Source organism: Bombina bombina, chromosome 6, assembly GCF_027579735.1.
Source record: "Bombina bombina isolate aBomBom1 chromosome 6, aBomBom1.pri, whole genome shotgun sequence".
Classification (NCBI taxonomy): Eukaryota; Metazoa; Chordata; class Amphibia; order Anura; family Bombinatoridae; genus Bombina; species Bombina bombina.
Genome location: NC_069504.1, coordinates 653,860,298 through 654,004,476, shown reverse-complemented (window position 1 = coordinate 654,004,476; position 144,179 = coordinate 653,860,298). Strand labels below are relative to the sequence as shown.

General features: G+C 39.0%; 1 protein-coding gene across 1 annotated transcript; it reads left to right on the top strand.

Moving 5' to 3' along the window:
• Positions 1 to 69,331: 69,331 nt before the first annotated feature.
• On the top strand, positions 69,332 to 128,790 carry UNC45A (unc-45 myosin chaperone A). The gene is made up of 20 exons (XM_053717712.1): positions 69,332 to 69,495; positions 72,137 to 72,295; positions 74,292 to 74,328; positions 74,455 to 74,630; positions 74,926 to 75,018; positions 75,104 to 75,271; positions 77,185 to 77,353; positions 77,444 to 77,614; positions 77,793 to 77,964; positions 78,488 to 78,788; positions 81,376 to 81,470; positions 81,785 to 81,926; positions 83,133 to 83,273; positions 85,974 to 86,101; positions 86,664 to 86,730; positions 94,665 to 94,778; positions 104,746 to 104,861; positions 114,018 to 114,135; positions 117,043 to 117,198; positions 126,359 to 128,790. The coding sequence occupies exons 1-20, from the start codon at positions 69,472 to 69,474 to the stop codon at positions 126,629 to 126,631; spliced, it is 2,820 nt and encodes a 939-aa protein (XP_053573687.1). The 5' UTR covers positions 69,332 to 69,471; the 3' UTR covers positions 126,632 to 128,790.
• The last annotated feature ends 15,389 nt before the right edge of the window (positions 128,791 to 144,179 follow it).

The following is a 144,179-nucleotide window of genomic DNA, read 5'->3' as shown; positions in this document are numbered from 1 at the left end:
GCAGAAAATTAGTAAAGCCTTTAAAAACAGTATAAGCTTAAAGGGCCATGAAACCCACATTTTTTCTTTCATGATTTAGAAAGAGAATGTAATTTTAAACATCTTTCTAATTTACTTATATTATCTAATTTGTTTTATTCTCTTGATATTCTTTGCTGAAAAGCATATCTAGATATGCTCAGTAGCTGCTGATTGGTTGCTGCACATAGAAGCCTCATGTGATTGGCTCACCATGTGCATTGCTTTTTCTTCAACTAAGGATATCTAAAAAAAATGAAGCAAAATAAATAATAGAAGTAAATTGTAATGTTGTTTAAATTTCTATTCTCTATCTGACTCATGAAAGAAAGATTTTGAGTTTAGTGGCCCTTTAATAGTATGGTAACAGGACTCTATGTGAGAATACTATAGAGCAAAATATTCACATGTCGTGTTATAATTTTATAGGCTAATAGGGCACAATTTGTCACTGAACATAGGTGCGGCCTCTCCAATACTCTCCGTCTACCTTCCAGCATCCCCAAAACTACCGGTCTATCTGCACAAAGACCCAACCAGCCCCCCATCTACCCCCAAACAACGCTGCATCTTTTATTTCTCCACCTGCATTGCTAGCACCCCCCCAATATGTCCAACAGTTCTTTCTCCACAGTAAAGCATGACATGGTAACAGCACAACTGTCTCTAGGTGGCCTCTGATCACGTTAAGAAAAGTCTTTGTCCTCTTAGAGCGCTCCACCTTCCTCAGACACTTTGCTGTACTACAGTTCATTTGCAGTAGGGGTGCTTATCCAGTGTTCTTTCGCAGGGAGATGCTGGAAATCTGATGGTTTGTTCATGGGGTAGGCAAGGCAGACAGTGGATCCCCATAGCAAGCAGACACTCGAGTCAGAAGGAGTCTACGAAGGAAACAGAAACAGCACAAGATGAGTACACACCCCAATACAATCACAATTATGTCCAAATAAAAATGTCATCTTTTTTTGTAAGCATCACAATTCCTTTAGCTTAACTCATCCTATGTCATTTAAAACCAAGAAAAAACATTGTTGATATATAATACAAACTAAATACATTGATACTTTCCAGAGAATAATTCACAGCTTCTCTATATAATTTAAATGATACTTCATGAATACTAAGCAAGTGAAAACTGCTAGACTTCATCAAGAGGCTGCATGGCTATACTAAAACTTATGCTAAGGCGTGCCCTGTAGCAAAAATGAAAAAAAATAAAACAGTGAATAAAAATATTGTCTCTCAAATTAATTTCTTTACACGGTTACTTGGAACTACTACAAAATAAAAGAACCTAGTGTTGCTTTATTCTGCACAGCTACTATTTATAATGTTTATAATTCTCCAACTAAATTTAGGTTCAGATTCACAGAGGGAAAGTAGAGTAAAAAAAACACTTACTCACCCTGTGTCAATCCCACGAGCTGACATCAGAAACTGTTAGGTGTTGTTTTCAGGAGGGGGTGTCAGTTCAAAACTGGGCATCGGGCACACCGTACCAGCTGGAAATTAGTACTTATCTGTTCAGGATATCCACGAGAATAGATTTCAGACCACGCAGCTATGATCCCAAAAACTATTCTGTTTATTGCAAGTTGTAAGGCACTTTTTATAGCCAAGAGTTACAGCATATCGGGTTAACAAGTGACGTATTCATAATTACATCATCTTACATAATATTTCTACAAGAACAAAGAAACTAATTTAAAATATGATTGGAAGAAAAGGAGTGTTAGCGAGTCATTTATACAGAAATACCTAACTTCAGATAACAGTAACGCTGGGCCTCCTAGCCCAGCACAAATCAAAGCCGTTTGACATCTTGTAGAGATAACAATGCATCCAAGCACATCGTCAGGGTCATTCTCAGGGCTATTCTAGATATGCAAGTCTCCCTAACATCAGCATATTTCTCACTACATAATAAACCACTATAATAAAAGATTCATTAGACAAGATGAATGCCTAAGACAAAATGGCGGCGAAGAACAAGATGGCGCTAGTCATGCTAACAATTCCTAACATAAAGTAATTGGGCTTATCCTACTACAATATGTTTCACAAACACCTTTAATTATTACAAGGACTATTTTCCTTTGTGTGTGTACACATGTATTTCCCTTGCAAACCTCATCCCAGCTATATCTGGAAGAACTAAAGTAAATTTCCAATCAAAGAGAAAGTAGGAACCTGGAAGTACATGACTCTTCCCTACTTGATGAACACATTTTTTCTTTTCTGAACAACTTTAAAATAACTAAACTATTATTTATTTTATTACACTTATGAATGCCTGTCTTTTAATGTCAAGATCCATGGTGTCCATACAGTTTTTAACTCACATGGTGCATAGCCGGTTTAGCTTCAGTTCCTCACACCCGCTTTCCTTCACTCTCCTTCATTTCCAGGGTGGGTTGAGACCTCTGTGTCTACATATATGTATGTATGTGTGCACATACTGTCATATTTACACATAAATACACATGTATACACATATATGTGTATATATATATATATACATATATACATACATTCATATACACATATACACACACACTGCAGCACATTCCAGTCACTTTGCCATATTTCAAATCCCTTTTTAACCCTTTTAAAATCATTTTAACAATATTAAAATTATATATTATTATATTATATATTATACATTTTCAATGTTCTACTGAATTTCAAATTTGACTTGATTTGGTCTGTAAAAGGTACATAACAGACTAAAATAATAAATCATTCTATATTAATAGAGCATCTGAATTTAAATAAATACTCCCTTATTTCTGCATTTATGGAATACGAATGACTATAAAAAGTAAAAACAAAAGCAGCTGATATTTGGCTAATTTTTTGGGTGCAGAACATGACATGAAGCAATACTTAAATGCAGGAAGCATAGATGGTTCCGGGCTGATGCTAGGATTTTTAGCTACACAGGCGAAGACACAATTTGCTCCCCCCCCCCCCCCCCCCCCGTAGAAATAATATACCCTGCGCCATTATTTCTTCTTAATAAAATGTTCTAGTGACATAAACCTGGAGACAGGTTGACCTCTTTTCTTTTCAAGCATTACACCTAGACCGATAATAGCAGGTCTAACAGGAACATTTACTAAGCTGCAGGCAGACAAGTTCTCAAGCAGAGAACCTGTCCATCTGAATTCGTCATTTGGCAAAATTTAAGATTGCAGAAGAGCTCTGTTGTTCAGTCTGGCTTCCTGTTTTTGAACAATGAATCTCAAAAGAGCAGGACCTGTTAATCACCCTGAAAAAGTGAGTCTGAGGTGTTTTATCTCTGCCACCTAGAATAAGAAGCAGACATTGTTTCTAACATTTAGGGTTAACGATTCACTCTCGCAAGCCTGAACTGCAAACTCAGGAGCTGGAAATGCCCCTTGATACATTTTTCAAGCCCTATAATAGATCACATTAAAAGCAATTGAGTACTGGCAGGTTTTGGCCAAGAGACCAGTATAACTCACACTTATTTTTGTCACTGTATATTGATTAAAATGAACATTAATGCATGTATTAACACATCACACTTATAATAATGCAAGGCTTCTATACACTAATAAACATGCTGTGTGTATAAATAATGCACAGTATGTATACACTGATACCATATGTGCTGTACTGTATAATGAAGTTGAGGATTCATATAGTAAAAATAAATTTAGCAACTGGCACTGTGTAAGTAATCAGCAGAATACGATTAGATGGAAACTAAGTGGATACAAAAGCTCCCCTCCCAATGTGCTATTTTCTCGCTAAATGTAACACATTCATATAGAGCAAAAGAAGGAAAATAAGAATGACAGAAATGAGAGAAAGAAATAAGAAAAGAGAGATTGTAAGTGCACTAGCTTCTTGATGAAATAATAAAATGTAATATTTTATTTTGTAACCAACTTAAATAGTATCAATATAAATAATTCCGGTTATAGAATCACCAGTTCACTAATGGCCATAGATTTTCATGGGGCTGCAAATTGAGATTAAACTAATACCTAAAACTTAGGTTAGCTAGGGAATAAAAAAAAAATCCCTTAAGGTAGATACCTAACCACAGCTCAAAATACATTTACTCATACAAAACCTGCTGATGCGCCACAGAGACGCATCCCCCAAGTATTCCCGGCCGATATACAGAAACCTCGGCCTGGGTCTGGGGGATGTGTATGAGACAGCACCAAGCAGACAGGCACACAACAGACCTGAATGCTCTCGTTACACCCAGGTATTTAAACTTATTGGGAAACTACCCCTTAAATAACATCACGGAAGTGGCCAACGAGAATCCACTATGCTCCGTGTTTATTGGTTCACAATAATCGCTGTCCAACAATTAAATATTAGGGGGTGTATCAAAATAAGTGACCTAATTTTAGTGAACACCAAACACATGGCTAGTGTTTTCATTCTAAAACATGCGTATCATGATCGTTTCCATTGATATTGTTATAAAGTACAGTATGTACAATGTTTAAATAGATTCATGGGACCAAAGCAGTTTTTATTGCAGATCTTATTACCTTTCTCCATTTCTACATATTACTACCACACAATGCGATCGGGCAAATTTATAATGGATTATAAAATTAACGATCAAAGCATGATTGACTGAATACTTTTTATATATATACTGTATATATATATATATATATATATATATATATATATATATACACTGTATACTATATATATATATATATATTCCCAATAATTGTTGTACTCATTCATTCCATGAGGGAATATAGTCTGGTTACTCACTGTGCGGCTCGTGAGCCACATGAGGCTCACTGAACCTTCCCTGTCAGCTCCCGTGAAGCCAGTGAGGAAAATAAAATGAGATGCCCGCTGTAACAGGAGCCACTCCATCACATTTTTTTTCCTTTGGGTGGGTAGCTCTAGTAAGTGGCAGTCCCTACCCTCATCAAATGATCAGCAGACAGCTGTGCGAGTGGGTGGGCCTGGCGCACTACGATAAGACAAGCAAGCTAGCTGATCATCACCTTAGTGGTGCCAAAACCAAATGTGCAGCCAACAGCCTAAGCCTTAAAGTTTAATTTGCCTAATCTGATGATGAGCAAATGCGCATTAGGTTTTGGTACCTCTAAGCAGCTTTGTGCACATGATAAGGTCTCTCACTGACCTCCCCCAGGGCTGGATCCATAACCATAGGCAGCAGGCTAACAGGACTCAAATCCAACTGCAGGGAGCACACGTGACCTCTAAACACTGTGCAGCAGTTGATCAGCTCAGCTTGAGACTATTTGTCTTGCTGACTAAGGGCCAGACCTTCTACAGGAGAGGTGGCAAATGGCTATTTGCGACAAATAGCCATATGCCACCTCTCCTGTACCAAGTCTGGCACTTGATCAGCTTAGCTTGAGACTATTTGTCTTGCGGGGAGGATTCTGCCCAGCCCGAATGTACTTGCAAATAGCTCTGCTCTGCAGGAAAATTGGATTACACGCACCACCAATACAGAAATCTCCCAGTATACGCGGCTAGACCAGTCCGGCACCTGATCGATACTGTGCCCTACTTATTTAGAGAAGAGTTTAGCAAGGGAAGGACAGCAGGCAAGGAAGCAGTCCAGACATTGAGGAAAGTAAACAGGTAGGTAAATAAAACATGCTTTGCTTATACATATATAAACAGGGCTCAAAATGTATGCTCGCCCAGTAAAGATTGAACAGGGGCAAATAAAAAGATACTGAGTGAACAGTGATAGTTATCTTCAGGGGCATTCCTCACACAGCAGACAAACATCCAGACATATTGGGCAGAGGTGCAGGACTGGGAAGAGACACAATGGGAATGTTTAATTGTGGCATCTTTTGAGATTGCATCGATTTTTATCTAGGGGGAAGAAACCATTTTCTGATGCAGGGATAGCGAAAAACTCTTTCTTGTCTACAGCAGAAATATTGTATGCAGAGTTCACCTTGAAAGATGCAATTATAAAGGAAAATAAAGGACTGTAGCTCGCTGATTCAACAATAATGAGACTGATAGACATTGGTAAAGATATTAGTAACCAGTAAATAGCAGATTTGTCTTCAGCGTTGTGTTTTAGCTTGCAGTGGACGAAAGCGCAGATATAAGTGATGTTGCTCAACTGTGTTTTTGAGTTATGTTCCCAAAAGAAGATTCATATAGAGAAAAAATGCTGTGTTTACTGCCACTCCTTGGTCAAAATAGAGGAGAGAAGATTCTGAATGCATTTCTTATATTTTTTGGAGAAAAAAAAATTAGTTGGTCAGGTCTGGTAAGTATATGTACTGACAGAGCTCCCAGCATGCAAGGGAAAGAGAAGGGGCTTATTGGTTTTATGAGGAAAAGAGAAGAGATACCAAACTGTGAAACGTTTTATTGCATCAAACACCAAGAGGCACTCATTTAAAAACTCATAAACAACAATTTGCAAAATGAAATGAAGCTGGTTGGGCGCGTGGCCAATTTTATTGTCTCAAAAGCACTGAGCCATCAGTTTCGGCAGTTGCTTGGGGACTATGAGACAGAGTATGGTGATTTGGTGATGCATAATGAGGTAAGATGTTTATATTGCTGTAAAATTTGTGAACGCTTTTTGAGTCTACTTCTGAAAATACGTGAATTCCTTGACAGCAAGGGTAAAATGAGGCAGAATTAGAAGACCCAGAATGGATTATATAGTTGGACCTTCTGACTGATATCTCTTCCTTGGAGCACCAAGTTTAGTGTGTTCAGATGATGTTATAAGCTTCAAGGTAAGATATTGAATGCAATAAAAGCATTCAAGAACAAAATTACTACACTATATTTACTTGACAAAGATTTTGTTCACTTTCCAAGATTGTGAGCTGTTACAACAAATGACCCATCACTACAGCAAGACCTTAGCCTCAGTGAATTTGTCAAAGTGTTGGAAGAGCTGAGGGGCGAATTTGAATTCTAGATGTTATGGAGTACGCTGAGAATTTCAGCTTTATTGTCAACCCCTTTAATGTGCCTGTGTCCTAACTGACTCCAGTTTTAATACAACTCTGCCCTTCTAACCATTCTGTTCTTGAAAGTCAAAATTGTTGAGTTGCAGGCAAAGGACATACACAGAGCAGAACTTGGAGCAGAAGTGAGCCACTTCTGGAATGTAGTTTCTGAATTGGACTTTCCCACATTAAAGCCATTTGTAAAAATAATAATGGATGTAATTTTTAGTGTAAACAAAGAAAGTCGGCTCCAACTGTTCGTTAAAAGTTAATCCTTTATTAGAGTTAAAACAAGAGGTAACACAGCAAACAACTTGCAGACTTTTTGGACGTAGTTTTGTCTCCTCTCCCCAGTACAAGGGGTTTCCTTCAATGATGCCATTACATATTGTTCCTATATTGCAATTCACTACACAGGGTCTTTCTATTATATATATATTCTTTTAGCAGGTGCACCACTGCTTATTTAAATTTAGGGTTTCCCCAATGTAGGTTATAAAATTCCTATTTATTGTGACCCATTTTTACTTTTTTAATGATCTGACAACGGGTTAGACACTATAGTAACAAATAGCTGGCCATGATGTTATTGGGTATCTCATCTATTATACCACTTTTATATTATACTATATGGGGTTTTGTGAGCCTGCACGATATAGGTGCACCCTGTGAAACATGCTATGATTCTGTGTAACAATCTATGAGTGTCGTGATGGATTGTTTACTTGCTGCCTTTTTCATATATTGTTGTTTCTGTTCCTTTGCATAGACCTTATTTGTAAACATTCATTTATATGACAAACAATCATTAACCCATTTCTTGTGTAATGCTATACTATATTTTTTGCATGCAATATGACAGCATATGAGGGTGTGTTATACTGACTAGGTGTGTTTGGTTCTAATTGAGGGCGGGTTTTTTGTGCAGCCAATCACATTTCTTTTATTCTTTTTTAAACAGGTGTGGGGCTCAGCACTGTAGGCTATGACTACGGGGCACTTCCGAAACGCGTAAGCCATACAGTGCTGCGCCCTCAGCACCTCTCACATCGTTTGCTGTGTTACCTCTTGTTTTAACTCTAATAAAGGATTGACTTTTAACGAACAGTTGGAGCCGACTTTCTTTGCTTGAACTTACCTTTCCAGTAATCCGGCTGTTCTTCTGTTGCATTGGATGTCCAGGAGCATGTGTGCTGGGCGTGTTTACTGAGAGACTTACACCTACCGCAAGAGTGTTACAAAGTCTCACCGGGTTCACGGAGTGGAGGGGAGGAGTGTTCCAGAGCTTGGAGGATTGAAGCAGGGATAAGTTGAGGCGGGTGAGGAGTTCCACCGCTTCATCCCTGGCTGTTTTACCCGAGCGGCAGTGATCCTGAATAGTGTCTGTAACACGGGCACACACACTGACACTGTCTAAACAACCCCCGCATATCCACTTAACCGGTGAGTGAAAATCTTCTCAATAATTCATGCATACTTTGCCAATTGGCTGCTTTTGACACTCTTGCTGCTTGCTTCTTGCTGCTTGTAACCGCTTTGTACAGCGCACATATGCTTATATGAACTGATCACGGGACTAAACAAACTTCTTGATTACGAATACAGCTTTTGGGTTTTATGACTTTTTAACTTTGTAATTTTTAGTGACCATGTATACTTGTGAATCAATATTCTCTACCATGAACTTTTTAAAGAGGAAACAGAGAGACTTACCGGTTTCCCATCTTGATTCACTCACAATGAAGACAGTTAAAGAGATGAATGAATTATTCCACTCTTCTCAGTATTAAAGGGACATTAAAGCAATGTTTTTTACTTTCATTTAAAAAATGGTGCTTTAATTTGGATTATATATATATTTATTTCTGTTTTGTTTTTTTCTGAAAATGTTTGTACTTTGTTCTATATATTTTTTGTTCTTGTGGTTGTGGGGAGTGTCACTGTCTAATGAGCAAAGGGTGTGTTCAGCCAGTATGCCCCTCTCCCGCCGACCAGCTGTGCACTTTTTCGAAATCAAAATAAACAGTTCTAAGTTAACCTTCCCCATGTTATCTGCATTATGTGCTTACATTGTATGTTTTCTCTATCAAGAAATTAGCTAAACAGGTAGACCACAGGGATTTGCTGTAAATGCGGCTCTCCTTTTGGCTGTCTCTCTTGGCAGTGTGTCTTCCTTAGAAAAAACAGAGAGGAATGCTGGAATACAATATCAAGTAGGAATACACATTTTTTTTTCTTTTTGCAATAATACTTTCTCCCCCCCCAATGCTGCATTTAACCTGTTCTAAGCCCCAGCATTTAACTGCTTTAACATTACCATTGTGTTTCTCTAGGAAATTTTTGACAACTGAGGAAATCTTTTTGTCCTTTTCAAGATCTTTTCTGGCATTATGTATATTCGACAGATGTTCAGTAATTCTAGTACCCAGACTCCTAGTCGTCATACCAATATAGAATATGTTGCAATTACAGATTATGCAATAAATAACATTTTTGCTTTTACAATTTATCAACTTTTTGATTTTCCACTTTTTAACAAACCTGTTGGTTATTTCAGTTGTTTTCTGCATATGTACGCATATATTGCACCATCCACATGGGATTGAACCCTTATATATTGGTTGCTTTTTGGCATTTCTATCAAAGTGACTGCAGACTAACACATCTTTTAGATTTGATGCGCCTCTATACGCAAAGCTAGAGAATCTTGGTAGGATTGATTTTAATTCCTCATTAGACATTAAGACATGCCAATGTTTTTGGAAGATCTTATAAATCTCTGGACTTGCGGAATTGTGTGTTGAAATGAATCGTATGTCTTTTTCTGATCCATTAATCTTGTTTTTGGGATATAACAAATCATCTTAATTATATCTCAGGGCTCTATGATAAACTCTAGCTAGACACTTAATGGAATAACCTCTGACTCTTAATCTACCTCTTAATTCATCAGCACCTTAATTAAAATATTCTATGGTTATACAGTTTCTTCTTAGTCTCAGGTATTCTCCTACCGGAAAGGTTATTAACCGACTTTGGATCATGAGCACTTGATGCATGTAATATGTTGTAAGTTGCTGTACCTTATAACAATATCAATGGAAACGATCATGATACGCATGTTTTAGAATGAAAACACTAGCCATGCATTTGGTGTTTACTAAAATTAGGTCACTTATTTTGATACACCCCCTAACATTGAATAGGTGGACAGCGATTATTGTGAACCAATAAACACGGAGCATAGTGGATTCTCATTGACCACTTCTGTGACATTATTTGAGGGGTGGTTTCCCAATAAGTTTAAATACCTGGGTGTAATGAGAGCATTCAGGTATTGTTTGTACTAGTCACATTGAAAAAAGCCTGTTGTGTGCCTGTCTGCTTGGTGCTGTCTCATACACATCACCCAGACCCATGCCAAGGTTCCTGTATATCGGCCGGGAATACTTGGGGATGCGTCTCTGTGGCGCATCAGCAGGTTTTGTATGAGTAAATGTATTTTGTGCTGTGGTTAGGTATCTACCCCAGTGATTTTTAACCTTTTTTTTTGCCGTGGCACACTTTTTTACAATAAAAAAATCCTGTGGCACACCACCATCCCAAAATTTTAAAAAATGTACACATTGTAGCCTAATAGAATATATATATATATATATATATATATATATATATATATATATATATATATATATATACACACACACACACACACATACTGTATGTATTGTGCTGTGATGCTATGCCTCCTACAAACTATACGTGACATATTGACATTCATTCACAAACAATCATAATGATTGTCTGTGAATTAATGTCGATATGTCATGGTTGTAAATGATGTCTGCCTGATGAGCCTGTCACATACCTCCCAATATTTCAAAATTTGAAAGAGGGACACCCCTGCACTGGGAGTAAAAAACAAGCAAAGTTTAAAAAATATGTCACACTGTTGTCAGTCTGCCGCGGCACACCTGATGATCTCTCACGGCACACTAGTGTGCCGCGGCACACTGGTTGAAAAACACTGATCTACCCTAAGGGATTTTTTTTTATTCCCTAGCTAACCTCAGTTTTAGGTATTAGCTTAATCTCAATTTGCATCACTGTGCAAATCTATGGCCGTTAGTGAACCCGTGATTCTATAACCGGAATTATTTATATTGATACTTTTTAAGTTGGTTACAAAATAAAGTATTAAATGTTATTATTTCAAGGAGATAAGGCACTTACAATCTCTCTGTTCTTATTTCTTTCCTCCTCAACAGTCCAGGTTTTCAGTATCACCTTAGATGAGATCAGGTAAAATAACATAATTTATGTAAGAACTTACCTGATAAATTCATTTCTTTCATATTAGCAAGAGTCCATGAGCTAGTGACGTATGGGATATACATTCCTACCAGGAGGGGCAAAGTTTCCCAAACCTCAAAATGCCTATAAATACACCCCTCACCACACCCACAAATCAGTTTAACGTATAGCCAAGAAGTGGGGTGATAAGAAAAAAGTGCGAAAGCATAAAAAATAAGGAATTGGAATAATTGTGCTTTATACAAAAAAATCATAACCACCACAAAAAAGGGTGGGCCTCATGGACTCTTGCTAATATGAAAGAAATGAATTTGTCAGGTAAGTTCTTACATAGAGTCCATGAGCTAGTGACGTATGGGATAATGACTACCCAAGATGTGGATCTTCCACGCAAGAGTCACTAGAGAGGGAGGGATAAAATAAAGACAGCCAATTCCGCTGAAAAAAATCCACACCCAAAATAAAGTTTAAATCTTATAATGAAAAAAACTGAAATTATAAGCAGAAGAATCAAACTGAAACAGCTGCCTGAAGTACTTTTCTACCAAAAACTGCTTCAGAAGAAGAAAACACATCAAAATGGTAGAATTTAGTAAAAGTATGCAAAGAAGACCAAGTGGCTGCTTTGCAAATCTGATCAACTGAAGCTTCATTCCTATACGCCCAGGAAGTAGAAACTGACCTAGTAGAATGAGCTGTAATCCTTTGAGGCGGAGTTTTACCCGACTCGACATAGGCATGATGAAACAAAGATTTTAACCAAGATGCCAAAGAAATGGCAGAAGCCTTCTGACCTTTCCTAGAACCGGAAAAGATAACAAATAGACTAGAAGTCTTTCGGAAATCCTTAGAAGCTTCAACATAATATTTCAAAGCTCTAACTACATCCAAAGAATGCAACGACTTTTCCTTAGAATTCTTAGGATTAGGACACAATGAAGGAACCACAATTTCTCTACTAATGTTGTTAGAATTCACAACCTTAGGTAAAAATTTAAAAGAAGTTCGCAACACCGCCTTATCCTGATGAAGAATCAGAAAAGGAGACTCACAAGAAAGAGCAGATAATTCAGAAACTCTTCTAGCAGAAGAGATGGCCAAAAGAAACAAAACTTTCCAAGAAAGTAATTTAATGTCCAGCGAATGCATAGGTTCAAACGGAGGAGCTTGAAGAGCCCCCAGAACCAAATTCAAACTCCAAGGAGGAGAAATTGACTTAATGACAGGTTTTATACGAGCCAAAGCTTGTACAAAACAATAAATATCAGGAAGACTAGCAATCTTTCTGTGAAAAAGAACAGAAAGAGCAGAGATTTGACCTTTCAAGGAACTTGCAGACAAACCTTATCCAAACCATCCTGAAGAAACTGTAAAATTCTAGGAATTCTAAAAGAATGCCAAGAAAAATGATGAGAAAAACACCAAGAAATGTAAATCTTCCAGACTCGATAATATATCTCCCTAGATACAGTTTTATGAGCCTGTAACATAGTATTAATCACAGAGTCAGAGAAACCTCTATGACTGAGATTCAAGCGTTCAATCTCCATACCTTCAAATTTAAGGATTTGAGAACCTGATGGAAAAAAGGACCTTGCGAAAGAAGGTCTGGTCTTAACGGAAGAGTCCACGGTTGGCAAGTGGCCATCCGGACAAGATCCGCATACCAAAACCTGTGAGGTCATGCTGGAGCCACCAGCAGAATAAACGAACGTTCCTTTAGAATCTTGGAAAAAGAACTATAGGCGGAAAGATATAAGCAGGATGTTACTTCCAAGGAAGTGACAATGCATCCACTGCTTCCGCCTGAGGATCCCTGGATCTGGACAGATACCTGGGAAGCTTCTTGTCTAGATGAGAAGCCATCAGATCTATATCTGGAAGTCCCTATATTTGAACAATCTGAAGAAATACCTCTGGGTGAAGAAACCATTCGCCCGGATGTAGCGTTTGGTGACTGAGATAATCCGCTTCCCAATTGTCTATACCTGGGATATGAACCGCAAAAATTAGACAGGAGCTGGATTCCGCCCATACAAGTATTCGAGAGACTTCTTTCATAGCCAGAGGACTGTGAGTTCCTCCTTGATGATTGACATATGCCACGGTTGTGACATCGTCCGTCTAGAAACAAATGAACGACTCTCTCTTTAGAAGAGGCCACGACTGAAGAGTTCTGAAAATTGCACGAAGTTCCAAAAATGTTGATTGGTAATCTCGCCTCCTGAGATTCCCAAACCCCTTGTGCTGTCAGAAACCCCCATACAGCTCCCCAACCTGTCAGACTTGCATCTGTTGAGATCACAGTCTAGGTTGGAAGAACAAAAGAAGCCCCCTGAACTAAACGATGGTGGTCTGTCCACCACGTCAGAGAGTGTCGAACAATCGGTTTTAAAGATATTAATTGAGATATCTTTGTATAATCCCTGCACCACTGGTTCAGCATACAGAGCTGAAGAGGTCGCATGTGAAAACGAGCAAAGGGGATCGCGTCCAATGCAGCAGTCATAAGACCTAGAATTTCCATGCATAAGGCTACCGAAGGGAAAGATTGAGACTGAAGGTTTTGATAAGCTGAAACCAATTTCAGACGCCTCTTGTCTGTCAGAGACAGAATCAAGAACACTGAATCTATCAGGAAACCTAAAAAGGTTACCCTTGTCTGAGGAATCAAACAAACTTTTTGGTAAATTGATCCTCCAACCATGTTCTTGAAGAAACAACACTTATAAAAGACTGGAAAGGTTCTTTCTAGTGAAAATGAGCAAAGGGAATTGAATCCAATGCTGTGGCCATAAGACCTAAAACTTCTATGCATATATAGCAACTGAAGGAAATAATAGAGACTAAAGGTACCGATAGACGGAACTCAATAACATTATCCCTTGTCTGATAGAGACAAGGACAGTGACACAAACTATCTGGAAACCTAAAAAAGGTGACCCTTGTGTGAGGAATCAAGAGCTTTTGAAAAGAAGATCCTCTAACTATGTCCTGAAGAGTAAGTGAATCATATGGGATTCCGCATCCTCAGAAAATAATCTGAATGAAAACAGAAAAATGAAAATATGCATTTATTGTATCTAATGAAAACAAATAATGCTATCAATGACCATAAAAAGGCAAAATAGTTTGAATAAAACTCCAAAACCCGGTTCCTCAAAAGGAACTGGAAGAAATACCCCAGAAGATTCCAGGTCTGAGCAGCGCTTGAACCCCATGGGTGCCCAGCCATGCTTCAACAGTACCCAAAATATATAGGACAGAAACACAGTTAAAGAAAGTGTTAGCCATACTGGAATAAAATCAAAGAAATTTGGACAAAATAAATTTCAAAGAAGCCTTAACCTGCCCCTTACCAGCCAAGCTGGAATACGGCACATACATCGCAAAATTAGGGAGCTGATTTCGAACTCCAATTATAGACATGTTACTTGGGAAAGAACTCAGGAATTTGTTCCTTAATAAGAACAACCAAACCAGTATAAGCTTAAAGATTTAGTCTTAGAACTCAACCTTGAAGCCCAGAGTAACAGTTAAGAATTGAATCCAATTATAAAACAAATAATTGATTATCTTCAAACAAAAGAAATATGGATTTTTTTTTTTTTAATCACAAAAATCTTCTAGCTAAAAAAGCTAAAGACATAGATTAACCCTCATTTGCGAAAATATTCAATAAAATGAAGACACAAATGAAATTATTAGCATGATAGTCCAGTTTAAAGGACCAGCCAATACAGTGGACTTGCATAATCAATAAATGCAAAACAACAAGACAAATGCAACAGCACCTAGTCTAGTAAATGTTGTCCCTTAACAATGCTAAAATAAATCATAATCTGATACTTGATCGTAAAGTAAACAGAGAAAATGAAGCAATTGCAATATCCAAATAAATCACAGGACCAAGAAAAGTACCTGAAACTAAATAATTTTCCATAAATAAGATACAACTATCTAAAGGAAAATAAATACTATTTTGCTATAGAAACAATAGCATAATTAGTAGAATTAGAGATAGCCCCAATAAATTGGAGAACCCTCCAAATTGAGTTTAACTGCTGGCAAAGAATATAGTTTAAAACCTTTGAAGAAGGAATAAAAGAAAATTCTCAGCCTATTCCATTCCCTAGTATAGGGAATTTGGAAAGAAAACCTCTGAAAACACAGAAGAAATAAATAGGCAGAAATAATGTCAGCTAGTCTTAAAGAACTAGTTACCTTAATATCCAAAATAATCAACACCTTTTCAACAAAGAACAAATGTACTTTAATAATAGAAAAATAATAAAAAAGTAGATTTGTTAGTGTCAATATCTGATGAAGAAAATTTCTGAAAGAGAAAAAAAAACATCATCAGAGAAGGATAAATCAGTATGTTGTTGGTCATTTGAAACTTCAATAATTAAAAAAGAAGTGAAAAAGACCTAAAAATTTTATTAGAAGGCACGAAGTCAGACAAAGCCTTTAACATAGAATCAGAAAAATATTTCTTATAAGTCTTCTAAATATTTCTTGTAAGAAAAGAAAATATATAAAGCATAAATACTAATGGATTCCGCATGTAAAGGTATAACATAATATCTTATTACAAACCATAGCTAAAGATAAACATTTATAACATTAAAATAAATGAACTTAGCTTTGGTAGAACTGAAACTCAGTTAAGCGTTTTTCCAGAAGTGGCTTCTGATTCAGAGTCCATCTGAGACATCTTGCAATATGTAATAGAAAAAACAACATATAAAGCAAAACTGATCAAATTCCTTAAATGACAGTTTCAGGAATGGGAAAAAAATGCCAATGAACAAGCTTCTAGCAACCAGAAGCAATAAATAATGAGACTTAAATATTGTGGAGACAACAATGACGCTCAAATTTTTTAGTGCCAAAAAAGCCGCCCACATTATTTGGCACCTAAATGCTTTTGGCGCCAAAACTGGCGCCACATCCGGTAACGCCGACATTTTTTTGCGCAAAAACTTCAAAAAAATGACGCAACTTCCGGCGACACGTATGACGCCGGAAATTACAAGAAAATTTTTGCGCCAAGAAAGTCCGCGCCAAGAATGACGCAATAAAATGAAGCATTTTCAGCCCCCGCGAGCCTAACAGCCCACAGGAAAAAAAGTCAAATTTTAAGGTAAGAAAAAATTGAATTATTCATATGCATTATCCCAAATATGAAACTGACTGTCTGAAAATAAGGAACGTTGAACATCCTGAATCAAGGCAAATAAATGTTTAAACACATATATTTAGAACTTTATATAAAAGTGCCCAACCATAGCTTAGAGTGTCACAGAAAATAAGACTTACTTACCCCAGGACACTCATCTACATGTAGTAGAAAGCCAAACCAGTACTGAAACGAGAATCAGTAGAGGTAATGGTATATATAAGAGTATATCGTCGATCTGAAAAGGGAGGTAAGAGATGAATCTCTACGACCGATAACAGAGAACCTATGAAATAGACCCCGTAGAAGGAGATCATTGAATTCAAATAGGCAATACTCTCTTCACATCCCTCTGACATTCACTGCACGCTGAGAGGAAAACCGGGCTCCAACCTGCTGCGGAGCGCATATCAACGTAGAATCTAGCTCAAACTTACTTCACCACCTCCACAGGAGGCAAAGTTTGTAAAACTGATTTGTGGGTGTGGTGAGGGGTGTATTTATAGGCATTTTGAGGTTTGGGAAACTTTGCCCCTCCTGGTAGGAATGTATATCCCATACGTCACTAGCTCATGGACTCTTGCTAATTACATGAAAGAACACTATGGCCTAGATTTAGAGTTTTGTCGGTAAAGACCCGCGTAGCTAACGCCGGCTTTTTTCTGGCCGCACCATAAAAATAACTCTGGTATTGAGAGTCCACAAAAAGGCTGCGTTAGGCTCCAAAAAAGGAGCGTAGAGCATTTTTAACGCAGTTTCAACTCTCGATACCAGAGTTGCTTACGCAAGCGGCCAGCCTCAAAAACGTGCTCGTGCACGATTCCCCCGTAGGAAACAATGGGGCTGTTTGAGCTGAAAAAAAACCTAACACCTGCAAAAAAGCCGCGTTCAGCTCCTAACGCAGCCCCATTGTTTGCTATGGGGAAACACTTCCTACGTCTGCACCTAACACCCTAACATGTACCCCGAGTTTAAACACCCCTAGCCTTACACTTATTAACCCCTAATCTGCCGCCCCCGCTATCGCTGACCCCTGCATATTATTTTTAACCCCTAATCTGCCACTCCGTAAACCGCTGCTACTTACATTATGCTTATGTACCCCTAATCTGCTGCCCCTAACACCGCCGACCCCTATATTATATTTATTAACCCCTAATCTGCCCCCCTCAACGTCGCCTCCACCTGCCTACACTTATTAACCCCTAATCTGCCGAGCGTACCTGAGCGCTACTATAATAAAGTTATTAACCCCTAATCCGCATCACTAACCCTATAATAAATAGTATTAACCCCTAATCTGCCCTCCCTAACATCGCCGACACCTAACTTCAAACATTAACCCCTAATCTGCCGACCGGAGCTCACCGCTACTATAATAAATGTATTAACCCCTAAAGCTAAGTCTAACCCTAACACTAACACCCCCCTAATTTAAATATAATTTTAATCTAACGAAATTAATTAACTCTTATTAAATAAATTATTCCTATTTAAAGCTAAATACTTACCTGTAAAATAAACCCTAATATAGCTACAATATAACGAATAATTACATTGTAGCTATTTTAGGATTAATATTTATTTTACAGGCAACTTTGTAATCATTTTAACCAGGTACAATAGCTATTTAATAGTTAAGAACTATTTAATAGCTAAAATAGTTAAAATAATTACAAATTTACCTGTAAAATAAATCCTAACCTAAGTTACAATTAAACCTACCACTACACTATCAATAAATTAATTAAATACAATACCTACAAATAACTACAATGAAATAAACTATCTAAAGTACAAAAAATAAAAAAATATTTACAAACATAAGAAAAATATTACAACAATTTTAAACTAATTACACCTACTCTAAGCCCCCTAATAAAATAACAAAGACCCCCAAAATAACAAAATGCCCTACCCTATTCTAAATTACTACATTTCAAAGCTCTTTTACCTTACCAGCCCTGAACAGGGCCCTTTGCGGGGCATGCCCCAAGAAATTCAGCTCTTTTGCCTGTAAAAAAAAACATACAATACCCCCCCCCAACATTACAACCCACCACCCACATACCCCTAATCTAACCCAAACCCCCCTTAAATAAACCTAACACTAAGCCCCTGAAGATCTTCCTAACTTGTCTTCACCCTACCAGGTTCACCGATCCGTCCTGAAGAGCTCCTCCGATGTCCTGATCCAAGCCCAAGCGGGGGGCTGAAGAGGTCCATGATCCGGCTGAAGTCTTCATCCAAGCGGGAGCTGAAGAGGTCCATGATCCGGATGAAGTCTTCATCCAAGCGGGATCTGAAGAGGTCCATGATCCGGATGAAGTCTTCTATCAACGGCATCTTCAATCTTCTTTCTTCCGGATCCATCTTGCAGACCTCCGACGCGGAACATCCTCTTCTCCCGACGCCTACTAGCCGAATGACGGTTCCTTTAAGGGACGTCATCCAAGATGGCGTCCCTCGAATTCCAATTGGCTGATAGGATTCTATCAGCCAATCAGAATTAAGGTAGGAATTTTCTGATTGGCTGATGGAATCAGCCAATCAGAATCAAGATCAATCCGATTGGCTGATCCAATCAGCCAATCAGACTGAGCTCGCATTCTATTGGCTGATCGGAACAGCCAATAGAATGCAAGCTCAATCTGATTGGCTGATCGAATCAGCCAATCGGATTGAACTTGATTCTGATTGGCTGATTCCATCAGCCAATCAGAATATTCCTACCTTAATTCCGATTGGCTGATAGAATCCTATCAGCCAATCGGAATTCGAGGGACGCCATCTTGGATGACGTCCCTTAAAGGAACTGTCATTCGGCTAGTAGGCGTCGGGAGAAGAGGATGTTCCGCGTCGGAGGTCTGCAAGATGGATCCGGAAGAAAGAAGATTGAAGATGCCGTTGATAGAAGACTTCATCCGGATCATGGACCTCTTCAGCTCCCGCTTGGATGAAGACTTCATCCGGATCATGGACCTCTTCAGCTCCCGCTTGGATGAAGACTTCAGCCGGATCATGGACCTCTTCAGCCCCCCGCTTGGGCTTGGATCAGGACATCGGAGGAGCTCTTCAGGACGGATCGGTGAACCTGGTAGGGTGAAGACAAGGTAGGAAGATCTTCAGGGGCTTAGTGTTAGGTTTATTTAAGGGGGGTTTGGGTTAGATTAGGGGTATGTGGGTGGTGGGTTGTAATGTTGGGGGGGGTATTGTATGGGTTTTTTTTACAGGCAAAAGAGCTGAATTTCTTGGGGCATGCCCCGCAAAGGGCCCTGTTCAGGGCTGGTAAGGTAAAAGACCTTTGAACTTTTTTAATTTAGAATAGGGTAGGGCATTTTGTTATTTTGGGGGTCTTTGTTATTTTATTAGGGGGCTTAGAGTAGGTGTAATTAGTTTAAAATTGTTGTAATATTTTTCTTATGTTTGTAAATATTTTTTTATTTTTTGTAACTTAGTTCTTTTTTATTTTTTGTACTTTAGATAGTTTATTTCATTGTAGTTATTTGTAGGTATTGTATTTAATTTATTTATTGATAGTGTAGTGTTAGGTTTAATTGTAGATAATTGTAGGTATTTTATTTAATTAATTTATTGATAGTGTAGTGGTAGGTTTAATTGTAGATAATTATAGGTATTTTATTTAATTAATTTATTGATAGTGTAGTGGTAGGTTTAATTGTAACTTAGGTTAGGATTTATTTTACAGGTAAATTTGTAATTATTTTAACTATTTTAGCTATTAAATAGTTCTTAACTATTAAATAGCTATTGTACCTGGTTAAAATAATTACAAAGTTGCCTGTAAAATAAATATTAATCCTAAAATAGCTACAATGTAATTATTCGTTATATTGTAGCTATATTAGGGTTTATTTTACAGGTAAGTATTTAGCTTTAAATAGGAATCATTTATTTATTAGGAGCCTCTAACGCTGGTTTTCACGGCTAACGCCAAACTCCAAATCTAGGCCTATGTTTACTAATCAGCTGATTGTTTCACCTGTGCTCTAGTTCAGATATCCTCAAAATGTGGCCTGTTAGGGAGGTCTGAGGGCAGTGCTCTATATAAATGGGTTCATACAGTAAAACACAGAGGGCTAGATTACAAGTGGCACGTTAACTTGCGCACAAACAACATTGTCTTTTTGTGCGCAACGGACAGTGCACTCCTATTACAAGTTGAAAGTAAATGCAATTGCAAGGGCATAATTGCATTTTACACTCGTTGGGTTTGCGCAACTGAAAACCTTACGTGGAGGGTAACACAACATAACCTAACCTAAGGTGCGTTATTAAAATATTACATATAAAATATTTTTACAAAATTAATAAGAATTATTAAACATACTGTAAAAATATAGATATATTTTATGGATTATTTAGAATATTTTACAATATTTTTTCCTAATTTTAAAAAAATATTTTATATGTAATTTTTTTTAAATAATGCTCCTTAAAATTACTAAGTTTTCACGCACTAACCCGACCGAGTTAACTCTAAATCGCAAAAACGATGCGCACAACACATATTTTACATTTCTATGTTCTTCACATAAAAAATAATGTACTTTTTTAATTAAATATATCTTTATTTCTATATATATATCTGAAACTGTTCATGTAAAATACATATCTATACCTATAGATCTATAAGAATAGATACCTGTATATAGTATAGGTATATACAGATATATATAGGAATATGTACTTACCATAAAAAAGACTTTATCATGAAAGTGAAGAACATTGGAATGTTTAATGTGTACAGAAAATATGCAGTAAAACACATAAATACATATGTACACACCTATATACACACACATATATATATATATATATATATATATATATATATATATATATATATATATATATGTATATATACACACTCACTGGCCCCTTTATTAGGTACATCTGTTCAATTGCTTAGTAATATAAATTGCTAATCAGCCAATCACATGGCAGCAATTCAATGCATTTAGGCATCTAGATGTGGTGAAGACGACTTGCTGAAATTCAAACCAAGCATCAAAATGGGGAAGAAAGGGGATTTATATGACTTTGAATGTAGCATGGTTGTATATATATATATATATATATATATATATATATAAATATACAAACGGCCAAATTATGATTTTTGCGTTATGAGGGGTGCGGTGTTAACTTGCACGTTATTGTCACCGCTCACTTACCTACAGCGCTGGTATTACAGGTTTTTCTAAACCCGGCGTTAAAAGACAAGAAGTGAGCGTAGAGCAAAATTGAGCTCCATACCGCACTCCAATACCAGCGCTGCTTAAGTCAGCGGTGAGCTGGTTGTACGTGCTCGTGCACGATTTCCTCATAGACATCAATAGGGAGAGCCGGCTGAGAAAAAGTCTAACACCTGCAAAAAAGCAGCTTAAATCTCAGTAACGCAGCCCCATTGATTCCTATGGGTAAAGAAAATTTATGTTTACACCTAACACCCTATCATGAACCTCGAGTCTAAACACCCCTAATCATACACTTATTAACCCCTAATCTGCCGCCCCTGACATCGCCGCCACCTACATTATACTTATGAACCCCTAATCTGCTGCCCCCAACATCGCCGACACCTACATTATTTTTATTAACGCCTAATCTGCTGCCCACAACATTGCCGACACCTACATAATGTTATTAACCCCTAATCTGCCACCCCCAACGTCGCCGCCACTATAATAAACATATTAACCCCTAAACCGCCGTACTCCCGCATCGCAAACACTAGTTAAATATTATTAACCCCTAATCTACTGCCCCTAACATCGCCGCCACCTACCTACATTTATTAACCCCTAATCTGCTGCCCCCAACGTCGTCGCCACTATATTATATTTATTAACCCCTAGATCTAAGTCTAACCCTAACCCCCCTAACAAATATAATTTAAATAAATCTAAATACAAATTACTATCATCATTACCTAAATAATTCCTATTTAAAACTAAATACTTACCTATAAAATAAAACCCTAAGCTAGCTACAATATAACTAATAGTTACATTGTAGCTAGCTTAGGGTTTATTTTTATTTTACACACAAGTTTGTATTTATTTTAACTAGGTAGAATAGTTATTAAATACTTATTAACTATTTAATAACTACACTAGCTAAAATAAATACAAATTTACCTATAAAATAAAACCTAACCTAAGTTACACTAACACCTAACACTACACTACAATTAAATAAATTACCTAAATTAAATACAATTAACTAAATTAAATAAAATTAGCTAAATTACAAAAAAACAAACACTAAATTACAGAAAATAAAAAACAAATTACAAGATCTTTAAACTAATTACACCTAATCTAATAGCCCTATCAAAATAAAAAAAGTCCACCCAAAATAAAAAACCCTAGCCTAAACTAAACTACCAATAGCCCATAAAAGGGCTTTTTGCGGGGCATTGCCCCAAAGAAATCAGCTCTTTAACCTGTAAAAAAAAAATACAAACAACCCCCCAACAGTAAAACCCACCACCCACACAACCAACCCCCCAAATAAAACCCTAACTAATAAAACCTAAGCTCCCCATTGCCCTGAAAAGGGCATTTGGATGGGCATTGCCCTTAAAATGGCATTTATTGTGGCCCAAAGCCCTAACTTAAAAAAAAACACATCAGCCAATAGGATTTTTTCAACCTTAATTCCGATTGACTGATAGAATTCTATCAGCCAATCGGAATCTAAGGGACGCCATCTTGGATGACGTCACTTAAAGGTTACTTCATTCCAGAAGAAGACGTCGATTGAAGAGGATGCTCCGCGCCGGATGTCTTGAAGATGGAGCCGATCAACGTCGGAAGGATGAAGATAGAAGATGCCGTCTGGGTGAAGACTTCTGCCCGTCTGGAGGACCACTTCTGCCCATCTGGAGGACCACTTCTGCCAGCTTCGTTGAGGACATCTTGCCGCTTGGATGAAGACTTCTCCCGGTAAGTGGATCTTCTGGGGTTAGTGTTAGGATTTTTTAAGGGTGTATTGGGTGGGAGGTTTTTTAGGTTAGGGCTTTGGGCAGCTATAGAGCTAAATGCCCTTTTAAGGGCAATGCCCATCCAAATGCCCTTTTCAGGGCAATGGGGAGCTTAGGTTTTTTTAGTTAGGGTTTTATTTGGGGGGTTGGTTGTGTGGGTGGTGGGTTTTACTGTTGGGGGGGTTGTTTGTATTTTTTTTTACAGGTAAAAGAGCTGATTTCTTTGGGGTAATGCCCCGCAAAAGGCCCTTTTAAGGGCTATTGGTAGTTTAGTTTAGGCTAGGTTTTTTTTTATTTTGGGTGGGCTTTTTTATTTTGATAGGGCTATTAGATTAGGTGTAATTAGTTTAAAGATCTTGTAATTTGTTTTTATTTTCTGTAATTTAGTGGGGGGGGGTTTGTAATTTATCTAATTTTATTTAATTTAGTTAATTGTATTTAATTTAGGTAATTTATTTAATTGTAGTGTAGTGTTAGGTGTTTTTAGTGTAACTTAGGTTAGGTTTTATTTTACAGGTAAATTTGTATTTATTTTAGCTAGCTAGTTATTAAATAGTTAATAACTATTTAGTAACTATTCTACCTAGTTAGTTTAGGGATTATTTTATAGGTATTTAGTTTTAAATAGGAATTATTTAGGTAATGATAGTAATTTTTATTTAGATTTATTTTAATTAAATTTAAGCTAAGGTGTGTTAGGGTTGACTTAGATTTAGGGGTAAATAAATTTAATATAGTGGCGGTGACGTTGGGGGTGTCAGATTAGGGGTTAATAAATGTAGATAGGTGGCGGCGATGTTAGGGACAGCAGATTAGGGGTTAATAATATTTAACTAGTGTTTGCGATGCGGGAGTGCGGCGGTTTAGGGGTTAATATGTTTATTATAGTGGCGGCGATGTTCGGAGCGGCAGATTAGGGGTTGATAATTTTATTTTAGTGATTGCGATGAAGGAGGGCCTCGGTTTAGGGTTTAATAGGTAGTTTATGGGTGTGCTTTTTAGCACTTTAGTTATGAGTTTTATGCTACAGCGTTGTAGTGTAAAACTCATAACTATTGACTTTAAAATGCAATACGAATCTTGATGGGATAGGGTGTACCGCTCACTTTTTGGCCTCCCAGGACAAGCTTGTAATACCGGCGCTATGGAAGTCCCATAGAAAAAAAGACTATACGCAATTTGCGTAAGTTGATTTGCGGTAAGGCCAAAAAAGTGTGCGGTGCCCCTAAATATGCAAGACTCGTAATACCAGCGGGAGTAAAAAAACAGCGTTATGAGGCTTAACGCTGCTTTTTTACTCAACACAAGACTCGTAATCTAGCCGAAAGTATGGCACTCTCTTGCAAGGACACAGCTAGATTAAAAGAAACATGGAAGAGTTAATTACAGAGTTTAGCCAAATGGTGATAGGTCCACGTCAAGGTCACATTCTCCCTGGGTCTCTAGCCTACAACCACATAATACATGCTTCTAATCAGACACACTAAGATACATATAGTATTTATATATATATATATATATATATAGAGAGAGAGAGAGAGAGAGAGAGAGAGAGAGAGAGAGAGAGAGAGAGAGAGAGAGAGAGAGAGAGAGAGAGAGAGAGAGTCAGTTAAATAATTTGTTTACCAAAATAGTAGCAATGATTTGCCAGCTACTGTATATGAGAAAGTAATAGTTTATATCACATAAATGCTATTCCATCCATTTCCATGCCCCTGTAGCCCCATTTGTGCAAAATATACATCCAAATGAGATATCAGCTCAGGTGTATGCTCTACTGAGAGATCAGGTCAAATACATGGCTGCACAGCTGAATGATATGTGAACAGATGTATGGTCTTAGCAGCCCCCTTTATTGCTGCTATATGCCCAGCTAAGACAAAATATTGTTTGACTCTTGCAGCCTGCCACTTTATGCCAGCTCTGTGACCAATGAGATTTGAGATCAGATACATAGTCTCTGTGGAACCATCATGCCACCTATAGCCCAAAATTTGAGTTCAGATCAGAGGTATAACCCCTGAATATTCTTCATACACAATATATGTCCAAATGACATTTTAGATCATGTACGCCGCCCGTGTAGGCCCCAGCATCCTCTTACTCTACTCAGTCAGTCAGGCCCAGGAGTCTTAGGCACACAGGTAGATGTACTGGCTCCTTTAACAAATTACCAATCTAAACACTGCAACCCAGTTCTGCAATGTATGCTTCTTACAACACTCTGAAAAAGAAAAAAAGACAGAGGCGCACAAGGCCGACTCAAGTGAAATATTTTATTATCAGTGAAATACACACATAAAAACTAACACTTACAAGATTCGTAAGTGCTAAAAAACACATCAGTTGAGCACTGTGTAGGTACAGCTGCTGCTCCTCCACACCAGGTTTAAGATGGAAATTTTCAGGCACGGTGTCCGGAACCCCTGCTCTGATGACCGTGGATAGGATTCTAGAACAGCTGGCCAGACGCTTGCTCTTTAGTAGCCTAACGCGTTTCCCCCGATCAGCGGCCGGGCTTCTTCATGAGGCAGTAGTGACGTATGTATTTTGGAATTGCGCCTTTATCATTTAAAGGAGAGACAGCCAATTATCATAAAGGGGTGTGTTGCTTGACCAATCATGTTCATGGGTGTGTCTCATATCGCTCCACATACAAACTTTAAATCCGCTGCATTGTAAAACATACCTTATCAAGCGTTCTTACATCAGATTGATAAAAACCACATTGATAAAAACCACATAATTAATAATGTATACAAGAGAAATACTAATAGAACTAGTTAAAATTAGCGTACTAAATTGTCACAAACAGATTTTATAACAGAATATACATAATTATACTTTCAGATCTCTATACAACAACGCCCTAAGCCCAAAACATAATCGTATAGAGCGCGGTCAGAGTAAAAAACACATCTACATGCAGTAGTTGTCCCCATATTAATTATATTTCCCTGAAACGATGTATCATGGATGTTTATCATGTTGCTATGTTTGGGTTACTACAAAAGTTTAATACTGTATTCTGAATATTTCGTGCTGTGTGCTAGCTGCATCGTTAAATAGAGTAAAGCAAAATATTGCAAAATATTGCAATAATGGTGATAATAAATAATAACAATAATTTACTGTATCATATAAGGGTTTAATATTTAATATTTTGTCAGGACTGTAAATTGCTATATTAACCTAAATGTTTTTATTTTTATTTCTAAAAACAGAAAATACATACTAAAAGATTAATAAATTATCTAGAAAATGTATATTTTAAATTTTCTTACAACACTCACAATGCACACGTTTGCTCACACATACACACACTCCTTCTTATATACACAAACACACTCTATCACACACAAACTCACACTTTTTCTGACAAACACACATACACAATCTTTTCTGACACACAAATGAACAAACTCACTCTCTGATACACAGTCCACACAACAAAATCACATTCTTTCTGACACAAACAAACACACAATCTTGCTCACGCACATATACACACTCAGGAACAAACACACACTCTTGCTCACACACACACTCTTGCTCACATATACACACTCAGGAACAAACACACACTCTTGCTCACATACATATACACACTCAGGAACAAACACACACACTTGCTAACACACACTCTTGCTCACACAGATACACACTCAGGAACAAACACACACTCTTGCTCACACACATATACACACTCAGGAACAAACACATACACTTGCTCACACACACACTCTTGCTCACACACATATACACACTCAGGAACAAACACACACTCTTGCTCACACACACACTCTTGCTCACACACATATACACACTCAGGAACAAACACACACTCTTGCTCACACACATATACACACTCAGGAACAAACACACACTCTTGCTCACACACACACTCTTGCTCACACACATATACACACTCAGGAACAAACACACACTCTTGCTCACACACACACACACAGGAACAAACACACACTCTTGCTCACACACACAGGAACAAACACACACTCTTGCTCACTCACACACACATACACAAACAGGTACAAACACACACACGTGATCACACACAGGAACAAACACGCAACCTTGCTCACTCACACACACACATACACAAACAGGTACAAACACACACACACACAGGAACAAACACACACTCTTGCTCACTCACACACACAGGAACAAACTTGCACACTTGCTTACAGTGACACACACATACATATAAAACCCACTTTAACACAAATAGAGAAACATTCACACTTTCATAATAGTTGCTGACACTCTACCACTTACAGCACAACTCCAGGAGCTGGACTTCATTCTGAGCATTAGCTAGCTCCCACACCTATTCTGCATCTCCATTCCACCTCAGCAGCATTTAGAAGCACAAGCCACTACCGTTTTTGTGAGTCACTGCACAGGAACCTCAGAATAAGGGAACAAGCAGACTGTGCTAAAACAGGACTGAAAATTACAATAAAGCAGCTGTGTCACAAACGGTGCAGCAGCAATGTGAGGTAAAATAAATATATAAACAGTTTGGCAGTCCCTGGGACCCCATTTGGGGCCCTTTCTCTCCCTCAGTGCTGCAAGCACATGATGAGCTTGCACCCTATGATTTCTCTCCTCTTTCCCCAGATACATTTAGTGTGTATGCAACTGTTCCTGTATCTTCATTCCACACATTTGTACCTGATGATCCCTATCTCGCCAGTACTGCAGCTACTCTGTGTGGCTACATCTAATGAATCTCTCTCCTTGTCTCCTAGGCCCCGATGTTCAAAACATCAACAGACCGACAAGAAAATGCCTGTTTGGTTTCGCCAGGCTCACAGTCCGTCAGTCTGTCGATATATTAAAAAAAAGTAGGCTAAATCTCACTGTGCCAACAAGTGGCGATGTGTCTCCCATAGGAAATGAAAGGGATCACAGCTTCACCAAAAGTCCGCCGACATCACGACTCGTCAGCACTAACAGCGGGGGGGGTGTTCATATCTGAATATACAGCACAGACAGTGCATGTGTGTTCGCTGAAACAAAAAGAGGTTTCTGCGTAGGAACACTTAAAATAATGCATACCTAACCTTACTTTTACTAAACCTACATATCCTGCTTCACACTGGAAAATGTTGCCACTGAAAAGGTAGCGAGACAAATATGGCTGCAAACCTGTACCTAATCTGCAGGGCAACTCTAAACTAGATTTAGAGTTTTGTCGGTAAAGACCCGCGTAGCTAATGCTGCTTTTTTCCCCAACGAACCTTTCCAACAACGCTGGTATTTAGAGTTGTCTGAGGGGCTGCGTTAGGCTCAAAAAAGGGTGCGTTGAGCCTAACTTAGCTCCACTTCAACTCTCAATACCAGCGTTGCTTACGGTAGCGGTAAGCTGGGAAAACGTGCTCGTGCATGATATCCCCATAGGAAACAATGGGGCTGAGCTGGCTGGAAAAAAAAAACTAACACCGGCAAAAAAGCAGAGTCCAGCTCCTAACGCAGCCCCATTGTTTCCTATGGGGAAACAAAAGTTATGTCTACACCTAACAACCTAACATGAACCCTGAGTCTAAACACCCCTAACCTTACACTTATTAACCCCTAATCTGCCGCCCCCGACATCGCTGATCCCTGCATATTATTATTAACCCCTAATCTTCCGCTACGGACACCGCTGCAACCTACATTATCCATATGAACCCCTAATCTGCTGCCCCTAACACCGCCGACCCCTATATTATATTTATTGCCACCTAATCTGCCCCCCCCCCAACGTCGCCGCTACCTAACTACACTTATTAACCCTTAATCTGCCGACCGGACCTCACCGCCACTATAATAAATGTATTAACCCCTAAACCGCCACACTCCCGCCTCACAAACACTATAATAAATAGTATTAACCCCTAATCTGCCCTCCCTAATATCGCCGCCACCTACCTACAATTATTAACAAATAATTATACTGTAGCTATTTTACTGATTACTTTGGGGCATGCAACGCAAAAAGCCCTTTTAAAGGCTGGTAAAAGAGCTGATTACTTTTGTATTTTAGAATAGGGTAGGGAATTTTTTATTTTGGGGGGCTTTTTATTTTATTAGGGGGCTTAGATTATGTGTAATTAGTTTAAACTGCTTGTAATTCTTTTTTATTTTTTTTAATTTAGTGGGGGGGGTTTGTATTATAGAATAGTTTATTTAATTGTATTTAATTGTAGGTAATTTATTTAATGATAGTGTAGTGTTAGGTTTAATTGTAACTTAGGTTAGGATTTATTTTACAGGTAATTTTGTAATTATTTTAACTAGGTAGCTATTAAATAGTTAATAACTATTTAATAGCTATTGTACCTACTTAAAATAAAGTTGCCTGTAAAATAAATATAAATCCTAAAATAGCTACAGTATAATTATTTGTTATATTGTAGCTATATTAGGGTTTATTTTATAGGTAAGTATTTAGATTTAAATAGGAATAATTTAGTTAATTTTAGGAATATTATTTCGTTTAATATAAATTATATTTATGTTAGGGGGGTGTTAGGGTTAGAGTTATGTTTAGGGGTTAATAACTTTATTATAGTAGCGGCGATGGTGCGGACGGGAGATTAGGGGTTAATAATTGTAGGTAGGTGGCGGCGATGTTAGGGAGGGCAGATAAGGGGTTAATACTATTTATTCTAGTGTTTGCGAGGCGGGAGTGCGGCGGTTTAGGGGTTAATACATTTATTATAGTGGCGGCGAGGTCCGGTCGGCAGATTAGGGGTTAATAAGTGTAGTTAGGTAGCGGCAAAGTTGTGGGGGGCAGATTAGGGGTTAATAAATACAATATAGGGGTCAGCGATGTTAGGGGCAGCAGGTTAGGGGTTCATAAGTATAATGTAGGTGGCGGCGATGTCCGGTCGGCAGATTAGGGGTTAAAGATTTTTATTAGAGTGGCGGCGATGTGGGGGGGCCTCGGTTTAGGGGTACATAGGTAGTTTATGGGTGTTAGTGTACTTTAGAGCACAGTAGTTAGGAGCTTTATATTCCGGCGTTAGCCCATAAAGCTCTTAACTACTGACTTTTTTCTGCGGCTGGAGTCTTGTCGGTAGAGGGTCTACCGCTCACTTCTCCCAAGACTCTAAATACAAGCGTTAGGCAGAACCCATTGAAAAGATAGGGTACGCAATTGGCGTAAGGGGATCTGCGGTAGCCTGGAATCGCGGTAGGGAAGTGAGCGGTAGACCCTTTCCTGCCTGACTCTAAATACCAGCGGGCGGCCAAAAGCAGCGTTAGGACCCCTTAACGCTGCTTTTGACGGCTAAAGCAGAACTCTAAATCTAGGCATAGGAAAATATTGCACTACTAGCGGTTTCCCAATTAAAATGCAGGTTACTCCCCTGGAACGCCCAGCTATCTCCCACCGAATGACTATATCTACATTATGTCTGCGATCTACCTTACTAATAAAGACAAAAAAATCAAAACACCTTCCTATTAAAACTATAGGACCTATGTCAAAACATGTATATACGTTTCATTTATATGCATTTTCTTGTATAATGCATATTATTTCAAACTATTGTTTTGAATTTAAACAGCTGTCTTTTTTTTGCCTGTTTTGTTTTTTTAAACAATAATATTTGTTTTTCGTCATATAAATATGTTATAAAAGACAGACTTAATGGCAAATTTATAGTTTTATATAACTGCATGATATTTCAAAGTTTAACAAATGCTGTTACGTAAAAATTTAAAGTTGCAGCTACCGACTTTTATAACAATTATATAATGAAAAATAATTGTTTATTGTTTAAAAAAACAACCGAGCATGCAAATTGTTTAAATTCAATAAAATTATTAAAATAATATGCATTATACAAAAAATGTATATACATATAAAGCTCCTCCAAACTATTAACCCCTTATGTGCCCTCACCCCCAGCTCGCCCTAACCCCTCTACAAAATTAACCCCTAACCTGCCAGAACCCCTCATCATTATTAACCCTTTTAATTTGAACCCCTAGACCGCCACAACCCCACCACTATAAACTACCTACTGTAGTTAACCCCTAAACCACCACATCCCCTATTGCAAACTATTCCCTGACCTACTAACCCCCTAATATCCCCATTGCAAATCACCCATACACTACTTAAGACCCCTAACCCATCTGTACTTAAAAATAAAAATCCTATCTTTAAAAATTCCTAATCTAAAATCCTTATCCTCAAAAAAAACGTTTTAAAAAAAATGCCCTGAAAAGGGCATACGTTATTTAGCTCTTTTACCATGAAAATAAAAATTGCCCTGAGAAGAGTATTTTTCAGGCATTGTCCTAAAGTAATTTCAGTTCTTTTGCACTAAAAAATAAACATCTTAAAAATGCATAACCTAAAACCCCTATCGTAATAGAAATAGCGTTTATTATATTGGCTGATTTAAATTTGGATTTTAAAATCAGCCAATAGAAATGCAATGGCACACTTATCTAAGGGGGAACCTCGCATTCAATCTTCAATGTGCTGCGGTAACAGCATGAAGATGACATTCATTAGAAAAAAAAGAACACGGATAGTGTGGAAGACGGAAGAAGACACATTGGATGGAAGAGGACAGCTCCAGAGGAGCTCTGCCATGGAACAAGACAGAAGAGGAGCATAGCCAGAGCTTCCCACCTAAGGAGTCGGACTCAAGTTGGAGTACAACTTGGGTAAATAATTAGAAGACTGAAAGTACAGCACATTACACAATGAGAAAGAATCAATGGGATCAATTTTGTCAGCAAACCCTTATTCTGATTACAATTAACACTGAAGATTTTTTTTTATAGCAGACATTATTTATTTATTAAAATAATAGGTGATAGGCAGTGTCATGAGATGCAGGACATATGCAGGACACAGCAATGATGGTACAACTCTATTTTATTACAGAGCATAGCAATACACATCCAGACAGGTTGATTGTACTAAACTAACTGCGACACAGGCACCGGACCTAAGCCCCGCCCACCAGCTAGTGACATCACATCCTGCTATCATCACATCTTCCCCTTTTTCAAAGGCAAAGCATACATTCACATATATTAAACAACAAGGTACACCAACAGGGTATACACAACATTTTGTTTTAGAACATTATAAAAAACAGATAGATTAGAAAACATGAACAAACAAATTACATCCTGACTTGGACATCGGGGTAGACTACCCTAGTCCACAGTGACCATGGGATTATTCTGCCCATACTTCCGGTCACTGTTCTAGCTAAAGTCAGTCCCTGTATCGGGCCGGAAGCCTCACCACTCTTCCGCTTGATGTAACTTTGCATGAATTGTCCTCTGATACAGAAGATGGTGAACAAGAGTCTGCTGGAGGCAAAGATATATCCCCGCTATGATCTTGCTGAGGGGAAGGCACCTCTCTTAGAACAGGAGATCCCACCGGCGGTGGTACTGAGGTATCCGGTTCCAGACTCTCAGGTACAGGCTGAAGATGTCTTCGGTTACGGCGTGTAACCGTCCCTCCCTCTGTAAGGACTGTGTAAGACCTTGGTTCTGGAGAGCGGCCCACTACCGTAGCAGGCGTCTTCCATTTCTTCTCATCATCCAGTTTAATTCTGACACTTTGGCCCGCTTTCAGTTCCTGTAAAGGCCTGACAGAATGTCTCCTGTCGTAGAAGAAACGATAACCCTTTTTGGCCTCTTCATCCCTCCTAAGGACTTCGTCCCGAGGAACAGGGCCAGGCGGCTTGAAGACACCCACTGAGGGTAAAGTGGTGCGAATCTGGCGTCCTAGCATCAGCTGTGCCGGGCTAAACCCGGTGGCTTGAATGGGCGTCGCCCTGTATGACAAGAGGGCTAGGTACGGTTCAGATTGCTTTAGGATGAATTTTGTTGTTTGAACTGCCCTTTCAGCCATTCCGTTGGCCTGCGGATAATGTGGACTTGACGTGGAATGTACAAAATCATATTCCCTGCTGAAGGCACTGAACTCTGTAGAAGCGAACTGCATGCCATTATCACTCACCAGCTCCATTGGAATGCCCCAGCGGGCGAACAAGCTCTTCAGGCGAATGATAACGGCCTGACTTGTGATATCATTCAGGGGTGCTATTTCCAAATACCTGGAATAGTAGTCGATAACAACAAGAAACTTTTTCCCGTGCAGTTCGCACAAATCAGCAGCTATTTTCTGCCACGGCCCCGCAGGCAGCGGAGTAGACATTAAGGGCTCCCTTCTCTGAGTAGGCCGGCGTTCCCGGCAAAAGGCACATTTAGACACGTAATTTGCAATGTCGGAGCTGATCCCAGGCCACCACACAGCTGTAGCTGCTCTTTCTCTGCACTTTGTAATGCCTAAGTGGCCATCATGAATCCTGTTTAACATCTCCTTCCTCATGCTGACAGGAATTACAATACGGTCTTGGAACAGCACCAACCCCTCCAGCTCCGTGAGCTGCGACCTCTCTGGCTGGTAAGCATTTAAAGACATCCAGGCTGCCCGGCTCTCGGGCCAGCCATCTCTTATGTACCTTATAACTTCTTGCAGATCTGTGTCCAAATATGTCTCTTTCTTTATCTCTTCCAGTTTCCTTGAAGAAATGGACTTAGAGGCCAGAACTGAATCAACATACACTTTTACATCCGATTCTGTAGAGGATTCTTCAGCAGCAGCCAGCGGGAGCCTGGACAGTGTATCTGCCACAACCAGCTGCTTCCCCGGCACATGCACTGCCTGAACATTGAACCTGAGCAGTCTCATTAAAAGTCTCTGGCATCTCAAGGGTGTTTTGTCGATGTCATAAGAATTGATAAGAGGGACTAGCGGTTTGTGGTCAGTTTCCAGACTAAATTTCTCCAAACCCACTAGATAACGCTGAAAGCGCTCACAGGCCCAAACTGCAGCCAGGCACTCTTTCTCAATTTGAGCGTATTTTGACTCCGCAGCCGTCAGTGTGCGGGAACAGTAGGCGATGGGCTGTAGTTTGTTGTCATTCAGCTGCAGGAGTGCAGCCCCCAACCCATAACTGCTTGCATCAGCACTAACCACAGTCTTTTTTGAAGGGTCGTAGAACCCCAGCACTGGGGCAGACCCCAGCAGGGACTTAGCATGCAGGAACGCTTTTTCTTGTGAGGGTCCCCAGACCCAGGCAACATCTTTCTTAAGCAACTCTGTGATAGGGTGCAAAACTGTAGATAAATCTGGAAGAAACTTGCCCATGTAATTTACTAGGCCCAATATCTGTCTCAGCTCATGTACATCAGAAGGGCTTTTCATCTGTTCGATAGCCCGAATTTTCTCGGGGTCCGGCTTGATGCCATCCCCGTTGATGATATGCCCAAAGTAGCATAATTCAGTTTTCCTAAAATGACATTTTTCTTTATTCAGCTTCAGCCCAGACTCTTTGATAGCCTGCAGCACACAACTCAAACGCTGATCATGCTCCTCCACTGTAGACCCATACACTAGAATGTCGTCCATGACGACTGCTGTGCCCACGTGGCCACTCAGGAGAGAACTCATTTCCCTCTGAAAGATCTCAGGAGCGGAGGATATCCCAAAGGGAAGTCTGCAGAAACAGAACCGACCTACCGGAGTGATAAAGGTAGTCAGTTTGCGGCACTTTGGATCCAGGGGGATCTGCCAAAAGCCGCTAGAAGCGTCTAATGTGGAAAAGAACTTCGCCCCAGCCAACTTCGGGGCTATATCTTCCAGTGTCGGCAGCACAAATCTCTCCCTCTTCACTGCCTCATTCAACCTTTTCAGGTCCACACAGATGCGCACCTTTCCGTTTTTCTTTGCAACTGGAACAATGGGGGCACACCAATCAGTCGCTTCAACAACCTCTTCAATAACCCCCATAGACTTCATGCGCATGAGCTCTTTCTCCACTTGAGGCATGAGCGGGAACGGAATTCTACGAGGAGTAGAAATACTGTACGGGACTGCGTCACTTTTAAGTGCTATACGGACAGGTTTGCAGCTCAGTAGGCCCAACTCGCCAAACATATCTTCAGAGATCTCATTCACTCTGGCCACGAGGCCCAAGTCACAGGCTGCTTTTCTGCTCAATAAACTGTTAACACACTGACCTCGGTTCACATGCACCCACATGGTGAACTTCCTTTGTTTGTACTCACAGCTGGCAAGAAATTTCCCCACACAATCAATGCGGCCACCAGGACTATGAACATTTGTAGTAACCTTCGCCAGCTGGGGCTGTCGAGGCAGTCTCATAAATTCAGCAAAAGACATTACAGTGATATCTGCTCCTGTGTCAATCTTAAAATCAACATTGGCTCCCATTACAGTAAAGGTAACTTTCCAATCTTCCTCTGAGCTTGTCCGTTCCACAACAGACCCCACAAAAGACACTTCCTGACCCTCCTGGTCACTGTCCACCTGCATCTCCTTAATGTATTCAGTTTTACACACCACTTCAAAATGGCCTATTCTGTTACATTTTCTGCATCTTTTATCTCTGGCCGGGCATATAGCACTCTGATCATGAGCCCGGTAGCATCGGCCATGTTGCGCCCATCCACTTCTAGGCCTTTCCAGTACTTTAGATCTACCGCTCACACTGTGCCTTTCACTAGCAATTTTCCTAGAATGTTGTACTTCATCCACAATACTCTCAGACCTCAGATCAGCACTTTGCTTTTTCACCAGTTCACTCTGGCGGGCCATCCTAATAGCCCCGTCTAATGTTAAATCAGGCTCTAACTGCAGCTTCAGGGAGACTTCAGCATCTGCAATTCCAATAACTATTCTGTCTCTGATTTGCTCTTCTTTAGCAACACCAAACTCACAGAATTCAGCTAATTCATACAGGCTGCGCAAAAATGACTCCACAGATTCTCCCACACGCTGATTACGTTTGTGAAAACAAGCTCTCTCATGAATCACATTTCTTTTGGGCACAAAGTGGGCACTGAGTTTATCCATAACTATATCAAAGTTAACTTCTTCCCCTTCTTGGAAAGTAAAAGCATTGAACACTGGCTCTACATCTTTCCCCATAGAGTATAAAAGAGAATTAACTTGTACTTCACCACTCTCCTTGTTCAGTTTGGATGCAATCCTGAAGCGCTGAAACCGCTGACGCCATGTGGGCCAAGCTGCAGGCTGAGAAAAGTCAAAAGGCTCAGGTGGGGTAAACTTTGACATCGTCATCATCAGAAACAGAAGCGTAGTCCAGAACTTCTGACACCATGTCATGAGATGCAGGACATATGCAGGACACAGCAATGATGGTACAACTCTATTTTATTACAGAGCATAGCAATACACATCCAGACAGGTTGATTGTACTAAACTAACTGCGACACAGGCACCGGACCTAAGCCCCGCCCACCAGCTAGTGACATCACATCCTGCTATCATTACAGGCAGGTCTTGCAGTTGGGATCTGGATGGCCAGTGGCGGCTGGTGACTTTTGAAGATGGGGGAGCACTAGCCCCGCCCCTCAGACGGCTCCGCCCATTTTATTGTGTGTGTATGTATGTATATATATATATATATATATATATATATATATATACACATATACATACATACACACACACTATGCCAGTTACATTAACACATTCTTGTACAAGGTGAGGGCAGTGTGTTATGTGTATTACTGTGTGTGGTATGTACATAACTAACCTGAAAGACAAGAGCACCACATACACCCTGCAGTTACTATATATATATATATATATATATATATATATATATATATATATATATATATATACTGGGTACAAGAGTCCTGTTACTGGGGCAGTATAAGGACATATATATATTTATAAAGTCCTTATACTGCCCCAGTGACAGGACTCTTGTACCCAGTATATATATACACCCAGAGACAAGCAGAATACACTTTTTAATAATGTTTAATACACACACTGTCTGACACTAACGTAGCCAGCCATCATAGCAAGCCACTATCCTGACACCCAGAGACAAGCAGACAATATATGTATTAAACATTATTAAAAAATGTATTCTGTTTGTCTCTGGGTGTCAGGATAGTGGCTTGCTATGGCTGGCTACTTTAGGGTCAGACAGTGTATGTATTAAACATTATTAAAAAGTGTATTCTGAAACTAAAGTAGCCACTAGCCAGCCATCATAGCAAGCCACTATCCTGATTCCTGACACCCAGAGACAAACACAATACACTATTTAATACACACACTGTCTGACACTAAAGCAAAAGAGTTAAAAGGGGCTGTATCCAGCTGTACACTGCAGGAGCACACAAAAAAGAATTTGTTAATAAACAGAGCTTATTTATTGCTGACCCCTGCCCTTAGTCAGTGCCCTGAGCCCTCTTACCTCCATTTGATTTGTATTTTCTACTGTAGCTGCACGTAGTGAGCTGCCCCCTGAATTGAACGGACAGCACAGAACCACAGGCCGGGAGAAGGGGGGGAGAGAAGTCAGTGAGGGGGGCAGCAGCAGCACAGGGAGGGTAACTTAAGTGCTAGCAAGGCTCAGATTTCAGGGAAAGACTAGTGCTACCGTACAGTACAGCATGCTGCTTACTTTCCATCTGTCTGTTCTGAATACTTTCTCTCTCCCCTTGCCATAGAAACACAGATCTGCAATTAAAGGTAAAGAAAAAAAAAAGAAACTGCTTGTTGAACTGTTTACTGCGGCAATATCATGAGGGCTGGAGCACTGTAATCAGTTCAACAAGCAGTTTCTTTTTTTTTCTTTACCTTTAATTCCAGATCTGTGTTTCTAGGACAAGGGGAGAAAGAAAGTATTCAGGACAGACAGATGAAAAGTAAGCAGCATGCTGTACTGTACAGTAGCACTAGTTTTTCCCTGAAATCTGAGCCTTGCTAGCACTTACCCTCCCTGTGCTGCTGCTGCCCCCCTCACTGACTGTTCTCTCCCCCTTCTCCCTGGGCCGGGCTGGACAAATGCCTCTCACTGCAGTCAGTGCACAGTAAAGGCTGAGGTCTTCCTTTGGGCTGCTCGTGGAAGCCACAAGCAGATTGCTGCACCGCTCTCTCACAATGGTGATTCTGTGATCTCAACTGGTGTTTGAGTAACATTATGCGCACTGTTTTTTTCTGATAGATATCACTTGTTGCGTGAGACAGACATTCTATTGAATCTATTGTGCAGTGTCACTATATGTCCGCTCACGCAACAAGTGATATCTATCAGCAAAAAACAGTGCACATAAGGCTACTCAACCACCACCTGAGAGATCACAGAATCACCATTGTGACAGATTCTAACACATTGTGACCGGCAAAAACAGGACACAGTCCACTCACTGACCTGACATGACTGAGGACTTGAGACTTGGCAGCAGCTCCATCCGCTTCACTTTCCCGCGTCCAAGCCCGGCACGCCTCCCCAGCAGCTCTGATAGCTGATTGACTGTCCGGATTAGCTCCATCATGGAGGCGGTTATAAGGAACCGCCTCTAGTGATGCCACTGCCTCCACACACACAGCTCTTAGTGTGCGAGTGTCACGTGAAAGCTGGCTCTCGCACACTAAGAGCTGTGCGGTAAGGAGACCTATGGGCTGGCCTGTAGGTGGCGCTGCTGTCAACTTAAAACTGCAGTGGAGCATGGAGTATTTTTTAATTTAATCAGCAAAAAGGTTTAAAAATGTATTTATTTTTTTTATTTCTCACTCTTTTTTTTTTTTTTTTGTTCATCAGGGGTCAGGGGGCATCAGGGGTCAGGGGGTTCACGTGCTCAAGTGCTCCTATAGAGGAGCCTCCACTGTGGATGGCTAGTATATATAATAGAGTCAGAGAAAGTTAATATATATCATTCGTATGATAGTTTTCTTCTTTTGCTCTTTTATTTAATACAATAGAACCGGACTCTTTATCTGCACCTCCACTACTAGGGATGTGCATTTGTTTTCAGAGGAAAGTATATTTGTACCAAAAAATGAGTGTACCAACAAAAGTTAAGGAAAACGAACAATTACTGACAAAATTCATCAGTATTTATTTATTTCCTTTAAACTGATTTTTAAGGCTTTATTACTTACCTTAACCCGCTTTGGAAAATGAGGCTTAGTTCGCTCAGCACCCAGGGCCTTCACTAACTTTCCTGGGAGCCGAACTGTTAAGCCTCCTACTTTGTTCATAGTCAGGTATCATCCTCCATAAAGCAGTGAAAAAGTAGAGGGACAGACAGTTAGTGTATTTAAAATGAAGGATAGCATTAATGGGTTAAAAACTATCTTGATGTTGACTTTTTAATTCAGCTGTTAGGACAATCCTTGGAAAACTGATTACCTAAAGAAAAGGTCAAATGGTTTGTGCCTCTGCGCTCTCATTCTATGAAACCTTTTATGTTACTTGAATAAATGGACTGAAAAAAGCTTTCCGGACCTGGAACCCTACAGCTGGGTAACATTGAACAAAACCATTGTGGATAAAAATCAATGATTTTTTTATTTACATAGGATTTTTTTTAAATAAAATGCTTTTTGAGGAAAAATGTATCTAAAGATAGTTTATATTTAATATACATTATAATCTAAAGGTTATTCATTCTGAAATATATATTCGTTTTTTATTATATAGAAAGATGCTGTATGTTCATGGATTTAATAATGTTTAATTTTTTTTTGGTTCATAAATTCCATTAATCCATTCCAGGTGTCATGCTCTCCAAGAGGTTTCTATAAGATTATTTTGGGCATTTTTTTCTATCTTGAAGATATTATTTATCATTGGTTTTGTAGTTCTCAAAACTGTGAATTTGTGTCTGAAGACATAACAAGCCCCTTCTTCACAGCAAAAATGTTGTAATTAGGAAAGAGGGTTTCAGATTGAGCATACAATTTCCAGATTTACTTCTATTATCAAATTTTCTTAAAGGGACAGTCTACACTAAAATTGTTATTGTTTAAAAAGATAGATAATGCCTTTACTACCCATTCCCCAGCTTTGCACAACAAACATTGATATATTAATATACTTTATAACATTTAAACCTCTAAATTCCTGCCTGTTTCTAAGCCACTATAGACAGCCTCTTAATCACATGCTTTTTATTTGCTTTTCCCAACAGTAGACTGCTAGTTCATGTGGGTCATATAGATAACATTGTGTTAACGCCCGAGGAGTTATTTAAGATTTAGCACAACACAGTACTAAATACAAGTCAATAGATAATAAATACAAAGTCATGTGATCAGGGGGCTGTCAGAAGATGGTTGGATACAAGGTAATCACAGAGGTAAAAAGTATATTAATATAACTGTGTTGGTTATGCAAAAATAGGGAATGGGTAATAAAGGGATTATCTGTCTTTTAAAACAATAACAATTATAGTATAGACCAGTGTTTTCCAAACTGTGTGTCGGGACACACTAGTGTGTCGGCAGCAGTGTGTAGGTGTGTCCCTGCTTCAGCATAATTTTTTTTTAAATGTAAAAATTTTTAAAAAATTGTTTTTGGGTTTCTGACTTTCCGCTTGCCTGCTACGCATATCACATGGTTGACACGTGATTGATACCTAGGGGGTCACAGATCATCTTAACCTATTGGCGCAGCTCAGTGGGAACTGAAACTATTCCCATTGGTGGCTTTGGCGGCACATTGGCTCCTGACTGCACTCACCGAGCTCTGAGGGCGGCAGCTTAAATGCTGAGCTGAAATCAGTGGGGTTTTGTTTGCAAATAGCTCCCAGTAGTGCATTGCTGTTCCTGTCCTTGATATATGGATAGGAAGGGGAAGCTTAAAAATGCGAGTGTCTAATATTCCACCAAATATTCATAAACTGTGTTCATCCCATCAACCTCATACATCCCATTAAAATAGTAAGTAGCTATTGGTGTTATTAAACTGTTTTTTTAATTCTTGCACATACATACTGTTACTTAAATACATTTCATTATTATATCATTGTATGTGTCCGTATCTCTTAAAACAAGTTAGTTTAACCTCCTGTTTGCTAGTACAACTGAATTACTGTGTCGCGAAATGATGTAGGTCTAAAAAGTGTGTCACAGACATGAAAAGTTTAGAAAGCTCTGGTATAGACTGTCTATAATTCTTTTGGTATCCTCAGTTTAAGTAGAGCAATGCTCTACTGAGGCCTAACTGAACACATTCAGGCCCATTTATCAAAGGGCTTGCGGACCTGATCCGACACTGCGGATCAGGTCCGCAAGACCTCGCTAAATGCGGAGAGCAATACGCTCTCCGCATTTAACATTGCACCAGCAGCTCACAAGAGCTGCTGGTGCAACGCCGCCCCCTGCTGACTCGCGGCCAATCGGCCGCCAGCAGGGAGCTGTCAATCAACCCGATCGTATTCGATCGGGTTGATGTCTGGCGATTCCTGTCCGCCTGTTCAGAGCAGGCGGACAGGGTTATGGAGCAGCGGTCTTTAGACCGCTGCTTCATAAGTTGTGTTTCTGGCGAGTCTGAAGACTCGCCAGAAACACGGCCCTTCAAGCTCCATACGGAGCTTGATAAATGGGCCTGCAGGAGTAAGACAGTGACAAGCAGCTACCTCACAGTAGTGCATTGCTTCTGAGCCTATCTATGTATGCTTTTCAACAATGGATTCCAAGAAAACAAAACAAATTAGATAAGTGGAGTAAATTGGAAAATTGTTTTAAAATTGCATGTTCTTTCTGAATCATGAACGTTTATTTTTCCCTTTAATGCCATTGCTCCCCTGCAAATCTATGTACACAGAATCAACCCATACTATGTTTTAAAAAGCTCACTGGATAGAAGATTGTTTGGAGTGGAATATATCGGCACAAGGACCTAAGTGCATTTCAAATGAAATATAATGTTATAGTTTAAGTTAAATTAAACTATTTAAATGAATATTATTAAGGTAATCATTATTTTTCTATTTCCAATAAAGTACAGCTGAAACGATCAAATATGAATGATTAACCTCTTAAACTGGGAATAGTTCACCTCCCAATAATTTCACTGATTTCAATGATCTATCTATGCATATCTAATAATATATAACCAAATCAGTAATGTCTGATATAACTGGAAAAATAATCTGAAAACGTATTATTATAAAAATAAAAACCTTGATTTAAATTTTGATTTAATTCAGTCTTACTGACTAGTGGTTTCAAATGGGATTTAAATCAATTTGCTTTAAATAATATCCACCCTGAACAAAACACCTTCATGGGAAGATGTTGAGAGAATGTCATGTTTCATCAAAACTGTACAATCTGTTCAGTTGGTTGAAAATGAAATATATGATAAATATGTCTGAATAACAGACTGCTGATAAAACTTTGCCAGCTCAACGATAGATCGAAATGGTCCCTCCTGGGCCAGTGCTAGGATTTTGAATAGAAAGGTAAAGACCTATTTTGCTGCCCCTCCTCCCATCCCAAACAAATCATTATTCCCTGACATTACTTCCTAATAAAATGTTCTAGTGATATGTTAAAGGGACAGTCTACTTGAAATTGTTTAAGATAGATAATCCCTTTATTACCCATTCCCCAGCTTTGCATTTAAAAAATGCTAGGATTTACCATCACTAAAAATAAACTGTAGTTTTGGTTATCAATTATTTAACCCTTTCCTGCCTGGGTTAAAGTGTCTACATCGGAACAAGTGTTCTGATGTAGACAAATTGAAATCACGCGATCATGCACACGATCGCGAGATTTCATTTATTGGATCGGGTCTGACCTTAGCGAGGCTCTGACCTTAGCGAGTTGCCGCGGCACAGACTGGGTGAGTTTAGCACCCTTTGTTTAATAAGTGATAACTGAAACTACAGTGTATTTTTAGTGATGGTAAATCCTAGCATTGCCAATAACCCAAACAAGTGAGTTTGAGGTGATTTATTTCTGCCACCTAGGATAAAAAGCAGAGACTGGACTTAAATTTGTGGTTGCATACTCATTCTTGCAAGCCTGAACTACAAGTTCTCAGAAATGAATCTTGATAAATGTTTCAAGCTCTACAATAGATCACATTAACATGCAGTGGAGTACTGGTGAATTTAGTCCAGGGAACTAGTAAACTTGCAGTTCTTTTAGACAAGTGTCACTGTATAGTAAAGATCACAAACATTTATACACTATCACCAAGATTACAAGTTGTGCGCTAAACCCGGTGTGTAAATAACGCAAAAAAATTAGCGATATCGCACTCTCCATAGCGCTGCCATTACAAGTTTCACAAAAACCTTCTTGTTCTGTACGTTATGGTGCATTAAGCTCCATACCGCACAAAAGCCAAACCCTGACTTGACATACTCGTGCACGTTTTCCCCCATAGACATCAATGGAGAGAAAGTGTTAGAAGAAAAACTAACACCTGCGATCGCGGAATGGCGATTGCTATAACGCAACCCCATTGATGTCTATGGGGAAAAGAAAGTTATGTAAAAAACTAACACCCAAACATAAACCCCTAGTCTAAATACCCCTAATTCGCTGCCCCCCGACATCGCCGACACTAAATAAACCTATTAACCCTGAATCTGCTGCCCCGACATTGCCGACACTAAATAAAACTATTCATCCCTAAACCGCCGCTCTGTATTGCTAAACCTAAATAAACCGATTAACCCCGAAATTAACCTAACATTAATATTTAAAAAAATTAAAATAAAATAAAAATAAAAAACTAAATAACAATACTAAAATATCCTAACATTACAAAAAAAACCACTAAAATTACGAAAAATAAAAAAACACTAAGATTACAAAAATAATAAATGAAATTATGCAAAATAATAAAAATTAAACCTAATCAAAAACAAAAAAGCCACCCCAAAATAAAAACACCCCCTAAGCTAACAATAAACTACCAATAGCCCTTAAAAGGGCATTTTGTAGGGCATTGCCCTGAAGCAATCAGCTCTTTTTAATATTTTTATAAATGACTTGGAGCAAGGATTAAATAGCGACATCTCTATTTTTGCAGATGATACTAAGTTAAGTAAGGTCATTAGGTCAGAGCAGGATGAACTCTCTTTGCAAAGGGATTTGCTAAAATTAGAACTATGGGCAAGTGAATGGAAAATGAGATTTAATACGGAAAAATGTAAGGTTCTACATTTTGGAAGTAAAAATAAGCAGGCTATGTATTTTTTAAATGGGACAAGACTTAGCCAAACACAGGAGGAAAGGGATTTGGGAGTAGTAATAGATAACAAGCTAAAGATGAGTGCACAATGCAGGGCAGCGGCTTCAAAGGCTAATAAGATACTAGCATGTATTAAAAGAGGCATTGATTCAAGGGAGGAAAGCATAATTCTGTCATTATATAAAGCCCTGGTAAGACCTCACCTTGAGTTTGGAGTGCAGTTCTGGGGACCGATTGCTAAAAAAGATATTGCAGAACTAGAAAAAGTTCAGAGAAGGGCCACAAAGCTAATAAGGGGATTGGAGAAATTAACCTATGAGGAGAGGCTAGCCAAACTGGGTCTGTTCTCTTTAGAAAAAAGGCGCTTGAGAGGTGACATGATTACTTTATATAAATATATTCAAGGCCCATATACAGAGATGGCAGAAGCTCTTTTTATTCCAAGAAAATTGGTTCTGACAAGAGGTCATAATTTAAGGTTGGAGGAAGGGAGATTTAATCTCCTGCAACGGAAACGTTTTTTCACTGTAAGAGCAATAAAATTGTGGAACTCATTACCAAAGGAGGTAGTGAATGCCAATACCATAGATACATTTAAAAATAGTCTGGATAAATTTCTGTATATAAACAAAATTCATGGATATGATTGCTAGTATTAAATGGGTCACATTTTAATGGGGTTATTTAAGCTTAACTGGAGCTTTTTGTAAGTATTTTAGATTTGTATAGGTTGAACTCGATGGACTTCAGTCTTTTTTCAACCTTATCTACTATGTTACTATGTATGTTTTATCTAAAAATGTACAAAGTCCCCCATAACAGTAACCCCCGCCCCACCCAACCAACTGCCCAAAATAAAAAACCTAAGTCTAAAAAACCTAAGCTATCCATTGCCCCTAAAGGGGTATTTGTATGGGCATTGCCCTTAAAAGCAAAATCATCTCTTTTGAGTCCATAAAAAAGCCCTAATCTAAAAAAAAAAACCCACACAAATCCCCCCCCCCCAAAAAAAAAACTAACACTAACCCCAGAAAATGTACTCACCATTCCTGAAGTCCGGAAGTCCAGGCGGAGCAAAGTCTTCATCCAGGCAGCGAAGATCTTCTTTCAGGGCGGCACCATCTTCCATATTCTTCCCGGAGGTGCGGAGCGGTCTTTGACAATGCACAGATCCAGAGCGCTGGTCCTCTTCTGGAGCGCTGGTCCTCTTCAGCAGCGGCAGTCTTCAGCGACGTGGATCCTCTTCATGTGATTGTCCGCCGCACACTCAAGCTTGAATGCAAGGTACCCCTTTTATATTGGAGTACTGTTGCATTCCTATTGGCTGAAATATTCAAATCAGCCAATAGGATGAGAGCTGCTTAAATCATATTGGCTGTTTTTGGTAATTTTTCGTAGGGTTAGGATTTTTTAATATTGTAATTTAGTTTTTTTTTTAAAGTTTATTTAATTTTTTTAAAATAGTAATGTTAAGTTAATTTATAGTTTAATCTTAGTTTTTTTTTATTTCACAGGTAAGTTTTTATTTATTTGAAGGTAGTTATATTGTAAGTTTAATTTAAAATTAGGGGGGTGTTAAGTTTAGGGGTTAATAGTTTCATTTAGTGTTTTGCGATGTGGGGGGCCGGCGGTTTAGGGGTTAATAGTTTTAGTTTAGTATTAGCGATGTGGGGGGCTGGCTGTTTAGGGGTTAATAGGTGTATTATACAGGGAGTGCAGAATTATTAGGCAAATGAGTATTTTGACCACATCATCCTCTTTATGCATGTTGTCTTACTCCAAGCTGTATAGGCTCGAAAGCCTACTACCAATTAAGCATATTAGGTGATGTGCATCTCTGTAATGAGAAGGGGTGTGGTCTAATGACATCAACACCCTATATCAGGTGTGCATAATTATTAGGCAACTTCCTTTCCTTTGGCAAAATGGGTCAAAAGAAGGACTTGACAGGCTCAGAAAAGTCAAAAATAGTGAGATATCTTGCAGAGGGATGCAGCACTCTTAAAATTGCAAAGCTTCTGAAGCGTGATCATCGAACAATCAAGCGTTTCATTCAAAATAGTCAACAGGGTCGCAAGAAGCGTGTGGAAAAACCAAGGCGCAAAATAACTGCCCATGAACTGAGAAAGTCAAGCGTGCAGCTGCCAAGATGCCACTTGCCACCAGTTTGGCCATATTTCAGAGCTGCAACATCACTGGAGTGCCCAAAAGCACAAGGTGTGCAATACTCAGAGACATGGCCAAGGTAAGAAAGGCTGAAAGACGACCACCACTGAACAAGACGCACAAGCTGAAACGTCAAGACTGGGCCAAGAAATATCTCAAGACTGATTTTTCTAAGGTTTTATGGACTGATGAAATGAGAGTGAGTCTTGATGGGCCAGATGGATGGGCCCGTGGCTGGATTGGTAAAGGGCAGAGAGCTCCAGTCCGACTCAGATGCCAGCAAGGTGGAGGTGGAGTACTGGTTTGGGCTGGTATCATCAAAGATGAGCTTGTGGGGCCTTTTCGGGTTGAGGATGGAGTCAAGCTCAACTCCCAGTCCTACTACCAGTTTCTGGAAGACACCTTCTTCAAGCAGTGGTACAGGAATAAGTCTGCATCCTTCAAGAAAAACATGATTTTCATGCAGGACAATGCTCCATCACACGCGTCCAAGTACTCCACAGCGTGGCTGGCAAGAATGGGTATAAAAGAAGAAAATCTAATGACATGGCCTCCTTGTTCACCTGATCTGAACCCCATTGAGAACCTGTGGTCCATCATCAAATGTGAGATTTACAAGGAGGGAAAACAGTACACCTCTCTGAACAGTGTCTGGGAGGCTGTGGTTGCTGCTGCACGCAATGTTGATGGTGAACAGATCAAAACACTGACAGAATCCATGGATGGCAGGCTTTTGAGTGTCCTTGCAAAGAAAGGTGGCTATATTGGTCACTGATTTGTTTTTGTTTTGTTTTTGAATGTCAGAAATGTATATTTGTGAATGTTGAGATGTTATATTGGGTTCACTGGTAAAAATAAATAATTGAAATGGGTATATATTTGTTTTTTGTTAAGTTGCCTAATAATTATGCACAGTAATAGTCACCTGCACACACAAATATCCCCCTAAAACAGCTATAACTAAAAACAAACTAAAAACTACTTCCAAAACTATTCAGCGTTGATATTAATGAGTTTTTTGGGTTCATTGAGAACATGGTTGTTGTTCAATAATAAAATTAATCCTCAAAAATACAACTTGCCTAATAATTCTGCACTCCCTGTAGTAGTAGCAATGTGGGTGGCCAGCAGTTTAGGGGTTAATACTTTAGTGTTGGCGATATTTGTGGGTGGCGGATTAGGGGTTAATAGGTTTTATATAGTATTTGTGATGCTGGGGATGGCGGTTTAGGGGTTAATAGTATAGTTTATGGTTGTTAGTGTACTTTGTAACATTTTTGTTTTGAGTTTTGTGAAACATTTTTGTTTTGCAAAATCCATAACTACTGGTCTCAGATCACGGAATCGTTTGTGGCGGTATAAGTTATAACGCTAGCGTTATAGCCGGACCGCACAACCTGTAATACGGGAGACCTCAAAATTCCACACTCAAAAGTCATTTTTTGAGTGTGGAATGGAAAGTTGCGTAAAGGCTAAAATGCTAGCGGTATAGCTGTATTGGCGCAACTTGTAATACGGAAGACCTGCATATTTCGCGTGCAATGGCCAATTTTTCAGCGGTATAGCCGTACTTCTTTCAGCACTTCCCAGAGCTCTCTCTAACTCTTCTTCTCACATATTGTCGACGATTGGACCTAAAAATTTCAAACTTGGATTTGTCCCCCCATAATACACTTTCCCACTGATCTTCATTCCAATCTTTGTGAGCTTTAACATATCTTAGCCTTTTCACCCTGTTACCATTGTGAAAAAAATGGTTTCTTGGCTGCTACCCTTCCACAAAGATCATTCCTGATCAAGCTTCTTCGGACTGTAGAAGGGTCAACTTGGCATCTCGATGAAGCTGCCAGATGCTGAGCCAGGTCCTTGCTGTACCTTCTTCCGGTCTCTTAAAGAAGAAACTCTGAGAAGCTTCTCATCAGATTTTGAAAGTTTTCTTGGCCTTCCAGTCCTTTTTTGTCCTTAACCTCTCCTGATTCTTCAAATCTCTTTATAACAGCTTGAATACCACATCTTGAGTATCCAGTTTGTTTGCTGATTTCCCTTTGAGAGTGGCCTTGCTGATGCAAAAGTATGATTTTATGTCTGTCAAATTCTGTGATCTTTGGCATTTTGAATGGAATGATGTGATTGAAAGTTGGGTCTTATTAGCAAACTTCCAATGCATTAAAATCATACCACGTCACACGTGTGTATGTAATGCTCAAGCCTGTCTTGCACAAACCTGGTGTAATAGACATTTTTCACAGCAGTCATTTAAACATGAAATAGTAGGACACATACAGGTGTTAGCAATAACATTAATTAGGGTTCCATTTCATTTAGGTTTATGAGAGCCAGGTTCCTGCTATTGCTCAAGTGTAAGGGGAGGTCACACTAAATACTTGCCACTTTAGCCTATAGAAGCTATTTTTTCTGATTTTCAATACTGCATACAAATATCCTGTATTTTCTGGTTGTATTCTAATAAGGAGACTGAGAAATAATTATATATGGTCATTATACCATTGCTAAAACAGCAAATCTAATGGTGGCCTATGATTTTTGCCTTGTCTGCCATGTTCCTTTGTCAAATGCAGGATACCAAACCCAATTTTTTTCTTTCATGATTCAGGTAGAGCATGAAATTTTAAGCAACTTTCTAATTTACTCCTACTATCAATTTTTCTTTGTTCTCTTGCTATCGTTATTTGAAAAATAAGGCATTTAAGCTAAGGAGCCAGCCAATTTTTGGTTCAGTACTCTGGACAGCACTTGTTTAATGGTGGCTGACATTTAGCAACCAATCAGCAAGAACCACCCAGGTTGTGAACCAAAAATGGTCCGGCTTCTAAACTTACATTCTTGCTTTTGATAGGAAGAGAATAAAGAAAAATTGATAATAGGAGTAAATTAGAAAGTTGCTTACAATTGAATGCTCTATCTGAATCATGAAAGAAAAAAATTGGGTTCAGTGTCCCTTTAAATTAACAGAGTTCCTTCTCTGCCTTCCTGGAACCAATGCAGACACTGAAAGGGTATTTACCATTATGAATAGCATATGGACCAGGGACAAATCTCAGCTTGGTGTGGACACTTTGTGTCAGATTTATTATTGTCTGGGTGAACAAGGTACATACGTAGTGAACCTGTCTGTCCAAGATCGCAAATTGCGGATGCACCCCCACATTTATCATTGCACAAGTGGCTGCTCATGCAATGCAGGCCTCTGCACTTGTGAAACAAATTGAGTGAGATCAGGGCTTGTCAATCACCCCAGTTAGATCAGTCCAGGGTTGGTTTTAATCTTCCAACTCCAAATTGGAGGAGAGGGTTTAGGAAGTAGCGGTTTAAACCACTGCTTCATAACTATCAGTTGCAGGCTGAAATGAGCGAGCCTGCAACTGATTGGGCTCTTGATAAATCTGCTCCTCTTAAAGCAATTTTACAGCTAGATTTAGAGTTTGGCGGTAGCCGTGAAACCAGCGTTAGAGGCTCCTAACGCTGGTTTTGGGCTACCGCTGGTATTTAGAGTCAGTCAGGAAAGGGTCTAACGCTCACTTTCCAGCCGCGACTTTTCCATACCGCAGATCCCCTTACGTCAATTGCGTATCCAATCTTTTCAATGGGATCTTTCTAACGCCGGTATTTAGAGTCGTGGCTGAAGTGAGCGTTAGAAATCTAACGACAAGACTCCAGCCACAGAAAAAAGTCAGTAGTTAAGATCTTTCTGGGCTAACGCCGGTTTATAAAGCTCTTAACTACTGTGCTCTAAAGTACACTAACACCCATTAACTACCTATGCACCCCTAAACCGAGGCCCCCCCACATCGCCACCACTCTATTAAAAAATTTTTAACCCCTAATCTGCCTCTCCGTACACCGCCGCCACCTACATTATCCCTATGTACCCCTAATCTGCTGCCCCTAATACCGCCGACACCTACATAATATTTATTAACCCCTAATCTGCCGTCCCCAACGTCGCCGCCACCTACCTACACTTATTAACCCCTAATCCGCCTCACTCCCGCCTCAATAACCCTATAATAAATAGTATTAACCCCTAATCTGCCCTCCCTAACATCGCCGACACCTAACTTCAAGCATTAACCCCTAATCTGCCGACCGGAGCTCACCGCTACTCTAATAAATTTTTTAACCCCTAAAGCTAATTCTAACCCTAACCCTAACACCCCCCTAAGTTAAATATAATTTTTATCTAACAAAATAAATTAACTCTTATTAAATAAATTATTCCTATTTAAAGCTAAATACTTACCTGTAAAATAAACCCTAATATAGATACAATCTAAATAATAATTATATTGTAGCTATTTTAGGATTAATATTTATTTTACAGGCAACTTTGTATTTATTTTAACCAGGTACAATAGCTATTAAATAGTTAATAACTATTTAATAGCTACCTAGTTAAAATAATTACAAAATTACCTGTAAAATAAATCCTAACCTAAGTTACAATTAAACCTAACACTACACTATCAATAAATTAATTAAATACAATACCTACAAAAAAATACAATTAAATAAACTAATTAAAGTACAAAAATAAAAAAGAACTAAGTTACAAAAAATAAAAAATATTTACAAACATTAGAAAAATATTACAACAATTTTAAACTAATTACACCTACTCTAAGCCCCCTAATAAAATAACAAAGACCCCCAAAATATAAAAATGCCCTACCCTATCCTAAAATTAAAATAGAAAAGCTCTTTAACCTTACCAGCCCTGAAAAGGGCCCTTTGCGGGGCATGCCCCCAAAAAATCAGCTCTTTTGCCTGTAAAAAAAAAACATACAATACCCCCCACCCAACATTACAACCCACCACCCACATACCCCTAATCTAACCCAAACCCCCTTAAATAAACCTAACACTAAGCCCATGAAGATCTCCCTACCTTATCTTCACCACGCCGGGTTCACCGATCGATCCAGAAGAGCTCCTCCGATGTCTTGATCCAAGCCCAAGCGGGGGGCTGAAGATGTCCATGATCTGACTGAAGTCTTCATCCAAGCGGGAGCTGAAGAGGTCCATGATCGGGCTGAAGTCTTCATCCAAGCGGGAGCTGAAGAGGTCCATGATCGGGCTGAAGTCTTCATCCAAGCGGGAGCTGAAGAGGTCCATGATCGGGCTGAAGTCTTCTATCAAGCGGCATCTTCAATCTTCTTTCTTCCGGATCCATGTTCATCCCGCCGACGCGGAACATCCATCTTCACCGACGACTTCCCGACGAATGACGGTTCCTTTAAGGGACGTCATCCAAGATGGCGTCCCTCGAATTCCGATTGGCTGATAGGATTCTATCAGCCAATCGGAATTAAGGTAAGAAAATTCTGATTGGCTGATGGAATCAGCCAATCAGAATCAAGTTCAATCCGATTGGCTGATCCGATCAGCCAATCAGATTGAGTTCGCATTCTATTGGCTGATCGGAACAGCCAATCGGAATTCGAGGGACGCCATCTTGGATGACGTCCCTTAAAGGAACCGTCATTCGTCGGGAAGTCGTCGGTGAAGATGTATGTTCCGCGTCGGCGGAATGAACATGGATCCGGAAGAAAGAAGATTGAAGATGCCGCTTGATAGAAGACTTCAGCCGGATCATGGACCTCTTCAGCTCCCACTTGGATGAAGACTTCAGCCGGATCATGGACATCTTCAGCCCCCGCTTGGGCTTGGATCAAGACATCGGAGGCTCTTCTGGATCGATCGGTAAACCCGGCGTGGTGAAGATAAGGTAGGAAGATCTTCAGGGGCTTAGTGTTAGGTTTATTTAAGGGGGGTTTGGGTTAGATTAGGGGGTATGTGGGTGGTGGGTTGTAATGTTGGGGGGGGGAATTGTATGTTTATTTTTACAGGGAAAAGAGCTGAATTCTTTGGGGCATGCCCCGCAAAGGGCCCTTTTCAGGGCTGGTAAGGTAAAAGAGCTTTTCTATTTTAATTTTAGAATAGGGTAGGGCATTTTTTTATTTTGGGGGTCTTTCTTATTTTATTAGGGGGCTTAGAGTAGGTGTAATTAGTTTAACATTGTTGGAATATCTTTCTAATGTTTGTAAATATTTTTTTATTTTTTGTAACTTCGTTCTTTTTTATTTTTTGTACTTTAGTTAGTTTATTTCATTGTATTTACAGGGAGTGCAGAATTATTAGGCAAGTTGTATTTTTGAGGATTAATTTTATTATTGAACAACAACCATGTTCTCAATGAACCCAAAACACTCATTAATATCAAAGCTGAATAGTTTTGGAAGTAGTTTTTAGTTTGTTTTTAGTTATAGCTATTTTAGGGGGATATCTGTGTGTGCAGGTGACTATTACTGTGCATAATTATTAGGCAACTTAACAAAAAACAAATATATACCCATTTCAATTATTTATTTTTACCAGTGAACCCAATATAACATCTCAACATTCACAAATATACATTTCTGACATTCAAAAACAAAACAAAAACAAATCAGTGACCAATATAGCCACCTTTCTTTGCAAGGACACTCAAAAGCCTGCCATCCATGGATTCTGTCAGTGTTTTGATCTGTTCACCATCAACATTGCGTGCAGCAGCAACCACAGCCTCCCAGACACTGTTCAGAGAGGTGTACTGTTTTCCCTCCTTGTAAATCTCACATTTGATGATGGACCACAGGTTCTCAATGGGGTTCAGATCAGGTGAACAAGGAGGCCATGTCATTAGATTTTCTTCTTTTATACCCTTTCTTGCCAGCCACGCTGTGGAGTACTTGGGACGCGTGTGATGGAGCATTGTCCTGCATGAAAATCATGTTTTTCTTGAAGGATGCAGACTTCTTCCTGTACCACTGCTTGAAGAAGGTGTCTTCCAGAAACTGGCAGTAGGACTGGGAGTTGAGCTTGACTCCATCCTCAACCCGAAAAGGCCCCACAAGCTCATCTTTGATGATACCAGCCCAAACCAGTACTCCACCTCCACCTTGCTGGGGTCTGAGTCGGACTGGAGCTCTCTGCCCTTTACCAATCCAGCCATGGGCCCATCAATCTGGCCCATCAAGACTCACTCTCATTTCATCAGTCCATAAAACCTTAGAAAAATCAGTCTTGAGATATTTCTTGGCCCAGTCTTGACGTTTCAGCTTGTGTGTCTTGTTCAGTGGTGGTCGTCTTTCAGCCTTTCTTACCTTGGCCATGTCTCTGAGTATTGCACACCTTGTGCTTTTGGGCACTCCAGTGATGTTGCAGCTCTGAAATATGGCCAAACTGGTGGCAAGTGGCATCTTGGCAGCTGCACGCTTGACTTTTCTCAGTTCATGGGCAGTTATTTTGCGCCTTGGTTTTTCCACACGCTTCTTGCGACCCTGTTGACTATTTTGAATGAAACGCTTGATTGTTCGATGATCACGCTTCAGAAGCTTTGCAATTTTAAGAGTGCTGCATCCCTCTGCAAGATATCTCACTATTTTTGACTTTTCTGAGCCTGTCAAGTCCTTCTTTTGACCCATTTTGCCAAAGGAAAGGAAGTTGCCTAATAATTATGCACACCTGATATAGGGTGTTGATGTCATTAGACCACACCCCTTCTCATTACAGAGATGCACATCACCTAATATGCTTAATTGGTAGTAGGCTTTCGAGCCTATACAGCTTGGAGTAAGACAACATGCATAAAGAGGATGATGTGGTCAAAATACTCATTTGCCTAATAATTCTGCACTCCCTGTATTTGTAGGTATTGTATTTAATTAATTTATTGATAGTGTAGTGTTAGGTTTAATTGTAGATAATTGTAGGTATTTTATTTAATTTATTTATTGATAGTGTAGTGTTAGGTTTAATTGTAACTTAGGTTAGGATTTATTTTACAGGTAATTTTGTAATTATTTTAACTAGGTAACTATTAAATAGTTATTAACTATTTAATAGCTATTGTACCTGGTTAAAATAAATACAAAGTTGCCTGTAAAATAAATATTAATCCTAAAATAGCTACAATATAATTATAATTTATATTGTAGCTATATTAGGGTTTATTTTACAGGTAAGTATTTAGCTTTAAATAGGAATAATTTATTTAATAAGAGTTAATTTATTTTGTTAGATTTAAATTATATTTAATTTATGGGGGTGTTAGTGTTAAGGTTAGACTTAGCTTTAGGGGTTAATACATTTATTAGAGTAGCGGTGAGATCCGGTCGGCAGATTAGGGGTTAATTATTGTAGGTAGGTGGAGGCGACGTTGGGGGCGGCAGATTAGGGGTTAATAAATATAATATAGGGGTCGGCGGTGTTAGGGGCAGCAGATTAGGGGTACATAGGGATAACGTAGGTTGCGGCGGTGTACGGAGCGGCAGATTAGGGGTTAATAAATATAATATAGGGGTCGGCGGTGTTAGGGGCAGCAGATTAGGGGTACATAGGGATAACGTAGGTTGCGGCGGTGTACGGAGCGGCAGATTAGGGGTTAATAATAATATGCAGGGGTCAGCGATAGCGGGGGCGGCAGATTAGGGGTTAATAAATATAACATAGGGGTCGGCAGTGTTAGGGGCAGCAGATTAGGGGTACATAGGGATAACGTAGGTTGCGGCAGTGTACGGAGCGGCAGATTAGGGGTTAATAATAATATGCAGGGGTCAGCGATAGCGGGGGCGGCAGATTAGGGGTTAATAAATATAACATAGGGGTCGGCGGTGTTAGGGGCAGCAGATTAGGGGTACATAGGGATAACGTAGGTTGCGGCGGTGTACGGAGCGGCAGATTAGGGGTTAATAATAATATTCAGGGGTCAGCGATAGCGGGGGCGGCAGATTAGGGGTTAATAAATATAACATAGGGGTCGGCTGTGTTAGGGCAGCAGATTAGGGGTACATAGGGATAACGTAGGTTGCGGCGGTGTACGGAGCGGCAGATTAGGGGTTAATAATAATATGCAGGGGTCAGCGATAGCGGGGGTGGCAGATTAGGGGCTCATAAATATAACATAGGGGTCGGCGGTGTTAGGGGCAGCAGATTAGGGGTACATAGGGATAACGTAGGTTGCGGCGGTGTACGGAGCGGCAGATTAGGGGTTAATAATAATATGCAGGGGTCAGCGATAGCGGGGGCGGCATATTAGGGATTAATTAATATAATATAGGGGTCGGCGATGTTATGGACAGCAGATTAGGGGTACATAGGTATAATGTAGGTTGCGGCGGTGTACGGAGCGGCAGATTAGGGCGTAATAATAATATGCAGGGGTCAGCGATAGCGGGGGCGGCAGATTAGGGGTTAATAAGTGTAAGGTTAGGGGTGTTTAGACTCGGGGTACATGTTAGGGTGTTAGGTGCAGACTTAGGAAGTGTTTCCCCATAGGAAACAATGGGGCTGCGTTAGGAGCTTAACGCTGCTTTTTTGCAGCTGTTAGATTTTTTTTCAGCTCAAACAGCCCCATTGTTTTCTATGGGGGAATCGTGCACGAGAACGTTTTTTAAGCTGCCCGCGTCCGTAAGCAACGCTGGTATTTAGAGTTGCAGTGGAGGTAAATATGCTCTACGCTCCCTTTTTTGGAGCCTAACGCAGCCCTTCTGTGAACTCTAAATACCAGCGGTATTTAAAAGGTGCGGGGGAAAAAAAGCCCGCGTAGCTAACGCACCCCTTTGGCCGCAGAACTCTAAATCTAGCCGTTAGTGACAAAGGTAGACTATGATGAAATGTGTGGAGTTTTTTAAAACACTTCAGATGAACAAAGACGTCCTTAGTAAACAGTGATGTGCAGTCACTAGAGGCAGGTGAGGCAGTGCTTCACCTTTCATATGGGCAAAAATATATTTTTTTTTATTGGCTTTAAAAAAAAAATTGTAATTTTTTTTCCCCCAGCATTTTTTTTCACAGCTAGATGTTGTGCAATGGAGAGGCACAAGCAGGTCTGCCCACCATTACACAACATGCTGCGCCATCTACTGGATGACAGTGGTTAAGATCATTGCATGGTCCATAAGTGCTTTATTTGAGGCAGTCCTATTTGGGCTGAACCAATCCAGCGAGAGGCATTAGTAAGTGGAACATAGGGTTGGGGCTGGATGTTAAATCATATAAAACAAAACAAAAACGGAAAAAAAACAACTTTCATATATTTTGTTGCTGTCCTGTGAACCTGCTAGCTTTGCTAAAGTGAAAAAGAGAGTTCTGTTCTTCCCCTCTAAGTGCAGTGGAATGTGCCACTGTCACTTCCTGAATCCTTATACAGAGCAGGAAGAGAGAGGCACAGAGAGCAATGTTTCTGTTCAGCCACATCTTATTGAAGTAAGATTTTACTGTAAGGGATTCTGTTAGTGAAAATGATAATTTAATGAATGTGGTTTAGTGTTTTTTACTCTTTTACAGCAAAGGATCGTTTTTGTATTTTGTTTACTCAAACTTTACACCCACTAACTTAGCAGATTGCCTCTGTACTTTACACTAAATTATAGTCTCATTTAGTTATAGTCTCACTTAGTCTCTGTAGCTCTGCTGTTTTATTACTTTAAAATGCAGTGGTCCCCCCCCTTGTGTGTGTGTGTGTCTCTCTCTATCCATCTCTCTCCTTATGTGTTGTTCTCCCCATGGTCTCTTTCTCTCTCTTCCTCCCCCTCTGACTCTCATCCCTTATGTAATGAAAGAATCTATAAGCATAATTTGCAGCATTAAAGTAAAAAGTATGTTTTAAACATATTTTAATGGGCATGGATTTCTAGATCTCATAATCAGAGCAAGCATTGTGTTATCTGGCAAGAGTTTCTGTTACAATCCTTTTAGACTAAAATCAGATGTTTACTAAGTTGACCAGTTTTCCAAGACACCATTTAAAGGGACATGAAACCCATATGAAACCCATATGCAAATTTAAATAACTTTCCAATTTACATCTAATATCTAATTTTCTTCATTCTTTTGATGTCCTTTGTTGAAAATCATATCTAAATATGCTCAGTAGATGCTGATTGGTGGCTGCACATAGATACCTCATGTGATTGGCTCACCCATGTGCATTGCTATTTCTTCAACAAAGGATATCTAAAGAATGAAGGCGTATCCTAGCCACTGCCTCACCAACCTCTGACGTCACTGCACGTCACTGTTAGTAAAACAGCAGTTCTTCCTAAAGTAAGGATAACAACAGGTGTATCTTAGCAATTGTCTTTACTATTGGCTTTTATTGTAGGTAAACTATTTTCACATTACAAATTTTGAATATATTTTTTTTTACCACCTCTTCAACATTTATAAGGTGTTCCGAATTGTAGTCTGGGAAATATCGGTCACCTTAGTTACACTCCTACTCTTTAGCACACTCTGGTGGACACAACTTTTTTTTTACTTTTTAGGTGGGTGCGTTTTAAGAAATGTATACAGTTATAAAGAAATGTATACAGACATCCCAACCTGCAAAAACTCATTTTTTTTCAAGGTGCCCAGTTATATATTGGACACCTTGAAACCCTAAAGTCACATTAAAAAAAGTAACTTTATTGCACAGCCACATACAACAAACCTATTTTCCAGTGATTGTACGCTTGTTGAATGCTTAAATATTTTAGAATACAAAGTTTAATTACGTGCAGTAAATAAGGTAGTATTTGTGTTTTATTTTATTAAAATCAGGGTGGGGGGCTTTTTGGTTACTGATGCGTGCTTCAAGGGTTCTATAATGTCCCAGCAACTTAAGGCATCCCTTAAAGAAGCAATTTTCCGTATTTGTGCCACATTGGATCATGGTACTTGGAGTTTCAGGGAGATTGCATTCCATTTGCTGGCATCAGGGAGCACGACAAGGAAGTTGGTTTCTTATTCAAACTGTTTCTTATTCGTGAAATTCTGTTTCTTATTCATGGAAGTTGGTTTCTTATTCATTTTTTTTGTCAGACTGCTTTAAATTGACTTTAAAATAAAAATATAGGTTTTATTTATATAATAATATGATTCATACAATGTAGTTAAACAGAGGTGGAATCCCTTTATACAACAATTGAATATACAAACTTGAAAAAAGGGCATACGCTGGCACCAATACAAATATTACTATTTTGAATAAGTAACAGATATTTTCAAAGGGTTAATAACCATTGTGCCACTGATTTCACTATAAATATATACAGGTTAGATCTCCCTCCATGACATGCAATTGTTTTTAGCCTGGCCCAATGGTGTTTTGGGCACAGAAATTGATGCCAACACTGGCATAGGTGCTCTAATTCTCATTTTTGAATAAGTAACAGCTATTTTCAAAGGGTTAATAACCATTGGGGCACTGATTTCACTATGAATATATACAGGGTAGATCCCCCTCCATGCCATGCAATTGTTTTTAGCCTGGCCCAATGGTGTTTTTTGGCACAGAAATTGATGCCAATCCTGGCATAGGTGACATAATTCTCATTTTTTAATAAGTAACAGATATTTTCAAAGGGTAAATAACCATTGGGCCACTGATTTCACTATTAATATATACAGGGTAGATCCCCCTCCATGCCATGCAATTGTTTTTAGCCTGGCCCAATGGTGTTTTTTCAGGAACATAAATTGATTCCAACCCTGGCATAGGTGACATAATTCTCATTTTTTAATAAGTAACAGATATTTTCAAAGGGTTAATAACCATTGGGCCACTGATTTCACTATGAATATATACAGGGTAGATCCCCCTCCATGCCATGCAATTGTTTTTAGCCTGGCCCAATGGTGTTTTTGGCACAGAAATTGATGCCAACCCTGGCATAGGTGACATAATTCTCATTTTTTAATAAGTAACAGGGTATGTCATGGAAATCTATCTGTATATATTCATAGTAAAATCAGTGGCCCAATGGTTATTAACCCTTTGAAAATATCTGTTACTTATTCAAAAATGGTAGTTACAGCACAAATGCCAGTGTTGCCATCAATTTATGTGCCCAAAACAGCATTGGGGCAGGTTAAAAACAATTGCATGGCATGGAGGGGGATCTACCCTGTATATATTCATAGTAAAATAAGTGGCCCAATGGTCATTAACCCTTTGAAAATATGATTTACTTATTAAAAAATGAAAATGCCATGCAATTGTTTTTAGCCTGGCCCAATGGTGTTTTGGGCATAGAAATTGATGCCAACCCTGGCATAGCTGACATAATTCTCATTTTTGAATAAGTAACCGATATTTTCAAAGGGTTAATAACCATTGGGCCACTGATTTCACTATGAATATATACAGGGTAGATCCCCTCCATGCCATGCAATTGTTTTTAGCCTGGCCCAATGGTGTTTTTGGCACAGAAATTGATGCCAACCCTGGCATAGGTGACATAATTCTCATTTTTGAATAAGTAACAGGGTATGTCATGGAAATCTACCCTGTATATATTCATAGTAAAATCAGTGGCCCAATGGTTATTAACCCTTTGAAAATATCTGTTACTTATTCAAAAATGGTAGTTACAGCACAAATGCCAGTGTTGCCATCAATTTCTGTGCCCAAAACACCATTGGCCCAGGCTAAAAACAATTGCATGTCATGTAGGGAGATCTAACCTGTATATATTTATAGTGAAATCAGTGTCCCAATAGTTATTAACCCTTTGAAAATATCTGTTACTAATTTAACCCCTTAACGACACGAGTCGTACAGGGTACGTCGCACACACTTTAAAGACCAGCAACGTACCGACTTTGGGGATTAAAGCGGCTAGAAGCGATCCTGATCGCTTCCAGCCGCTTTACGGTTATTGCAGTGATGCCTTCATATCGTGGCATCCTGCAATAACATTTTTCCCCCATCCAATGCAGAGAGAGCCACTGGGCGGCCATCGATGAAAGACTGAAGAGAGAGGGGGGCAGGATCGGGGGCAGGGTTGTCGGGAGCGCGCACGGGAGCGCGTGCGTGCACGGGGGGCGGCGGGTGGGCTCGTGCACGGGGAGGGAGCGGGTGGGAACCGCTACACTACAGCAAAAACATTTCATATGAGTGTCAGTAGGGGCGATAAAATCCCTAACAAAAGTAAATCTAAGGGATCTGGGAGCGGGTGGGGGATTGATCTGAGGGGGGGAAGCTACACTACAGAAAAAATGAAAAAAAATTACAAAAAAAAACATTTGTATTTGCAAACAGGGTACTGGCAGACAGCTGCCAGTACCCAAGATGGCACCCAGTAAGGTAGAGGTGGAGGGTTAGAGAGCTGTTTGGGGGGGGGATCAGGGAGGTTGGGGGCTAAGGGGGGATCCTACACAGCTGCATATGTAAATATGCTATACAATTTTTTAAATATACCTTTTATTTTAGTACTAGCAGACTTTCTGCCAGTACTTAAGATGGCGGGGACAATTGTGGGAAAGGGGAGGGAAGAGAGCTGTTTGGGAGGGATCCTGGGGTGCAGTGACGTGCTGTCATAGGAGGAAGGTGAGGCAGTGCCTCACCTGTCCTATGTGTGCAATTACACCATTGAAAACATTTTAATAATACAAAAAAAAAAATTTTATTTTTTTTTCTAAAAAATTTATTTTGTATTTATTGGTGACCCCCCTACCCCCCATCCCCTGCCACCCACTCTGCTATTTTTATTACTTTTGAGTTTTGCTTGCAATAATAATTGTTCAAATACATACACATTGCGCAACTTGGTAGAGGCTGTGAGCCCTTCCGTTGCCCAATATGATGTATTTGTTTGTATGGGCCGCTAGAGACTGCCGCAGTGCCACCCAGTGGTGAATTGTCTCCTCTTCGCGGCCCATACTGCTCCCAATAGAGGCTGATCTATAGCAGCCTCGGGAGCCCTGCCTGCCTGTCAGTTGAAGTGTCAGCCAATCAGCGCCAGTCTCTGACACTCAGTGAGCGACGTCACTTCAGTTCAGTCAGTGGGTGGGATTGGTGCGGGCGTCAGGCGGGCGGCGGGGCGGGAGATCATCCCAGACAGTGAGTGAACTTGGAGAAGACTGCAGGAGCCAGGACAGCCACGTATTCTCAGTGTCCACTGTCTGTGTGTGTGACGGTGTCCTCGCTCTCAAGTCTGTGACAGGTTAGTGAGAGGCTGAGAGCTGCAGCTGCCATGCTGTCCTGGCGTGACCCGGGTTGTGTTAACCGTGGGACTGGTGCAGGCGGCGGGCGGGCGGCGGGGCGGGAGATAATCCCAGACAGTGACAGTGAGAGAACTTTCAACTTGGAGAAGACTGCAGGAGCCAGGCCAGCCACGTACTCTCAGTGTCCACTGTCTGTGTGTGTGAGACGGTGTCCTCGCTCTCAACTCAGTGACAGGTCAGTGAGAGGCTGAGAGCTGCAGCTGCCATGCTGTCCCGGTTGTGTTGTGAATGTAAGTGAGTGTCTACATCGCTTGATTTTTTGGAAGTTTAAATTTTAATTAAAGAGGCTAGGAACCTTACAGTGAGTGTTTGGTAAGATAACAACAATAAGGGTGCTATTGCTGAACCAGCTTATTGTGGTGCTTGTCAGCAGGCCAAATTAATCAAGGGGTTTCATTTTGTAAGACAAATTCTCACTGTATATTAGTGTGAGAAAGCACAGACAGGCTCTGTATTGAAACTATCTACATACCCAGTGTCTGTCTCAGTGTCGAGTGAGTGAGCTGCTGCTGAGCTGTAGTAGTAATGTCTCCTGATAAGCCTTAGATTCACTGTGGGTGACAGCACCTGACAAACTACAAACTGTGTGATAGACTGTGATCATGATTGGCATATGTATGATTGTATTAACCCTATTAAATGTGATGCTAATATTAAGGGGTTGTTGTGCAAAAATTACATGCGCTAGCACTAATTTGTATCCTGCAAGTGTATGTGTTTAACTACATGGACAGGTTAAACACATAAAATATCTCTCTGGAGTTGCAGAGTACTACTGGTCCTGAGCAGGATACAACTAGTCAGTCGGGGACATATAACTTCTGCTGCTGAGGGCTCACCTCCTGTTTCCTGCTCTGGACCAGCAGTTCTCTGCAGCTTCCATGTGGTACCTGCATGGTAAGAAATGTAGAAAACTACTTGTAGAAAAAGGTAGAAAATTACTTGCATGGTAAGAAATGCTAAAATTAAATACTGTAAAGGATCAGTGTAATTTTTGTACTACGTCTTTTTAGGAAGAAAGATAAGATGATTTAATATGGAAAAAAAACTACATGCAATATTTTATAGATCTGTACTGAAATATTTCCTGAACTTCTGAAAAAAATTCAAAGGTTTTAAAATTGAATGATTTTCCTCTTTCTCTACAAAGTGACAAATGCATCAATTATAGTCTTTGATTTTTTTTCTTCAAAACATCTGGACCCAAATGCCTCAATGTGCAAGTTTGTAGGGACTGAATATTACTAGAATATAAAATGTATTTGCTTCATTTATGTTCCTAAAACATTTAGACACCTGTTTTTTTAAAGTAACACATTTTCAAGTTCCACAATTTTTTTTCTTTAACTGTGCTGCAGAGGATGAGAACATATTACTTTTAATTTGAAGGTTTATAAATAAACGTTCTGCCTATAGCGCCATTCTGGCTTTAAAAGGGGCTACTTCTGTTCTGATGCAATACAGCTTTTTCCAGGCATTACTGAACTACTTTTGTGGCTTTGTAAACTCTCCTATTTATATGCTGTATGAAACAGTCTGTAGTGGGAATCAATACACAATGCACTGCTGTATTTTTAAAAAATTATATACATGACATGACTACGTCTTACTATAGTCTTCTTTACTGTTTACTAGATAACAAGCAGGTGAGTTGCTTGTGATCAGACTCATAAAGTCAGAATAGACCTCAATGCAATGCCAGCAACCCCTGACAGAGAGTAATATGCTCAGTTGCTGATGAGACTTAATGTCCAGACTCAAGTCCAGTTTGTGATCAGACCTCACTTCACTGGACTGGAGGACAGGACATTAATTCTCATCAGCAACTGAGCATATTACTCTCTGTCAGGGGTTGCTGGCAAATTGGCAATGAGGTCTATTCTGAGTCTGAGGTCTGATCACAAACTGGAGTGGACATTAAGTCTCATCAGCAACTGAGCACAGCATATTACTCTCTGTCAGGGCCCAGGGTTGCTGGCAATGAGGTCTATTCTGAGTCTGAGAGGTCTGATCACAAACTGGACTGGACATTAAGTCTCATCAGCAACTGAGCATATAACTTTCTGTCAGGGGTTGCTGGCAATGAGGTCTATCTATTCTGAGTCTGAGGTCCCCTTAATGTCCTGTCCTCCAGTCCAGTTTGTGATCAGACCTCAGACTCAGAATAGACCTCATTGCCAGCAACCCCAGACAGAGTAATATGCTCAGTTGCTAATGAGACAGTGAGACTTAATGTCCAGTCCACAACGTCATAAATTGAATTCTCAGATCACAGTCCCACGTCATGGTTGTGAAGTTACTTCCAGGCCCAGCCATATGCTCAGATCAAAACTTAGGATAGACAATGACATGACATCACATTTAAAAAAAAAAAAAAAAAAACCCTGTTTCTTAATTGTCCACTTTTTCAATACATTTTTTTTTTTACTATATTGGCCACTTGGCTCAGTGGCTGTGTGGGGGACTGCCTGGCAACTCTATGCTCAGCAATAATATTTTCAGAGAGGAATGGACAGCAAAATGATTGCACCTTAAGATTATTATTTTGTTGAATGTTCTTTGTTATAGGATAGGAAGGAAACATTGATATTTTTAATATAATATCTGACCTCATACTGAGGCTGATACAGATAGAATGAGAGCCAGGATTGCAGAGAAGAACAATAAGGGAAAAGCCAGTGAAACACTTAGGGGACCTTTTTTAATCTCTCCCTCTTCTTGTCTCACAGTTATCATCTCACTATCTTCAATCCTAGATGTGTCAGTTTATGTGTGTATCTTCAGTCCTAGAGGTGTCAGTTTATGTGTGTATCTTCAGTTCTAGAGGTGTCAGTTTATATGTGTATCTTCAGTCCTAGAGGTGTCAGTTTATGTGTGTATCCTCAGTCCTAGAGATGTCAGTGTATGTGTGTATCCTGATCCTCAGTTTATGTATGTGTGTTTGTCAAGTAATTATCAGACTAATCATCCTAACCTAAAGATATTATAATTAGCTATATATGGGAGAAGCTGGAGATTGGTGGCTGCACATATATGCCTCTTGTCATTGGCTCATTTAAGTTAGCACCCAGTAGTACATTGCTTCATATTCTTCAACAAAGGATACTAAGAGAATGAAGCAAATTTAATAATAGCAGTAAATTTGACCTGCAACCTACCAATTTATTCGTAAATTTAAGCTGCCTCTGTCGGGTTCAAATATGTATTTCTCGGGCGTATCATAGCCAGCCTCACCAGCACCTGACCCCACCGCACATCACTGCTGGGGTGTGATGTCTCAGGTGGGAGGCTGATCTCTACGCTAAAGCTAAAATTAACCCTGCAAGCTCCCTACAAATGACCTAATTAACCCCTGCACTGCTGGGCATAATACACGTGTGGTGCGTAGCGGCATTTAGCGGCCTTATAATTACCAAAAAACAACGCCAAAGCCATATATGTCTGCTATTTCTGAACAAAGGTGATCCCAGAGAAGCATTTACAATCATTTATGCCATACTTGCAAAAGTTGTTTGTAAATAATTTCAGTGAGAAACTTAAAATTGTGAAAAATGTTACGTTTTTTTTTTATTTGATCGCATTTAGCGGTGAAATGGTAGCATGAAATATACCAAGATGGGCCTAGATCAATACTTGGGGTTGTCTACTACTACTAAAGCTAAAATTAACCCTAAACGCTCCCTACATGCTCCCTAATTAACCCCTTCACTGCTGGGCATAATACACGTGTGATGCGCAGTGGCATTTAGCGGCCTTTTAATTACCAAAAAGCAATGCCAAAGTCATATATGTCTGCTATTTCTGAACAAAGGGGATCCCAGAGAAGCATTTACAACCATTTATGCCATAATTGCACAAGTTGTTTGTAAATAATTTCAGTGAGAAACCTAAAGTTTGTGAAAATATTTGGGAAAAAGTTAACAATTTTTTTTATTTGATTGCATTTGGTGATACATCACACGAGGCGCTCCTCTGTTCTTTTCCTTTCTGTTATTCAAAAATGAGAATTATGTCACCTATGCCAGGGTTGGCATCAATTTCTGTGCCAAAAACATCATTGGGCCAGGCTAAAAATAATTGCATGGCATGGAGGGGGGTCTACCCTGTATATATTCATAGTGAAATAAGTGGCCCAATGGTTATTAACCCTTTGAAAACATATATTACTTATTGAAAAATGAAAATTATGTCACCTATGCCAGTGTTGTCATCAATTTCTGTGCCCAAAACACCACTGGGCAAGGCTAAAAACAATTTCATGTCATGGGGGGGGATCTGCCCTGTATATATTTGTAGTGAAATCAGTGGCCCAATGGTTATTAACCCTTTGAAAATATCTGTTACTTATTCAAAAATGAGAATTATGTCACCTATGCCAGGGTTGGCATCAATTTTTGTGCCAAAGACACAATTGGGCCAGGCTAAAAACAATTGCATGGCATGGAGAGGGATCTACCCTGTATATATTCATAGTGAAATCAGTGGCCCAATGGTTATTAACCCTTTGAAATGATCTGTTACTTATTCAAAAATGAGAATTAGAGCACCTATGCCAGTGTTGGCATCAATTTCTGTGCCCAAAACACCATTGGGCCAGGCTAAAAACAATTGCATGGCATGGAGGGGAGTCTTCCCTGTATATATTCATAGTGAAATCAGTGGCCCAATGGTTATTAACCCTTTGAAAATATATGTTACTTATTCAAATATGAGAATTATGTCACCTATGCCAGGGTTGGCATAAATTTCTGTGCCAAAAACACCATTGGGCCAGGCTAAAAACAATTGCATGTCATGGAGGGAGATCTATCCTGTATATATTTATAGTGAAATCAGTGGCCCAATGGTTATTAACCCTTTGAAAATATCTGTTACTTATTCAAATATGAGAATTATGTCACCTATGCCAGGGTTGGCAGAAATTTCTGTGCCAAAAACACCATTGCGTCAGGCTAAAAACAATTTCATGTCATGGGGGGGATCTGCCCTGTATATATTCGTAGTGAAATCAGTGGCCCAATGGTTATTAACCCTTTGAAAATATCTGTTACTTATTCAAAAATGAGAATTATGTCACCTATGCCAGGGTTGGCATCAATTTCTGTGCCAAAAACACAATTGGGCCAGGCTAAAAACAATTGCATGGCATGGAGAGGGATCTACCCTGTATATATTCATAGTGAAATCAGTGGCCCAATGGTTATTAACCCTTTGAAATGATCTGTTACTTATTCAAAAATGAGAATTAGAGCACCTATGCCAGTGTTGGCATCAATTTCTGTGCCCAAAACACCATTGGGCCAGGCTAAAAACAATTGCATGGCATGGAGGGGAGTCTACCCTGTATATATTCATAGTGAAATCAGTGGCCCAATGGTTATTAACCCTTTGAAAATATCTGTTACTTATTCAAATATGAGAATTATGTCACCTATGCCAGGGTTGGCATAAATTTCTGTGCCAAAAACACCATTGGGCCAGGCTAAAAACAATTGCATGTCATGGAGGGAGATCTATCCTGTATATATTTATAGTGAAATCAGTGGCCCAATGGTTATTAACCCTTTGAAAATATCTGTTACTTATTCAAATATGAGAATTATGTCACCTATGCCAGGGTTGGCAGAAATTTCTGTGCCAAAAACACCATTGGGCCAGGCTAAAAACAATTGCATGGCATGGAGGGGGGTCTACCCTGTATATATTCATAGTGAAATCAGTGGCCCAATGGTTATTAACCCTTTGAAAATATCAGTTACTTATTCATAATTGAGAATTATGTCTTCTATGCCAGTGTTGGCATCAATATCTGTGCCCAAAACACCATTGGGCCAGGCTAAAAACAATAGCATGGCATGGAGGGGGATCTACCCTGTATATATTCATAGTGAAATCAGTGGCCCAATGGTTATTAACCCTTTGAAAATATATGTTACTTATTAAAAAATGAGAATTATGTCACCTATGCCAGGGTTGGAATCATTTTCTGTGCCAAAAACACCATTGGGCCAGGCTAAAAACAATTGCATGGCATGGATGGGGATCTACCCTGTATATATTCATAGTGAAATCAGTGGCCCAATGGTTATTAGCCCTTTTAAAATATATGTTACTTATTCAAAAATGAGAATTAGAACACCTATGCCAGTGTTGGCATCAATTTCTGTGCCCAAAACACCATTGCGTCAGGCTAAAAACAATTGCATGTCATGGAGGGAGATCAAACCTGTATATATTTATAGTGAAATCAGTGGCCCAATGGTTATTAACTCTTTGAAAATATCTGTTACTTATTCAAAAATGAGAATTATGTCACCTATGCCAGGGTTGGCATCAATTTCTGTGCCAAAAACACCATTGGGCCAGGCCAAAAACAATTGCATGGCATGGAGGGGGATCTACCCTGTATATATTCATAGTGAAATCAGTGGTCCAATGGTTATTAACCTTTTGAAAATATGTCACATTCAAAAATGAGAATTATGTCACCTATGCCAGTGTTGGCATCAATTTCTGTGTTTAAAACACCATTGGGCCAGGCTACAAAAAATTTCATGTCATGGAGGCAGATCTAACCTGTATATATTTATAGTGAAATCAGTGGCCCAATGGTTATTAACCCTTTGAAAATATATGTTACTTATTCAAAAATGAGAATTAGAGCACCTATGCCAGTGTTGGCATCAATTTATATGCCCAAAACACCATTGGGCCAGGCTAAAAACAATTGCATGGCATGGAGGGGGATCTACCCTGTATATATTCATAGTGGAATCAGTGGCCCAATGGTTATTAACCCTTTAAAAATATATGTTACTTATTCAAAATAGTAATATTTGTATTGGTGCCAACGTATGCCCTTTTTTCAAGTTTGTATATTCAATTGTTGTATAAAGGGATTCCACCTCTGTGTAACTACATTATTTGAATCATATTATTATATAAATAAAACCTATATTTTTATTTTAAAGTCAATTTAAAGCAGTCTGAAAAAAAAAATGAATAAGAAACCAACTTCCATGAATAAGACACAGAATTTCACGAATAAGAAACAGCTTGAATAAGAAACCAACTTCATTGTCGTTCAGGGGCCGTTATTACAATCAGGGAGACTCTGAACTTGTTTTGGGATGTCTGTTTATAGTTATAGGCTCAAATCCAGTATGAGATGCCTCCGTGCTGAAGGTGGTTAAAACAATTATGAATAATTATAAATTGCATTAATGTAATGTATGTGTGTATAATATATATATATATATATATATATATATATATATATATATATATATATATATATATATATATATATATATATATATATATATATATATATATATATATATATACATATATACACACACACACATACATATTGATCATTTTATTTACAGTAATGTATGTGAGTGATTTAGGTTTCGCTATAAACGCTCGGCTTTAGATGTAAAGCAGATACCAGCAAGCTTTAGTGTGCAGCAAAGGGGGGTTACTTGCAGGTTTCACTCTGACAGCCGCTTCCATATTCGGTAACAACTGGGCAAGGAAAGACGCATAGTCCCAATGTGTGGGCGGGGCCTGATGGGTTCTGTAGACATCTGAATAAGAAGAGCAAGTTGCCGGAAGAATCAGCAAGGAAAGCTCGCGGTGTTGGTTGAGGCCTACCTAAGTGCAAGTAGCGAGATGGGGGAGAGCAGCCTGGATAAGGTTAGAGCAGAGAACGTTCTTATGGGCGATGCTCGGGCGAGAGCCTTATTACCGACGTAATTAATTAATTAGATTAAGCTTTTTAGCAAAGTCACTATCTGCTGTGTAGGCAAATGAATTAACTTGGTTGTATAACAGCTTAAATTGAATTATTGAAGCATGGCCAGCTGTATCTTGTTTAGGTGCTATGATGCATATATGATACACTAGACAGGTAATACAGTTAAACTATGAGGTGTTCTAAATGAGGCTTTATTCTCTTACATATATAAGGTTCTGTTTTTGTGTTTAAATAGGTGTCGCCTAAATGAGGGCATGTCTGTTGTGCTCTGCTATCTTTTTATTATTAATGTATTTATATCTGTGTTATGTCATATCAATTCATTTTTATTTTTATGCTCCCCTGCAATAAATAATGACATGAATGAATGAAAGGAGTGGAGAAAGTAGAACTGAAAATGTGTGCCTTGGGGATTTCTGGTTGGTAGGAAAACTAAAATGAGCCCTCTGAAAATGATATCAGCAGATAAAGGGTACCTTGCGATGTTACCTAAATTGGGCACTGTGGCACTGGACATTATTAGAAATTATGAGACTTGTGTGTTTAATATGCAACCCTTAAAGTGATGGTAAACCCTTCTCTTTATAAAAACAGATCCAGAATGTTAGCAATATTTTAAATGGAGTTTAATTAATCAGTTGTAAAGAAGATGCGCTATATAACTTATATAGATATGAAATTCAAATACCCAACACTCCGCCTCCCACTTCAAAGGTCAATTTTTCTGTGAGCTAAAGGTTTGAACTGTTCTCCAAACAGCACTCTCCCCGTACAGCACTTTTGTTGTAGCTAGAGTGCTGTTAGGAGAACAATTCAAACCGTTAGCGCGGGGTATTCAAATTTAAAATACAGTATATATATTAAAACGTAAGTTATATGGCATCTTCATTACAACTGATGAATTAAACTCCATCTAAAACATCCTTAACATTCCAGATCTGTTTTTATAAAGGGGAGAGTTTACCATCACTTTAAGGATTCTTACAATATTGATCTGCGGCTCCCATGGGTTATGAAGTTGAACCTCACTGATGTCAAACAACAAAACATATCCTATGTTGATGCTAATGCAATACATATATATTGTAACACATTGGAGTTTGATAGATATATAGATATATATATGTCTCCCTAAGAGTAATGAGGGAAACCAGACGTGGACTCCTTGCACACATGCCCTTAGAGTAGGGTTGCAACCTCGGCCATGTTTTCCTGGACACTTATGAGTTACACATGCTGCAGGGTGTGCAGGGAGGAACATGAATAGAGCTGTCCAGGGTCACTATGCATGTGCTGTTTAGGTGTGCAATGCATGTTCCCCTCTGCTTACCCTGCAGCATGTGTAATTCATAAGTGTCCAGGAAACCATGGCCGAGGTGGCAACCCTACCTTAGAGAGATGCGACTGCACCTCACTGACGAGGCCCACAGAAGGCCGAAACGATTGTCTGGGGTTCTTGTTTCTCTTGTTCAGAGAAGAATTGCCTGGTATTTCGGCGCTTGACTGTCATTGGGCAGGGTCAGACTGATATGCTATAGTATATTTTTCTCTGTGAAAAGGCATAATGTGCTAAAAGAGCGTGCACCCTGAGTTGCAATCAAAATGAATAGGCATGGAAGTTATTCTAGCTTTTGTTCTATCTCAGGAGTGTGTCTCTCTCTTCTGAGATGTGTGTGTGTGTATATATATAATCTGATAATATGCTTTTCTGTGTAAAGAATAGGTCCATTCAGGGTACATTTGTCTCAAAACAGCTCCTGTCGAGCGAAAATACAAGGATAAAGGTCTGGTTAAGTTAGACTGAATTTTTTTTTTTTTTTTGCTGCTGCTGCAACTAACAAAATATTTTGAAATGTTTTTATATTTTTAAAATATTTTACATTTTATGTGCTCTGAATAAACCAGCATCTTTTTTTTATTTTTTTTTTATTTTATCCTTTTTGTTTTAAAGTTCTCCCATATGATATATACACAAAATAATTAATAGTTTGAATGTAAAGGGTTGCCTGAAAATAACTAATATATAATGTGTGGGTTCCTCAATGAAAATTGCCTACAGTAAGGCTTAAATGTGTGCAGCATCTAGAAACCCTAAAGCAGCTCAACACGTGAATGGACATGGCTCAGTAGTTAAGTGGTTAAACATAGTCAGGTTAGAAGGGTATTAAAATGACCAGATGTCAGTTCTGAAGTGGTGCTTTACATCAAATAAAATGATGGAAAACTGCATGGGTAAAGTGGCTCTGATCATTTTTTCCTTTTTTTCCAATATTTGTTTTTTTTTTGTTTTGTTTTTTTTTCCTCTCGTTACACTTTTGTTTTTGTTTTTCCCTCTCCGCCTCAAATATTTTCTGTTTGTGTAATGTGTGGACTAGAGATCTCTGCTTAGAACCCAGGATTAGAAATTATTTTGCATATGATAATATAGAAAAAGAGCGTGTATATTTCACCTATAGTTATGACTACTAGAGTGCTGAATCTGTGTTGTTGTTGTTGTTGTTGTATTTTTTTTATAGAAAATGTTATCTTGTTTCAATGTTGTAAATTGATTTTACCATGACACTTTTTTACCTGCTACAGGTAACGTCTGAAAACCTACGAGAAGAGGGTAACAAACACTTTAAGGCTGGGGATTATGATGCAGCCTTATCCTGTTACACAAAAGCAATCAGCCTCTCCAATGACAAAAAAGATGCAGCGATTCTTCACCGCAATCGTGCTGCCTGCTACCTTAAATTGGTGAGTTCTATGGAATTTTGCGTCACTATACAAATTCAGGTGGCCCTCGTTTTACAAAGGTTCAATTTACACCGTTTCAGAATAACAACCTTTTTTTCCCAGTCATGTGACTGCTATTGAAAAGCATTGAGAAGCAGTGCATTTATTAAAATAGCCAGTAGGTGGAGCTGTCCGCTTGTGTTGCAGCAAAGTCAAGCAAGCTGAAATTAATCAGTTTAACCAGACCTGAGCTATCGAGCAGATTTCACAAGAAACAAGAACTTCCTGTCTGTAAATCAGTCCAGATTAGAATGCATAGAAAGAACTGTTTGCCGAAAAATGCAGGTGAAGTCTGTGTTGTGTGATTATTTTATTAGGTTTGTAATGCTGTTTAGCAAATGTTTTTGTTCATTTAACTTAGTTTAATTATATATTCTGTGTTGTGTGATTATTTTATTAGGTTTATAATGCTGTTTAAAGCATTTAAAGTCTTCATTTCAAAAGCTTTAAAAATAATGTATTAGGTGTTACTTATGACAATTTTGAGAGGGGCCTGGAACCTATCTCCCTCACTTCCCATTGACTTACATTTTAAACTGGGTTTCAATTTACAATGGTTTCGATTTACAACCATTCCTTCTTGAACCTAACCCCGACGTAAACTGAGGGCTACCTGTAAATTATAACAATAATTGTGTGTACATAGGTATGAATGTAATACAAGTCAGAGCATCTGTCATAACACAGGATCAAATAATTGCCTTTTATTGCGTAAAATAATTAGCCAAAATATTATTGTACGTAAACAGAAAAAAACAAAACGTGCGCAAAAAGTGGAATTTGGACTATCTCAAACACATTACAGTATTACCACATAGACTTCAATGGAGCACAGCAGCTGGGGAAAAAAAAACTAACACCCATACTCTCGTGCTAACCCAATCTCGTTTTAACCTAGTGTGCTCAAACTGTTATGAAAATTGAATATTTCACATTCCAATGTTCTTCACATAGAAGAATATGATCTATTTATTCTTAAATAAATATTTCTATAAAAAGCTGATCTTATATTTTAAAAATACTTAGAGCATATTCCCCTATGTGAAGAACATTGGAATGTGAAATATGTACAGTAAGTGTACAATGAAATATATGCGTACATAGACATATTTAGACATGTATGTGTCTCTGTTAAAGCCATTTTCAACAGTTTTGTTTTCTAATACCTCACAACTTTTTAAAGCTATTTTTTAAATATTTTTTATCACAGTATAACTCTACTTTTGACGTGGATTTTTTTCTGTTTTTGTGCAGCTTTTTTGTCTCGCGTAATAGTTAACCAGAGCTCTGAAGTTGTGCTCACCTAACATGCGTTAAATTTAATTGCGCTCAAGCAAACGTGTTTACTTTCAACTTTCTAGATGTTCTAGTTATGTAGTTAGCTGTGATTACACACTCTTCTCTCTGAGTGATTACTTTTGTTAATCATCCGTTTAGCTTACAGCTCAAGCTAGGAAATCTGTCAGATTTTACTTGCAGTTTGTAGACCCGTGTGTGTGTGTTTTTTTTTATATGAATATGTTTGCTGGATGTGTGCAAGTATAAACAGTATCATATATCATTCTTAAGAATTGCTCTTCAATGCTTCTTTATAAGTATATGTTTTTGTTTTAAAATAATTGTTACAGTGTGCCCACATGTGAATTAAGGTAAACATTACAATACGATCAGCTGAAAAATGTAGACACCCCTGTTATGGATGAATCCATTTTTTTTTTTTTTTTTTTTTTTAGACATATGTGTATTTAAAAGATGCTTATAGTCTGTTTTTCTCATATATACTCATATATACTGTATATAAGAATCTATTTATTACTCTGGCTACTTTGTTCATACTTTAGTATTTATTTAGAGAAAAACTATAATGCTGTTTTATATTAGGAAGATATCTTTGTTAGGGGAAACCGGTTCTTAAAAGGCAATCAAATCTCTTTTTTTTGTTTTGTTTTTAATTTAGGATAATTATGCAAAAGCCGAAGAAGATTCATCGAAAGGTAAGTTGTATGTATGTTTACAGTGTAAATGTCAGCCAAGTTTAAATTATTAGTGCAGTATAGATAACATGTAGGGCACATATATCCCCTTCCATTAATAATTGATTTTTTTTGCTTATTATTTAGCAATTGAAGTGGATGGAGGTGACGTGAAGGCACTGTTCAGACGCAGCCAGGCCTTGGAGAAGCTTGGTCAACTGGACCAGGCAATACTTGATCTCAAAAGGTGTCTTAGTTTGGAACCTAAAAATAAAGTATTTCAGGAGGCTGTGAGAAACCTTGGAGTTCGGGCCCAGGAAAAGGTGGTCATGATTACTTTTGTGGGGACTGCAATACTGCTTATAATTATTATTGTGGATAATCAATCACGAGTGGATGACATGTTGTACAGAATTTATGCTCCATGTGGCTAAAAGAACTAAGTGGTACAAGTTACTATGGTTAGGTTATGCTCCTTTTCCATAATCACATCCTCTATCTTCTGATTATATTTATCCATTAGCAGCAGAAGTTTGAAATTGATATAGTATACATATGATGCAAAATTGGGTCATTTTCCATTTGGAAAATTAAAACAACTTGTTTTGGGTTTGGCAGGTTCGACTCATGTCATCCACAGACTCTCGAGTTGAACAGATGTTTCAGATTTTACTTGACCCAGAAGAAAAAGACACAGAGAAACAACAAAAGGTAATGACTCAAGGCATAGATTATTGGTGTAGTCCTAGAGTGAGGAATAATTTGGGCAGGATGATAATGTCGTCTTTTGTTACAGGCTGCACAGAATTTAATTGTCCTAGCTAGAGAAGATGCAGGAGCACAGAAGATTTTCCAGAGTGATGGAGTACGCCTCCTGCAGCGTATGATGGAAACTAAAAAGGCAGATATGATGGTAGCTGCCATGAGGACTTTTGTTGGTCTCTGCACTGGTCATCAGTCTCGGGTAAAGTGCTGCGTTAGGCCATACTACCACTTTTCTATAACCTTCCTCAGTGCATATAAATTACATGGAAACCACACACATTCAGCTTCAGATTTTTAAAGTTAAATGTGACTACAGCAAAAAATATGGTGTATTTAATGTATTGCTTACATTTAATCAAATATATTAATTTGCAGTTATCAATTTTGCATGTTTCGTTATCATACTTGCAAAACTTGGGCCTTCAGCCATTTCTCTGATTACTCACAATTTTTATTTTATTTTTACTTTCTGGTCATGATGTGAAAGTGCCAATCAGAGGCCGTATAGCTAAATCTGTATTCAGGAAGCTGGGCATGCTTAAAATCCTTTACTTTTGCTGGCTGTTTAGAGAAAGACATGATTGGTATCAGCTATACTCACTAACGCTACTAGACCAACATGAATACAAGAAAAGAAACAGGAAGCATGTTCAGATTCCTGAATACAGGTTAGGAGAAAAGATATCTGATTCACATTATTGCCCTAAATTTAGAGAGAGACTGCATTGGCCCCAAATTTATTCTTCAGCATAACGACTTCAAACATACAACCAAAGTCACTAAGAACTATTTTAATTGTAAAGAATAACAAGAAGTCCTGGAAGTGATTAAATAATTAGATAGTTCTGTTTTAAACTACCCTTAAAGGGACATTTAAACACTGTGAGATGGACATATAAAATGATAAATCACACATATAAATAAAACTCTGCAATATACGTTCATTATTTATTTTCCCCCTTTTCCTGTAATTACTTTCTGAATTTGTGAGCTTTTAGAAATGGAAGTGCAGAACACCTGTTATATTCCGCAAAGCCATTGGCTACACACTCTAGTGACCTATTTATTATTGTCTCTAATTGACCACAGCAGAAAAGGTAACATAATTGCTGCTCCCATTGTTTTATAGACACTAAAACTTTGCACTTTATTTTTTTCAATATTTAAACAGCTAATAAAACTTTAAAAAATACATCTACATGTTATTCTCAGACTAATCTTTTCTTTGAATGCATCATTCTATCTAACATTTATTTAGTGTTTAATGTCCCTTAAACGCTTTATTGTGGTGAATATCCAATGCATTTTATACTCTACAGTTGGTATAAGACATTGGATATATATTAAAGTGAAGGTAAACTTTGGTGAATGAAAGCCCGTTTTTTAAAAATACTATTAAAAACAGGGGAGCTTTCATTCATCAAAGTTTACAAAGCAGCCGTTTTGATTAAAAACCTTTTTTTTTTCTTTTCACAGCTACAGCAGCTTACCCCTCCTGGAAATCCCCTCTTCACACCTCGGCAATAACTAATCCGGCTTCCTCCAATCGCAGTGGCCTCAGGCAATAACCACCCTGGGGGGAAAGCTGTGAATGGAGGAAGCAGGATTAGTCATTGCTGACGTGTGAAGAGAGGATTTCCAGGAGGGGTAAGCTGCTGTAGCTGTGAAAAAAATAAAGGTAAGTTTTTAATCAAAAAGGCTGATTTGTTTACTTTGATGAATGAAAGTGCCCCTGTTTTTAATAGTATTTTTTTAAAAACGGGCTTTCATTCATCAAAGTTTACCTTCACTTTAAGGGGAAAACAATTTTACAGTACACTTTCCCTTTAAATTGTGGGAAATAAAGATTTCTAACTAAGAGGAGATTCTCCACTGACCTTTGCCAGTTTACTTACACCTATAAACTTTGTCTGGCAAGCCAACCTACTTGCTTTCTTTTACTGTATTTTTTTTTTTTTTTATCCTAGTCTTTACAAAAAAACGAATGGGAGCCACTTGTAACTATACTTGATTGTGAAATGTTATTTTGTTTGCTAATATATTAATATAGAAAAAATATGTTCTCTGCCAATTAATCATGTATATTTTTGTGTTCTCCATTGGCATAACCAGACTGTGGCAATTCTAAGAGCAGTGGGCATGGAGAAGTTCTGTTCTATTATGGCAGTGGATGATGAGCCTGTATCTCTCGCAGCATGTAATCTTCTACATGTCATGTTTGATGCTCTTAAGGAAGGAATGACTAAGGACATCCGGGGGAAGGAAGGTGCAATTGTCCTTGGTAAGAAGAATTGTGTGCTTTAGGTTCTCTAATGTAGAGTTATCAAGAGTAAAATGACATATATCAAGCTTCTTTTCTGTGCTTTCAAAGATCCATCCCAGGAGCTGAAGTCTATGATCCACCATCTTCTGGAGATGCTTACACAGAAAAGTGTTTCATCACATGGCCGGGAAAATTCTCTTAATCTTCTGATAAAAGTGGTTCCTCGAAAGACATTACGTGATCTCAACAATGGCATGACCCTGTGGGTCATTGACCAAGGTAAATAGATCATTTAAAAAAAAAAAAGCTCTTTTAATTTTTGTTTTACAGTTTAACAAACTTAAATCCACTATAAACTGTATGGATCAAGTGACATAAAAAACAAACAATAGGATCAATAAGAAGACTTTTCTTTAAAAAAAAAAAAAAAATACTATTTTCTGGGTTGTTCTTTCAGGGTTAAAGAAAATACTTGAAGTGGGAGGATCTGTTGTGGAGATCCCTGGATGCCTTGATGTCACAGAAACCACTAGAATGAGTGCTTCTGTTCTCCTTAACAAGCTTTTTGATGACCTTAAATGTGATCCTGAAAGACAGAACTTCCACAAGCTTTGCGAGGATTATGTCCGGTAAAAGATTTTTAGCGGGTTCACCGTGTGATTTTACTAACCACCTGGCTAAAATTTTAGCCAGTATGAAGCTAAAATTAGCTAATGTTAAAAATGTTGTTCAATTTTTATTGCACAAATTATCATAAAATCTATTTTTGTTAAATTATGTAATTAATTTTTGCTTTGGATAGCAGAAAATTATATAATGTAGAAAATATTACACTGCTGCCACCCTGCTACTTCATAATTTTCTCTGAAGAACGATGTATATGTTATCTCCCTTTGCAAATCTGCAAACCATTATCATTTATACATAGCAAGTTTCACAGGCAAAGCATCATCTAAACTATCATAAGCTGGAACCTCAACTGTTTCTGTATTTAATTCTTAGTGTACTATGTCTTCGTTATTTTCAGATATCTTTTGTTATATAATGTGATTTATGAATAAAGGCTAAAAATCTAGCATTTAGATATTAAACGTTTCCTATCAATTTTGCTAGAAAAATAATGTTCCTTTTTCCTGTACTTTATGACCACAGGGGATGGTTTGAAGGCCATGGTATGGATGGGAAATTGCGAGCAATACAGACAGTCTCCTGCTTATTGCAGGGTCCGTCTGAGGCTGGAAATAGAACACTTGAGCTTACAGGTATCATGGAGAGTATCATATCTCTTTGTGCGTCTGAACGAGAAATTGATCAGCAGATTGCAGTAGAAGCACTAATCCATGCTGCAGGCAAAGCCAAAAGGGCCTCCTTCATTACAGCCAATGGGGTTACGCTACTGAAGGATATTTACAAGAAGAATGAAAATGATGCTATCCGTATACGTGCCCTGGTGGTGAGTAGCCCTTTTTTCTGACTTCTAAGAAGTAAATTCACATATTTACTGCCCTTTTATGAAACGTATACCTACAAGTCTATAGTAACTTCTGAGATGACCACTTCTCTTCTCAGATTTTGTCTTTTATTTTTATTTTTTTCTCTTGAATTTGTTAATCCCTGTACAAAAATATTCCAGTTGTAAAATATAGGTTTCTTTTTTTTTTAGCTTCTAGAACCCTTCTTTATTTTCCATCAACATTGTAGAAGTTCATTATTTCTTCACAGTAAATAAATTATTTTGAATTTATTTAAATTTGAATTCAAAGAAAAAACAACCTTAATAAATAAAAACTAATAGGGATTTTCCTTAAAGGACCCGTCAATACTGTAGATTTGCATAATTAACAAGACAATGCAATATCACTTAGTCTGAACCTCAAATGAGTAGCAGATTTTTTCCCCCGACAATTTTAAAAGTTATGTCTATTTCCACTCCCTCTGTAACATGTAACGGCTAATCACAAATGCATACACATACCATGTGACAGCCATCAGCCAATCACAAATGCATACACGTTTTATTCTGTGAATTCTTGCACATGCTCAGTAGGAGCTGGTGACTCAAAATGTTTAATTATAAAAAGACTGTACATTTTGTTAATGGACATAAATTGGAAAGTTGTTTAAAATTGCATGCTGTATCTGAATAATGAAAGTTTAAATTTGACTTGAGTGTCCCTTTTTAAAGGGACAGTCTACAATATAATTTTTATTGTTTCAAAAGTTACATAATCCCTTTATTACCCATTCCCCAGTTTTGCATAACCAATACATTTATATTAATATACTTTTTTACCTCTGTGATTACCTTGCCTCTAAGAACCTTCTGACAGCCCCCTGATCACATGACTGTGACTATTTATTTTCTATTGACTTGCATTTAGCATTTTTGTGCTAAATCTTAAAGGGACACTGAACCCAAATGTTTTCTTTCGTGATTCAGATAGAGCATGCAATTTTAAACAACTTTCTAATTTACTCCTATTATAATTTTTTCTTCATTCTGTTGGTATCTTTATTTGAAATGCAAAAATGTAAGTTTAGATGCCAGCCCATTTTTGGTGAACAACCTGGGTTGTTCTTGCTGATTGGTGCATAAATTCATCCACCAATGAACAAGTGCTTTCCAGGGTTCGGAACCAAACAAATAACTTAGATGTCGTCTTTTTCAAATAAAGATAGCAAGAAAAATTGATAATAGGAGTAAATTAGAAAGTTGCTTAAAATTGCATGCCCTATCTGAATCATGAAAGAAAAAAATTTGGGTTCAGTGTGCCTTTAAATAACTTTCTGTGCCTGAACACAGTGTTATCTATATGACCCACGTGAACTATCAAGTCTTTTGTTGTGAAAAACAATTTAAAAAGCATGTGATTAGAGGCAGCCCTCAAGGGCTTAGAAGTTAGCCTATGAGCCTACCTAGGTTTAGTTTCAACTAAGAATACCAAGAGAAAAAAAGCAAATTTGATGATAAAAGTAAATGGAAAGATGATTAAAATTACATGTCCTATCTGAATAATGAAAGCTTAATTTTGACTAGACTGTCCCTTTTAAGTGTATTTTTTAAACAATTTTCCATAGCTATAATTTACTCAAATAATCCCTCATTCCAGCATTTTTACAGAACTCCAGATGTTCACTTAGTCTTTTTATAATTTATATTAACTAAAACCATCTATTAGCTATTTGTAAACTAATACTTTGTATAGTGGACTTTAAATTAGAATCATAATCAAATGTTTCATTTTATTACGACCATGAAACTCAAAAGTCAATTTATGTCTAATATCAAATTGACTTTGTCCTTTTTGTATTCTTTGTTGAAAAGTATACCTAGGTGTAGGCTCAGAAACAGCAGTGCACTACCAGAGGTAGCTGGTGATTGGTGGCCATGTACATATATGCCTCTTTTCATTGGCTCACCAGATGTATTCAGCTAGCTACTAATAGTGCCTTGCTGATTTTTAACTGCCTTTGCAGAGGTTATATGCAAGCACGAGTGCAATAATAAAATGCTGTAATTTTATATCCCTTAAATATGTCTTTTATGCAGATATATATATATATTTTGGAGTAAAGTAGGGTTTGGCCTCTAAAGGCAGTGGTAGATTTTAAATAAAGGGAGCAACATAATTAAAATATATTGCAACATTGAAGCAGTTCTATGGACTAATTCTTAAAAACTCGCCGGCATTGACAAAAATGATCACCTAATTTTACTGAACATTATATTGTAAAATAAGTGTATTTTCTTATCATGATGCATATTAGTGAACTATCTTAATGGGATACACTGTTCCTAAGGTAAAAGTTGCCTTTAAAACAATCCCTGAGGGGCCTCATAATACTGACAAGGTGTCTTTATAGAATTTCGCTAGACCAGAGAGCTTTAGAGATTAGGCCCTGCAAGCTCGGGGGAATTCCAATATTCGGGTCTATAGACATTTTGAAATACATTTTGCAGATTTTGTTTCTTTTGTGTTCTCCCTCTATGCTTCTTTGATAGTACCACTTATTATTGGCAACTAATCCTTTCCTTTTAGGGTCTCTGCAAGTTGGGCTCTGCAGGAGGGACGGATTTCAGCATGAAACAGTTTGCAGAGGGATCTACTCTGAAATTAGCTAAGCAGTGTCGCAAGTGAGTGTTTTATCGACTTTTGTAACACACACACACACACACACACACACACACACACACACACACACACACACACACACACACACACACATACACACACACACATATACATACACACACACACACACACACACACATACACACACACACATATACATACACACACACACACACACACATACACACACACACATATACACACACACACACACACACACACACACACACACATACATACATACATACATACATACAGACATATATATATATAGAAGAAGGGAAACAATTTTAGATCCTTGCATGTTTCTTTATAGATGGCTGTGCAATGAGACCATACAACCGAGCACAAGGCGTTGGGCTGTGGAAGGGTTGGCTTACCTGACATTTGATGCAGATGTTAAAGAAGAGTTTGTAGAAGATAAATCTGCTTTGCAGGCTATGTTCACGCTCGCAAAGGTAAGGTATTATTAAAATATTCCTGTGACATTAAACTTAAAAAAATATATATCATGCATTCAAAAGAGTTGCAATTAAAAATGTTAAAATATATTTTTGCCATGAAAAAGGATTTAGAAAAAGTATTTACATGTTTTCACATCAAGGATCCCTAGGGGCCAAGCCATGTTCATAAGCTTATAAGTTCCCACAGCTCTGTTTGTGCAGTTGAGCGTCAACAAACATGGAATACAAAATGTGTTTATTCTGGCCAGGAATGTGTAGAAATGTGTAACTCATTTTAAAAACACTATTTTATAAGGGCAACAAAGAAAAAGAAATGTACCTTGAAATCACTCTTTTTAAATTGTGAAACTTAAACTCAAAATGAATCTGATTGAAATTCATTTTTCTTGGCCATTTTAAGCATGTTAAAGGGATATGAAACTGAAATATTTTCTTTTGTGATTCAGACAGAACATACAATTTAAAAAAAAGTTTCCAGTTAACTTCTATTATCAAATTTGCTTTGTTCCCATGGTATTTGTTGTTGAAGAGGTGTCGGGAGCACTACATGGCAGGAAATATTGCTGCCATCTAGTGCTCTTGCAAATGGATGACATTCTTGTAAAACTGCTGCCATTTAGTGCTCCAGACACGTGCACGTTTCTGAGCTTATACCCCTGCTTTTCAACAAACGATACCAAGAGAACAAAGAAAGTTTGATAATAGAAGTAATTAGAAAGCTGAATCATGAAAGAGAAACATTTTGAGTTCCATGTCCCTTTAATTTTAAAATGAGATGAAATTATGTAAAATTATTAATTAGCACATCATTAATTGATATTAAAGTTTGAGTGATAAAACTGGCATTTAAATATATTTGACAGCCAGTAATATTGAATTAGTTAGCTGACATATCATACATGCATCCTCTTTCTTACCATTTCCGTGTATTTAACTAGATTTTCCCATTTATCTCTTACATACAGTTTAAAAAAAAATTGCTGTAGCACAGCAATAAAAATTTCAATTATTATCTTAATTGGTCATCATAAGGCAACATTTCAGGCACATTGGCTCAAGCCCACTATTTTAGCATGTGATGATAAAACATATACACTCCACTTGACCCAGGCACAGTAACATTAGATAAAATAGATACATATAAAAATATTTATAACATAATATACTAATCTCATTTTAATTTCTTTGTACCCTATAAAGTCACAGGACAAGACTGTGTTATTTGCTGTCGCTTCCACTTTGGTGAATTGTACAAATAGCTATGATCGAGAAGAAGTGGATCCACAGATGTTGGAACTGGCAAAGTATGCCAAGCAACATGTTCCAGAGGAGCACCCAAAGGTATTCATAGTATTCAAGCCATTGTTGAACCTATTTTTCTTTTTTTTTTTTTTTTTTTTTCTGAACTGTTGTGGTATTGTATTTAAACCATAATTGCTGAAGCTATTTTAGACTTTTTTTTTTTGTGGAGCAACAATTTTATACACTTTTGGAAGACTTCTATAGGGAGCACAGTAAAAGTCATGTCTGGCCCTATTTGAGCGCTAAGCCGACAGAATGCAAAAGATCCGCTTCGCTTAAGTAGTGCAGTTCTTCATTTAGTCCTGTGAGATATATATATATATATATATATATATATATATATATATATATATATATAATTTTACATAGATTCAGTTTGCACCACTTCATTCATCCAAAACCCACTCATTTGCATGCCCTGATTTGTCAAAGTGTCAGGACCTACTGTGCTCAGGGGGGGGGGATACATTTATTTAAATAGTTACATGAAGGAAGAAAATATATGGGCCTGAACAGAACCCACATAGAGTTCCTTTTGTACGGCACCAGAGTTTAAGGTTACTGTCTCACTAACTAGTAACATCGGGTAAAAATAGAGCTCCCCATGAAGTTCCCAAATGTAACTGACAAAGAAAGTCAATAATTATATCGCAATCTGCAAAAAGATTCTACTTATACATTAAATTATACTTTAATTGCCACCAGAAATTACTCAGAGGACAAAATATATAAACGAACGTGGGCCCACTTATAAGATTGGAGGTTAACCTGAAAGTTCATCAAATAATAAAACATTCGTTTCAATAATCCCGTCACAATTGTATTCAAAATGTAAGTTCAACATAAAGATGATAATCTCTGTTAACTCAAATCTCTGATAGTACTAGGGCAATGTTAGAACGTTCTTTTCCAAGTGGGAGAAAAATTAAAGGCTCATTGCTCACAGGACCAGAATCGATAAATACAACTTATACTGATTGAGCACTTACAAGAGTTCACCACAGGTAGGTATACCAATACAAGGAGCGCTTCACGATACCCCAAGGTATTACGGCTGAACATAATGAGGACCTCTACCTCGCTGGGTGGAAAATCACATCTATAAACGCCATATTCACATTGAAGTCTTATTTCAGCTCCTACCTTGATTGTAGTATTCCTCAACGGCTCACCTCTGTGTTCTCTTGGGGAATGCCGTAGCTGTAATCTCTGTTGATCCTGTAGTGCGTATCCTCTCATGAAGTGTCCCACCGTGAGGGGCCTCCAACAACGTTCACCGGATACACAGCTTGTGGTCGAGATACAGGCATGCTCGCGGTGGGACACCTCATGAGAGGATACGCACTACAGGACCAACAGAGATAACGGCTACGGCATTCCCCAAGGGAACACAGAGGTGAGCCGTTGAGGAATACTACAATCAAGGTAGGCGCAGAAATAAAACTGCAATGTGAATATGGTGTTTATAGGAGATGTGATTTTCCACCTGGCGAGGTAGGCATCCTCATTATCTTCAGCCCTAATACCTTGGGGTATCGTGAACCGCTCCTTGTATTGGTATACCTACCTGTAATGAACTCTTGTAGTGCTCAATCAGTATAAGTTGTATTTATCGATTCTGGTCCCGTGAGCAATGAGCCTTTAATTTTTCTCCCACTTGGAAAAGAACTTTCTAACATTGCCCTAGTACTATCAGAGATTTGAGTTAACAGAGATTATCATCTTTATGTTCAATTTACATTTTGGATACAATTGTGACGGGATTATTGGAGCTCTGTTTTTACCCGATGTTACTAATTAGCTAATTAGTGAGACAGTAACCTTAAACTTTGGTGCCGGACAAAGGGAACTCCTATGTGAGTTCTGTTTAGGTCCATATATTTTCTTCCTTCATGTATATGTATGTATGTATATACTGTATATGTGTGTATGTATATATATATATATATATATATATATATATATATATATATATATATATATATATATATATATATATATATATATATATATATAGATAGATTCTATTTAAGATCTATATAATCTAAAGGTTATTCTTGCTGCAATACAGATTTGTTTTTAATTTCTATAGCAAGATGCTGTATATTTATGGCTGTAATATTTAATAATTAAACTAAATAAAATTGAATTCATGTCTATATAAATATTTATCTTCTTTTAAAAGTAAATCTCAGGAGCACTGCGGTTTTGTGGAGAGTAGAATTTATGATTACACATTTTCCTAAAAATATCATTTGATGAATGAAATAGAAGAAAAATGGGTAAAAGGACATTAAACACCTCTTGCATTTGTGTAAAAAGTGTGCTTTGTCCCACACTCCCTAAATAGACCAACAAGCAAATCTTATAATTTGCAAATCTGCAGCTCCTTTCCAAATACAAAAATATTCCAGCTTTTTTTTTTTTTAATTGCTTGATCACTTTACAACCTGAAAATAGAAAGAAAAATATACTGTACACAACTATATTTGCACAGGGATTGTGAGTGACAGCTGAGAAGCACATATCTAGTCCTGCCAATACTTTCTAGTCTGTAGATTTCTGACAGTTTAAGCCTTTGAGAATATAATACACAGAAAACTTTTTTTTTAATTGTCCATCTTTATTTAAAAATAAATAAAAGTGCTAAGACATTGTGGGAATAGTATATGAGATGTTTCTGAATCACAATCTTGCTTGAGTGCCTCACTCATGCTGCGCTTTTTTTTTTTTTTATAGGACAAGAAAGAGTATGTTGCTGTTCGTGTTCAGAAATTACTGACGGCAGGCGTAGTGTCTGCTCTTACCTGCATGGTGAAAAACGAAAGTCCAGCACTCACTGATTCTTCCAAGGAACTGATATCCAGGTAAATTTATACATTTAATACACAGTGAGAAAAGTGATCTATAAAATAAATAGCTTCTACTTGAAGACATATTCTTACACAAAAAATACACAAAAGAATGTGCAAAAGATGGATCTATTGGTGAACCCCATACAGAAGGTCATGTGTGACGTACTGGATACTTAGCACTTGTAAACAAACATAATCATTATGGTAGCTGTTAGTAATAGCTAAATAATCATAGATGTTGTTTTCTATAATTTTTGCAGATTATATTTTTCTCTGCTCTTTTTGGTAGGATAATTCACCCATTCTGTAAATATTGAACCTCAATGTACTTTGTCAGTGTAACAAAAAATAATGATATAAAAACACTCTAAGTAATTTAATATGATATCCTGTTACATTACCTGTGCAGTAAATGCAAAGAAAACGTAGCCCCTGCTAAAAGGAACAACTGCTGTGCTGAGTGAGAAGTGGAGAAATCACTTTTGATGTAAACCAGTGTTGCCAACAACTGTCTGTTTTGGTCTTTTCTGGTTAGAGAAAAAAAATGTAAACTTGAATTTCTTTTTTTCTCTAGAGTTTTCTTGGCTTTAGTGGAAAAATCTGAAGACAGGGGAAATGTTGTTGCACAAGGAGGAGGAAAGGTAAACAAATAAATGAAAATAAGTGTATGTGTAATATATACAGGAGTACCTCAGAGATATTGCAGGTTTGGTTCCAGACCACCGCAATAAAGTGAGTCATATAAAAGTTATATTTACACTATACTGTAGTCTATTAAGAATGCAATACCATTATGTAAAAAAAGACCAGGCAAGACTGACTATACAGTTGCAACCTGCCTGCTTAGTACACTAGAGAGAGACTACGAGCTGTGGTCCCCAGTCTTTGGCACACTTAATGGCACTTTGCCACACAAAGGGAGCACATGGTCTTGGAAGCAGCCACGCTTGGTCCAGGGGATATGATGATAAGGAGCTGATAGTTTTCAAGTCCAGTATCTGATCTGAGTTGTAATGTGAGTGTGAGGTTAATTGATGGGCTACAGGGTAATATCTGATGTCGGTGTTTGGCTAAGAGAGGGGCTACAGGGCCAGGGTTTGATCTGCTGTGTGATGTTGGTATGGGGTTGCAGGAGCATCTAATATAATGTGGTTGTGGGGCTGACCGGGTATAGAGTGGCTATCATCTTGCTTCAGGTAAAGAATACAGGCATCTGATATAATGTGGGCAAGGCCATGGAGTATTATCTGATTTTTCTTTTACTAATATTACTAAGTTTTATTATTAATGTTTCAGAGGTCAGATTGAAATGCCCTCAATTTATAAAACAGATTTCTTTCTAATGACACGATGAGTCCACGGATCATCTAATTACTAATGGGATATATCACTCCTGCCCAGCATGCGGCGGCAAAGAGCACCACAGCAAAGCTGTTAAATATCACCACCTTTCCCTCCCACCCCAGTAATTCTCTTTGCCTATGTTAGAGCAAGGAAGTGGTAAAGTTAGGTGTTAGAAAAGATTCTTTAAGCAAGATTTTTTTTTTTTTAAGTTGTGCAAATTGTGCAAGATTGTGCTTCTTTGTCCTAGGGTGTAGCCATAGTCCACATAAGTCTCTTCAGTAGGTCAGTGGTGGCTTTAGAGCAATGGGAACTTGTGGGACATAATTCTCACTGCGCCTCCCATGTAATTCATGCTGCCCTAACTCTGAAAGCCTGAGTAAAATTACTCAGTCTTTATTTCTTCCACAGGTCTATGTGAGGGAGAGGACCTCTCAAACCAGGTGATCTGTCTTGCTGTCTGGCAGATTTGTGAAGTAAGTGCTGGCTTTATAATTTCTGGGGAAGAAAAGAAACTCAGAAAAAGTGGGCACTTTATTTCAGAAGTAACATATATAAAGGGCTCACAATGAGGGCACTTTATTAATAAGAGGGGGACACTGACTCTCCTATACATGGAGAGGACTTATGAGATAGCCGTTTATGCAGGCACTGGGGCTGAGAAATTTTTGGCTCAGGTAGTTTCACTACTCCCGGCGGTTAAGCGTTAAAGACAAAATGCCGACCGGGAGATTTTTGCTTTGAGGACGCCCACGATGGGTGGAGCTAAGATAGGCGGCAATCTGAGTTGCGCGCCACTTTTACTTCACTGCCGAGTATCGGAGGAAGAGAGACTACAGGGTCTGTCTAGAAACGCATGGTTATCTAAAAGCGTGCGTTTCTAGGACCGGAGAAAGGCTCTCTTTATCTTACTCTGAGTTCCGGATCGTTTGCCTAGTGGGATTGACAAAGTTCCGGTGCAGCAGGGCAGGTAGGCACCTCGGCAAAGAAGCTGAGGTGTTCTGTTATTGTTATTTAGCAAATTTGCAGATTCTGCAGACAAGTAAAAAAGTTACGTTTTAAAATTTAAAGGGACAGTAACATTTTTTCTGTTTTAATTTTTTAGTAAAAAATTAACGGCTAGATTACGAGTTTTGCGGTAAGAGCTGCTCGGTACTAACTTGCAAGTTGTCACCGCTCACTTACCTACAACGCTGGTATTACAGGTTTCCAAAAAAACGGCGTTGGCAGGCAATATTGCTGCGTAAAGTAAAATTGCGCTCCATACCGCACTCCAATACCAGTGCTGCGGTGAGCTGTTTTTACGTGCTCGTGCACGATTTCCCCATAGACATCAATGGGGAGAGCCGGCTGAAAAGAAGCCTAACACCTGCAATAAAGGAGCGTAAAGCTCCGTAACGCATCCCCATTGATTCCTATGGGGAAACTAAATTTATGTTTACACCTAACACCCTAACATGAACCCCGAGTCTAAACACCCCTAATCTGCAGCCCCCGACACACCTACATTACACTTATTAACCCCTAATCTGCCGGCTCTAACATTGCCGCCACCTACCTACATTTATTAAACCCTAATCTTCCGCCCCTAACATCGCCGCCACCTACCTACATTTATTAACCCCTAATCTTCCTCCCCAACGTCGCCGCCACTATACTAAAGTTATTAAACCCTAAGTCTAACCCTAACACCCACTAACTTTAATGTAATTAAAATAATTCTAAATAAAAATTACTATAATTAACTAATGAATTCCTATTTAAAACTAAATACCTATAAAATAAACCCTAAGCTAGCTACAATATAACTTATATATAATCTTAGGTTTTATTTTACAGATATGTTTGTATTTATTTCAACTAGCTACAGTAGTTAGTAAATAGTTATGAACTATTTACTAACTACCTAGCTAAAATAAATACAAATTTACCTGTAAAATAAAACCTAACCTGAGTTACACTAACACCTAACCTTACATTACAATTAAATACATTACATTTACTAAATACAATTAACTAAATTACAAAAAAACACTAAATTACACAAAATAAAAAAGACATTTTCAAATATTTAAACTAATTACACCTAATCTAATAGCCCTATCAAAATAAAAAAGCCCCCCCCCAAAAAAAAAAATCCCTAGCCTAAACTAAACTGTCAATAGCCCTTCTGCGGGGCATTGTCCCAAAGAAATCAGCTCTTTTACCTGTTAAAAATAAAAAAAAAATACAAACACCCCCCCCCAACAGTAAAACCCACCACCCACACAACAAAACCCCCCAAATAAAATCCTAACTAAAAAAAGCTAAGCTCCCCATTGCCCTGAAAAGGGCATTTAGCTCTTTTTCCGCCCAAACTCTAAGCTAAAAATAAAGCCCACCTAATAAACCCTTAAAAAAAAAAACCTAACCCTGAAGATCCACTTACAGTTTTTGAAGACCCGACATCCATCCTCAACGAATCCGGGAGAAGTCTTCATCCAAGCGGCAAGATGTCCTCAACGAAGCTGGGAGAAGTCTTCATCCAAGCGGCAAGAAGTGGTCCTCCAGACGGGCAGAAGTCTTCATCCAGACGGCATCTTCTATCTTTATCCATCCGGCGTGGAGTGGCTCCATCTTCAAGGCATCCGGCGAGGAGCATCCTCTTCAATCGACGGCTAACAAAGAATGAAGGTTCCTTTAAGGGACGTCATCCAGGATGGCGTCCCTTGAATTTTTATTGGCTGATAGAATTCTATCAGCCAATCAGAATTAAAGGTGAAAAAATCCTATTGGCTGATGCAATCAGCCAATAGGATTGAGCTCACATTCTATTGGCTGTTCCAATCGGCCAATAGAATGCGAGCTCAATCCTATTGGCTAGAACACCTCCGTCTGTTACTCAAGGAGGTTTTAGCTACATTGGACGACTGCGACACCATGGTCGTAGTTAATCCTAAGAAATCCAGTAAGCTAAACAAATATTTGGATGTACCTTCCTTGGTGGAGGTTTTTCCTGTACCAGACCGAGCTTCTGAGATCATTGCTAAGGAATGGAAGAGACCGGGTATCCCTTTTTTCCCCATCCCCTATATTTTAAAAGATGTTTCCCATAGCGGACTCTATCAAGGAGTCTTGGCAAACAGTACCCAAGGTGGAAGGGACAGTTTCCACTCTGATGCTATTAGGACAGACACTCCCCTTGATGAGATCTAGAATAGGATAAAAGCCCTTAAATTGGTTAATTCCTTTATTACTGATGCTTCCCTACAGGTTATCAAACTGGGAGCAAAGATTTCAGGGTTTGCTGTTCTAGCCCGCAGAGCTTTATGGTTAAAACCTTGGTCTGCGGATGTGTCATCTAAGTCTAAACTTTTAGCGATTCCTTACAAGGGAAAGACCTTGTTTGGACCGGGGGTTGATGGAAACAATCCAAAAAACCTACTATGGATTCAAAATCAGCATGAAGGGACTGCCCCCGATCCAGGACCGAATCTTGTGGGGGGCAAACTTTCCTTCTTCACCCAGGCTTGGGTTCGAGATGTTCAGGATCCCTGGGCAGTGGACATAGTGTCCCAGGGATACAAACTAGAGTTCAAGAATTTTCCTCCCAGAGGCAGGTTTCTGCTTTCAAGATTATCTGTAGACCAGACAAAAAGAGAGGCGTTCTTACACTGTGTACGGGACCTCTCCCACCTGGGACTGATAGTTCCTGTTCCGATGCAGGAACGGGGTCTGGGGTTTTATTCCAATCTGTTCGTGGTTCCCAAAAAGGAGGGAACCTTCAGACCAATTTTAGATCTCAAGAGTCTAAACAAATTCCTCAAAGTACCGTCCTTCAAGATGAAAACTAGTGGTTCCATTCTTCCTTTGATCCAAGAGGGTCAATTTATGACTACCGTGGATTTAAAGAACGCGCGTACCTGCATGTTCCCATTCACAGGGATCATCACAAGTTTCTAAGGTTTGCATTTCTAGACAAACACTTCCAATTCGTGGCTCTTCCTTTCGGCCTTGCCACAGCTCCCAGAATTTTCTCAAAGGTGCTGGGATCCCTGTTAGCGGTGCTCCGTTTACAGGGCATTGCAGTGGCACCCTATCTGGACGACATCCTGGTCCAGGCGCCATCCTTTCAACAAGCAAGATCCCACACGGAAATGTTGTTATCTTTCCTGCGATCTCACGGATGGAAGGTAAATTTGGAAAAGAACTCTTTAGTTCCAAATACAAGGGTATTTTTCTTGGGAACCATAATAGATTCCCTATCAATGAAATTTTTTTGACAGATACCAGGAAATCAGAGATTTTCGATTCTTGTCTAGCACTTCAGTCCTCTCCTCGGCCATCAGTGGCTCAGTGCATGGAGGTAATCGGTCTGATAGTAGCAGCTATGGACATCATACCGTTCACCCATTTCCACCTCAGACCTCATGCTCAGTCAGTGGAATGGAGATTATGCAGACCTGTCTCAGCAAATACTGCTGGAGCAGGAGACAAGAGATTCTCTTCTTTGGTGGTTGTCCCATGATCATCTCTCCCAGGGAACCTGCTTTTGCAGACCCTCTTGGGTGATTGTGACAGCAGACGCCAGCCTTTTGGGATGGGGAGCAGTCTGGGGCTCTCTAAAGGCTCAGGGAACTTGGACTCGGTCGGAGTCTGTTCTGCCCATAAACATTCTGGAGCTGAGAGCAATCCTCAATGCTCTTCTGGCCTGGCCACAGTTGGCCCCGGCCCGGTTCATCAGATTCCAGTCGGACAACCATAACTTCAGTGGCTTACATGAACCATCAGGGAGGAACGCGGAGTTCCTTAGCCATGACAGAGGTAGCAAAGATAATTCGGTGGGCGGAGACCCACAATTGCTGTCTGTCGGTGATCCACATCCCACTTCCTGAGCAGACAGACCTTTCACCCGGCGGAGTGGGAACTCCATCCGGAAGTGTTTTCCAGCCTGATTCTCAAATGGGGTCAGCCGGAATTGGATCTCATAGCATCTCGGCAGAATGCCAAGCTTCTGAGGTACGGTTCAAGGTCAAGGGACCCTCAGGCTGTACTGATGGACGCCCAGGCGGTACCTTGGACCTTCAATCTTGCATACATATTTCCTCCGTTTGCTCTTCTTCCTCGGGTCATTGCTCGAATCAAGCAGGAGAGGGCTTCGGTGATCCTCATTGCTCCGGCGTGACCTCGCAAGATTTCGTATGCAGACCTGGTGGACATGTCATCTCTTCCACCTTGGAGACTTCCGTTGAGGAAGGACCTTCTACTTCAAGGGCCCTTCCTTCATCCAAATCTAGTTTCTCTGAAGCTGACTGCTTGGAGATTGAACGCTTAATTTTACCCAAGCGGGGATTTTCAGAATCGGTCATAGAGACCATGATTCAGGCTCGTAAACCTGTGACTAGAAAGATTTACCACAAGATATGGCGTAAATATCTATATTGGTGTGAATCCAAGGGCTACTCTTGGAGTAGAGTTAGGATTCCTAGAATTCTGTCTTTTCTCCAAGAAGGTTTGGAGAAGGGTTTATCGGCTAGTACCCTAAAGCGTCAAATATCTGCCTTGTCTATTTTGTTACATAAACGTCTGGCGGACGTACCAGGATCAGGCCTGTGTTCAAACCAGTTACTCCTCCCTGGAGTCTTAATTTAGTTCTTAAGGTTCTTCAAGGGGCTCCGTTTGAGCCTATGCATTCTTTAGATATTACGTTATCTTGGAAAGTGTTGTTTCTTGTTGCTATTTCATCTGCTTGTAGTGTGTCAGAGCTCTCGGCATTACAGTATGAGTCTCCTTACCTTATTTTTCATTCGGATAAGGTAGTTTTACGTACAAAGTTAGGGTTTCTCCCTAAAGTAGTTTCTGACCGGAGATTGTTGTTTCTTCCTTGTGTCCTAATCCTTCTCAAAAGTAACGGCTTTTGCACAATTTGGACGTGGTTCGTGCTCTAAAATTCTATTTACAGGCGACTATGGATTTTCATCAGTCTTCTGCCTTATTTGTCGTTTTCTCTGTAAAACGTAAGGGATAGAAAGCTACGGCTACTTCCCTTTCTTTGTGGTTGAAGAGTATCATACGCTTTGCCTATGAAACTGCTGGACAGCAACCTCCAGAGACGGTTACGGCTCATTCCACGAGGGCTGTTTCTTCCTCATGGGCATTCAAAAATGAAGCTTCTGTAGAACAGATTTGCAAGGCTGCAACTTGGTCCGCTCTTCACACTTTTTCAAAGTTCTATAAATTTGATACCTTTTGCCTCAGCTGAGGCGGCTTTTGGGAGAAAGGTTCTTCAAGCAGTGGTGCCTTCCGTTTAGGTTACCTGTCTTGTCCCTCCCTTATCATCTGTGTATTCTAGCTTGGGTATTGAATCCCATTAGTAATTAGATGATCTGTGGACTCATCGTGTCATTAGAAAGAAAACAAAATTTTATGCTTACCTGATAAATTTATTTATTTCTTGACACGATGAGTCCACGGCCCGCCCTGTTTTTGAGACAGGTTGTTAGTATATTATAAACTTCAGACACCTCTGCACCTTGTTACTTCCTTTTTCTCCTTTACTTCGGTCGAATGACTTTGGTGGGAAGGGAGGTGATATTTAACAGCTTTGCTGTGGTGCTCTTTGCCGCTTCCTGCTGGGCAGGAGTGATATATCCCATTAGTAATTAGATGATCCGTGGACTCATCGTGTCAAGAAATAAATAAATTTATCAGGTAAGCATAAATTTTGTTTTTCAGCTTGTTTTGTGAGTGGTTTAAGTATAAACAAATACTCAGAGAGGATCATTTGTGTATATTATTACTATTGTTGCGTATTTATAAAACAATAAAGTTGGTTGTGTGCTGGTCAAAATACAAATGGTCAAAATACACTTACTAAAAAAAGTGGCTTAGTACATAGACTTTTGCAAAAAGTGTTCATACAGAAATGACTAAAACTAGCAAAGAAACTTGCAACTCATATAGCATAATTGTTCATTTGTGTGTGTTGTACGTATATAATACTATGTAACAATTGGCTGCAACATATATGAAATATATATATACTAATACATTTTTTGAATTGTCCTTTTTAAGGGATAAATTACCTTCAGTGAAAATCTAATCAATGAAATGTCTCTTCATATGCCAATACATTTTTTAATTGTCCTTTTTAAGGGATAAATTCTCTCTTCCTATGACTCAGAAGTAGGTATAAATTGACTATAACCTGCTTATATTGGCTTTAGTGCATAAACCTTGATGTTCTATTTTTTAGGCATTAATTCCGTTAGCTTTAGAAGGTACAGATGTTGGAAAGACCAAAGCAGCTCAGGCATTAGCAAAGATTACAATCACTTCAAACCCAGAAATTGCATTCCCTGGCGAGAGGGTAAGTACATAAAGCCACTGCAAGTGCGTGGGAGCATATGGAGTATGTGAATATTTATTATTATTATTATTATTTTACAGAAATTATACCCAATTACTGTACTGTTTAACGATATAGTAAAACCTTGTAACTTCAAGAATTTTCTGTAGTCTTGCTAGTGCCACTTAGGGACACACTTATAGCAGGGTTATGCTTTTCAAGTATACAGTGTGTACTTTCAATAACTGGAAAATCTACAATTTTGAGAGACAAATTACAGTAAAATCTAAAAAATAAATATTGGGAGTATACTGCAAAGTGTTTTTTAACATAATTAAAATGTTATATTACAGTCTTTGCTGTCCTTTTAACAAGATTTTAGTTTTTGGATTAGAAATTGCATATTTAAATTCTCTCATTTTGGAATGCAAGTATCTTAAAAATAATAATGCCTATTTAGAGCCGGGTTACGAGTGGCGTGTTAACAGTTACGAGCTAGTGCAAAAGGGGTTAACGTGGGTGTTTGAACAAGTCTGGTTTTCCACTCAATACAAGTTGAAAGTAAATGCGATCGCTTTAGCGCAATTGAAGTTAACTCTTGTTGGAGATATATATATATATATATATATATATATATATATATATATATATATATATATATATATATATATATATATATATATATATATATATATATATATATATATATATATAGAGGGTTGTTGTCAGCACTATCAGTTTTACCAATAAAAAGGGGTAGTAACACAAAGGTCCAAATGTTTAGTACTTATCAGACCTTTGGTGCAAGGGGAGAGTAGAGAAATTTTATTCACAAAAGTAGAAATACTGAGCCTCTCCTGTCCACCACTAACCAATCCCTAAATATATATATATAAAAAGAGGGAGTGCTATAAAGATCCACCACTCCAAAAGTGTAATTCAAATATATATGTCACACATGGAAGTTATTTAATATACTATATGAATAGTAATACAGTTAGATGGAATTCATAGGGGCCTGCCCAGAGTGTGCTGGGATAAGAGTATAGAATCTTAAATCTTTAGAAATGGCAAATGTAGGACTTGCTATACACTCGCTGTGGTCACTGTTTGTTGAAAACAGCTATGTGTTGTGAGTTCCAATAATTAAAATATATATATATATATATATATATATATATATATATATATATATATATATATATATATATATATATATATATATATATATATATATAAATAATAGGAACACTATGATGTGAAAAATGGATGTTAAATCACATAAAGCACAAATACTGTGTCAATATTATACAATAAACAATTGATAAAAATAAACAATTGTTAAAAATCCCAATGTGTATGGGAAGATAGTGTGTGTGTATATATAGATTAAATGACTATAGCTTATCTGAATAGTAGCGTTGGTGTATAAAATGAGGGAGCCTGAAAAAACATGCCGGCGTTTGTTGGTTTTTGGCGAAAGTGGATCCAGATACGAAAAACCGGAAGTGACGTCACCCGTTATCGCAATATCTTACGCGTATTTAGTTTTCACTGGTGCGTTTACAGCACTCACAATTTTTTCTCCCGCATTTGTAGAAGCCCTTCACTAATTGGTGGGTTTGTCTCCAATTTTTTAGGTTTATTTGTTTTTAGTTTTGTGGGAGCTAGAATATTTTTGAAGTTCAGATTCTTTTTGTATGTAACTGAGGGTCTTACGGGTACATTTTCCCTAAAATTTTATCTTTTTTTTAGGATATTTCGCAAATCTATATATGTGCATGTTTGAAGACCTCATGATCTGGCAAAATAATTGTTTTACTGATATTATACATTGGTACAGATTCATTGATGATATCCTAATAATTGGGAAGGGAGATATACCAGTATTTAATGAATTTGTACAAATGATCAACCAGAACAATTTCAATTTAAGGTTCACAAAAGAGTGTAATCAAGAACAAATACACTTTCTAGACATCACCATGTTCATTAAGGATGATAAAATCAGCACAAAATTATTTACAAAGGAAACCGACGCAAACGGTTATTTACACGCAAAAAGTAGACACCATCCGAAATGGATAAAAAAAAAAAATATACCCTTTAGACAATTTCAGAAGATTAAAAGAAATTGCACAGAACCTGAGGATTTTGAAGCCTCCTCCTCAATTTTAAAGGAAAAATTCAAGGAAAAAGGTTTTAAAGAAAAAGACATTTCAGAAGCCTACAACAAAGTAAGAACTATGGAGAGAAGCACTCCACTCCAACCTAGGAAAAAGAATAAACACGACACAACTATAGGAAAAGCCCCCAGATTCATCACCACCTACAATAGTGCATCAAATCAGATTGAGAGAATTTTGAACGAACACTGGTATAACCTAAAAAAAAAGATCCAATTTTAGGGAAAAATTTACCCGAAAGAACCTCAGTCTTATACAAAAAGAATCTGAACTTCAAAAATATTCTAGCTCCCACAAAACTAAAAAACAAATAAAGCTAAAAAAATGGAGACAACCCAACAATTAGTAAATGGCTTCTACAAATGCGGGAGAAGAAATTGTGAGTGCTGTAAACGCACCAGTGAAAACAAAATAGAAAGTAAGTGGATCATTAACAGTACAAAACAAATCCCTATTGAAACCTACATGAACTGCAAGCCAGAATATGTAGTATATAAAATAGAATGAATATGTAAAAAAAAAAAGTATACATTGGCAGAACGAAAAGGGTATTAAAAATTAGACTGTTGGAACATGTGAAAAATATCGAAGGGGAAACATCTGAAGACGGTATAAGCAGATATTTTGAGGAATTTTGCAATAAAAACCCTGATAAATTCACTATAAAAGCCATCAAATTAATACCAAAATCTTGGGGAAAAGAAAGACTATTACAATTAAAGTGAATGTCAATTTTGATGAATTAGTGCCCTGTTTTTAATAAACCTATTAGAAACAAAGGCACTTTAATTCATCAAAATTTAAATTTCACTTGTTTTCTTAAAAAACTTTCCTTTTTAATCCTAGCAGCCGCTCCAGCGATTCCCCCGGCCCTCGGAAGCCTCTGCAACATCAGAAATGACGAATCCGGGTTCCTCCAATCACGGCTTCCCCCCGGGGGAATCTTGGCCTGATACAACGCCGTAATTGGAGGAAGCCGGATTCGTCATTTTGGACCCGCGAAGACAGCTTGCGACTGGCGAAGGAAGTACTGGAGCGGCTGCTAGTATTAAAATGAAAGCAATAATAAATATACACATTCTAGCTTAATCACACTCAGTATAGATGTGTGTATGCATATGGACATTTTAATGTAAGGTGTATAGAGTAATATACACACACACACACCCCATTGTCTTCTGTCTTTTCAGTTTTTTAGTATATATCTATTTTACATACATTTTATACATATTTATTTATTTATTTATTTTATTTATTTATTTATTTATATATATATATATATATATATATATATATATATATATATATATATATATATATATTCATTTCTCCAACATTGGTGTGTCTGGTCCATGGCGTCATCCATTACTTGTGGGAAATATTCTCCCCCACAGGGAAAGGCAAGGAGAGCACACAGCAAGAGCTGGTCAGATAGCTCCCCCTCTGGCTCCGCCCCCCAGTCATTCTCCTTGCCGCTCTGAACAAGTAGCATCTCCACGGGGATGGTGAGGAGTTTGTGGTGTTAGTTGTAGTTTTTTATTCTTCTATCAAGAGTTTGTTATTTTAAAATAGTGCTGGCTTGTACTATTTACTCTACAACAGAAAAGTGATGAAGATTTCTGTTTAAGAGGGCTATGATTTTAGCACAAGTAACTAAAATCCATTTCTGTTACCACGCAGGACTGTTGAAACCAGAGAACTTCAGTTGGGGGTAACAGTTTGCAGACTTATCTGCTTCAGGTATGACTAGTCTCCTTCTAACAACACAGGCTAATGCTAGATGACAGTCATTTTTCCCCTCAGGGAAAACGGTAAGCCATTTTTCTTTCACCTCAGCAAAAAAGATGACAGGCTTCCCCTTTTTGATTTTTATGCTGGTAGACACTGTCAGGGGCCAAATCGATTGTTTTTTATTACAATATGATGGCAATTGAAATGTTTTATAAGCTCATATACACTTGGACGTTTTTTATTGATCTGGCTTGCTTTAGACACCTAAATCTAGTCAGGAAGGCCCCTTCACTCTAGTGTACTGTACTACTGAGGGAGGAGGCCTCATTTTGGCACTTCAGTTAATTTCAAGGCAGTGCATGCAGTTCCATGTGAGAGGGTCCTGTGGCTCAGAAAGTGACTCCAGAAGGCTTATTTCTGTGGATGATTGACCCCTAAGAAAGGTAAAAGCTGCAGCAATGCTGTAAGCAGGGATTGTGGTGTATAAAAACGTTTAAATCCAACAATTAGCTCCGGTTTGCTTGTTTTAAGATCTAGAGTCTCCATATTTGCTGTGCAATACTTTCTAAGCATTAAGACACTGGGGTCCAAATTTCAGAAAAATCGGATATTGCCTTCATAGTTTTTTGAACATTCAGAAATAAAGTGTGTCATTTTATTATTTAAAGAGACAGTAACGTTTTTGTTTAAAATCGTTTTTATTGCATTGTTTGCCTGCCTAAATCTGTTTAACATGTCTGTGCCATCAGATAACCTATGTTCTGTGTGTGTAGAGAAAAATGTGGTTCCCCCTTCGAGTGTTTGTGATAATTGTGCCATAGCGTCCAAACAAAATGAGGACAGCTCTGTTACATTTCATAATGTTGCCCAAGATGATTTATCTAATGAAGGTAGTGGGGATAGTTCTACATCCTCTCCTTCTGTGTCTACACCAGCTTTGCCCGCGCAGGCGACACCTAGCGCGCCAGTGCTTATTTCTATGCAACAATTAACAGAAGTAGTGGATAATTCTATAGCAAATCTTGTATCCAAACTGCCAACATTTCAGAGAAAGCGTGATTGTTCAGCTTTAAATACAGATAAAAGGGATGAACAATCACACGCTGACAATGCTTTATCTATTTTACCCTCACATCAATCGGAATTGGCTGTGAGGGAAGGGCTGTCTGAGGGTGAAATTTCAGACTCAGGAAAAATTTCTCAACAGGCAGAACCTGATATAGTAGCATTTAAGTTTAAGCTAGAACATCTCAGCGCTTTGCTAAAGGAGGTATTAGCTACTCTGGATGTCTGTGATTCTATGGTAGTACCAGAGAAGTTGTGCAAATTGGACACATTTTTAGAGGTCCCAGTGCACGACGACGCTTTTCCAATACCCAAAAGGGTAGTGAACATAGTGGAAAAGGAGTGAGAGAAGCCAGGTGTACCCTTTGCCCCACCTCCTATATTTAAGAAAATGTTTCCCATAGTAGACCCTAGAAGGGACGCATGGCAGACGGTCCCGAAGGTTGAGGGAGCTGTTTCAACACTTTAAAAGTACACCACTATTCCTATAGAGGACAGCTGCGCTTTCAAAGATCCTATGGATAAAAAAATTGGAAGGATTGCTTAAAAAGATTTTTGTTCAGCAAGGGTTCATCCTTCAATCAGCTACGTGTGTTATTACTGTCACTTCAGCTGCGTCCTTTTGGTTCGAGGAACTAGAAAGGTCGCTCCAGAAAGAGACTTCCTATGAAGAAGTCATGGACAGAATTCACACATTAAAATTAGCTAATTCCTTTATATTGGATGCCGCCTTTCAAATAACGAAATTGGCGGCAAAAACCTCAGGTTTTGCTATAGTAGCGCGGAGGGCGCTTTGGCTGAAATCCTGGTCGGCAGATGTGTCGTCCAAGACTAAGTTACTTAATATTCCTTTCAAGGGTAAGACCCTTTTTGGGCCGGAATTGAAGGAAATTATTTCAGACATCACTGGGGGTAAGGGCCATGCCCTCCCACAGGATAGGCCTTTTAAGGCTAAGAACAAGTCTAATTTTCGTTCCTTTCGCAATTTCAGGAACGGACCGGCTAATATCTCCACTGCCGCTAGACAAGAAGGTAACGCGGCCCAGCCCAAACCCGCTTGGAAGCCCATGCAAGGCTGGAACAAGGGTAAACAGACCAAGAAACCTGCTGCTGTTACCAAGACAGCATGAAGGGGTAGCCCCGATCCGGGACCGGATCTGGTAGGGGGCAGACTATCTCTCTTCGCTCAGGCTTGGGCAAGAGATGTTCCGGATCCCTGGGCACTAGAGATAGTCTCCAAGGGATACCTGCTAGAGTTCAAGGGACTTCCTCCAAGGGGAAGGTTCCACCTGTCTCGCTTATCTTCAGACCAGATAAAGAAACAGGCATTCTTACATTGTGTAAGAGACCTATCAAAGATGGGAGTGATAAACCCAGTCCCCTCCGGGGAACAAGGTCTAGGTTTTTACTCAAACCTGTTTGTGGTTCCCAAAAAAGAGGGAACTTTCAGGCCAATTCTGGATTTAAAGATATTAAACAAGTTCCGCAGTGTTCCATCCTTCAAAATGGAAACCATTCGGACAATCTTGCCGACAATCCAGCAGGGTCAATATTTGACTACCGTGGATCTAAAGGATGCGTATCTGCATATTCCAATCCACAAAACTCATCATCAGTTCCTGAGGTTCGCCTTTCTGGACAAACATTACCAGTTCGTGGCTCTTCCATTCGGTTTAGCCACCGCTCCCAGAATTTTCACAAAGGTGCTAGGGTCCCTTCTAGCGGTCCTAAGGCTGAGGGGAATCGCTGTAGCACCTTATCTAGACGACATCCTAATCCAAGCGTCGTCTCTTTCCAAAGCAAGGGCCCACACAGACATTGTTTTGGCTTTTCTCAGATCTCACGGGTGGAAGGTGAACATAGAAAAGAGTTCACTGTCACCGTCCACAAGGGTTCCTTTTCTGGGAACAATAATAGATTCTGTGGAAATGAAGATCTTCCTGACAGAAGTCAGAAAGCTAAAGCTTCTAAACGTTTGTCGAGTTCTTCATTCTATTCCTCAACCCTCCATAGCTCAGTGCATTGAAGTAATAGGACTAATGGTCGCAGCAATGGACGTGGTTCCTTTTGCTCGAATTCATCTAAGACCATTACAGCTGTGCATTCTCAATCAGTGGAATGGGGACTATACAGACTTGTCTCCCCAAATTCAAGTAGACCAGGTAACCAGGGACTCACTTCTCTGGTGGTTGACCCAGGATCACCTGTCTCAGGGAACGAGTTTCCACAGACCGGAGTGGGTCATCGTCACAACTGACGCCAGCCTCTTGGGGTGGGGCGCGGTCTGGGACTCCCTGAAAGCTCAGGGCCTATGGTCTCGGGAAGAGTCGCTTCTCCCGATAAACATTTTGGAACTAAGAGCAATATTCTATGCGCTCCTGGCTTGGCCTCAGCTAGCGGAAGCCAGGTTCATAAGATTTCAGTCGAACAACATAACGACTGTTGCGTACATCAATCATCAGGGGGGAACAAAGAGTTCCCTAGCGATGAAGGAAGTAACCAAGATTATCCAATGGGCAGAGAATCACTCCTGCCATCTATCTGCTATTCACATCCCAGGAGTAGACAACTGGGAGGCGGACTATTTGAGTCGTCAGACTTTCCATCCAGGGGAGTGGGAACTCCACCCGGAGATCTTTGCTCAGTTAACCCAATTATGGGGCATTCCAGACATGGATCTAATGGCGTCCCGTCAGAACTTCAAGATTCCTTGCTACGGGTCCAGATCCAGGGATCTCAAGGCGACTCTAGTGGATGCATTAGTGGCGCCTTGGTCGTTCAACCTAGCGTATGTGTTTCCACCGTTTCCTCTCCTTCCCAGGCTCATAGCCAGGATCAAACAGGAGAAGGCCTCGGTGATTCTGATAGCTCCTGCGTGGCCACGCAGGACTTGGTATGCAGACCTGGTGAATATGTCATCGGCTCCACCATGGAAGCTACCTTTGAGACAGGATCTTCTAGTACAAGGTCCATTCGAACATCCAAATCTAGTTTCTCTGCAGCTGACTGCTTGGAAATTGAACGCTTGATTTTATCCAAGCGGGGGTTTTCGAATTCTGTAATAGATACTCTGGTCCAAGCCAGAAAACCTGTGACTAGAAAGATTTACCATAAAATATGGAAAAAATATATCTGCTGGTGTGAATCCAAGGGATTCTCCTGGAGTAAGATTAAAATTCCAAAGATTCTCTCCTTTCTCCAAGAAGGTTTGGATAAAGGGTTGTCAGCTAGTTCTCTAAAAGGACAGATTTCTGCTTTATCTGTCTTGTTACACAAACGACTGGCAGCTGTGCCAGATGTACAAGCTTTTGTTCAGGCTTTGGTTAGAATCAAGCCTGTTTACAGACCCATGACTCCTCCTTGGAGTCTAAATTTAGTTCTTTCAGTTCTTCAAGGGGTTCCGTTTGAACCTTTACATTCCATAGATATTAAGTTATTATCTTGGAAAGTTCTGTTTTTGGTTGCTATTTCTTCTGCTAGAAGAGTTTCTGAATTATCTGCTTTGCAATGTAATCCACCCTATCTGGTTTTCCATTCAGATAAGGTTGTTTTGCGTACTAAGCCTGGTTTTCTTCCAAAAGTTGTTTCCAACAAGAATATTAACCAGGAAATAGTTGTTCCTTCTCTGTGTCCGAATCCAGTTTCAAAGAAGGAACGTTTATTACACAATTTAGATGTTGTTCGTGCTTTAAAGTTCTACTTAGAAGCAACAAAAGATTTTAGACAAACCTCATCTTTGTTTGTCGTTTACTCTGGTAAGAGGAGAGGTCAAAAAGCTACTGCTACCTCTCTCTCTTTCTGGCTGAAAAGCATTATCCGATTGGCTTATGAGACTGCCGGACGGCAACCTCCTGACCGAATCACAGCTCACTTTACTAGGGCTGTGGCTTCCACTTGGGCCTACAAGAACGAGGCTTCTGTTGATCAGATATGTAAGGCAGCGACTTGGTCCTCTCTGCACACTTTTGCCAAATTCTACAAATTTGATACTTATGCTTCTTCGGAGGCTATTTTTGGGAGAAAGGTTTTGCAAGCCGTGGTGCCTTCCATTTAGGTAACCTGATTTGCTCCCTCCCTTCATCCGTGTCCTAAAGCTTTGGTATTGGTTCCCACAAGTAATGGATGACGCCGTGGACCGGACACACCAATGTTGGAGAAAACAGAATTTATGCTTACCTGATAAATTACTTTCTCCAACGGTGTGTCCGGTCCACGGCCCGCCCTGGTTTCCTAATCAGGTTGAAAAAAATTTTCTTTATACACTACAGTCACCACGGCACCCTATAGTTTCTCCTTTTTCTCCTAACCGTCGGTCGAATGACTGGGGGGCGGAGCCAGAGGGGGAGCTATATGGACAGCTCTTGCTGTGTGCTCTCCTTGCCTTTCCCTGTGGGGGAGAATATTTCCCACAAGTAATGGATGACGCCGTGGACCGGACACACCGTTGGAGAAAGTAATTTATCAGGTAAGCATAAATTCTGTTTTTTTATATTCTATATTATATTCATTGTTCATACTCCCTCTCCCTCCCTTATCCTACTACTGAGCCCACATATCTTTCTCGTTTTGAGATATAGGAAAAATAAGGGGTATCTCATAAAAACGAGTAATCTACTACTTTTATTGCACTCCATACTTCTAAATAAACTGCACATATATGGAAATGCAAGGAAAATAAACACACTTTTTTTAAAAAATAATTCATACAGGAAAATATAAGACCCAAAATACCTAAAATGGCAATTTAAACTTAATCCCCTAAAAGGAAATAAACCCCTGGGCCCGAATATAAGTATATACAAAAAGCAAAATAAACTACAAAATATTGTTTTTTATAAGATATGGAATAAGGTAAGAAATGATAATCGAATAAAATAGGCAAACCAACGTGTTTTTTTCAGGTTCCTCAATTTTATATATATATATATGTCTTTTAATTGAATACCTACCTCTCTCTTCTTGTTTTGTTTATGTGTTGTTTAACCGTGAGACTGCTTTCCTAATAGATTTATGAGGTTGTCCGACCTTTGGTCAGTTTGCTTCACCTGGATAGGACAGGCCTGCAGAACTTTGAAGCATTGATGGCACTTACAAACTTGGCAGGGATCAGCGAGAGACTCAGGTATGTTCTTGTTCATAGATATTTAATTATGTTATAGCGTGATTTTTGTAGTGGATAAACATACTGGTTTAAGAAACTAGATGTTTAATTTGATGCTCTCTCAATCAGCATAAAATAATATAGAAGACTCAAACTTTTGTCATTAAAATATCATCATGTTGGGAGCAAAGCTTATTGCTGAAGCGGCAAAACTTCTAGCTCCAATTTAACTCCGCCCTAGCCCTTTTGAATAAAGAGGTTGCTGGAATATATGTTTTAGGGGCATGGGCTGCTGCATGGATTTGGAAACTTTCGTTTGGTGTTGGATTCCTGCTTTTCAGTCAAGCGGAAGAGGTGAAGTCAGATGAGATTTCTGATATCCCCGATTTGCTCTTTTTGTAGTCATGTTAATGTGATCAGATAATACTGAGGTTGTGCCATGACCCACTTTGAGGACAGTCATTACATTTTGGACTTGAAGAGACTTATTAACAGTGCGTAATATTTTGGGGACACATTGTAGTCCTTTTCCACCACAAGCAGTTAAACTTGGAGTACCTTTTTCTGCACACTGAGGTGAAGGTTGATCTATGAAAGGTATTAAAGGTGGGTGTATTTTTGGGCTCTAAATTTATTGTCCTAGACGCTTATAATAGACTTGAGTGGTTTCTGCTATTTTATGTCTAACTTGTTTATAGATTCACAAAATTTTGATTGCCACACACATTTTTGACAATGAGTTTGCAGTTATGTAAAACTTCCAAGTATGTCTTCTAGTAATGTGAATCTCATTATATGTGAGCTACCCCCATCGCCCATAAGGTTTATTAACAGCCAGGTGAGTTTGATATGCAGGGTGTCTTCAAGCCCCTCCTGGGTTTTATGCTGTTTCACTTCCTTGACATAGTGAGATTCAAGAAAAAGAAAAAATAGGGAAAAAATATATATATACGTTTTTATAACACCTATATGGTTCTGTGGCATTCTATTTAGCTTGCTCTACAAGTTAATATGGGTCAGTTTTTAGTTTCTATTTCAGACTTCCTATTGTTTCCTTGATATAAACCCTATAATAAGAAGATAGCTCACATCTAAATTGTAAATAGCAGCCCCCCCCCCCCCCCGTTTTTTTTATGGTATTCACGCACATCTCCAGATGTCCATTTTGTATCAGTAACATCCTCTTTGTGGGTGCTGTAGTTATAGCTAGGCTGTCAATGGCTGGTACAGCTGGGCATACGTGATTTATGTTTATAACCCTTATTTGGGGGTTATTTAAATTTGTACTATTTAATTGAATAGATAATGAAATGAATTCATTTTCATACCGCTAGGGTTCCATATTGGTTAAGTTGCAGATATATTGATGTCTTATGATATATATTCTGCTACTGGGTCATATTTCAACTCTAATCTGCTGCCTTTTACCTATGTATGGCATGATGTACCACATGATTCTGGAAAGCATTTATATAGGCATCTAATACGCATCTAATACTTGGGACATTTAGACTGCCTACTATATTTTGTTTAATAACCAGACTTCCTCCCTAACTTTTTGAGGGTGAGGTATGTTCCACTAATTCCATATATTTTAATAGGCAAGTGTTTTTTTTATTTTAAAGTTGATGCTATTCCATTTTACTACAAATGTTGGGTCCAAAAGTAACCGTTTGTGTCCTTGAATGGTCTAGAATACTCTTACCTTCATCTACTGATTACAAGTCACACAAGATGGGGGTAGTTACTATTTGAAAATCTAATATAATTTGCAAAAAAAATAGGTTGTACTATAACTTTTGAGGTGCTTTTTTCTGATTATGTTTATTTCAGTATATGTTAACAGATTATTGGTCGGTCAATATTTTGTTTATGCACTGCTCTTTGTATATATAACTTGATAACCTTTATAAAAATGTATATATTATCATCATGTTAATAATGAAAATCTCTTCTTGGGTATGGTAAACAATATGCATCATTGTAACATAACGGTTCTTAAAGGGACATTATACACTAGATTTTTCTTTGCATAAATGTTTATATAGCCTACACTTTTTTTTTTTTTTCGTTTGTTTTTTTTTTTTTATGTATAGTTTTGTTTATTTTTTAATAACATTGCTCTGATTTTCACACTCCTAACCAAGCCCCATAGTTTTAGGAGAATACTGATGTATACCTACTCCAGCTTGCTTCTGTTTGTGTAAAGAGTCTTTTCATATGTAAAGGAAGGGGGAGTGTCTGTTTTTCCAACTTGCAGTGGGTGTTCCAGTAACCTTTTAAACAGTGCTAAACTGGTAGCTTCTAAGTAAGTTTTTAAATGGGTTTTATACTGGATTTTTAGATCAGTATCTGTGCATATTATTCTTTATAGTAGTGTCTATTACATGCAGTTATATGAAAATTAGTGTATACTGTCCCTTTCTAAATGGCTTAATTGGAAAGATTTTAAAATCTGCCCGGTCACTTACAGGTACTCTGATGGAATTGGAGGAGTTATAGTACAATTCTCAGATGTATTCCAGCATGAATGTGACCTAAAATGTAATATTTTCCTTAAAGTCACAGTAACAGAAAATCTGATTAAACAAATACTTGCTATTTTAAACGTTTGCAAGTTACATCATTTTGCTCTTTTGGCCTCTAGGGAATGTGGGTCAAAGCACAATTTTTACACAAGAGCAAGAAGTGTTTAATGTCCTTTTTAGCAGTGATTTTGACATTCATGTCTGCATAGGCAACACTTCAGAAATCTGTTTTTGGACATATTTCATTTCACATACATGTGTCTCGACAAGCATGTTTTTTTAGAGAGTCTGCCAAACTTATCCAATTCTAGTCTTATTGACTGGATCATCTTCATTATAGTTCTATATCTTAGACTTTCACAGAGTGATTAGATGTATTTTATAAAGCTGTTGTGTATTTAGTCACACTGTGTTTGGTATTTTCTACATAAAATATGTTACACATTTGTAATACAGATAACTGAACAATAGTCAGGCCCTTCCAATTTAAGATTCTATTTCGAACTTGCAATATATACTATTTTTTAAAGCATGAAAAAACAGAATTTATGTTTACCTGATAAATTACTTTCTCCAACGGTGTGTCCGGTCCACGGCGTCATCCTTACTTGTGGGATATTCTCTTCCCCAACAGGAAATGGCAAAGAGCCCAGCAAAGCTGGTCACATGATCCCTCCTAGGCTCCGCCTTCCCCAGTCATTCGACCGACGTAAAGGAGGAATATTTGCATAGGAGAAATCATATGATACCGTGGTGACTGTAGTTAAAGAAAATAAATTATCAGACCTGATTAAAAAAACCAGGGCGGGCCGTGGGCCGGACACACCCGTGGAGAAAGTAATTTATCAGGTAAACATAAATTCTGTTTTCTCCAACATAGGTGTGTCCGGTCCACGGCGTCATCCTTACTTGTGGGAACCAATACCAAAGCTTTAGGACACGGATGAAGGGAGGGAGCAAATCAGGTCACCTAGATGGAAGGGACCACGGCTTGCAAAACCTTTCTCCCAAAAATAGCCTCTGAAGAAGCAAAAGTATCAAATTTGTAAAATTTGGCAAAAGTGTGCAGTGAAGACCAAGTCGCTGCCTTACATATCTGATCAACAGAAGCCTCGTTCTTGAAGGCCCATGTGGAAGCCACGGCCCTAGTGGAATGAGCTGTGATTCTTTCAGGAGGCTGCCGTCCGGCAGTCTCGTAAGCCAATCTGATGATGCTTTTAAGCCAAAAAGAGAGAGAGGTAGAAGTTGCTTTTTGACCTCTCCTTTTACCAGAATAAACAACAAACAAGGAAGATGTTTGTCTAAAATCCTTTGTAGCATCTAAATAGAATTTTAGAGCACGAACTACATCCAAATTGTGCAACAAACGTTCCTTCTTTGAAACTGGATTCGGACACAAAGAAGGCACGACTATCTCCTGGTTAATGTTTTTGTTAGAAACAACTTTCGGAAGAAAACCAGGTTTAGTTCGCAAAACCACCTTATCTGCATGAAACACCAGATAAGGAGGAGAACACTGCAGAGCAGATAACTCTGAAACTCTTCTAGCAGAAGAAATTGCAACCAAAAACAAAACTTTCCAAGATAATAACTTAATATCAACGGAATGTAAGGGTTCAAACGGAACCCCCTGAAGAACTGAAAGAACTAAATTGAGACTCCAAGGAGGAGTCAAAGGTTTGTAAACAGGCTTGATTCTAACCAGAGCCTGAACAAAAGCTTGAACATCTGGCACAGCCGCCAGCTTTTTGTGAAGTAAAACAGATAAAGCAGAAATCTGTCCCTTCAAAGAACTTGCAGATAATCCTTTCTCCAAACCCTCTTGTAGAAAGGATAGAATCTTAGGAATTTTAATCTTGTTCCATGGGAATCCTTTAGATTCACACCAACAGATATATTTTTTCCATATTTTATGGTAAATTTTTCTAGTTACAGGCTTTCTGGCCTGAACAAGAGTATCAATGACAGAATCTGAGAACCCTCGCTTTGATAAAATCAAGCGTTCAATCTCCAAGCAGTCAGTTGGAGTGAGACCAGATTCGGATGTTCGAACGGACCTTGAACCAGAAGGTCCCGTCTCAAAGGTAGCTTCCATGGTGGAGCCGATGACATATTCACCAGGTCTGCATACCAAGTCCTGCGTGGCCACGCAGGAGCTATCAAGATCACCGATGCCCTCTCCTGATAGATCCTGGCTACCAGCCTGGGGATGAGAGGAAACGGTGGGAATACATACGCTAGTTTGAAGGTCCAAGGTGCTACTAGTGCATCTACTAGAGTCGCCTTGGGATCCCTGGATCTGGACCCGTAGCAAGGAACCTTGAAGTTCTGACGAGAGGCCATCAGATCCATGTCTGGACTGCCCCACAACTGAGTAATTTGGGCAAAGATTTCCGGATGGAGTTCCCACTCCCCCGGATGAAATGACTGACGACTCAGAAAATCCGCTTCCCAATTTTCCACTCCTGGAATGTGGATTGCAGACAAGTGGCAGGAGTGAGACTCCGCCCAATGAATGATTTTGGTCACTTCTTCCATCGCCAGGGAACTCCTTGTTCCCCCCTGATGGTTGATGTACGCAACAGTCGTCATGTTGTCCGATTGAAACCGTATGAATTTGGCCTTTGCTAGCTGAGGCCAAGCCTTGAGAGCATTGAATATCGCTCTTAGTTCCAGAATATTTATCGGGAGAAGAGATTCTTCCCGAGACCAAAGACCCTGAGCTTTCAGGAGTCCCCAGACCGCGCCCCAGCCCACCAGACTGGCGTCGGTCGTGACAATGACCCACTCTGGTCTGCGGAAGCTCATCCCCTGTGACAGGTTGTCCAGGGACAGCCACCAACGGAGTGAATCTCTGGTCCTCTGATCTACTTGTATCGTCGGAGACAAGTCTGTATAATCCCCATTCCACTGACTGAGCATGCACAGTTGTAATGGTCTCAGATGAATTCGCGCAAAAGGAACTATGTCCATTGCCGCGACCATCAAACCTATTACTTCCATGCACTGCGCTATGGAAGGAAGAGGAACAGAATGAAGTACTTGACAAGAGTTTAGAAGTTTTGATTTTCTGGCCTCTGTTAGAAAAATCCTCATTTCTAAGGAGTCTATTATTGTTCCCAAGAAGGGAACTCTTGTTGACGGAGATAGAGAACTTTTTTCTACGTTCACTTTCCACCCGTGAGATCTGAGAAAGGCCAGGACGATGTCCGTGTGAGCCTTTGCTTGTGGAAGGGACGACGCTTGAATCAGAATGTCGTCCAAGTAAGGTACTACTGCAATGCCCCTTGGTCTTAGCACCGCTAGAAGGGACCCCAGTATCTTTGTGAAAATTCTTGGAGCAGTGGCTAATCCGAACGGAAGTGCCACAAACTGGTAATGCTTGTCCAGGAAGGCGAACCTTAGGAACCGATGATGTTCCTTGTGGATAGGAATATGTAGATACGCATCCTTTAAATCCACCGTGGTCATGAATTGACCTTCCTGGATGGAAGGAAGAATTGTTCGAATGGTTTCCATTTTGAACGATGGAACCTTGAGAAACTTGTTTAGGATCTTGAGATCTAAGATTGGTCTGAATGTTCCCTCTTTTTTGGGAACTATGAACAGATTGGAGTAGAACCCCATCCCTTGTTCTCCTAATGGAACAGGATGAATCACTCCCATTTTTAACAGGTCTTCTACACAATGTAAGAATGCCTGTTTTTTTATGTGGTCTGAAGACAATTGAGACCTGTGGAACCTCCCCCTTGGGGGAAGCCCCTTGAATTCCAGAAGATAACCTTGGGGAGACTATTTCCAGCGCCCAAGGATCCAGAACATCTCTTGCCCAAGCCTGAGCGAAGAGAGAGAGTCTGCCCCCCACCAGATCCGGTCCCGGATCGGGGGCCAACATCTCATGCTGTCTTGGTAGCAGTGGCAGGTTTCTTGGCCTGCTTACCTTTGTTCCAGCCTTGCATTGGCCTCCAGGCTGGCTTGGCTTGAGAAGTATTACCCTCTTGCTTAGAGGATGTAGCACTTGGGGCTGGTCCGTTTCTGCGAAAGGGACGAAAATTTGGTTTATTTTTAGCCTTGAAAGACCTATCCTGAGGAAGGGCGTGGCCCTTACCCCCAGTGATATCAGAAATAATCTCTTTCAAGTCAGGGCCAAACAGCGTTTTCCCCTTGAAAGGAATGTTAAGCAATTTATTCTTGGAAGACGCATCCGCTGACCAAGATTTTAGCCAAAGCGCTCTGCGCACCACAATAGCAAACCCAGAATTTTTCGCCGCTAATCTAGCCAATTGCAAAGTGGCGTCTAAGGTGAAAGAGTTAGCCAATTTGAGAGCATGGATTCTGTCCAAAATCTCCTCATAAGAAGAATCTTTATTGAGCGCCTTTTCTAGTTCATCGAACCAGAAACACGCTGCTGTAGTGACAGGAACAATGCATGAAATTGGTTGTAGAAGGTAACCTTGCTGAACAAACATCTTTTTAAGCAAACCCTCTAATTTTTTATCCATAGGATCTTTGAAAGCACAACTATCTTCTATGGGTATAGTGGTGCGTTTGTTTAGAGTAGAAACCGCCCCCTCGACCTTGGGGACTGTCTGCCATAAGTCCTTTCTGGGGTCGACCATAGGAAACAATTTCTTGAATATAGGGGGAGGGACGAAAGGTATGCCGGGCCTTTCCCATTCTTTGTTTACAATATCCGCCACCCGCTTGGGTATAGGAAAAGCTTCGGGGGGCCCCGGGACCTCTAGGAACTTGTCCATCTTACATAATTTCTCTGGAATGACCAAATTCTCACAATCATCCAGAGTAGATAACACCTCCTTAAGCAGAGCGCGGAGATGTTCCAATTTAAATTTGAATGTAATCACATCAGGTTCAGCTTGTTGAGAAATTTTCCCTGAATCTGAAATTTCTCCCTCAGACAAAACCTCCCTGGCCCCCTCAGACTGGTGTAGGGGCACTTCAGAACCAATATCATCAGCGTCCTCATGCTCTTCCGTATTTTCTAAAACAGAGCAGTCGCGCTTTCGCTGATAAGTGGGCATTTTGGCTAAAATGTTTTTGATAGAATTATCCATTACAGCCGTTAATTGTTGCATAGTAAGGAGTATTGGCGCACTAGATGTACTAGGGGCCTCCTGTGTGGGCAAGACTGGCGTAGACGAAGGAGGGGATGATGCAGTACCATGCTTACTCCCCTCACTTGAGGAATCATCTTGGGCATCATTTTCTCTAAATTTTGTGTCACATAAATCACATCTATTTAAATGAGAAGGAACCTTGGCTTCCCCACATACAGAACACAGTCTATCTGGTAGTTCAGACATGTTAAACAGGCATAAACTTGATAACAAAGTACAAAAAACGTTTTAAAATAAAACCGTTACTGTCACTTTAAATTTTAAACTGAACACACTTTATTACTGCAAATGTGAAAAAGTATGAAGGAATTGTTCAAAATTCACCAAAATTTCACCACAGTGTCTTAAAGCCTTAAAAGTATTGCACACCAAATTTGAAAGCTTTAACTCTTAAAATAACGGAACCGGAGCCGTTTTTATATTTAACCCCTATACAGTCCCTGGTATCTGCTTTGCTGAGACCCAACCAAGCCCAAAGGGGAATACGATACCAAATGACGCCTTCAGAAAGCCTTTTCTATGTATCAGAGCTCCTCACACATGCATCTGCATGTCATGCTTCCCAAAAACAAGTGCGCAATAGAGGCGCGAAAATGAGGCTCTGCCTATGATTAGGGAAAGCCCCTAGAGAATAAGGTGTCCAATACAGTGCCTGCCGGTTATTTTACATAATTCCCAAGAATAAAATAATTCCTCAAAGCTATGAAGTATTAAAAATGCTTATATATCAATCGTTTTAGCCCAGAAAATGTCTACCAGTCTTAAAAGCCCTTGTGAAGCCCTTTATTCTTATGTAATAAAAATGGCTTACCGGATCCCATAGGGAAAATGACAGCTTCCAGCATTACATCGTCTTGTTAGAAATGTGTCATACCTCAAGCAGCAAAAGTCTGCTCACTGTTTCCCCCAACTGAAGTTAATTCCTCTCAACAGTCCTGTGTGGAAACAGCCATCGATTTTAGTAACGGTTGCTAAAATCATTTTCCTCTTACAAACAGAAATCTTCATCACTTTTCTGTTTCAGAGTAAATAGTACATACCAGCACTATTTTAAAATAACAAACTCTTGATTGAAGAATAAAAACTACAGTTAAACACCAAAAAACTCTAAGCCATCTCCGTGGAGATGTTGCCTGTACAACGGCAAAGAGAATGACTGGGGAAGGCGGAGCCTAGGAGGGATCATGTGACCAGCTTTGCTGGGCTCTTTGCCATTTCCTGTTGGGGAAGAGAATATCCCACAAGTAAGGATGACGCCGTGGACCGGACACACCTATGTTGGAGAAAGAAAATGGTAAGATTCTGTAAAGAAATCTAAATTGTTGGCTTAAATGTGCATCTGCACTTTAAAAAATAGCTTGTTTGCTTGCTCTTCCCTAGTTTTGAAGAGGTGATTACATCAACACCAAGGGTTAAGCACAAAGCGGCAAATTTTTAGTTTTTTTCCTGTTATGTTTGTTCTGACCAGTTCACATTTGTAGTTCCTGACCATGTTCTATTTTATCCTTCAGAGGAAAGATAATCAAGGAAAAGGCAGTGCCAATGATTGAAGGCTATATGTTTGAAGATCATGAAATGATACGCATGTCTGCAACCGAATGCATGTGCAACCTTGCCTTGAGCAAGGAGGTGAGTATAATACATTATGGTGCCAATCCGCTGAGCAGGGGGTACTGTTTAGTTTGTTCATTGTGAAAGTGTAGTAGATATAGGTAGCATTCCTGTGGAAGCTATAGCAAAAAAAAGGCACAATTTATTTACCAGTGTTTGTTTAAACTTTTTAGACTGCAAAAATAGACTGCAAAAATACTAGATATATGGAATCTTGGTTTGTATCTAATATCAGATTCTGTTTGTGTTAGAAATTAGTAAGGTTTAGGCATTCAGCAATCTACTAATCCACAACTGATTTTGCTTCAGGTCTTCCCTACTGCACTGTGTCTGCATTTAAGATCAACTACTGGGCGTGTAGGTAGCATAGAATCCAGCAGCCAGGTTGCTAACTAGCCAGACTCAAGACTGTCACCTGTAAGATTTTTTTCTTAGTTCAAATGCTCTACATAGCCAATACTCCAACTACCTGAATTTTCTCCTCCTTATTTGCTTTATTTGATCAGCAAATTAATTTTCCCTGAATAGCCCAAGATGAAGGGCTAGATTTCAAGTGCCTTTACCTTGCAGTCTATGGGGACTGTGTATTAGCTGTTAATATATATGTATATGCTTATATACATATATATTTACAGTATGTGTTAATATTTGTATAGATCTATACATATATATTTAATGTTTGCTGCCCAATGCTGCACGTCTTAAACCCTTTGTTGCTCTAGGTTCTGTGCCGTGTCTATCGGCATCAGAACGAGGCTCCCATTGGAGCCTATGGAAGCACGATCTTGTGAGCGCAAAGCTTCCATGCAATGCAAACGCAAGGTTGCGTTTGCATTGCGCTCAACTTGTAATACCAGCGCACATTTGCGTGCGCCGGTATAACTGAGTGGAGCACAAATATTGAGCTCCACTAATAATCTAGCCCGAAATGTATTGCCAGTACTTACACTTGTACTTCTCGAACTCTATGAAACTCCCCCATGTAATATTTAGAAGAGTTTTAAAGCGTTTTCAATCCTGGTATACTGAGTCCTCTTATCAGTTAGTATTGCTGTTTTGAATTATATATAGTAATAACAGTATCACATCAAGTAAGTTTAAACAATTATTAGTAATTTATTTTGGCTTTGTCCACTTAAGTGCATAAATTCAGCAGACAAGTCTACCAACAGATGTATCAATAATACTATATTTATTATTCCATAAATATACTAATAACACATATGGGATGTGTAGTGCAATGAACACATAGATTAAGAAAGCATGGCCAGCTTAGAACCAATAGACATGGATAAATATGCAAATAATTCAACGCTAGATGCAACACCTCAACCAGAGGGTAGCCCTGTACGCCAACAGGAATCTGCTACCTTGGTTTATAAATGAGGATCCATGCAAATGCGTTGTTACAGCAATACATCAAAGGCAACACCTCTCTCAGAGGGTGACCCAGTTATTTCTAACTGGAAAAATATCAACATGAGAAAATACCTGAGGATCTATGCCAAAGATGAAAGTAACATATAAATGTTAAACTGCATGACTTGTAACAGAAGCATATAACGATAGTGCTTACTAGATGAACACCCAAACCAGAGGATAGCACCACTCTTTAATAGAAGGTCAAGTCTATCATGGTAATTAATAGGGATCCATGTTCGTCCTCCAGTAAGTACATAGTTGCAGCAAATGTATAGCTGAGTAAAGCTTGAAAATGTACAATTATATTGCAATGCCTTGAAACATATAAGTATAAACTGTATCAAGTGCTAAATTCACATAGACTCAAGAGTTGTGCTGTTAAGTTTGTCAGTTCAGTGGTAATCAGCACTTATTGTCGAATGTGATGTATGTAATTTTTGTAATTTTTTTTGTATACACCATCGTCCCAAAATAACCTTGTATCAAGTGACAAAGTTATTCCGTAAATATGTTACTGTGAACATCAAGTGAGTCCTCCAGTCTGGGAATCAAAGGCAAAGACAAAGCTTGTTCGTCAGCAAACTGTACGCTTGTAATCCATGTGAACTGGAAAGCCGGTCCGTACGCCCTGAGGAAGCCCCTATGACGTTTGGTCACGTGGGGGGTGAAACGGCCGTTGGCGTGCGACGTCATTTCTGTCGAGCTTGGACCGACTTTCCAGTTCACATGGATTACAAGCATGCAGTTTGCTGACGAATCTGTATGAGGTAAGTAGCCACCGTATATGCAAAAAAGCCCAGCTTGCTGATGTCTCCCATTCCGAAGTGCAGAAAACGGAAACCGGAACAGTTGCTCACTGAGGTGTGTATACACTTCCTGCAAATTAACATTTGATGAATAAAACAAAATATTGTTATCATACGAATCAAGGAGGCACTCCGTGGATATCCTGTGTTGACAACTTAGTTTCTGCACAGCTGAGCAACTGTTCCGATTTCCATTTTCTGCACTTCGGACTTGGAGACATCAGCAAGCTGGGCTTTTTTGCATATATGGTGGCTACTTACCTCATACAGATTGAGGTATTTAAAAGTAAGTGCGTGGTGATAGGGGATGTACTACCCCACAACTTTGTATATACATCTTTGTCCTTAATGGTCACAGAAGGAAGGAGCTGACACCTAGTCTTTTGTGTGTGTGTATGTATGTATGTGTGTATGTATGTGTGTATGTATGTGTATATATATATATATATATATATATATATATATATATATATATATATATATATAATAATGTAATGTATAAATGTTATCTGAATTGTATGCTCTTCAAAGGGCATGATTATAGCCTAGGACTAGGTAGAATAGCAGATTAGGAGAGACTGGGGTTTAGATCAGCTATTTGATAACTCAAATACAGATCTGCATAGATCTAGCATGCATTAAGGAAAGGGGAAATAACCCTGTGCACAACATCAGAGCATGTACTATATTTTTCCAGGTTCAGGACTTGTATATGGTGGAGGGGACAGACCGCTTAAAGCTGATGGTATTGTACAGCGGTGAAGATGATGAACGACTTCGCCGTGCAGCAGCTGGAACTCTTGCCATGCTAACATCTCTGCAGCCTGAGATTTGTAAAAGGATCCCACAAGTGGTAAGACTAAAACTAATTGGTTTTGATAATGTGCATTCATTAGCTATTTTGTCTTCTTTTTTTTTTTTTCTTTTTTTTTTTTGGAATATACCTAATAAAAACTGTGCATTTTACCACCTCCATGAGAGGCAGGGGTGCATAGATACAGCATACTTAAAAGGACACTAAACCCCAACATTATTTCTCATAATTCAGATAGTGAATACAATTTTTTTTTTATAAGTCTTTATTTATATCCAACAAAATACACTGACAGTCAATGGCAAGGAAAAGAGAGAAAAAAAAACAAAAATCAAACAAGAACAATCCACTTGGTTTTCAAGTAAATACATTTTAGATAATGGAGCAATAATTGGACGTCATAATAACAGGCATAAAATAGACATGATCATTAAAAAGAAAAAGAAAAAATGACTGTATAACATTGATTAACTAAGGCTTGCCCCAGAATATAATAGTTTTCCTTCATTACAATAATACTTAATTCTTTGTTGGATGATTTTATATTAATTTTACCCAGACATAACTAACAGCACATTGTAGAACAAACAAAAAAACAAAAAAAAAAAGAAAAAGAAAAAGAAAAAAAAAAAAAAAAAAAAGAGACCCTACCCGCAACTCTTCAAACCCCCGTCACCACCTCCCTAGGAGGACTAGTTCAGTATTACGTAAAAGATATATCAAACATTCCCTTTCCGCAGGGGGAAATGTTTTAATAAATGCTGACCATTTTAAAAAAAACCTGGAGATATCATTGTCGTTATCAATATTAACATTATGTTGTTCGAGAACACATTGCTTTTTTAAGCAATTTTTAATTTCAGATATACTGGGACCAGAGTTCATTTTCCATTTTTTAAAAATCAGATATCGAACAGCCAGTATAGTTATATTAATCAGTTTAGTATTAAGCTGCTTATCTTCTGGATTAGAAAAAAGAAAAACTACATTCAGATCTGTCAGACTTATCGAGGGGAGACCCAGTATTCTACAGAGCCAAAACTGAACTTTAGACCAGATATTCCTAATTTTTGGACACGTCCATAACATGTGCAAGAGATCTGCAGAAGGAAGTGAACATTTAGGACAGATAGTGAAGTTAGATTTCCCACATCTTGTTCCCTTTTCTGGTGTAAAATATGTCCTATGTAGCAACTTGACATGTGATTCTCTCCATGTAGACGAGAGAGTTGTCCGAGCAACCTCTTGGATTGAGGTAGAAGGTATTTTAGAATCAACTTCTCTATCCAGGAGTTTAGCCCAGTTACCCGCAATCTTATCAAGATTGATTGTACCTCTGTCCGATACCAGTAACCTATAGCATGGGGAGATTGACGTAATTCCGTTCTTTACCAAGATAAGCCACCTGTCCAGCTGCACTAAAGACCAGTTCCAGCCGAACTCATTTACTAACTTCATGGCGTAGTGTCTGGCTTGAAGGTAAGCATAAAAATTACTATGTGGAAGATTGAATTTCAATCTTAATGCATCAAATGATTGTATGCAGCCTTCTTCTATATCAAGCAGCTGGGAAACGTCATTAAGCCCTCGAGTATTCCATTTTAAAAAAATTAAAGAGGGTGAACCATCCTGAAATTGTGGATTCCCTACAAATGGCAAGTATCGGGATACATGATATTCTATTACCAGCAGATTACATACCTTTTTCCAAGCAAGAATTATGTTGTGTATTGTTTTATATCTTCTAATATGGGACGGAATATTGGGCGTGTCCATATGTATAAGTGCCGCCGGTACAAAAGGATACATGATGCTAGTCTCGAGATCAATATTTGTAACATAGTTGCGCTGAAATAACCAGTCCGCTACAATGCGAATTAGAAAAGCATAATTATATGCCTTTAAATCAGGTAGAGCCAGACCCCCAGCTCCAATTGGGAAAGAAAGTTTTGCCAGTGACATTCTGGGCTTCCTGTCCTGCCATAAGAAGGCTCGAAGAGATGAATTAAATAAGGTAATATCCTTTTTCTTCAGTAATACAGGAGTGTTCTGTAGAACATACAATATTTTAGGTAGTAGAATCATTTTATATACTGCTATGCGCCCAGATAATGACAGAGGCAAGTTCTGCCAGTTCTTGAGAGCTGCTCTAACCTTGTTTAAAACAGGAGGGATATTCAGCGCATACCAGGTATCGGGGTTACTAGATATATTTATACCCAGGTATTTAAACGAGTCCTTTACTATAGAAAAAGGTATGTTTATAGGAGAGTCATTTGTCTGCCTAACCCAAAGAAATTCGGATTTACTTATGTTTACCCTATACCCTGAAAAGGATCCAAACTGTTGTATAATGGCCATCAAAATTGGTAAATTCCTACGGATATTAGCTAAATACAGAAGAATATCATCCGCATATAATGCTATTCTTACTTTACGTCCAGCGACTACAATCCCCTCAAGCCTCTGTCTTATCATTAGTGCAAGAGGTTCAATAGCGATGTTGAAAAGGAGCGGGGACAGGGGACACCCCTGCCTCGTTCCCCTCTGAAGAGTTATCTCTGGGGACAGCTGGCCATTAACTATTAGTCTGGTAGAAGCCGTATGATATAGTTTATCTATAAAATTCGTGAAATTGCCTTTAAACCCAAACTTCTCTAAAGAAATTAAAAGATGATCGTGATGGATTGAATCAAAGGCCTTTTCGGCGTCTATGGCTAATATTGCCAAATCCGCTTCATTTACTCCTCCCCTTTGGTCGGAGATCGTAGTATTGAAAAAAAAGTCTAAGGTTAACAAAAGTTCTCTTATCTTGGCGGCAGAATTCCTATTCTTCATAAACCCGGCCTGATCTGAATTGATAATAGAAGGGAGAAGGGACTGCAGCCGCTGTGCAAGGATTGTAGTTAACAATTTATAATCCGTATTCATGAGGGCGATTGGCCTATAAGATTCTATTGCTTTTGGATCTTTTCCCTTCTTTAAAATCAGGGACGTAAATGATGCGGTAAAGCTAGATGTAGGAGCATTGCCCTCTATATATATATGATTAAATAATGTAGTTAAGTACGGTGTTATAATATCTGGTATCGATCTATAGAATTCATTAGGTATTGCATCCGGTCCCGATGCTTTATTATATCCCAACTTACTAATAGCTTTAGCCACTTCTGCTTCAGTAATAGGAGATTCAAGATCTTCCGTTAACGATGCTATTAATGATGGAAACGTGATGCCTGACCAAAACCTCTGACGTTCCAAGGTATCAGTTGGTTTAGCCGAATAAATAGATTGATAATAATCAAAAACAATTTGCATAAGGTCCTGTGGAGAGCTGGCTATTTGCCCCTTTCTATAGAGACCGTCAATTAACTGGGATCCTAAATCTTGCTTAACTAATCTAGCTAGAAGTTTACCCGTCTTATTCCCGTACTTATAGAATTTTGCAGAAAAACGTATATCCTTTTGGGTGGCTTTATATATCAACAATGAGTCTCTCGCCTCTAATGCAGTAGTGTATTTGGCCCACTTCTGGGGTGTCTTTTCCAGTAAGTATAGATTATAAGAATTTGTGACTGCCTGAAGCAGTTCATTCTCACGCTTTTTAAGACTCTTTGTACGCCTAATAGTGTAAGCAAGAATCTCCCCTCTCATCACTGCTTTAGCCGTTTCCCAAAACAAAGACGGCCGACTCCTGGCCTCTACATTAAACATAGCGAAATCCGCAAATTTGGTTTCCAAAAAATTTCTAAACTTAACATCAGAAGACAAAAACTTAGGATAGAAGAAGCGATTATTGGCCTGCAAAAATGTGCCGATTTGAGATTCAAAACAAATTGGGGCATGATCAGATACCGTTATAGGCAATATTTGAGCTGATACTTTGGATTTACATAGTCTTTCATCAATCAAAAATAAGTCAATCCGGGACAATGACTTATGTGCCTTTGACAGACACGTAAAGTCCCGCGTATCTGGGTTTTGGAGTCTCCAAATGTCCCTTACTCTCAAGTTAGAAAAGATCCTAGAAAACAACTTTGACTCAAGATTATCCCTTTTGGTTTTTTTAGAGAATTCCTGCTGCCTCATTCTATCTAATGGATACTGCGGAGCCATGTTAAAATCGCCAGCTAAAATGAGGAAGCCTTCTGCAGATGTCATAAGCTTGGCCTGCAACGCATCCCAGAAAGACAAATCAAAAACGTTTGGGGCATATACATTACATAACGTATACAAACAACCAGCAATCTTAATTTTCAAAATAATATATCTCCCCTCTTTATCTGACTGACTCTGAATTATCTCGTAATTAAATTTTTTCCCCAAGAGAATAGCAACTCCACCTTTGCGACTACAACTAGGTGAAAAAAAGACCTCTTTTACCCATGCAGATTTGAGTTTGAGGATTTCTTGTGTTTTCAAGTGTGTTTCCTGTAAAAAAGCAATAGAAGCGCCTATTTTCTTAAGATAAGAAATAATCGTTTTTCTCTTAATAGGGGAAGTAAGGCCTCCTATATTCCAGGAAACAAATTTAATCCCATTCATTTTATATAAACTCTACAACCCAAGACGGGAGGCGGTAGCGGGGGAGGAAGAGAGAAGAAGGAAAAAAAAAAAAAAAAAAAAAAAAAAAAAAACCCCAAAAAACAAAAAAAAAAAAAAAAAAAAAAAAAAAAAAAAAACACCCAAAAAACAAAAAACAGACAAGACAAAACCCAGACGTTTGGACCGTCTGGTACCCTAATCTGAAAGGAACCCAACCTGGTAATACCCCAATGGATCCATTCATGCTCAAAAAAAAACAATCTATTGAGCTATGTTATTTTTGGACAAAAAGGCCTCTGCCGCTTTGGCAGACTCAAAAAAATATGAGGTGTTATCATAGACCAGTCGAAGCTTAGCAGGATGAACAATTGTTGCACGCAATCGTTGCTGTATCAGTTTGGTGCAAACCGGTGCCAGCTCTTTTCTTTTAAAAGCAGTATCTGCGGCATAATCCCGGAACAACAATATTTTTGTCCCTTCCAGGAGTATGGGCTGACTCTTTCGAAAAGCTTGCAAAAACATCAATTTGTCTTGATAATTCAAAAATTTGGCTAGGATTGGTCTTGGCCTCACATTGTTTCTTGAAGAGGATACTGGTCCTAACCTATGTACTCGTTCTATAACAATATCCTGATATGTCTCAGGGATATTCAGCAGTGTTGGAAGTGTTTTAGTGATCAGTTTAGTTAAATCTTCAAATTGCTTCCCCTCGGGAACCCCTATAATTCTTAAGTTATTTCGTCTAGCCCGGTTTTCCAGATCTTCTACTTTGTTTTGTAATTTAACCAGGGCTAAGGAAGTAACTTCTAACTTAGTGTTTTGGGCTATGGTAAGATCTTCAAGATCCGATACTCTTTGTTCTACCTCAGAAAATCTCTCTGAGAATTGTTTAATCTCTGAGCTTAGCTGGGCAATTTCGTACTTTATCTCAGTTTTAAGTGACTCAAACTTAGGTGCAAGGGCCATAGATATATCTGAAACTAGGGTCTGTAGGTCAATGGACTCATGAGCACTAAGGGAGTCACGTGGGGCCAGCTGTATCTCGCCAGCCGTCTCAATGCTAGGCTTAGTTCTTTTATCCCTTTGTCTAGCAGACATGATTAAAGGTGAAGTTTTGGATTGGGAGTGTAGGAACTTGTCCATTAATTAGTGGGGGAGGGGAAGTGAAGGAAAACAAACAGCACAAAAATAATCTAAAGTGATAGAGGGGGGAAAAAGACCCCAGAGAACGAAAAATAGGAAGGAAGGGAGTGAGGAAAGAGTGGTGTCTTATCTAAATTTATTTTACTTTTTCTCCTTTTATTTTCTACCTTCTTTTGTGCGTAAATTAGCCGTGAAGTAAGATCATTCGTGTCTGTGACTGAAGGGAATGATCAATAGACATCCCTGGGTATAGCTGTATATACTCACAGCCTAAGATTTATGTGAACTCCTAGCGCAATTACAGTTTTCAACAGTTGTATTAGTTCTATACAATAATCAACCTTTGTAACCTGCTAGGTCAGTTCTATTTATATGTCTACAACCAGTTTTTACCATCTACCTCCTGCGCACATTTTCTAACATCTTTTTAGCCTTCAATATCTTGTAGAGAGTATAACACCTGTATACAACCAGAAAAATTTAGCTAATATATATACAATAGGTGTAATATCTTCCTTCCCTTTATGAAAAGTTAACTATAGTGGAAATAGCTTTTCATAGCTTTTAACTTTAAACACTTTTACTCCTGTTAACCGTGTTGTACCTGCATATACTCACAGCCTAAGATTTATATGAACTCCTAGCGCACTTACAGTTTTCCACAATTGCATTAGTTCTATACAATGATCAATTATAAGCCAAAAATTTTAGCCTTCAATATTTTGTAGGGAGTATAACACCTGTGTGCAACCAGAAAAATTTAACTAATATATATACAATAGGTGTAATAACTTTCTTCCCTTTATGAAAAGTTAACTATGATGAAAATAGCTTGTCACAGCTTTTAACTTTAAACACTTTTACTCCTGTTGGCCGTGCTGTACCTGCATATGCTCACAGCCTAAAACTTATATGAACTCCTAGCGCACTTACAGTTTTCCACAATTGCATTAATTCTATACCGTGAACAATCTTTGTAACCTGCTAGGTCAGTTCTATTTTTATGTATACAACTGGGTTTTACCATCAATCATCCTGCACATATTTTCAAGCACTTTTAAGTGACCCTGTATGACAACAGTAAGCCCGTGGTAGAAGCAATACATTCAATTCCTAGAGTGTTGAGGTACAGACTTAGGTACTTTACAAAAAACAAGAACATGGATTTTTAGTTCTAGCACCACTAACTAACGGCTTCTGGGCCAACACAGCCAGGCGTTGTTTTAACCGGAAGCAGTATGATAGGGTATCATCATTCCATACAATAAAGGAAAAAAGAGAAAAAAGAGATGTATTATGCGCAAAAACTTGTAAAAAGTATAACACCTGTATGCAACCAGAAAAGTTTAGCTAATAAATATACAATAGGTGTAATATCTTTCTTCCCTTTATAACGAGTTAACTATAGTAGAAATAGCCTTTCATGTCTTTTTAAATTTAAACACTTTTACCCCTGTCAACCAGTTTTAATGGCCCAATTAGTCCAGCTTATTTGGAACCAGTCCTGTAGGGATAAACATAGGAGCCCAGAGAACCTAAGAGTCTCTGTAGATTTCGGGGATGGATAACAGAGATCAGACGAGAACCATCCCAAAGTAAGCCTGGTCATTCCGGGTAGAATTAAGCATCTGTGGACATTGCAGATTATCTACATTACCCGTCCTGTGTGTCCGGGATTCAGCCACCAGCTAGTGAGCCTCTGATACCAGCAGCCCCCCCTCGCGCAGCACCGGTGGGAGGAGGAGCGCTTTTCCAGCTCGAGAGCAGCGGCCCAGTCAGGATATAGAATGGCACTCTGTGCAACAGGGGCTCCGACACAGGCACCTCGTACGATACGAGGCCCTAACCCCTCTCACCACAACATAGCGGAAGCCGAGTGATCCAATGGGCACAGCCTTTTTCCAGGGACTCCAGCCGCTCAGCCGCCATTCTCCTTCCGCGGCTTACCGGGGGACAAAGTAGATCCGGCTCCCTGTTACAGTATCGGGCAACACAGGAGAAACAGGTAACAGTTCAATGTTCCGGAGAATACACCACAGTGCGATATCAGTAGCATCCACCATCCGTCTCTATAAGACCAAACAGGGGGGTTCCCCGGCACTAGAGATATAAGCTACTTTAGTTTAGGAGATATTTATCCCAGCCACAGACCTTCTTTTGATATCGGCAATGAATAATAGCAACAAAGTCAATAATGCAGATGGTTGGCTTTAACCCCAAATTTGGGTCCCTTGCAGAGCTGCTTCACGCAGCAATAGTGCAATGTTATGGCACTACCGAGCATCCGACAGCGATAAAAAATCAGCAGTACAAGCCGCCCTCAGGTGGAGGGTTTAGGCGTGGTTCTCGCCAATAGCTTGTAGGCAGGAGAGATCGAAACAGGTGCAGCACCTAGACACACACCTGTGCTCCTCCCCCGGAAGCTCTTCCCAGCCAGGGCATGTCTAGTGAATACAATTTTAAACAACATTCCAATTCACTTCTATTATCTAATTTGCTTCATTCTTTAGATATCCTTTGTTGAAGAAATAGCAATGCACATGGGTGAGCCAATCACACAAGGCATCTATTTTGAGCCTATCTAGATATGCTTTGCATGAAAGGATATGAAGAGAATGAAGCAAATTAGATCATAGAAATAAATTAGAAAGTTGCTTAAAATGGCATGTCCTTTCTAAATCGTGAAAGAAAAAGAATTGGGTTTCATGCCCCTTTTAAAGGGACACTGAACTCAAATTATTTCGTGATTCAGATAGAGCATGCAATTTTAAGCAACTTTCTAATTTACTCCTATTATCAAATTTTCTTTGTTCTCTTGTAATGTAATTTTAGATGCCGGCCCATTTTTGGTGAACAACCTGGGTTGTTTTTGCTGATTGGTGGATAAATTCACCCACCAATAAACAAGTGCTGTCCAGGGTTCTTTTTCAAATAAAGATAGCAAGAGAACGAAGAGAAATTGATAAAAGAAGTAAATTAGAATGTTTCTTAATATTGCATGCTCTATCTGAATCACAAAAGAAAAAAAATTGGGTTCAGTGTTCCTTTAAGTATTGCTTAGATTAGTGTAAAAGCTCATTTGCTATGGTCCCTGACTGGCCACATCAGATGAGATCAGAGAGTAGTAGGGAGTATATCCTGCTCACCTGCACACTTTCTTGAAAAGTTGACTATTTTGGATGCTTTAAAAATATTTGCTTTCTATTAAGTTCTTTTGAAATGCAGTGAATACAGAAAATAAAAAATAAAAAAGGTATGTTATGCAAATAGTAAAAGCATAAATTGTAGATTCTGTCATGGGAATGGAACCCTTCAAGTATATAGTTGACATAAGTTGCATTTACTTTGTGAAGCTATTTTATCTTCATCTCCAGACATTTCAGCTGTTCTGCTGCATTTAGCTGCTATTACCGATGCTGCCAAAAGGATTGTAAACATGCTTAGTAAGGACCATCTGAGCAATTGAGGGAATGCATGGCTGTTGTCTATAAAGTATTCTTTCACCTTTCAGACGGTGCACTGGTTGGAGATCCTGCAGGCTCTGCTGCTCAGTGAGAACACAGAACTGCAGCACCGTGGAGCTGTTGTCGTCCTGAACATGATGGGAGAGAAGGAGGTGGCTGAGAAGATGATGGAGAGTGAAATGTTGGAGATCCTGTCAGTGCTTGCCAAAGATGAGGGGGAGGAGAAGAAACGACCGGTCGCCACAGCAGCCAGAGAATGTTTAGCCAAAGCAGTGGAGCATGGATTAATAAAACCCAATGAATCGGCACAGGAAGAGTGATGAGCAACAGCTCAACTGTAATGGAATATTATTTCTTGTCTTAATTTGCTGCTACTAAACAGACACTGCATTTGCACAGCATTGTAAATAATGTCTTAAGATTCCATATTGTCATTACTCAAACACTATCACATGGCCTCTTGTGGGTAAAGAGTATATATATTTATATGAAAGTGAGCTTGGTGTTTGGGGAGAACCTTATTTGTTAATATTTACATAAAACATCATTATTTTATGATATCTGGGCCTTTTCAATAGCTGTTTTTATCTATATTTAGATAGACAATGAAGGGTCCTCAGTGCAGAAACTTTTTAAAAGATTCTCATGTATTTATATGCATGATTCAGCTAAACCTTACTGAAATGCACAACTAGGTGAGCAAATATTTTTTCAGTCATATTAAGCAGCTTTCTTAAAACTGTTATACAGCAGGTATTGTAAAGAATAGTTCGCTTTTCACTATTATTAATTTCTTGTTGCTACTTTAAAATCAGGATGTTACTATTGCTCTTAAAATGTAAGTATAATACATGAGAGATTTTTCTCTCATCAGCCTGGATAACAAAGATTGCTTTTAGTTTGTGTGACTGAAAAATTCAGGAAGGTTTGCTGTTGTCCAATATATAGAAAAACTAATATGTTTTTAAAGTCTGCATCATTTAATATGTACAGCTAATCACTGTGCTTGAGGCATTTTCAGGTTTGAATAGACTGTTTCAGTGGCATATGCAAATAGGCTGCACCAGCGTTCAAACACTCCTGCTCAGAGGCGGCAGTTGCTTGTATGATGCAAATCTTGCTAACGCCACTGCTTGCTCTCTCAACTGGTGCAACACTTTAATGAGGGTGCATGGGGAATTACAGCATATGTAAATATGCTGCTGAAACAGAGAGATCATTTACTAGAATCATTTTTGTTAATAGAAATATATTGCAAAAATACTTTTCAAATTTGAAATAAACTCATGCACATTTGTCAGGATTATTCTGTCCCTTTAAGTTTCTGAAAAACCCCCACATACTAAGAATCTTAATTATACACCAACTAAAATTAGCTTTAACTTTTAAAAAGATATTCTAATGCAAAATATACTCTCTGTATTTTTTTGCACTTGTGTCCCTTTGCTAACTATGAGGTTGTTTACAATTCTGTAGAACAGTTTATGAAATGATTTACCTACAAAACTACCCATAGACTTTAATGGGCAGATTGTGTAGAAAGTAGAAAATAATTAGTTCAACCCGTATGTGCTAAACAGTTGCAGATGGTTTAAACATATACCTACATCTCTGCTCAGCAGCAACACATTGCAGCTCCTGAGCAGGACACAGTCAGTGAGCCAATAAGGGGCAGCATATGTGTGTAGCCACCAATCACCGACCATATCCAGCTAATGAGCTCTAAGTATTGTGGCTCTAGAGTGAGACTTTAGCTATGTGTTTTATTCCTTTTGTAGGGGTTAAACTCATAGGAAAGCGCACAAATTCAAAAATAAAACCCATTAGAACATTGACACATCTCTTTAAATAAATTGCACCAACAGCAGTCACAAATCTCTTTTAGATTAAAATGTGGCCATTAAAGATTTGAAGTTAAAAAAAAATCAATCTAACTGTATAAAAATTAGCATAAATATTGGGTACTAGAGTATAAAAAGTACGATCAGCCATTAGAAGTTCTAAATGGCATTCCATCATTAACAATAAATGGAAATAAGTTGCTGACATTCCATGCTCTCTTGGGTGAATGCTGACAATGTTATATAAGTGAGGCGTATGAAATTATTTTTTACATTTATGAAACAAAGGTTTAAAGGGGACGCAAATACAATTTTTTTTGAGTGCAAGCTATAGAAAATATTTTTCATTTCAGTACTTTTTTTTAACTCCTGGCAACTTTTCTCAATACTATATTTATATTTGTTCTTTGAAATTGTGTTTCGTATTAAATATCTATAATAAATTCCATTTCTAACATTCCTTTTGGTTGCACTATTCTAGAAGCCTTGTAAGAATTGTTGGTAGCAGTACACTATTTTAATTAATAATCACTGTTCTGTTCCTTTTTGTTTTTAAATTTTTTAAAGTAAATATATAAAATAAGTGTTGAAATTTATTAATTTTGTTTAATACTGCAATAAATAACATTTGGTTCACAGCTATAGGATTATTTTCTTTTCTTTTGAAAGCAAGGATATAAAAGCCTTCTAAGTGTGGAAACCTATCGAATTACTGTTTATTAATGTTTATACAAATTACTTTAATAAAAATGTGATCAATTGTGTGTTAAACGACATTGTAGTCCCATCATAGAAGAAAAAAGAACAGTTTGGGGTTTTTTGCGCTCATTATTGTGACGTAATGTTGTTTGGCAAAAAACTGGAAGAATTTCTGTAACAAGCTCTTCAAAAAGCAATATCCGTTTTATTAGTTTTCTGCACCTTGTGTTCCCCAAAGTGTAGAACAGTTATAGCCAACTTCCTAACATATGGGGACCACAAATCCGTATTTTAGATTAGGTCTCGGATAAATATTTTGAAACCCTTACAGGCTACATATAAATTTATGACTACACACAAAAGACAAAATATTTCCTAAACATTTCTAGTGCAGGGATGTGCAAGCAGGGAAGGCACATCCTAACCTGTCATGAAAAGAAAATAGTGTGAAAGTCAAATTAAAATAAAAAAAACAAAAACATTTTCTGACCTTAGCTGCAAATACATGGAAAGAGGCAGTGACCAGCTCAGCCACCCTTGATTACGCAACAACAGAAGGTGCTCTATGGAGTGCTCGCCCCCTCTCTGTCAGGTCAGGAGTCATATTTTTTTTTCTTCACATCATTAAGCCAATCAGGAAAAATCTCATATCTGCCTCTTGGGGGGGGGGGGGGGGACTTATAGAAAAGGGAAATCTGGGTGGCAGAAATATGCTGCAACTACCTTTCCACTTAAAATTGTGCGCAGCAATTTTTGTTTGGAGCAGGATCAGCAGCAGGAGAGGTAATTATTTTAGTGCCTCTCTCTGTTCTGCACTGCGTCCTGTGTAGGTGGGGCTGAGTTCCACTTATACATTTCCCCATGTAGAGGGCTAATGGAGCCTGCAATGCAGGGTAGCACCAGTCCTTGTTCTATTTTGGCTGCTGGCTGAGCTTTTTTACAAACTTCTGCAAGCAGCAAATGGCAGCTGTGGCTTTAAAAGGGCAGAGCTGTCAGCCTTTCACTTCCTCCCTCTATTAGGCAGATCGGCAGTTCATTACTGGAATGTGCTGCTATTAGCTCTCACTGCTGCTTTCATAGCTCTCATGTGAAGGTGCTAAGGAGGGACAGCCTTGGTAAAGGATTTATTTTACAAGCATTTAACCCTTTATGCTCAGTGTATTTGTTGTTTAACATTTATGTTAAAAAGCCTTCATAAACAATGTTATATAATTATACTGAACACAATTATTATACTTTTCATTTCTGAGTGGCAGAAAATTGTGGTAGGGAATCAAACTGACAACATTAAAAAATGCCTGCATTATTTAAAAATATACCATGTGTCATCTTTTTTAAGCCATCTCTCTCCATCTTATCTTAAAATAAAGCCATGTGCCTCTATTATGTAACTAATAGTATTTTAACTGTTCCTTTAGGGACATGATTTACTATTTTAACCCCTTCACGTCATTAGAACGTTCCATGCTGTCCTAACAGCACTGGGCTTTAACGCCGATGGACGGCATGGAACATCCTACCTCATAAGGCGTACTGCAGGTCCCCCTTTGACAAAATCAGGAATCAGACTGGGGGGGGATGTCTAGCAATGTAGGCAGTGATGATTCATTCCAGCCTTGAAATCACATGATCGCATCGATGCTCGCGTGATTTAAATTTTACTGCAAGTGTTTACATCAGAATTTTGTTCCAACGTTAACACTTTAGTACTGGCTTGAAGGGGTTAACTGATTGTGCAGGAATAATATTTTTTTTCTTTCCTATGGCCGATTTCATTCCAATTACTATTGGGATATTCAACTCCTGGCTAGGAGGAGGCAAAGAGCACCCCAGCAGAACTGTTAATTGTAACTTCCCTTACCCATAACCCTGAGTCATTCTCTTTGCCTGTGTCACGGGAGGATGTGCAAAGATGATGTCTGAGGATATTTAATCCTTTAATGGGTACTTTTCCCTGCAAGTAAGGATTGGGGCTATGCTGTGTACATGTCAATCTCTTTAGTAAGAGTAATGGTGGCTATTGGCAGTTGGAGGTTGGTGAAAGTAGTCCTTACTTTAAATATTGTATGCTACCCCTTATATAGAAAACCAGGATTGGTTACTCTGTTTCTTTTGCAAGATGTACCGAGTCCACGGATTCATCCTAACTTGTGGGATATTGTACTTCCTGACAGGAAGTAGCAAACAGAGCACCACAGCAGAGCTGTCTATATAGCTCCCCCCTTAACTCCACCCCCAGTCATTCTCTTTGCTGGCTCTAAGCAGGAAGGGTAAAGAGAAGAGGTGTTAAAAAAGGGGGGAATCCAAAGGCTACTCATGGAGTAAGATCAGGATTCCTAGGATTTTGTCCTAGAAGGATTGGAGAAGGGGCTATCAGCTAGTTCCCTAAAGGGACAGATATCTGCTTTATCAATTCTATTGCACAAGCGTCTGGCAGATGTTCCAGACGTTCAGTCGTTCTGTCAGGCTTTAGTTAGAATCAAGCCTGTGTTTAAACCTGTTGCTCCGCCATGGAGTTTAAATTTAGTTCTTAATGTTCTTCAAGGGGTTCCGTTTGAACCCATGCATTCCGTAGACATTAAGCTTCTATCTTGGAAAGTTCTGTTTCTAGTTGCTATCTCTTCAGCTCGAAGAGTTTCTGAGCTATCTGCTTTACAGTGCGACTTGCATTATCTTGTTTTCCATGCTGATAAGGTGGTTTTGCATACCAAACCTGGGTTCCTCCCTAAGCTTGTTTCTAACAGGAATATCAATCAGGAAATTGTTGTTTCTTCTCTGTGTCCCAATCCTTCTTCTAAGAAGGAACGTCTGTTGCACAACTTGGATGTGGTTCGTGCCTTGAAGTTTTATTTGCAGGCAACCAAAGATTTTCGCCAATCATCTTCTTTGTTTGTTGTCTATGCTAGAAAATGTAGAGGTCAAAAGGCTACGGCTACCTCTCTTTCCTTTTGGCTGAAAAGCATCATCCGTTTGGCTTATGAGACTGCTGGACAGCAACCTCCTGAAAGAATTACAGCTCACTCCACTAGAGCGGTGGCTTCCACATGGGGTTTTAAGAATGATGCTTCTGTTGAACAGATTTGTAAGGCTGCGACTTGGTCTTCACTTCATACATTTTACAAATTTTATACTTTTGCTTCTTCGGAGGCTATTTTTGGGAGAAAGGTTTTGCAAGCAGTGGTGCCTTCCGTTTAGGTTCCTGTCTTGTCCCTCCCTTCATCCATGTCCTAAAGCTTTGGTATTGGTATCCCACAAGTTAGGATGAATCCGTGGACTCTGTACATCTTGCAAAAGAAAACAAAATTTATGCTTACCTGATAAATTTCTTTCTTTTGCGATGTACCGAGTCCACGGCCCGCCCTGTCTATTCAAAACAGATCGCATTTTTTATGTAAACTTCAGTCACCTCTGCACCTTTATAGTTTCTCCTTTTCTTCCTTGGCCTTCGGTCGAATGACTGGGGGGTGGAGTTAAGGGGGGAGCTATATAGACAGCTCTGCTGTGGTGCTCTCTTTGCTACTTCCTGTCAGGAAGGACAATATCCCACAAGTTAGGATTAATCCGTGGACTCGGTACATCGCAAAAGAAATACATTTATCAGGTAAGCATAAATTTTGTTTTTTCTTGTTTTCTTCAGGTCAATGTCAGCGGTCAGATGAGGCTCACAGACCTGAAGCTGCTGTGACTGCTCCACAGCAGAAGATCCTGGAGGGTACGTTCTTTTTTATTTACTTCATAAAGACAGGAAATATATCTGAGGGAGAACTGCAACAGAGACCTAGTGGGACCTACTACCCTCAGAAAGGGTTTGTATTTTCATTATATAGCCACTGTTTAGGGATATCAGGCCGAGCAGCTATCTGGCTTCTGCCAGGGTCAGGGATTGTGCTGCTTTCTCTGCCGGGCAATTCTAATGATAACCCAGGCTGTATGTGTGTGGGATCTGGATGTCAGGGCAACATTTTTATCCCCACAGTCAATCCCTGCATGGTCTATTATTACAGACTTTATAGTCCTTTTAAGGCTCAGTGTTTATTAGGTTTTATTTCCTATACCCTTTTTATTACAAGGAGGCATATGTGGAGGATGTTTATTGCACAGTTAATTTGAGCGCCTGATATTGTACCTGTTCTGGACATTTGTGCAAAGGGATGTTATAACAGATGGAAGATCCTGTTAGATTTGTTTCTCTGCCTCTACGATCGTATGTGATCACTATGCATTAAGTAATCCACTAATACTTAGAAGTGGGTTTGTGTAAAATCAGCTGGTTTAGCAACCTGGAGTTCTGGGCTGGAATCCATGTGTGTGTAGCCAAGGAAATAATGTAATGGTTTCGGCTACTAAGAACCGCCATTGTTGGCGGATGCAATAGCACTGATTAAGAGTCAGGCTCTAACGGCTTGTCATCCTACTATGTGTATTGCTCCTATCGAAGACTCATTGTTCCAGGTCTGACAGATTCAAAGGGGCTTTTATATCATTGTGCATTATTCTGGGATACGGACTAGGTCATATCCAACATGGCGCAGTTAATTTAAGTGCGTTGACAGAGAGGCCATTTTTTGTGTGGGCGTGGCCTATTTCAATGATGAGGATAAGCATGAGCTCTCTATTTTACATATCCCCTGTTAGTGGTGATCGCACTGCGCGTCCTTGTTTTATCTCCTTGCCCTTGTTTCCTCCTTTTAGTAGGATGCGGGCTAGGCGTTAGGGGTCTCAATGTTTTTTGTAGGAATTATATGTGTTTTAGTGTCTGCTGTGACTGTCTCTGTTGTGCTTACACTGTTATTTTTCTAGAGATTTTTCTCTGTATATACGGTAATAGTGTTATCTTGGTATTTGCTGCCATCCAGTGGCAGTTCTTTGTATGTGCATAGTGTTTTTTTTTAAATAACTTTTAGGATCATATGCCTAACACAGCACAACAGCTGTCATTATATAATAAGTTCCTATTTCTCCAACATTGGTGTGTCCGGTCCACGGCGTCATCCTTACTTGTGGGATATCTCTTCCCCAACAGGAAATGGCAAAGAGTCCCAGCAAAGCTGGCCATATAGTCCCTCCTAGGCTCCGCCCACCCCAGTCATTCTCTTTGCCGTTGCACAGGCAACATCTCCACGGAGATGGTTAAGAGTTTTTTGGTGTTTAAATGTAGTTTTTATTCTTCTATCAAGTGTTTGTTATTTTAAAATAGTGCTGGTATGTACTATTTACTCTGAAACAGAAAAGGATGAAGATTTCTGTTTGTGAGAGGAAGATGATTTTAGCAGACAGTAACTAAAATCGATTGCTGTTTCCACATAGGACTGTTGAGATGAAGTAACTTCAGTTGGGGGAAAGAGTTAGCAGACTTTTCTGCTTAAGGTATGACTAGCCATATTTCTAACAAGACCATGTAATGCTGGAAGGCTGTCATTTCCCCTCATGGGGACCGGTAAGCCATTTTCTTAGTCAAACAAACAGAATAAAGGGCTTAATATGGGCTAAAAAACTGGTAGACATTTTTTATGGGCTAAATCGATTGCTTTATTTGGGCATTTTATTCATATTTATGCTGACAATTTGCATTTATAAACTTGGGGAACGTTTATTAAACGGCAGGCACTATGTTAGACACCTTTTCCAGTCAGGGGGCCTTCCTAGTTGTAGACTGAGCCTCATTTTCGCGCCATTACTGCGCAGTTGTTTTTTGAGAGCAGGGCATGCAGATGCATGTGTGAGGATCTGAAATTTGCTGGAAAAGCTTTTAGAAGGCGTCAATTGGTATCGTATTCCCCTTTGGGCTTGGTTGGGTCTCAGCAAAGGCTATAGCTGGGACTGTATAGGGGTTAAATTTCCGGTTCCGTTATTTTAAGGGTTAAAGCTCTGAAATTTGGTGTGCAATACTCTTAATGCTTTAAGACACTGTGGTGAAATTTTGGTAATTTTTGAACAATTCCTTCATACTTTTTCACATATTCAGTGATAAAGTTTTTTCTGTTTAAAATTTAAAGAGACAGTAACGGTTTTGTTTTAAAACGTTTTTTTGTGCTTTGTTGATAAGTTTAAGCCTGTTTAACATGTCTGTGCCTTCGGATAAGCTATGTTCTATATGTATGAAAGCCAATGTGTCTCCCCATTTAAATTTATGTGATAATTGTGCCATAGCGTCCAAACAAAGTAAGGACAGTACTGCCACAGATAATGAAATTGCCCAAGATGATTCCTCAGATGAGGGGAGTAAACATGATACTACATCATCTCCTACTGTGTCTACACCAGTTTTGCCCACACAGGAGGCCCCTAGTACATCTAGTGCGCCAATGCTTATTACCATGCAACAATTAACGGCTGTAATGGATAACTCCATAGCAAATATTTTATCCAAAATGCCTACTTATCAGAGAAAGCGCGATTGCTCTGTTTTAAACACTGAAGAGCAGGAGGGAGCTGATGATAATTGTTCTGTCATACCCTCACACCAATCTGAAGGGGCCATGAGGGAGGTTTTGTCAGATGGGGAAATTTCAGATTCAGGAAAAATTTCTTAACAAGCTGAACCTGATGTGACATTTAAATTTAAATTAGAACATCTCTGCGCACTGCTTAAGGAGGTGTTATCTACTCTGGATGATTGTGACAACTTGGTCATTCCAGAGAAATTATGCAAGATGGACAAGTTCCTAGAGGTTCCGGTGCACCCCGACGCTTTTCCTATACCCAAGCGGGTGGCGGACATAGTAAATAAGGAGTGGGAAAAGCCCGGCATACCTTTTGTTCCCCCCCCTATATTTAAGAAATTATTTCCTATGGTCGACCCCAGAAAGGACTTATGGCAGACAGTCCCTAAGGTCGAGGGGGCAGTTTCTACTCTAAATAAACGCACTACTATTCCTATCGAAGATAGTTGTGCTTTCAAAGATCCTATGGATAAAAAATTGGAGGGTTTGCTTAAAAAGATTTTTGTACAGCAAGGTTACCTTCTACAACCCATTTCGTGCATTGTTCCTGTCACTACAGCAGCGTGGTTCTGGTTCGAGGAACTAGAAAACTCGCTTAGTAGAGAGACTCCATATGAGGAGTTTATGGACAGAGTTCACGCACTTAAGTTGGCTAACTCTTTTATTTTAGATGCCGCTTTGCAATTAGCTAGATTAGCGGCGAAAAATTCAGGGTTTGCTATCGTGGCGCGCAGAGCGCTTTGGCTAAAGTCTTGGTCAGCGGATGTGTCATCCAAGACAAAATTGCTTAACATCCCTTTCAAAGGTAAAACTCTATTTGGACCAGAATTGAAAGAGATTATTTCAGACATCACTGGGGGAAAGGGCCAGGAGATAGTTGTACCTTCTTTATGTCCGAATCCAGTTTCAAAGAAGGAACGTTTGTTACACAATTTGGACGTAATCCATGCTCTAAAATTCTATTTAGAGGCTACAAAAGATTTCAGACAAACATCTTCCTTGTTTGTTGTTTATTCTGGTAAAAGGAGAGGTCAAAAAGCGACTTCTACCTCTCTTTCCTTTTGGCTTAAAAGCATCATCCGATTGGCTTATGAGACTGCCGGACGGCAGCCTCCTGAAACAATCACAGCTCACTCCACTAGGGCTGTGGCTTCCACATGGGCCTTCAAGAACGAGGCTTCTGTTGACCAGATATGTAAGGCAGCGACTTGGTCTTCACTGCACACTTTTGCCAAATTTTACAAATTTGATACCTTTGCTTCTTCGGAGGCTATTTTTGGGAGAAAGGTTTTGCAAGCTGTGGTGCCTTCCGTTTAGGTAACCTGATTTGCTCCCTCCCTTCATCCGTGTCCTAAAGCTTTGGTATTGGTTCCCACAAGTAGGATGACGCCGTGGACCGGACACACCAATGTTGGAGAAAACAGAATTTATGCTTACCTGATAAATTACTTTCTCCAACGGTGTGTCCGGTCCACGGCCCGCCCTGGTTTTTTAATCAGGTCTGATGAATTATTTTCTCTAACTACAGTCACCACGGTACCATATGGTTTCTCCTATATATATTTCCTCCTGTCCGTCGGTCGAATGACTGGGGTGGGCGGAGCCTAGGAGGGACTATATGGCCAGCTTTGCTGGGACTCTTTGCCATTTCCTGTTGGGGAAGAGATATCCCACAAGTAAGGATGACGCCGTGGACCGGACACACCGTTGGAGAAAGTAATTTATCAGGTAAGCATAAATTCTGTTTTCTTTCTTATTAATACTGGTGTATTAATAATTGTAGAGGAGCTCCCATCTACATATGTTGCATTATGCGATATTTGTTAATGTTTTTCCTTTCAATTTGAAGTGAATATTTTAGATTTGTCTACGACATGTATACCTCATGTCTGTGACATGTTTATAGTCCTATTTTTTCTTTAGGAACTTAGAAGTTTCCTGATTCTGTGCGTATTTTGTGGCGCAACGTGCCTAAGGTAGAGGGTGCTATATACCACACTAACTTAGTGACTATCCCCCTTGAGGATAGTTCCATTAAAAAAAAAAAAAAACGCCTAAGGTTAAAAGCTGTGTGTACAGCAATACTATGGCATTAAGGGAGTCTGCATAACTACCTTCTAGGTTTACAATGACAACCAGTGGCCAGTAACGACTGTTACTGGCTCAGCTTCTCTTTGGTATGTCTTCTTTTCCGACCAAATTTCGGAGGAAACTACCATAGAGGAGATTCAAGAGTTCAATTCTGTTCTTTTTTCAGGGTCAGATTTCTCCACTTAAGGTTATCTGCAAACAAGTGAAGCGTCGAACCTTTTTAGACTGCGTAAAGGTCCTATATTCTCTGAGAGTAATTGTCCAAATTCCTGTTGCAGAACAGGGTAAAGGATTCTATTCAATATTTTCTTGTGTTTCCCAAGAAAGAGGGAATTTTCTGAATATTTTGGACCTCAAGTGTCAACAAATTTCTCAAGGTCCTGTCCTTTAAAATGGACACAGGGAACATGTCCAACTTCTACGGTTTGCCTTTCTAGAGAAAAACTTTTGTTACCCTTCTCTTCTGATTTTTTCAAGGGGTACTTTTGGCGGTGGTCAGATCTCAAGGGATAGCGAAGGCGCCATTCCTGGACGACATCTTGGTGCAGGCGCCATCTTTTATTTCAGCAGTAAGGCTCTAGCTGGCTGATATTTTTATCTGTGATGCCAGCATGCACATTGTTAGACTGGGAGACAAAATATCTATTTTTTGCAGTTCTTCCTCATTGAGCTCCATGACTATTTCTTGGTCTGTGGATGTAACATCCAAGCTCTGGTCTGGCCAAGATAATCTCCGCAGTTGCTGGTGTAAAGGGAGTTTTAATACCTCAGGACAAGAAAGATGGACCTAAGGGTTGCTAGAATTCTATTTTTTGTTCCTTTCACAAATTCAAGGGACAAAAGTCTTCCTCTTTCTTTTCCAAGATGGAACAATTCAAGTCTTCGTGGAGATTTAGTCTACCTTGGAATAGGGAAAAATTTCTCTGAATCTAATTTAGCATAATAGGGCCGGCCCGATCCAGTTTTGGATCACGTAGGGGACACACTGCCCTTCTTCCAACAGGCTTGGAAGGATATTATTATTATTATTATCAGGTATTTGTAGAGCGCCAACAGATTCCGCAGCGCTGTAAACATAGTCGGTGTACAGGATAGCTTTTTTAGGGGTCAAGTGGGTAGAGGGCTCATACAGATTCTCTGTTCTTTGTTTTAAGGATGGAAAGTTAATCTGAAAAAGGGTTTCCTGGGGCCAGACATCAGGGTATGCATTTTAGGAACGATCATAGATTCTGTGTCCTTGAGGTTTTTCTGACGGAGGTCAGAAAGTTTTAAATTCTTTCTTCTTATTATTCTCTTCAGTCCTCTATCCATCCTTCAGTGCCTCAGTGTATGGAGGTGATTGGTTTAATCCATGGACATTATTTTGTTTGCTAGTTTCCATCTAAGACCTCGGCTCTATCTCAGAGGATAGTTCTAGATTCCATATCAAGAGACTCTCTATCCTGGTGGATTTGCCAAGACCATCTGTCTCAGGATACATGCTTTCTGAGACCATCCTGGGTGATTGTGACCAGATGCCAGCCTGTCGAGCTGGGGAACATGTTGGGCGTATCGTTAGGTTAAGGGTCTTTGGAACTGAGGAGTCTTTTCTTCCCATAATTTCTTGTGTTGAGAACAATCTTCAATGCTCTTAAAGCCTGGCCACTACTAAGTTTAGTCCGGTTTATCAGAGCTTCACTCACCTAGGAGGAACTTGGAGTTCCTTTGCTATGAAGGAGATGACTGACATTCTCAGTGGGCAGAGTCTTTCGATTGTCTCATCTCTACCATCTACATTCCAGGGGTGAACAACTGGGAAGCAGATTTTCTAAGCAGGCAGTCTTTTCATCCTGGGGAGTGGGCTCTCCACCTGGAAGTGTTTTCTATGATAATCCTCTGATGGGAGGTTCTGGAATTGGATCTGATAGCGGCTCGTCCAAAACGCCAAGTTTCCAAGATCGGGTCAGAATGAAAAGATCCGCAAGCAGCTCTGATGGACGCTCTGGTGGTTTTTTTGGGGGGGATTTCGGTCTTAGTTTCCTGTTTTCTTCCTTTGCATCTTTCCTCAAGTCATTGCTCGAATCAAGCAGGAGAGGTTGTTGGAGATTCTAAAAGCTCCTGCCTGATGTCGAAGGATCTGGTTTGTGGATCTGGTAAAGATGTCATCTCTTTCGCCTTGGAGATTTCCTCTGAGGAAGGACCTTCTACTTCAGGGTCTCTTCTTTCACCCAAACCTAGATTCTCTAAAGATGACTGCTTGGAGATTGAACGCCTAGTCTAGGTGTGGTTTTTCTGAGAATATCATTGATACTGTGCTTCAGTTTCGTAAGCCTGTTACTCGTAAGATTTCACATAAGGTATGGTGCAAATACCTGTACTGGTTGGAATTGAAGGGTTTCTCTTGGAGTCGGGTGAGGGTTCCTCGCATTCTGTCCTTTCTTCAGTAAGGGCCTGGACAAAGGCTTGTCAGTCAATACTCTGAAGGGTCAGATTTTTGCACTGTCTATTCTTTTTCCAAGCGTCTGACTGATCTGCCAGATGTTCAATCCTTTGTTCAGGCCTTGATCAGTATCAGGCCTATGTTTAAACCTGTTGCTCCTCCATGGAGCCTTAACCTTGTTCTTAAGGTTTTGCAGCAGGCTCCGTTTGGGCCTATGCATTCGGTTGATATTAAGTTGTTATCATGGTAAGTTTTGTTTATACTTGCTATTTCATCTGCTCACAGAGTTCTGAACTTTTCGGCTCTGCTGTGTGATTCCCCTTACCTTATTTTTCCAAAGATAAGGCGTTCCTTTGTACTAATTGTGTTTTCTTCCCAAAGTGGTATCGGATTGCAACATTAATCAGGAAATTGTTGTTCCTTCCTTTTGTTCGAAGGAACGTCTATTACACAACCTTGATGTTATGCGTGCCCTAAAGTTTTATCTACAAGCAACTAAAGTTTTTTTTCAGTCTTCTGCCCTATTTGTTAATTTTGCTGGTAAGCGTAAGGGTCTCTCTCTGGTTGAGAAGTGTTATATAGTTAGCATATGAGACAGCTGGACATCAGCCCCTGAGGGAATTATGGCTCCTTTCACTAGGGCTGTCTCTTCTTCTTGGGTTTTCAAATATGAAGCATCTGTGGAGCAAATTTGATACTTTTGCCTCGGTTGAGGCTCCCTTTGGGAGAAAGGTTCTTCAAGTGGTGGTGCATTCTGTTTAGGTCCGGGTGTCTTGCTCTCCCTCCCTTTTATTCTGTGTCCTCTAGCTTGGGTATTGGTTCCCACTAGTAATTGGAATGAAATTGTGGACTCTCCATGCCATAGGAAATAAAACAAAATGTATGCTTACCTGATAAATGTATTTCTCTCCAGGCATGGAGTCCATGACCCACCCTTATTTAAATTTGAATGAGTTTTTTTTTTTTACAAACCTCAGGCACCTCTATACCCTTGTGTTATCTTCCTTTCTTTCATGTAATTAGCAAGAGTCCATGAGCTAGTGACGTATGGGATATACATTCCTACCAGGAGGGGCAAAGTTTCCCAAACCTTAAAATGCCTATAAATACACCCCTCACCACACCCACAAATCAGTTTTACAAACTTTGCCTCCTATGGAGGTGGTGAAGTAAGTTTGTGCTAGATTCTACGTTGATATGCGCTCCGCAGCAGGTTGGAGTCCGGTTTTCCTCTCAGCGTGCAGTGAATGTCAGAGGGATGTGAGGAGAGTATTGCCTATTTGAATGCAATGATCTCCTTCTACGGGGTCTATTTAATAGGTTCTCTGTTATCGGTCGTAGAGATTCATCTCTTACCTCCCTTTTCAGATCGACGATATACTCTTATATATATACCATTACCTCTGCTGATTTTCGTTTCAGTACTGGTTTGGCTTTCTACAAACATGTAGATGAGTGTCCTGGGGTAAGTAAGTCTTATTTTCTGTGACACTCTAAGCTATGGTTGGGCACTTTTTTATAAAGTTCTAAATATATGTATTCAAACATTTATTTGCCTTGACTCAGGATGTTCAACATTCCTTATTTTCAGACAGTCAGTTTCATATTTGGGATAATGCATTTGAATCAATCATTTTTTCTTACCTTAAAAAATTTGACTTTTTCCCTGTGGGCTGTTAGGCTCGCGGGGGCTGAAAATGCTTCATTTTATTGCGTCATTCTTGGCGCTGACTTTTTTGGCGCAAAATTTTTTTCTGTTTCCGGCGTCATACGTGTCGCCGGAAGTTGCGTCATTTTTTGACGTTCTTTTGCGTCAAAAGTGTCGGCGTTCCGGATGTGGCGTCATTTTTGGCGCTAAAAGCATTTAGGCGCCAAATAATGTGGGCGTCTTATTTGGCGCTAAAAAAATATGGGCGTCACTTTTGTCTCCACATTATTTAAGTCTCATTATTTATTGCTTCTGGTTGCTAGAAGCTTGTTCACTGGCATTTTTTTCCCATTCCTGAAACTGTCATTTAAGGAATTTGATCAATTTTGCTTTATATGTTGTTTTTTCTATTACATATCGCAAGATGTTCCACGTTGCAACTGAGTCAGAAGATACTTCAGGAAAATCGCTGCCCGGTGCTGGAGCTACCAAAGCTAAGTGTATCACTTTTGGTATCTGTTCCTTCAGCTGTTGTTTGTATGTAGCTGTTGATAAGCAGATTGCAGACTGTCTCAATGATTACTTCTGTTCTGTTTTCACTAAAGATTGTGAAGATACAATGTCTACATTAAGGGATGCTATGCAAAATAGAAACAAGCTTAACAGTAATCTTTTTACAGAGGATGAGGTTTTGTTAGCATTATCAAAAATAAATGTTACAAAGGCAGTGGGTCCTGATAATATTCATCCAAGGGTTTTAAAAGAACTTCGTTCAGTGCTAACTGTCCCATTAACTGATCTGTTTAATCAGTCACTATTAACAGGAGCTGTCCCAGATGATTGGAGAATAGCAAATGTAATACCTCTTCATAAAAAGGGCAGTAGAGAAGAATCTGGCAACTACAGGCCAGTTAGTTTAACTTCAGTAGTAGGGAAATTAATGGAAAGCCTCTTAAAGGAAAGAATTATGACTTACATAAAGACAAACAATTTAGAGGACCAAAATCAGCATGGTTTTACTTCAGGGAGATCATGTCAGACTAATCTAATTGACTTCTTTGATTATGTAACAAAAGTATTAGACAAGGGAGGAGCAGTTGATGTAGCATATCTAGATTTCAGCAAAGCATTTGACACCGTCCCACACAATAAACTTATTCACAAACTATATCTCCTTGGTCTAGATTCAAAAATTGTGAACTGGGTGGAATGCTGGCTTAAGGACAGAAAACAAAGTGTCTTAGTAAATGGAGTTCATTCAGCAGAGGGGGCTGTTACTAGTGGTGTTCCTCAGGGGTCAGTTCTGGGGCCTGTTTTGTTTAACATATTTATCTGCGAAGGGCTACAGGGGAAAGTATGTCTCTTTGCAGATGATACAAAAATTTGCAACAGAGTGGATGTTCCAGGGGGGGTAGACAAAATGAGAAGTGATATACAACAATTGGAGGATTGGACAAACGACTGGGATCTAAAGTTTAACACAGCAAAGTGTAAAATAATGCATTTAGGGAAGAAAAATCCAAATGTTAATTACAGACTCAATGACACTTTACTGACTGTTACAGACGAGGAACAGGACTTGGGAATTATTATTTCAGATGATTTAAAACTTAGTAAACAATGTAGTAAGGCAGCGAGTAAGGCTAGCAGAATGCTTGGATGTATTGGTAGAGGTATTTGCAGCAGAAATAGTAAGGTTCTTATGCCACTTTATAGATCATTAGTTAGGCCTCATCTTGAGTATTGTGTGCAGTTCTGGAGGCCATATCTTCAGAAGGATATTAGAAGGATATTAACAAACTTGAATCTGTGCAAAGGAGGGCTACCAAAATGGTACATGGTCTAAAAAAATAAAACTTACCAGGATAGGCTCAATGACCTAAATATGTATAGCTTAGAGGAGAGAAGGGAAAGAGGTGATATGATAGCAACTTTCAAGTACATTAAAGGGTTTAGTAAAACTGAGGCTGTGGGTATTTTACATAAAATGGAAAATTCAAGAACAAGGGGTCATGAGCTCAAGCTAAAGGGTAGTAGATTCAGGAGTAATTTGAGGAAGCACTTCTTTACAGAAAGAGTGATTGATTTATGGAATAAACTTCCTCAAGAGGTAGTAGCAACAAACACTGTGGGGGACTTTAAAAATGCATGGGACAAGCATAGGGCTATCCTACGAACTAGATAAGTTTATACTGTTAGGTAAGGTGGGGCAGACTTGCTGGGCCTATGGCTCTTATCTGCCGTCAATATCTATGTTTCTATGTTTCTATGTATTAAATGTTATGACAAACTTGTTAATGCAGATAAAATTTCCTTTAGTACTGTTACATTACCTGTTGCTGTTCCGTCAACATCTAATGCTCAGAGTGTTCCTGATAACATAAGAGATTTGTTTCTAAATCCATTAAGAAGGCTATGTCTGTTATTTCTCCTTCTAGTATACATAAAAGTCTTTTAAAAACTTCTCTTTTTTCAGATGAATTTTTAAATGAACATCATCATTCTGATACTGATAATGGTTCTTCTGGTTCAGAGGTTTCTGTCTCAGAGGTTGATGCTGATAAATCTTTGTATTTGTTCAAGATGGAATTTATTCGTTCTTTATTTAAAGAAGTCTTAATTGCATTAGAAATAGAGGATTCTGGTCCTCTTGATACTAAAACTAAACGTTTAAATAAGGTTTTTAAATCTCCTGTAGTTATTCCAGAAGTGTTTCCTGTCCCTGAT

Bases quoted from the DNA above. Each gene is read 5' to 3' on its own strand.
- UNC45A (XM_053717712.1), top strand. From the start codon at position 69,472: ATGGGGGAGAGCAGCCTGGATAAG. The intron at 74,631-74,925 runs GTGGTCATGATT...TGGGTTTGGCAG, and splicing joins GAGTTCGGGCCCAGGAAAAG to GTTCGACTCATGTCATCCAC. The intron at 77,615-77,792 runs GTAAATAGATCA...TTGTTCTTTCAG, and splicing joins CCTGTGGGTCATTGACCAAG to GGTTAAAGAAAATACTTGAA.